The following is a 144179-nucleotide window of genomic DNA, read 5'->3' as shown; positions in this document are numbered from 1 at the left end:
TCCCAGTCCTCATTGTGTAGGCCTAACACCTCATCAAGTTTGTCTTTGACTGGCATTGGCAACCCTCTGAGGATGATTTGCCAGAACAGTAATTTATTGGATGCATTGCAATTTCGTGACTCATCCATTTGTTCTCGCCACCATTTAGACAGTCTCTCTATATAGTCTTCTGGATCTTCTCCATCCTTTATCTTTGTACCCATCAGTTTGGATATGTCTGTCTGAATAGGGTAGCGTTTCCTTAGAGCTGACCATATCACAGGATGATAGGCATTGAAAGGTAGTGTCTCACCAGTTCCTGGGGCAGCTATAGATGTGCTAATCCTGCCATTTCAAAAACGTCTTTGATTCTGTAATCCAAACACCTGGTCAGCATTTGTTTCATGTCGCTAATGGACAAAACCATATAATTGGTCTGGGTCTTGAAGTCTTTCTATCCATGCTTTTGCACCTTTTTTAAGGTTTGGTAATTTTGCGAACGACACTTCAATGTCCAATGCAGCCCATGGCACACATTTCGCTTGTGGACTGTCTCTATTTGTTGTCATACTTTGCTGTAGCCTTTCTCATTCGAGTCGACCATCTCAGTGATTGTACTTTTTGTAATTCAGCCTGTGCATCATCAGCCATATTAATGTGTTTTTGGACATTGATAGACATGATCACATCTTCTGCAGTTACATTTCCAGACTTTCAACCCTCGTCTCTTTTGTTTTGTGCACTTAATCATGAAAGGGCATGGTTCTGTATACAAACTTTTACTTAATTTTCTTGCTTCTCCAAGGCTCTGTCTAGGTCTTCTTCCAAACCATTGACAGATTCAGGTGTATTGTACCAGCTTTCGTCTTCTGTGGTGGTGATCTTAGGTCTAGCTCCATCATGGAGTTGTAAAGATGCAGTCTCATATTGTCTTTTCATCTTCTCCAACTCTGCAGCTTGTTTAAGCAGAATTGATGTCACATTCCCCTCTCTTGGAAAATCATCAGACATAATTCCACTTGCTGCAGACATAGGAGGATTATTGGATGACGATGTCATTGGTTGAACTGAGTGCACTTGTAATTGGCCTTGCAAATTTCCCTCAATTTGAAGTGTTGACTGGGATAATACAGGCATACTTATCTTTGGTGCAAATTATTCTTTGTTTTCTTCCTGTAGGGAGGTCAAGTTTGGATACATTTCTGTATACTCTGGCGGCTTTGCAGGGGGCACTGTTGTTTCTGATTTATCTTGATCAGCATCAGTGACAATGGGCGCCACTGCTTCGGGTGGACACGGTTTACGTTTCCTGCAAACCACCTCAGCTTTTCATTTTGCTAAGGCTAAATGGTGGGGGCCAAGATTCTTCTTCCTCAATTTACTCCTCTTCGAATTCTCTTCATCTTTCAAGAAGGTAATCTCTGAACAAACAAGCCTACCTTTAGCCAGTCCCACATGGCATTAGCAGTCCATTCACGCCAATGGGGAGAAAATTTTTCCAATTCTTTTCCATGAATTCGCACCATATATTTTAATGGTGTTTTGTCTTTTGGGGTATTTTCTGGCATTTTGAAAAAATATTGGTATCTCTGGGACCCACCCCCCTTTTAATTAATTAAAAATCAAATTAATTAATTCTAATACATTTTTTCAATATGTATATCTGTTTGCTTATGAAATGTGTTTTTTAATGTATGTCACTTGTTTTATGTATGTATATGTATTTATTTATTTATTTTATACGTTATAAAAATAATAGGGGAAAAGAGAAAAATAAAGAGAATAAAACAAAAATAAGAATGATGAAAAATATACTTGTATAAACTAAAATAAGAATGATAAAAATATAGTTGTATAATATCAAAATAAAGACAATGTCCTTGAATAATGAATAATGAATTGTAATATAACTGGAAAATAGGAAAATTTCAAAATTGTAATAAATTATCAAATGTAAGATATCAGCAGTACCAAAAAAGTAAAAAAGCAGAAAAAGAAGATAAAACAATGACAAATGACAAAAATGTATCACACTCCAAGGAGAAAAAGAAAGAGTTAATAAAGAATTAAGACCAATCTATGCTGATATGAAATCAGACAACAGGCAGAAATGCAGATGTGTGCATGGGCCATCCCAAAATCTAAAAAAGCCAATCGTAGCACACACCAGTAAACTCCACCCCTTGAATGACCCTTGCTGTAGCTCAAAGCCACAGGCAGTTTGAAAGAAAAACTCAAAAGAGAGTGCACACACACAAACAGGGCTCAAACCACGCCCAAATTCCCAACTCAACTGAGCTGGTAAAATAAATGAAGAATATACACTCACTGGCCACTTTATTAGGTACACCTTGCTAGTACCGGGTTGGACCCCCTTTTGCCTTCAGAACTGCCTTAATCCTTCGTGCCATAGATTCAACAAGGTACTGGAAACATTCCTCAGAGAGTTTGGTCCATATTGACATGATAGCATCACGCAGTTGCTGCAGATTTGTCGGCTGCACATCCATGATGCGAATCTCCCGGTCCACCACATCCCAGAGGTGCTCTATTGGATTGAGATCTGGTGACTGTGGAGGCCATTTGAGTACAGTGAACTCATTGTCATGTTCAAGAAACCAGTCTGAGATGATTCGAGCTTTCTGACATGGCGCGTTATCCTGCTGGAAGTAGCCATCAGAAGATGGGAACACTGTGGTCATAAAGGGATGGACATGGTCAGCAACAATACTCAGGTAGGCTGTGGCGTTGACGCGATGCTCAATTGGTACTAAGGGGCCCAAAGTGTGCCAAGAAAATATCCCCCACACCACCACCACCAGCCTGAACCGTTGATACAAGGCAGGATGGATCCATGCTTTCATGTTGTTGATGCCAAATTCTGACCTTACCATCCAAATGTCGCAGCAGAAATTGAGACTCATCAGACCAGGCAGCGTTTTTCCAATCTTCTATTGTCCAATTTTGGTGAGCCTGTGCGAATTGTAGCCTCAGTTTCCTGTTCTTAGCTGACAGGAGTGGCACCCGGTGTGGTCTTCTGCTGCTGTAGCCCATCTGCCTCAAGGTTCGACGTGTTGTGTGTTCAGAGATGCTCTTCTGCATACCTCGGTTGTAATGAGTGGTTATTTGAGTTACTGTTGCCTTTCTATCAACTCGAACCAGTCTGGCCATTCTCCTCTGACCTCTGGCATCAACAAGGCATTTTCGCCCACAGAACTGCCGCTCACTGGATATTTTCTCTTTTTCGGACCATTCTCTGTAAACCCTAGAGATGGTTGTGCGTGAAAATCCCAGTAGATCAGCAGTTTCTGAAATACTCAGACCAGCCCGTCTGGCACCAACAACCATGCCATGTTCAAAGTCACTTAAATCACCTTTCTACCCCATTCTGATGCTCGTTTTGAACTGCAGCAGATCGTCTTGACCATGTCTACATGCCTAAATGCATTGAGTTGCTGCCATGTGATTGGCTGATTAGAAATTTGCGTTAACGAGCAGTTGGACAGGTGTGCCTAATAAAGTGGCCGGTGAGTGTATGCATATATATATATATATACAGTGCATCCGGAAAGTATTCACACCCCTTCACTTTCCCCACATTTTGTTACAGCCTTATTCCAAAATGGATTAAATTCCTTTTTTCTCTCATCAATCTGCACACAATACCCCATAATGACAAAGCGAAAAAGTTATTGAAGATATTTTTGCAAATTTATTAAAAATAAAAAACAGAAATATTGCATGTACATAAGTATTCACACCCTTTGCTATGACACTCAAAATTGAGCTCAGGTTCATCCTGTTTCCACTGATCATCCTTGAGATGTTTCTACATCTTGATTGGAGTCCACTTCTAGTAAATTCAATTGATTGGACATGATTTGGAAAGGCACACACCTGTCTATATAAGGTCCCACTGTTGAGAGTGCATGTCAGAGCAGAAACCAAGCCATGAAGTCAAAGGAATTGTCTGTGGACCTCCAAGAGTGGATTGTATTGAGGCACAGACCTGGGGAAGGGTACAAAAAAATGTCTACAGTTTTGAAGGTCCCGAAGAGCACAATGGTCTCCATCATTCATAAATGGAAGAAGTTTGGATCCACCAGGACTCTGTTTCGAGCTGGCCGCCCAGCCAAACTGAGCAATTGGGGGAGAAGGGCCTAGGTCAGGGAGGTGACCAAGAACCCGATGGTCACTCTGACAGAGCTCCAGCATTCCTCTGTGGAGATGGGAGAACCTTCCAGAAGGACAACACTCTCTGCAGCACTCCACCAATCAGGCCTTTGTGGTAGAGTGGCCAGATGGAAGCCTCTGCTCAGTAAAAGGCACATGACAGCCCACTTGGAGTTTGCCAGAAAGCACCTAAAGGACTCTCAGACCCTGAGAAACAAGATTCTCTGGTCTGATGAAACCAAGATTGAACTCTTTGGCCTGAATGCCAAATGTCACATCTGGAGGAAACCAGGCATCTCTCATCACCTTGCTAATACCATCCCTACAGTGAAGCATGGTGGTGGCAGCATCATGCTGTGGGAATGTTTTTCAGCGGCAGGAACTGGGAGACCAGTCAGGATCGAGGGAAAGATGAATGGAGCAAAGTATAGAGAGATCCTTGATGAAAACCTGCTCCAGAGCGCTCAGGACCTCAGACTGGGGCGAAGGTTTACCTTTCAACACGACAACGACCCCAAGCACACAGCCAAGACAATGAAGGAGCGGCTTCGGGTCAAGTCTGTGAATGTCCTTGAGTGGCCCAGCCAGAGCCCAGACTTGAACCCCATTGAACATCTCTGGAAAGACCTGAAAATAGCTGTGCAGCGACGCTCCCCATCTAACCTTACAGAGCTCGAGAGGATCTGCAGAGAAGAATGGGAGAAATACCCCAAATATAGGTGTGCCAAGCTTGTAGCTTCATACCCAATAAGACTTGAGGCTGTAATCGCTGCCAAGAGTGCCTCAACCAAGTACTGAGTAAAGGGTGTGAATACTTATGTACATGCAATATTTCAGTTTTTTATTTTTAATAAATTTGCAAACATTTCTACAAAACCTTTTTCACTTTGTCATTATGGGGTATTGTGTGTAGATTGATGAGAAAAAAAATAAATTTAATCCATTTTGGAATAAGGCTGTAACATAACAAAATGTGGGGAAAGTGAAGGGGTGTGAATACTTTCCGGATGCACTGTATATATAAAAAAAAAATTTCTGGGACTTAGAAATGTTTTGGCATTATGCAAAATATAAGCATTTTTGCAAAAATGCACTTATGATCCTAATTTTTTTTTTGAGGTGGTAGGTATTGTTCCAGAGAGGACCAGAAAAATCCCGGGAAATTAAAATTATGCATAATTATGCATAATTATGCAAAATATGCATTTTCTAAAAATGGCTAAAAACCACTTTTCTCGGCATTTCAGATGATTCTGAGCATTTGGGGGGAGGGAGTTGGAGTGGGGGGGGGGTTTAGGGGCAGGGGGAAGGCGGTTAGCTGGCAGGATGAAGAGGAGAGAGATTTAGACGGGTGGATAACCAAACCGCTACATTGTAGCGGGGTTCTTCTAGTATATATATATATATAAAACCAAACACAACACACACACACACATATATAGGCACCAAAAACAAACCAAGGTATTCACGTTTAAATCAAACGTATCAACGCAAGACAAATAGGCCTAGAAGACACAGCCTATAAAAATAACCGCAATGTAAAACGCAGAAATTACACAGTTCCATGAGATTAACCACATAAATATCCCCGCGACCCTGAGTAGGATAAGCGGTTTGGATATTGGATGGATGGATGGTATTAAGGTAATTTTATTGTATCATCGTAGTAGTATTCTTAGTATTCTTATTTATTTATTTATTAGATTTTTTTTCCCATTCATACAGGAGGCACACAAAGGAGCAAAGTAGCTCCCACCGTTTGAGAATCCAAGCACAGCACTGGAATGTGGATTTTTTTTTTTTCTATGTCAGCACACATACACAGAACACCCCAGTATTTATAAACAGTAAAATTAATATATTTAATTTGTCCTATTAATTGTATTTATATGAGTATTATTATAATGATCAAGATTTTCATATGAATGCAGTATTATTATTATCAGTATTATTTTCCTCTCTTTTTTGAAGTTCCCTGCCAACACAAACACAGACAGAGGCAGAACAAGGACACAGCTGGCACACAGAACCTCAATTACGTCAAATCTCAAATACCAGGTTGCAACACAAACCAAAACCAGTTAATACTCACTACTAGGGCCTACAGATCACCGCTGCCATTCGTTACCAGCATCCATAATTACACAACTTAATACAACTAGTAGAGCTATGCCAATCACCACTGTCATTCATTACCAGCATCCATAATTACACAAACTTAATACAACTACTACAGGTATATTAATCACCGCTGTCCTCTGTTACCAGCATACATAATTAAAAACTTTCATTAACACCAAAACACTCTGTAATATACATATTTTTGTAATTTACCACAAACCACACAGCTCAGACGTCATCACACAGACAGAACCCCACAGCCCCCAACAGAGAAATACACACACGGCCACAGGAGATTTGTCAAATTAGAGGCTAAAGTTGCCTCTTTTACCGCAATTTAGAGCCGGCAACCTGGGTCGAAGTGCGTCCCTCCCCGAGGAGACAGCGAAGCCTCTCTGAAGATATTGACGTTTTCACGCTGGGCGCCAATTAAATGTGGAGGATTCAAAGTATTCCTCTTTAAAGTGGATTTCAGAGCAATGTGTGGCTAATGGGAAAGTCCAAACACAAACTAATCTCTTCAAAGTTTTTAATGAAACTTCCTCAACATTGTACAATTACAAACTGGTACCAGCTGGAAGGTCTGTCTAACAGAGATTCAGAGATGCTTTCTCTGAGCACAGTTTAAGTACCCCCCAAACATCTGGAACATTCCAAGGGTCCAATGGGACTTTAAATCATGTGTATGTGTGTGTGTGCGCATGTGAATATACGTGTATGTGCTTGTGCATGTGTGTGTGTGTGCATGTAAAAACTGGTTGAAACTGGTAAAACTGGTTAAAACTAGCCAGGAACGTGTGTACCTGTGTGTATGTATGTGTGTATTTGTCTATGTATGTATGTGTGTATGTGCATGTGTGTATGCATGTATGACAAAGAGAGGAGAGAAGATTAGAACTTATATATGTATCATACAATACATTAAGAGGCGGCATGGTGGCGCAGTGGTTAGCGCAGTCTCCTCACAGCAAGTAGGTCCTGGGTTCGAGCCCCAGGGTAATCCAACCTTGGTTGGTCATCCCGGGTCATCCTCTGTGGAGTTTGCGTCTTCTCCCCGTATCTGCGTGGGTTTTCTCCGGGGGCTCCGGTTTCCTCCCACAGTCCAAAGACATGAAGGTCAGGTGAATTGGCCGTACTAAATTGCCCCTAGGAATAAATGTGTGTGTGTGTGTGTGTGTGTGTGTGCGGGGGGGGGGACCCCTACCCTACCCTGTGATGGCCTGGCGGCCTGTCCAGGGTGTCTCCCAGCCTTCCGCCCAATGACTGCTGGAATACGCTCCAGCATCCCCGCGACCCTGAGAGCAGGATAAGCGGTTAAGATAATAGATGGATGGATGGATGGATGGATGGATGGACAATACATTAAATGAAACCTATAAGTCCTCTTCACCATCCATCCATCTATTATCCAAGCAGCTTATCATAATTAGGGTTGCGGGATGCTGGAGCCTATCCCATCAGTCATTGGGCGGCAGGCGGGGAGACACCCTGGACAGGCCACCAGGCCATCACAGGACCCACACACATTCACACCTACGAGCAATTTTAGTATGGCCGATTCACCTGACCTACATATTTATGGACTGTGGGAGGAAACCGGAGCACCTGGAGAAAACTCAAGCAGACACGGGGAGAACATGCAAACTCCACACAGAGGATGACCTGGGATGACCCCCAAGGTTGAACAACCCCTGGGTTTGAACCCAGGACCTTCTTGCTGTAAGCCGGCAACCATGCTAACCACTGCGCCACCGTGCCGCCCATCTCTTTGAAATGTTGGAGGAAACTGCATTTCCCAAAGGAAACCCATAAAAACACAGGCAGAAGAACATAAGCCCTTCACACAGGAAGACTGGCATCAAACCCAAAACCTCTTCCTGTGAGTCGACAACACTAATCAGTAAGCCCTCATGGCACCCCACGTTTAACCAGAGACTTAAAAACACAACCCAGAAATTATTGTCTTCTCACAAACCCGGTGCCACTAAGGTCAGAGCACACCTGATGGTGCACAGCCGCAGACAATAAACAGGGCCCGTTCAGAAAACCATCAGAGACATGCACATCTTCAGTCAGCTACAGTGCAGCGGGAGATCTGACTACTCCCATGTTTGCATGCTTCACCATCATGAAGCATAATGGGGTCTGGAGGGGCAAGGAGCTCATTACGACAGGATGAAAGTTCACTTCAGCTCAAACTGTGAGCTTTGCTCAAATTAATGTACCAAATGTTCACCCACTGATAGTAAATCCTCATTCATCTGGCTCCTGCAGCCTGTCTGGGTATCTAGGAAGCATTTGCACAGTCTGTCTCATTGTTTTCCTTCTGGACTCTTTCCAAAGAGGAAGTTGAGTGTTTCCCTACCTGTGCGTGTTGACATTAGCCATATTTTTGAGACACCGTTTTACTTTGTGATGCATGTTGATACTCAGAAGTACTGAAATTGCAACCTAATCATTAAAAGTAACACTAAACTCACCAAAAATGTTGATATTAACCAGGAGGATTGTCAAGATAAGACTGTCAGCTGATGAAATATTTCAAGGAAATTGACATACTTGGTTTCTATTGTATTAGAAGGACAGCTGAGGTTGGACAATTTGGAGACGAAGCAAGAGAGGCAAAATTGAGATGGTTTGGACATGTGTGGAGGAGAGATGCTGGGTACAGTGCATCCGGAAAGTATTCACACCCCTTTACTTTCCTCACATTTTGTTATGTTTTACAGCCTTATTCCAAAATGGATTAAATTCCCTTTTTTTCTCATCAATCTACACACAATACCCCATAATGACAAAGTGAAAAAGGTTTTGTAGAAATTTTTGCAAATTTAGTAAAAATAAAAAACGGAAATATTGCATGTACATAAGTATTCACACCCTTTGCTATGACACTCAAAATTGAGCTCAGGTTCATCCTGTTTCCACTGATCATCCTTGAGATGTTTCTACATCTTGATTGGAGTCCACTTCTAGTAAATTCAATTGATTGGACATGATTTGGAAAGGCACACACCTGTCTATATAATGTCCCACTGTTGACAGTGCATGTCAGAGCAGAAACCAAGCCATGAAGTCAAAGGAATTGTCTGTGTACCTCCGAGACAGGATTGTATCGAGGCACAGATCTGGGGAAGGGTACAAAACATTTCTACAGCTTTGAAGGTCCCAAAGAGCACAGTGGTCTCCATCATTCGTAAATGGAAGAAGTTTGGATCCACCAGGACTCTTCCTAGAGCTGGCTGCTCAGCCAAACTGAGCAATTGGGGGAGAAGGGCCTTGGTCAGGGAGGTGACCAAGAACCCGATGGTCACTCTGACAGAGCTCCAGCGTTTCTCTGTGGAGATGGGAGAACCTTCCAGAAGGACAACCATCTCTGCAGCACTCCACCAATCAGGCCTTTATGGTAGAGTGGCCAGACGGAAGCCTCTGCTCAGTAAAAGGCACATGACAGCCCACTTGGAGTTTGCCAGAAAGCACCTAAAGGACTCTCAGACCATGAGAAACAAGATTCTCTGGTCTGATGAAACCAAGATTGAACTCTTTGGCCTGAATGCCAAACATCACATATGGAGGAAACCAGGCACCGCTCATCACCTTGCTAATACCATCCCTACAGTGAAGCATGGTGGTGGCAGCATCATGCTGTGGGGATGTTTTTCAGCGGCAGGAACTGGGAGACTAGTCAGGATCGAGGGAAAGATGAATGGAGCAAAGTACAGGGAGATCCTTGATGAAAACCTGCTCCAGAGCGCTCAGGAACTCAGACTGGGGCGAAGTTTTACCTTTCAACATGACTACGACCCTAAGCACACAGCCAAAACAACGAAGGAATGGCTTCAGGACAAGTCTCTGAATGTCCTTGAGTGGCCCAGCCAGAGCCCAGACTTGAACCCCATTGAACATCTCTGGAAAGACCTGAAAATAGCTGTGCAGCGACGCTCCCCATCTAACCTTACAGAGCTCGAGAGGATCTGCAGAGAAGGATGGGAGAAATACCCCAAATATAGGTGTGCCAAGCTTATAGCTTCATACCCAAGAAGACTTGAGGCTGTAATCGCTGCCAAGGGTGCCTCAACCAAGTACTGAGTAAAGGGTGTGAATACTTATGCACATGCAATATTTCAGTTTTTTATTTTTAATAAATTTGCAAAAATTTCTACAAAACCTTTTTTGCTTTGTCATTATGGGGTATTGTGTGTAGATTGATGAGAAAAAAAAAGGAATTTAATCCATTTTGGAATAAGGCTGTAACATAACAAAATGTGGGGAAAGTGAAGGGGTGTGAATACTTTCTGGATGCACTGTATATTGGGAGAAGGATGCTGAATATGGAGCTGAAGAGGAAAAGAGGAAGGCCAAAGAGGAGGTTTACGGATGTGGTGAGGGAGGACGTGCAGGTGGCTTGTGTGACGGAGGAAGATAAAGAGGATGGGAAGAGATGGGAACGGATGATCCGCTGTGGCGTCCCCTAACGGGAGCAGCTGACAGGAGAGGAAAGTTTGTGATGAAGCCATGAAGTATATGAGAAACAGGATTGAGGCAGATTTTCTGTATAATGCAATTGAGTCAAGTTAATCATTTAGAAACTAGATTGTCTTCAGGCTTTAAGCCCATCACAAAGAAATTATAGCACAATTTTTAATCATCCAAGTTGTTTTTACACTTTCTCTTTGATACTTTGTTGCACAGCAAATGTTTGACAAATCTATTCCAGCTACTGATTTTACTCACGGAGCGTTTTTTTCTTTGACAGCTGTAGGTGCTTGTTTTCGAAAGTTAATGAAGTCTTACCTCATCTTTCACAAACAGTAGTTGGCTGCTTGGTTTCCATGATTTATGGTGTGAGACGTTGAGATAGACATGTGGAGACGTGTTTATTTCTGTCAGTGGGGATATCAGCTGCTTGGAGGGAAGGAGCTGCGTGTGGATCTGCAGGAGAGACGTCCAGACTTGGCTTGGCTCTCTTACAGCAGTGATGTGTGAATGTCCAGCCATGCGACTCCAAAGGGGTGTGGTGCTTGTTTTGTTTTGATTATTCTGTTTTGCTTTTTTTTTGTTACTTTGCAGCGTTTTAACCGGGGGGACGTTTCCTCAGCGCTGATGTGTTGTTGAAGAAATGATCCATAAGAGAGGTCCTGTGGCATTGAAAACACAAGCACTGCAAGGTCAGTGTTTGAATGGAGTTTTTTTTATGCGGAGCACCTCATGAGACTGGCCTACAACTCACTCAGAAACTGATATTTAGTCACACGTGTAGTTGTACCAGTGTTGAGTTTTGTGTGTGTGTGTGTGTGTGTGTGTGTGTGTGTGTGTGTGTGTGTGTGTGTGTGTGTGTGTGTGAGACCCATTGAAATGTTTGTAGATGAGTGCACCGAAAAATATAGACATTTTGGTGTGCGTCCGGGTAGCATAGTGGTTTATTCCATTGCCTAACAACACGGGATCGCCGGATCGAATCCCTGTGTTATCTCCGGCTTGGTTGATCATCCCTACGGACACAATTGGCCGTGTCTGCGGGTGGGAAGCCGGATGTGGGTGTGTGTCCTGGTCGCTGCACTAGCGCCTCCTATGGTCGGTCGGGGGAACTGGGGGGTGTGATCCTCCCACGCACTACATCCCCCTGGTGAAACTCCTCACTGTCAGGTGAAAGAAGCAGCTGGTGACTCCACGTGTATCAGAGGAGACATAAGGTAGTCTGCAGCTCTCCCCGGATCGACAGAAGGAGTGGAGGAGCGACCGGGACGGCTCGGAAGAGTGGAGTAATTGTACGGATACTATCGGGGAGAAAATGGGGGATATATATATATATATATATATATATATATATATATATATATATATATGGTTATATGGTGGCGCAGTGGTTAGCACAGTTGCCTCACAGCAAGAAGGTCCCGGGTTTGAGCCCTAGGGTAGCCCAACCTTGGTGGGTCATCCCGGGTCATTCTCTTTGTGGAGTTTGCATGTTCTCCCCGTGTCTGGGTGGGTTTCCTTCGGGGGCTCCGGTTTCCTCCCACAGTCCAAAGACATGTAAGCCAGGTGAATCGGTCATACTAAATTGTCCCTAGGTATGTGTGTGTGTGTGTGTGTGTGTGTGTGTGTGTGTGTGTGTGTGTGTGTGTGTGTGTGTGTTGGCCCTGTGATGGCCTGGCAGCCTGTCCAGGGTCTCTCTCTGCCTGCTGCCCAATGACTGCTGGAATAAGCTCCAGCATCCTGGCGACCCTGAGAGCAGAATAAGCAGTTCAGGTAATGGATGGATGGATATATATATATATACACTACCGTTCAAAAGTTTGGGATCACCCAAACAATTTTGTGTTTTCCATGAAAAGTCACACTTATTCACCACCATATGTTGTGAAATGAATAGAAAATAGAGTCAAGACATTGACAAGGTTAGAAATAATGATTTGTATTTGAAATAAGATTTTTTTTACATCAAACTTTGCTTTCGTCAAAGAATCCTCCATTTGCAGCAATTACAGCATTGCAGACCTTTGGCATTCTAGCTGTTAATTTGTTGAGGTAATCTGGAGAAATTGCACCCCACGCTTCCAGAAGCAGCTCCCGCAAGTTGGATTGGTTGGATGGGCACTTCTTGCGTACCATACGGTCAAGCTGCTCCCACAACAGCTCAATGGGGTTCAGATCTGGTGACTGCGCTGGCCACTCCATTACCGATAGAATACCAGCTGCCTGCTTCTGCTCTAAATAGTTCTTGCACAATTTGGAGGTGTGTTTAGGGTCATTGTCCTGTTGTAGGATGAAATTGGCTCCAATCAAGCGCTGTCCACTGGGTATGGCATGGCGTTGCAAAATGGAGTGATAGCCTTCCTTATTCAGAATCCCTTTTACCCTGTACAAATCTCCCACCTTACCAGCACCAAAGCAACCCCAGACCATCACATTACCTCCACCATGCTTAACAGATGGCGTCAGGCATTCTTCCAGCATCTTTTCATTTGTTCTGCGTCTCACAAACGTTCTTCTTTGTGATCCAAACACCTCAAACTTGGATTCATCCGTCCACAACACTTTTTTCCAGTCTTCCTCTGTCCAATGTCTGTGTTCTTTTGCCCATCTTAATCTTTTTCTTTTATTGGTCAGTCTCAAATATGGCTTTTTCTTTGCCACTCTGCCCTGAAGCCCAGAATCCCGCAGCCGCCTCTTCACTGTAGATGTTGACACTGGTGTTTTGCGGGTACTATTTAATGAAGATGCCAGTTGGGGACCTGTGAGGCGTCTGTTTCTCAAACTAGAGACTCTAATGTACTTATCTTCTTGCTCAGTTGTGCAACGCGGCCTCCCACTTCTTTTTCTACTCTGGTTAGAGCCTGTTTGTGCTGTCCTCTGAAGGGAGTAGTACACACCGGTGTAGGAAATCTTCAATTTCTTAGCAATTTCTCGCATGGAATAGCCTTCATTTCTAAGAACAAGAATAGACTGTCGAGTTTCAGATGAAAGTTCTCTTTTTCTGGCCATTTTGAGCGTGTAATTGACCCCACAAATGTGATGCTCCAGAAACTCAATCTGCTCAAAGGAAGGTCAGTTTCGTAGCTTCTGTAACGAGCTAAACTGTTTTCGGATGTGTGAACATGATTGCACAAGGGTTTTCTAATCATCAATTAGCCTTCTGAGCCAATGAGCAAACACATTGTACCATTAGAACACTGGAGTGATAGTTGCTTGAAATGGGCCTCTATACACCTATGTAGATATTGCACCAAAAACCAGACATTTGCAGCTAGAATAGTCATTTACCACATTAGCAATGTATAGAGTGTATTTCTTTAAAGTTAAGACTAGTTTAAAGTTGTCTTCATTGAACAGTACAGTGCTTTTCCTTCAAAAATATGGACATTTCAATGTGATCCCAAACTTTTGAACGGTAGTGTATATATATATATATATATATATATATATATATATACTCCTATATTTTCGTAATGTGTGTGTGTGTGGTGTTAGTGTAGATAGCGGGACCGAAAACTAAAGCACTTATAATCCTAATTCTTATTGGAGGTGGTAGGTATTGTCTCAGAGAGTAAGGGAAAAATCCCAGAAAATTAAAATTATGCATAAATATGCATAAATATGCAAAATATACATTTTTCTAAAAATGGCTAAAAACCACTTTTCTCTTTATTTCAGATGATTCTGAGCATCTTAGATTTTTTCACCTATATAAAAAAAATTTCTGGGACTTAAATGTTTTGGCATTATGCAAAATATGCATTTTTGCAAAAATGCACTTATGATCCTAATTTTTTTTGGAGGTGGTAGGTATTGTTCCAGAGAGGACCAGAAAAATAGCAGAAAATTAAAATAATTATGCATAATTATGCAAATTATGCAAAATATGCATTTTCGAAAAATGGCTAAAAACCACTTTTCTCGGCATTTCAGATGATTCTGAGCATTTGGGGGGGGGGTTTAGGGGCAGGGGGAAGGCGGTTAGCTGGCAGGATGAAGAGGAGGGAGATTTAGACGGGTGGATAACCAAACCGCTACATTGTAGCGGGGTTCTTCTAGTATATATGTATATATATATATGTATATATATATATATATATACATTTGAAGTCTGCCGAAATATATATCACTATAATGGACAAAAAAATTGCATCAGATCTGAAATTGGACGACCGCATTAATGTCAACAGCAGCCTTTATTACCCTAAAAGACCACAAGCAAAATTTTTAAAACAAACCAACATGTGTGGGCTTATCAACCCCACCAAACCCGAAATAGGTAAGCTAAGCAAAAAAATCATCGAAATATGAATAGGACGATTCTGAAGAGGGTTCCCTTAAATCAGTGGAAGAACACTGACCAAGTATTGGAATGGTTTAGGGGCACAGGTGACAGGAGCATGCATACGTTCATATGCTTTAATATTTGTGAGTTTTACCGCTCCATAATTAAAGAGCTATTAGACAAAGCCATTGATTTTGCCTCAGCATATACCACAACATCTGACCAAGACAGAGAGATAATAGCCCACGCCAAAGAGTCAATTTTATACCACAAGGGAAATCCCATGGCAAAAGCAAGGTAGCAGTAAATTTGTCATGAACAGCTTCGACGGGGCAGAGACTTGTGAGCTAGTGGCATTGTACTTGTTGTCTCAACTACAGGTCCGAGACATCAACGTCGGGCTGTATAGAGATGACGGGCTGGCAGTCTGCAACAAACCGGCAAGAAAAGTCGAGAGAATAAAAATGAAAATGTGTAGTATATCGCAAACAATGGACTAAAAATTTCAATTGAGGCTAACAAATAACACATTGACTTCCTCGACATCTCATTGGACCTTAGAAATTGAACTTACAGGCCATACATGAAGCCCAATAATATACTGCAATACATCCACAGAGAAAGCAATCACCCGCCCTCTATCTTGAAAAATATCCCAGTGAGCATAAATAAGAGACTCACATGTTTATCATCTAGTGAAGCCATATTTAATGAAGCACCCCCCCCCCCATACCAAGAAGCCTTACAAACATGTGGATATAATTTCAGGCTTAAGTACAACCCACCATCAACTAGCGACAGCCAGCAAACACACACACACACACACACACACACACACACACACACACACACACACACACACACGCACAACAGAAGGTAGAAGAACGTCACCTGGTATAATCATCCCTATAGCGACACCGTGGCCTCTAATATTGGAAAACTATTTTTCTATCTTTTGGATGAGTGCTTTACCCCAGACCATCAATTGAGAAAAATATTCAACAGAGACACAGTCAAAATGAGCTACAGCTGCATGCCAAATGTTCACCAGGTTATATCATCTCACAACACAAGCATCATGGCCAAGGCACAGACCCCCTCAATACAGCCAAACACCACCATCTGCAACTGCCGTGCCAAGGCATCATGTCCTCTTGAAGGAAAATGCCAGACAGAGGGAGTCATCTACCAGGCATCGGTGACAAGAGAAGACAACTGCAAAGTGGACACTTACATGGGACTAAAAAGAGGACCCTTTTAAAATTAGGTTTAACGCCCATATGAGTAGCTTCAGAAATGAGCATGTAAGAAATGCAACGGCCTTAAGCCACCACATTTGGTCATTGGTGGACAAGAATATTAGTTACTCTATTTCATGGAAAATCCTCACGAAGAGCAATGCATATTCAACTAACAGCAAAAGATGTAACCTATGCTTAGCAGAGAAATATTTCATTATTTGCAAAAGCCTGATATGTCCACTTTGAACAGTAGAAATGAATTGGCCACCAGCTGTAGAGACAGAAAAAAAATATCTACTTTACAAATAAACCAGTGTCTTTATTATTCCCCCCCTCCATTAGATGATACACATGTGACATTTATTAGATGTTATATTTGTATATTTTAACTGTTTGCCCTTCCAGCTGTGCACCAACTGCACTCCACTATATGATGTATGTAAATTACCCCATTTGATGTTATCTTGTTATATCTTAAATGTATGCTTTTTCAACAGTGCCCCGGTCCTTTAAATCCTTGCTTTTCAAAACAAGCCCCAACCCCTACCGCATTGGTTGTAATGTTTTATATCCCGCCATTTGTTGCTGTGCATCGTAACTACCTACCCCATTGGTTGTAATATTTCAAATGTTTTCTATCCTCTCATTTGTGGCTGTCCACCGAAATTAGGGGCATGACACGGGCAACATAATATTTATTGACTGCATTTTTCTTTGTTGTTTAATCACATTTGCAGTTGATGAGTGTGTGACGCATGAAACAAGTTTGTACTGAAATGAATTAAAGTTGGGTTTTTTTTCCTACATCTGTTTTATATTCTGCTCCTCGTTTGTAGAGAAAAATTTGCCAAATGTTCCCTGCCAATGCCAAACGGCTTATTTTGCTGTTGCTATTGACTCTTGTTTTGAGCTTCTGGTACCCCAGCTGCTGACAATCGGATGCCTGATATAAGATTTATTGCCAAGAAGCAGTGTTGCAACAAAGAAATAATCTACCAAACACAAATTTCCTTACTTTTTGTGCTAAGTTTATATGCACAGGCTTGCACTGTCTCATAAAGAATTTACTTGAATCACTGGATTATTTTGCCACTTAATTTGTAAAGCACTTTTCCCACCGTTGAATGTTTTTTTAACAAAGAATTCAATTCAAGTAAATTCTTTATGAGACAGTACAAGCCTGTGCCATATATATATATATATATATATATATATATATATATATATATATATATATATATATACAGTCACTGGCCACTTTATTAGGTACACCTTGCTAGTACCGGGTTGATCCCCCTTTTGCCTTCAGAACTGCCTTAATCCTTCATGGCATAGATTCAACAAGGTACTGGAAACATTCCTCAGAGAGTTTGGTCCATATTGACATGATAGCATCACGCAGTTGCTGCAGATTTGTCGGCTGCACATCCATGATGCAAATCTCCCGGTCCACCACATCCCAAAGGTGCTCTATTGGATTGAGATCTGGTGACTGTGGAGGCCATTTGAGTACAGTGAACTCATTGTCATGTTCAAGAAACCAGTCTGAGATGATTCGAGCTTTCTGACATGGCGCGTTATCCTGCTGGAAGTAGCCATCAGAAGATGGGAACACTGTGGTCATAAAGGGATGGACATGGTCAGCAACAATACTCAGGTAGGCTGTGGCGTTGACACGATGCTCAATTGGTACTAAGGGGCCCAAAGTGTGCCAAGAAAATATCCCCCACACCATTACACCACCACCACCAGCCTGAACCGTTGATACAAGGCAGGATGGATCCATGCTTTCATGTTGTTGACGCCAAATTCTGACCCTCCCATCCGAATGTCGCAGCAGAAATCGAGACTCATCAGACCAGCCAACGTTTTTCCAATCTTCTATTGTCCAATTTTGGTGAGCCTGTGCGAATTGTAGCCTCAGTTTCCTGTTCTTAGCTGACATGAGTGGCACCCGGTGTGGTCTTCTGCTGCTGTAGCCCATCTGCCTCAAGGTTCGACGTGTTGTGCGTTCAGAGATGCTCTTCTGCATACCTCGGTTGTAATGAGTGGTTATTTGAGTTACTGTTGCCTTTCTATCAACTCGAACCAGTCTGGCCATTCTCCTCTGACCTCTGGCATCAACAAGGCATTTTCGCCCACAGAACTGCCGCTCACTGGATATTTTCTCTTTTTCGGACCATTCTCTGTAAACCCTAGAGATGGTTGTGCGTGAAAATCCCAGTAGATCAGCAGTTTCTGAAATACTCAGACCAGCCCGTCTGGCACCAACAACCATGCCATGTTCAAAGTCACTTAAATCACCTTTCTTACCCATTCTGATGCTCGTTTTGAACTGCAGCAGATCGTCTTGACCATGTCTACATGCCTAAATGCATTGAGTTGCTGCCATGTGATTGGCTGATTAAAAATTTGCATTAATGAGCAGCTGGACAGGTGTGCCTCATAAAGTGGCCGGTGAGTGTATATATACACACACACACAGTGGTGTGAAAAAGTGTTTGCCCCCTTCCTGATTTCTTATTTTTTTGCATGTTTGTCACACTTAAATGTTTCAGATCATCAAACAAATTTAAATATTAGACAAAGATAACACAAGTAAACACAAAATGCAGTTTTTAAATGAAGGTTTGTATTATTAAGGGGAAAAAAAATCCAAAGCTACATGGCCCTGTGTGAAAAAGTGATTGCCCCTTAAACCTAATAACTGGTTGGGCCACCCTTATCAGCAACAACTGCAATCAAGCGTTTGCGATAACTGGCAATGAGTCTTTTACAGCGCTGTGGAGGAATTTTGGCCCACTCATCTTTGCAGAATTGTTGTAATTCAGCCATATTGGAGGGTTTTTGAGAGCATGAACCGCCTTTTTAAGGTCATGCCACAGCATCTTAATCGGATTCAGGTCAGGACTTTGACTAGGCCACTCCAAAGTCTTCATTTTGTTTTTCTTAAGCCATTCAGAGGTGGACTTGCTGGTGTGTTTTGGATCATTGTCCTGCTGCAGAACCCAAATGCGCTTCAGCTTGAGGTCACGAATAGATGGCCGGACATTCTCCTTCAGGATTTTTTGGTAGACAGCAGAATTCATGGTTCCATTTACCAAAGCAAGTCTTCCAGGTCCTGAAGCAGCAAAACAGCCCCAGATCATCACACTACCACCACCATATTTTACTGTTGGTATGATGTTCCTTTTCTGAAATGTTGTGTTACTTTTACGCCAGATGTAATGGGACACACACCTTCCAAAAAGTTCAACTTTTGTCTCGTCAGTCCACAGAGTATTTTCCCAAAAGTCTTGGGGATCATCAAGATGTTTTCTGGCAAAACTGAGATGAGCTTTTATGTTATTTTTGCTCAGCAGTGGTTTTTGTCTTGGAACTCTGCCATGCAGGCCATTTTTGCCCAGTCCCTTTCTTATGGTGGAGTCATGAACACTGACCTTTAATAAGGCAAGTGAGGCCTGCAGTTCTTTGGATGTTGTTGTGGGGTCTTTTGTGACCTCTTGGATGAGTCGTCGCTGCGCTCTTGGGGTAATTTTGGTCGGCCGGCCACTCCTGGGAAGGTTCACCACTGTTCCATGTTTTCCCCAATTGTGGATAATGGCTCTCACTGTGGTTCGCTGGAGTCCCAAAGCTTTAGAAATGGCTTTATAACCTTTTCCAGACTGATAGATTTCAATTACGTTGTTTCTCATTTGTTCCTGAATTTCTTTGGATCGCAGCATGATGTCTAGCTTTTGAGGATCTTTTGGTCTACTTCACTTTGTCAGGCAGGTCCTATTTAAGTGATTTCTTGATTGAGAAGAGGTGTGGCAGTAATCAGGCCTGGGTATGGCTAGAGAAATTGAACTCAGCTTTCCAAAGATGTGATAAACCACACTTAATGTATGTTTTAACAGGGGGGGGGGCAATCACTTTTTCACACAGGGCCATATAGGTTTGAATTTTTCTTTTCCCTTAATAATAAAAACCTTCATTAAAAAACTGCATTTTGTGTTTACTTGTGTTATCTTTGTCTAATATTTAAATTTATTTGATGATCTGAAACATTTAAGTGTGACAAACATGCAAAAAAATAAGAAATCAGGTAGGGGACAAACACTTTTTCACACCACTGTGTATATATATATATATATATTAGATTTTGCATTACTTTTTGTTTTTCATTGTTCTGTTTTTGTTTTTTACTTTTCTAATCCTCATTGGAGGGTGGCTTGCTAAATATAGTTTTTCTGCAGCACAACCACTATTCTCTGTGAGCCTGTCCCTCGTATTCTGTCACTCGATATTGTCCATGGTGGTTTCTTAGGAGGTAGGATTTCACAGAAACCAACTCGACAGAGGTGCAAGTAAGATATTCTTAATCACCTTTTATGTTTTTGAAGAAATCAACCTTTTAATAAAAATTTTGAAGTGTTTCTGATGTGTAAGCTTGCTTTTCTGGGTTGTTGGTTATTTATAAACCTGATTCAGAGCTAACATTTCTGTTGAACTGGTGCAAAAGCATCTATTTTACAATGTCAGTGTCCAGCATCCATACAAGATCTGATGTAAATAATGTGCAACGTTACTCAATTGAAAATGTGCAGTCGATACTAGACCACTTCCTGTTACAAACATGAGACAATGATCCTGTGTCATCCTGTTTCACTACAGTCAAACAACAGTTGCTTCACATTGATGACACGGTGTCCTAATTGTAAACGCTGAGCCGAGTTGTCCCATAAAGATGCAAAATAACTCAACGAGAATTATAAACTGAATAATTTTATTTAAAAAGCAAAACTGAATCGCATTGTTCCCGAGGGAATATACTGAGGGCTTCACATATACTTTGAATCACTAAATCATAAAAATGAATTAGTGAATAAATAAATGAATGAATGAACGACAATTCAGGTTTTGTTGGAGGTTTCATACCACATGTTTTGGGTTCCACATCGTATGCTGGGGCTTTTTGTAGCTAAACTCCCAATTTCAGGTTAACACAATTTTAATCCTAGCTTTCCCAATGTGCATTCCTCTGCAGTCGACATGTACTACCAACCAGCAGTATTGTGTGTGTGGCCATAATGTGACCTTGATTAACAAGGGTCAGCTGGATGATATTCAGAAACGGCAGAGAGCTCAGTCTGCAGAGCCGATGAGAGCATCAATGAGAGGTTAAGCTGCATGGCAAGACTCTGGTCTCCTGTGCAATGTAATACGAAACACGCAACTCTTCGATCAGTCCTATTTACGGCCCCGACAGTTTACTGGAGCAAAACTGATCTCCCAAAACTGCACTTGAGGAGAATTTGGCAGCAGTGCACGTGGACACAGAGCAGATCAAACCAGGGCAGCTTTGACCCTCCTCGTACCTTCCTCCTGAGTATTCACTCTGAACTACTTAGTCTGTTGCATCCAGTTAAATGTACTGTCTGCCCAGTCTGTTATTTAGGGCTGGATAAAAAGGACAATGAGATACGTCCTAGACCTGTTCCCTGCATGTAGTTCAGCACAGACTAAATGCATTTATAAATCACATATCCGGAGTTGTTTCCTCCTGTTTAAAATTGGCACCTGCTATGTTTACATTTTTACTTGTTTTCAAGTAATAATCATTAAATACAAACGTACACATTGGGAGCTCTAATTTGGGAGTATCATCAAATGCCAGTCATGTAGACGATATAGATTTCATCATGCCAAGTAATGTTATGTCCTGTGGATGTGGTGGTGACACTATCAATGCACTGCAAAGCACAGATCTTGTCACTATTTCTGCCGTATTTGTCCCCAGAGATGGAGGGACCATCCCATTTATGATTCCAACAAATTGGTCTTTTTTTTATTTCAGTGAGCTGCCGCCGTGGTATTTCAACACAGAAGGGCAGTCCATTTATTTTTTCTCAGGTTTCATTTCTCTCTGCAAATTTAATCTGCCCGACTCGTATATCTCCCAGTGTTTTCCACTGCAGTGTTTCTAAGCAGATTTTTGGCTTAAGACGCTTTGCTTCGTCTGCTGAGACTGAAACCGACAGTTGTTTGTATCGCAGCTGTAAATTTAGTCCAGGGATAGTTGCTTCATGTGATTTTCTCTCTTGACTATGTAGAAATGTTAAATGTGAATGCACAGGCAGATTTTTAGTCTTTGTCTATGTGGTGGATTGGATGGATTGCAATGGGGGGGATGGGGGAATTTTGTGTGCTTTTAATTTGTTAGGTTGTATCAGTCAAATCAGAGGACATGTTTGTAGAGCAATGTTATATCATTTATTTGTTTAAAATACATAATGGCATTTTGGTTATAACAAGGTAAAGAATCGCTTGAGTAATTTGGTTGTGTTTTATCCTTTAACAGTGGTATTTCAAAGTTATTCCTCCACAGGGCCATGCACATTTAGAAGGATAGGGCTATGGGCCACCACAATGGCACATCAATATGAACGTATCCTCAAGTAAAACCTTGGGTCACATGAAAGTCAAACCTGTCATAATTAAATATTGACTCACATACTGATTCACATCTCCATCCATCCCTCCCTCCCTCCACGAATCATGTAGAGAAAGGGTTCAAGTTAACAACTGGGTAAGTTTGGAATTTGTCTTACTCAACAAGAAGATATAAAGAGACATTCACAACATTTCAAAGTAAAAAACAAAAACAAAAAAACAATCCAGTTAGTCAAGTAAATTCTCTATGAGACAGTGCAAGCCTGTTCCATGCTATAAACAATCATCAGCTGTCATATATATATATGCTTAAGAGATGCTAGTCAATCCGTTCCCATTGTTAAATGTTCTAACACACCTTAATGCCCCGGAATAAACCTGCAGCTATCTGACGAACTCCAATGGCGAGGGCTTTACCGCCCCCCTGTGTCCATTATTAGACTTACAGCAGGATTTTTTTTATTAGTAATAAACTATTCAATTATTACTATTATAATCATAGGAAAATTATAATAACGCATTATAATATTATTATTATCATCGTCATTATTTTGAATAAGAACGGTTCAAATTTTCATGTACACGGACACTTACAGAGAAAACAAGACAAGCAAAATGAGATACATGTATGAAAATCTACTAAAATAACTAAATATTCCAAACTGAAACTAGTTGTATGTTTAAATGTAATTGTCTAAATGTTTGGGTTTTTTCCTGTAAAAATGAAAGAACATACATTTCACTGTTTGAGATGCCCAGTAAACAAACCTCAGGTGCTGCAATGATCATTTGAGAGAGTTTAATTGCTGAGTTGTTTCAGAAGGGGGGGCGTGTTTAAAAGAGAAATAAATGTGAGAAAATTTCATTCTGCAAGTGTGCATCTCCTAAAGCATTTATTCAGATACCAACTTGCATATCTGCAATGTTGGTGATCCTGTGAATGTAAAATCCATTGCTTTCAGGTGTTTGGCTACTAAAAAAAAAATCGTTATACTAGATGGCAGCATTGTCTAAATGATAATGAGAATCTATTGAATTCTGTTCATCCAGTGCTAAATAAGAAAAATCACTGCCCACTAATATATATTGTTTTGCATTGGCATTGCATGGCTGCAACGTCATTATCATGTGAAATTGGCCTTTTTTTAAACATGCTCCCAGCTGAGCCGTGTTCTCAAACAAAGATAACGTGTTCAGATGAAACGGTATCATAATAGCAGGCGTGTAGGGAGACGTATCAATAACTACAGCGACCTTACTTACGTTAAGGGTTAACTTAAATTACATCATTGCTTCAGCCCGGCAACCGAGCAGCCATTTTTTTCTTTCCTTTCTCCGAGACCAATGACTTGACTTCCAGTGGAGGAGTTGGTCCAGCAAGTCAGTCATATCAGCTGTGACACAATGAAAATTCGCGGGTAACGGTTCAGGTGCGGGTGATCATGTAACGCTCCGCCGGTGACGTAGGCGACACGCGCACACAGCGAGGTGAGTAACGCTGGAGCAGCAGGTAACGCGTTGACTTGTCACACTGGCGGATTGATCCAAGTGTCGCTACTCTATCGCGACTCTTCGTTCTCTTGTTGAGTCGAACTACGCGGTCAGTTTTAGCGAAGGAGTCCGCCGTTTCGCCTCGGAAGTCAAACAGCGTTGAGCACTTGAGGGTTGTTATCTGATAGCGAGTGTGCAGTTAAAGCTACAATCCTGAAGATGTGCAGACACACACACACACAGACGAGTGTCCTGTTTGATAACTTGGTAATTACTATTGGTGGGTTGGACCCTGGGCTGCTTCCTAATCCGCATACTACCCATACTAGTATATTAAGTGAGGTAAAGTGAGTTTGTAGGGTGTCTACGCTGTGTCGTATGCAGAGTTAGTGTACGTGACAACCGCACACTACATACTATATCAGCAAGCATGTCTGAGTATGCAGACCCATATGATGCTCCCAAATGTATTGTGGTTGCGTGCATCAGCAGACCTGTGAAGTGGTTTCTTCACTTTGCCTCCCGAGGAGCACCCCCCCCCCCTCGTTCTGTTTGGTTTAGTCAATGGAAACATTAATGGGACTATTTGTTCACTGCTGTACACTATTTTTGTTATGCCTGGCATGTAACCTAGCCAAGAGAAACATGTCTTACGGCCACACCTGACCTCTTTGCATCTGCTCAGCATGTGGCGATTATACAGTAGTGTTTATTGCAAGATAATGGTTATGATTATGTTGAAAATATGCAAGGAATAATAACAAGACGCTCAGTTGTCACTTCAAGGAGACGTAACTACTAGTTTCCCAGACCTTTGGGTTGATTTTATTGTTTTTTTCCTGCATATCTGCCTGCTAGCCACAGTAACTTCAATTCCTCATCAAACTCGCTGCTACCTGCCTTGTTCATCCACGTTTATCAGTGGTGTCGGAGATGTGAAACAACGTGCGTCGTGTCATGTCTCCAGGGGAAGTCAACGACAGCCAACCGTTGTTAACTTGAAACTTGAAACAGTTTATATTACGTGCTAACTGTTTAAAGAGCTATCATTAAAAAGTATGCATGATGTTCATGAGGATATAGTCTTTGCACCATTGCACTGTATCATCTCTTATTTCACCTGTATAACGCAATCTGTAAAACTAGCGAGTTCAGGGGACAGCCGTGAATCCGCCGCAGCCGGGAAGCAAACCCGGGTCTCCCGCACCACGGGCGACTGCGCTAACCAGTCAACTTAAGGGTCCGACTCGTTTGCCAAAGGCCAGCGAGTCTAGTCATTACACCACCACCCACTCACGCCTGTGGGCGCACGCGCTTCCAATGGCCTCACTTTCTCACGATCCCACTTCTGACACCAAATGTAGCGAATTCAGGGGGACAGCCGGGAACCGCCGCCGGAGCGCGAACCCGAGTCGCCCGCACCACAGGCGACTGCGCTAACCAGTCAACTTAAGGGTCCGACTGGTTAGCTAAGGGCTAGCGAGTCTATACATCCGTGATCGTTACACTTGTGTATGTCTGAAGATTGTTGTGTTGTAGCGTTGTTATTCTATGTTACGTACACTGAGAGAGCCACGAAACCGGGGTCAAATCCTAGTGTAAACCCACATGGCCAATAAACATGATTCCGATGGATAATCATGGGTTTGGTACTTAAGTTATCAGGAAGGACGTTTGCTTTCATAATCATCAGGAATTTAACTTTAATCCCTGTGAATGCTCTTTCTCAGGAGAATTATGAGCATTTCCCCTGACAGGCTTGTCACACTATTATTGTTGTTGTGGTATTTTCTTTTTTTCTAGCTTGAGTGAGCTTTCAGTTCATCTAAGTATTTTGTCATTATCAAGCCTCAGCTCAATTTGGTTCTTTGGTTATTTCAGAATCATCCGGTTTCGTGGCTCTCTCAGTGTACTTAACATAGAATAACAACACTACAACACAACAATCTTCAGATATATACACAAGGATTGATGTATATAGGCGAAATAAGAGGTGATAAAGTGCAATGTTGCAGAGACTATATCAGAGATGCTGAAATAAATGTTAGCAGGTTAATTAAAAATACATGCCTGAGGTAGATGGACATGGCATTTTGTACTGTATCAGATGTTTTTGTATCCTTAGTCACCCAACTAGTTCATATGAGTATGCAATTCTTCATTTTTGAATATAGCTATAGAAGAAAAAAGTAATATCCCAATGCAGAAAGCGGCCAGCAGAACAGATGAGGACCCCGTGGTCGCATCCTGCGAGCAGGCCCATGTTTCTCAGCAAAAACCCCTGGTTATAATCTGTAGCTTGAGAAAACTACGACCTGTGATGACTAGCAATTTAGAAAAGAGTGAAACAAAAGTCATGTTTTCAAGTCCCACCCAGTCATATCAGAGTAATTATCTTAGTCAGGGAAGCTCAGTGTTGTGTAGTCTGCCTGGGTGGTGTAGGATCACTCTCCCAGGAACCTTTGACCTCAGCGCTCTGTGATACACATGTGATGTGGGTGTGGAATCTGAATTGTACCGCTTCAGGGCCTGAGCAAATACTACATCCATTCCAGGCATGGCTGTGAATGATGGAGGAAGGAAGTGTCTGTAATCAGGGTAACTTCGTGTTTCCCATAGCAGAGGCAGGAAGTATATCAATTCCTGGGAGATGACAGTCAATGAATGGAGGGAACAATTCAGACTGACAGACAAAGGGAGGGGAAATTAGGTAGCTTTTATTCTTGCTTTTTACGGAGATTCTGGACAACCTGATGCACAATATGTTGTGTGTTATGTACCACTGCAAGTGATTACGATCGTTTTCTCTGTATGAAGGTTGTTTGATTCTGAAATTGTGAAAAGGGAGGTGGATTGGTTTGTAGCAACACAGTCATGTACTTTGCTTTTAAGATAAGATAAGATAGATGTTATTTATTTCTGGGAAATGACAGTCAGTTCCCCTGCCTGCTGCCCAATGACTGCTGGGATAGGCTCCAGCATCCCGCGGCCCTACTTAGGATAAGCAGTGCGTATAATGGGTGAATGGATGGACAGTCAGTTTGCAGCAGCAAGACATAAACAGTGCAAAAAGCAAATGTGCTGCAAAATGCAAGAGAAAGAAAAGAAAAATCAAGAAAAATAGGAACACTACATGCAATATGCATAGCACAGAGTACAGATGATATATGTTAAGAAGCACAACTTTCTCACCATCACAAGTGGAGGGTTGAAATTTGATAAATGCATTTTGCTGATCTGAAAATGGAGCATATCAAGCTCCACCCTCTTAATTTGTTTTGCCAATTTGCATCGTGTTTTTGTGACCAGTCCACCGACATTATCTGAATATCCACAGGGCTAAATTGTCTAAGATATGTACCAGTTATTCAAGGGGACCCTTTCACTGTGTACAGTCAAACTCGAGCCCTAGCATTTAGTCAGAGCGCCCCCTGCAGGGCATGACAGTGAAACGTCGCCTGATTCCTCTCAGATTGGAACAAGCACAACTCCACCTCCCTTGCACCTCGACTCGCACCAAAAAATCGAGTAATTCGATCCGTCCATGTATCTCCTCAAGCTGAACAATTTTTCCATTTTGGCTTGGATAAAACGTTGGAAAAGAGGGGCAGGCTATAACTCCTTTGCCATGGATTAACGAAAGGAAGTCGCTGCATCGTGCATGATGGACGACATGTTTACTGTGGCTTTGTCACTTGTTTGTTTTGTTACACCACAGTTCTGCCCTGCAATACCAGAGAATAAAGGCATCATGCTTTTCTCTTTTTCGAACAACTGATTTAAGGCTTCTGAGTCTGGACTTGTATCGAGGGCAGGAGTTTGATGCCTCCCTCGTGATCTGCGCTGTGTTTTCTCAGCCCTCCTGTCCATTTGTGTTGAAGTTCGAGGCCATGGTTACAGTGTTATTTGTGCCTGTTTTTCCAGTGAACAAAATGTTATTCCTGATCTGGGGACACTGAAATGCATGCCCACCACTAAGCCCAACTGGTTGTTTGAGGAGTGCAGGAGGGCCAAAGAGGAGGCAAGAAGTGGGTACATACTAAAAACGTGATGAAGGCTTATATAATTCAGTTTTGTTAGTTGTTTTTTTTAAACGATAAAATTTCACGTTCAGCACTAAAATTGTCTTCCGAACCTTGAAAAAAAGAGGATGTGAGAGTTTAATATTTTTTTCTTGCCATGGTTCAACACGGTAAACATGCGTTGCCAGAGGACTATTTAATGATGGTGGAAAGTCTGGTACAGTAATTTGTGTTACCAGCTTTTTTCACACCTCACGGAGTCCAATGAAAGTTTTTCTGATGACATCATCACAATATCTTGCGAGGTGCCAAACGCTAAGACCAGGTTTCAGTTGATGTCAATTAGATGTGAAATGCATTTCAATTTTGTACAGTGTGAGCCCTATAATCAACATTAAGTTTGAAGCTTTCCCTGTGAGTCAGCAGGGCTGCAGGACTGCAGTCGTATTACACAAAGAACAACGCAGCTCAGCATTCTGCTAAACTACTGCAGATGGAGCTCTTTAATGCTTCAGGTATCCAAAACTAAATAAGAGAATTGATTTAATTAGCCTTGCATCCTTTGTTCATACTATATGAACTCATCAGATGAAGAAAGAAAGACATTTGGGAAAAAAAGTCTTTTTTTCACTGTCTTTGGCCCATTTAATCTATTGTTTCAGTGTTTTGATTTGACTATCTTTTTTTGCTGAGGTCTCAGTGCACTTTTTTTGGAGGGGGGGGGGTTTCCCTATTTTTCTCCCTAGTTGTATCCGACCAATTACCTCACTCTTCCAAGCTGTCCCGGTTGCTGTCCCACCCCCTCTGCTGATCTGGGGAAGGCTGCAGACTACCACATGCTTCCTCCGATACATGTGGAGTCACCAGCCACTTCTTTTCACCTGACAGTGAGGAGTTTCGCCAGGGGGACATAGCACGTGGGAGGATCATGCTATTCCCCCCAGTGCCCGCTCCGCCCCAAACAGGTGCCCCGACCTACCAGAGGAGACACTAGTGCAGCGACCAGGACACATATCCACATCCGGCTTCCCACCCGTAGACACGTACAGCCAATTGTGTCTGTAGGGGCGCCCGACCAAGCCGAAGGTAACATTGGGATTCGCACCGGCGATCCCCGTGTTGGTAGGGTAGGCGATGGAATAGACCGCTACGCTACCCGGATGCCCCTCAGTGCACTTTTAATGTGCACAAAACACTTACGGTATCCATTTGATTTTACTGCAGCTTTTTTTTTACTGGTATTATCTCAACAGCTTAAGTTCCTCACTTCATGCTCTCACTTCTTACTCTCTTTTTTTGGGGGGGGGTGGGGTATGGGCATGGCTATCTACTTAGCAATGTGTTAACGCTGTGTGCTCTGCAATCTACTGTGACACTATACAAAACAGCTATTCCCTCCCTTGGACCCCCCCCAGACCCACATAGTGGGTCTCAGCATGCCAATGAGCAAACTAAGTTATTTTTGTCCACGCTTGAGTCACCTCATCCACCGCCATCCACCTCCAAAGTGACCCCCCCGCCAAGAGCGGAGCTGGCTGGACGCAGCCGCGAAGAGAAATGTGGGGGTGGGGGTCCTGTGTGAAGTCCTTTGCACAGGCCACAGGGGAGGTTATTAGACTTATGGGAAAGTTATGGTGGTTGAAATCATGGAATTCTAGTGGGGAGGTGTGAAGGAAATCCCCTTGGCTGTAGCTGCAGCACTCTGTGTTCGTATGTGACCACATCCTCCTCCATCACACCCAGACAGTGCTGTTGTTTTATCCTTCCCCAGCTGATTTGCAAGCTTATAGTATCGGCTATTTTTAGCTGCATGTTTCCTTGTACTTTGTAGCAGAAACCCAATATCGTGTCATTCTTTTTCCATCCTAAACTCGACAGATGAGCACTGCTAAACAAAGGCTGTATTGACATAGTATTATTTGCAGTTATTTTTTAGGAATTATTGATGTACAGTAATTCCGAAACTTGCAAAATTGTATTGGCGAATAAAACTTCTCCTTTCTATACTGGTGAGTCAATCATTGGCCATTTGACACCAGATACCATTGTGTTTAAGCCAATAGTTTCATTATTGCTCTGCTCTTGGCCCCTGAAAGACCTCCTTTCACAGGTCTGAGCTCTGCTTTCAACGGGCATCTATTAAAATTCATTTTATGGGACGTTCATATTATGTTGTACTTGTGTGTCTCCAGCCCTGATCAATGGTGACCCTTCATCAAAATTCAGCACTTGGATGTATTACCCATATTCAGAATTTCTGTAATACCACTACTGGTATACTTCATCAGGCTTCTGAATAATGTGACAAAGAGAAACAATGTAAACTGAGACAGTAATGGGCCTAAAACGACCCTAGAGGAACATTGCACATAAAAGAGCTGAAGACAATGACGCATTTCCCACATAAACAGAAAACGCTCCACCAGAGTGGAATGAGCTGAATCAATAGAGTGCGATGTTGTGAGTGAGTGTGATTCATTAGAGCAGTATTATCCACCGTATCAAACACAACACTGAGATCCAGAAGACCTTTGGATGGGGCAGATGCCAGCATCTGCAGCAGGAGAAGCGCTCCCATGGCTTTGGTGAGCTCTTAAGCCAGACTGCAGGATTTTAAAGTTCTCGCAGCACCACGGCGTACGGCCATTTTAACCTGTGCTCCCACCAAAATGATCACGAGTGACGAAGGCAGTTTTAGGTGTGAACCCGAAAGGGTACCCTGATATCCTCCATCTTTTCTATGCATTAGCTGAAAAGCTCGCCCTTTTCAGGGGTGGCCTCTGAATGACGTTTGAAGGAAGGAGTTGCTGACCTTAAACGAAGCCTTAGGAGTTCTTTGAAATGAGTTCAAATGAGAAACAATACGCTCAAGCCTCTTTGACAGCTTTTTGTTATTTAGACATGAGGTACCTTTAGATTCTCAAATGAGGTTTGAGGTTCGTTCAGCTTTCATTTCCTTTCAGCTTTCCTGCCTCGTCCCCTAGCATAACAGACCGTGTATGTTCACTGAGCCAAGGCAAAGTAATGAGTTTCATTTTTCCAACTTAAAAAATGAGCAACTGAGTCAAGCATGGCATGGCAGATCATGAACCACCTCAACGGTGATATTTGATTGTGGATCAGATAGAAATCTAATAAGTTACTGCAGAGAATGCCTCGCAAAATCTTATTTTGACTGAATCCAGGATAGGCAAGCAGGGGGGCGACTGTTGGCTCAGGGCCGAACACAGGCAACACAACTGCAAAACAACAGCTTCATCATGAGTCACCAAAACATTCCCCCTATCAAACTCATGCATGGTAAAAGCAAGGGATGAATGAAGGCTAAGTGTGTGTCCCTTGGTGTGGGTAGACCTGTTAATAGTTTGAATAGCATTAAATGGTTCATGGAAGGTTTATAAAACTATAGATACGTTTTCTTTATTAATCCCCTTGGGGAAACTCAGTTACTGCAAATTAACCCGTCCTAGCTGTGATCTGTGTAGCTAGCAGCAGTGGGCTACCGCCTTCATGCAGCGCCCGGGGACCAACTCCAGTTCTTTTCCCATTGCCTTGGTCAGGGGCACAGACTGGAGTATAAACAATAACATGCATGTTTCTTTTAATGGTCGGGGAAACCGGAGCACCCGGAGAAAACCCACCGCAGACATGGGGCGAACATGCAAACTCCACACAGAGGACGACCTGGGATGACCCCCAAGGTTGGACAACCCTGTGGTTCAAACCCAGGAACTTCTTGCTGTGAGGTGATAGCGCTAACCACTGGGCCACCGTGCCGCATATGAGAGGATGGGAGGGACAATAAACACAAATGTTAAGTGCGCTTGTCGCAGAAAGGCATAATGATCAAAAACAGCCCACAGAGTTCTTGAATAAATCCACTTTTCTGTTTGGGTGGTGGTGGTTGTGGGGTCTTCGGTGGTGAAGTTGCTAAGAAAGATAGGTGCACACTTAAAATCATCTTGATGAATAACTGCCAGGCCACTGCCATGGCTGGATAACTGGGGCTGCTAAAATAATGAGTAATTAGGAGATGCTTCAGCCAAAGGAGCAGAGTCACCCTAGCCAAGTTTTGCTGATCAAAAAGAAGTCTAGGTTGTTTGACAGACTAAAAGCTTCCTGGCATCTCTGGGGTTATTGCATTAATGTGTAGTTTATCTATGGTCGCAGAAAGTCAGTAGAGTGGGCATCCAGGTAGCATAGCGGTCTATTCCGTTGCCTACCAACATGGGGATCACCGGTTCGAATCCCCGTGTTACCTCCGGCTTGGTTGGGTGTCTCTACGGACACAATTGGTCGTGTCTGCGGGTGGGAAGTTGGATGTGGGTATGCGTCCTGGTCGCTGCACTAGCACCTCCTCTTATTGGTCGAGGCACCTGTTCGGGGGGAAGGGAATAGTGATCCTCCCACACGCTATGTCTATATGTATGTCGTCCCCCTGGCGAAACTCCTCACTGTCGGGTGAAAAGAACCAGCTGGCAATGCCACATGTATTTTAAGAGGCATGTGGTAGTCTGTAGCCCTCCCCGGATTGGCAAAGGGGGTGGAGCAGTGACCGAGACGGATCGGAAGAGTGGGGTAATTGGCCAGATGCAATTGGGAAGAAAAAGGGGTAGAAAAAAAAGAAAGTCAGTAGAGTGAGACCCAGTGTTCATAATTTGTCATATCATAGCTGCCCAATGTATTTGTGACTGCCTGTCTCTTGTTTGTACCAGCGTACTGGTAAATTGCCAAATGTATGTCTGGATAAGTATAAGAATAAGTTGCCTGTAGTGAATTTGACTGCAGTAATCTTCATGACAGGTGGGAGCAAAATGGACGCTGTCTGCTTACTCAGCTCACCTCACAGTTTGTCTAAGGGACCAAATACAATCTGGTGTGTGCACATGACTTTGTTTGGTTTTATTGTGTTTTTTACAATACATGAGTGTATGTTGTTTCCAGTGACGACACTAATGTAAACAGTGCTGCAAAAGGCAGGCCTATTTTAGCCTCCGCTGGCAGCTGCATGTACGTAGCATGGCTTCAAAAGAACTCGATGTCTGCAGGGATTTCCCTTTGGCTTTCCCACCATCTGTTGAGAGCTGCAGAGCGACCGACGGCGGGGGGTGGGGGTGGTTGGGTGGGGGCTTGATACGATGAGGGGGTGAATGAGATGGTGCTAGGGAGTATTTTGTAGGGCTCCCCCGTGTAAATGGCCAGCCAGTCTCACAGGCGGGCACTTCCAAGTCCCAACATTTTCAGCCTTTTTCCAACATGACTAAAATGTGTGTATAAAGTTGTCCAATAAATCTTAAGTTTATTTTTAAGTTGCTGGTGTCAGCATGAATAAATACGTTCTGCAGAGAAATATTTCTAGCAGTATGTGTTGTGCAGATGGGTATTTCTAGTAGTATGAAGGAATAAGCTCAAGTTGCATGCAGTTGATGCTCTTTAGACTAAGCATCTATCTCCAGTGTAGTGTTGGAGCGTCCAGTGTTTTACAAAGTATTTGGATCCACGTGGAAGTTGCTACACACGATGCCTGTACTGACAATAACACCATGGCAACCGCTCGGGCCACTGAATTACAAATGAAGGAAAAACCGAACACCATACTAACTTGTGAGCTCAGTGTTTCACAACCTCGCAATCAATCATCCTGAACCTCCAACCTGATGCTGTGGAAAAAAGGGCTCCAGCTTACAAAGGCTCAGAGCTGTCAGGGTTCGATCCAGCTGAACGTCAGTCTGCGGTGTAGCTGCAGCACACACTCAGCAAGTTTGAAAGCCAGGCCCAGGAATGGCTCTCAAGTCAGCCTGACATTTTAGCATAGCGTTGCACAGGAGTGAGATCAAGTTAGCGCTGTGGATGGAGCTGCCTGTATTCACTTGCAACTAGTTTTTGCGTTACTTCAAACGTGAAGTAAGTGGCATGTCTTATCCCCTCCTGCTCATTTGAGGCGGGGTTTCGCAGCAAACAACAACATGAGCTTCCAAGGAGCTGCAAGCGACTCCCACGCCGTGCATCTGAACTTGATTTCAGTGTGCACATCATCAGCCACCATCAGAACAGCATGAGGCCTTGTTCCAGGGCGGGCTTTCATACCCTGTAAGTGGTGGTTTTAAATCGGCTCAAGGGGTTTTTCGGGTATGTTATTGCTGGCTACCCAGGCTTGCTTAATTTCTTACGAGTTGAAAGCTACACTTGACCCTATAAGTTTCGGAGTTTGATTTGATGTTGAGATTGTACTTGGAGCAAAGTAACCAAAGGACAAGAGATTTGATGCTAGTGAGGACATTGATGTTCAGCAACAATATCAGAATCATGTTTATTGGCCATGTAGGTTTGCATATACATGGAATTTGACTCTGGTTTCATTGTTCTCAGTGTACTTAACATGGAATAACAACAAAACAATACAACAATCTTCAGATGTATACACAAGGATTGACTTATACAGGCGAAATAAGAGGTGATAAAGTGTAATGGCACAAAGAATATATCAGAGATGCTGAAATAGGTGTTAGCAAGTTACTTACGTATACATGCCTGAGGTAGATGGACATGACAGAGCGTACCAGTATACGTACAATGTACCGTAGAGTATATACAAAATGGTTAGATTTATTGACAGTGTTTGTTAAAAAGAGAGTAGATTTTTGCATTTGATACGAATTAGCATATTTAAGAGTCGGATATAATTTATTGGGTCACAGTGATGGGGCTGCTTTATACTTCCTCGCCACTTTCCCACCACCACAATTACGTGTTTTAGTACAAGCTCTTTCGATGCAAACCGGTCTTTCTGATGTCACCAATAGAAATAGCTAACCAGTAATGACACAGAACAGTCAGGGATGGAAAATACACACACAGGAAACACACGTTGTTTGTGCAGGAAACGTTGCTATCCTATGTATCTGAATGTTCTCATTCATCCAGGTCATAGTTATCCAAAGGAATTGAATCAAGTGCAACTGGACTTGGTTATATATCCGTGAAGACGTTTCACCTCTCATCCAAGAGGCATCATCAGTTCGTGCCATTCTGACTAGACCAAGCTAGTCTGACTGGCTGGTGATGAAACTCATCATCAATAGCTCTGATAACGACTCCAAAGAGGATAAATATCTGAGTTTCATCACCAGCCAGTCAGACTAGCTTGGTCTAGTCAGAAAGGCATGAACTGAGGAAGCCTCTTGGATGAGAGGCGAAACGTCTTCACGGATATATAACCAAGTCCAGTTGCACTTGATTCAATTCCTTTGGTTGCTATTCTAATGACCGAGGGCTGTGTTGTGATGTCATTACCACATGTAACTGATGGACGAGAGATGGTGAGGCCCCAGGAGAGTTTGACTACTGTTGAAACTGGTACGGAGGAAAATGATATTGGTGCTGTAGGCAGTGTACTTATTCCAGGATAGACTTTCTGTTAGCCTGGACTCAGCCCAGAACAGCAGAAACTTTTTTATTTTTTCTTGGGGGGGTTCCCGGTTTTTCTCCCCAATTGTATCCGACCAACTACTCCACTCTTTCGAGCTGTGCCGGTCGCTGTTCTACCCCCTCTGCCAATCCGGGGAGTACTGCAAACTACCACATGCCTCCTCCGATACATGTGGAGTCGCCAGCTGCTTCTTTTCACCTGACAGTGAGGAGTGTCGCCAGGGGGACGTAGCGCATGGGAGGATCACGCTATTCCCCCCAGTTCCCCCTGCCCCCCGAACCGACCAGAGGAGGCGCTAGTGCAGCGACCAGGACACATACCCACATCCGGCTTCCCACCCACAGACACGGCCAACTGTGTCTGTAGGAATGCCCGAACAAGCCAGACGTAACGTGTGGATTCGAACTGGCGTTTCCCATGTTGATAGGCAGTGGAATAGACCGCCACGCCACACATACGCTCAACTGCAGAAACATTAATTTAAGAAAAAAAACAAGTTTCTGGAGAGTCTTCACCTTCAAAGCATCATAGATGTTGCCACACTTGAGGTTTCCCAATCACCGCAGAACAAAAATCTTGTTGCTCTCATGGTTGATCATAATTATGTGTGAATTAGTGCTAGTTTTGCATTTTTTTTCTAAATATCAATTGTTCAAAGCTAAAACTTCCTCTTATTTATTTATGCATTTATGGGGAGGGGAGCATTGTTTACAATATGTATCCTTCCACTTCTTTATGGAAAAAACTGTGACTGCTGAGGTAAAAGATACCGCCATTCACATCCACTGCACATGCATGGGTTCACACACACACACACAAACACACACACACACACACACACGATATTTGCACACAGAGTAGAATGTGGATAAATCTTTTTTTTTCACGCGCTGAGGGAATTCGAATGGCATTTTTGAAAACAGTCAGCAAAGTAGACACATGCAAATATCACCAAACAGTTTGGGGTTCATTTAAGTTTTGAGCAACAGTGGAAACTATAATGAGGAGTTGGAAGACTGATGGACTGATGATGTCTGTCTGCCATGAAATGAAATTAGGAAATTTTGCTATGCACCAATGTAGAAACAGGTGGTCTCAGAGCTTTTCCGTTAAACAGAAAGGGAGGTGATGGCAGCCTTTAGTGAGTCATGATCATAGATTATTAGTTAGACATTGATAATATAATGTGCCACAAAAAGGAAAGTTGATATTATAACAAATAAGATTATAATTTATAAAATAATAATATCAAATAATAAAATTATAATAGGAGATTAATGCTGAGGACACTGTGGCGTTCACATTTAATTCAGGAAATGACCCTAAAAAACACAAGGTAGTTGATAGCATATGGATATGCAGTATCATTCCTATCCACTTGACATCCTCAACAAAGTTAAACAATAATATGATATAAAATAATATACATTATATCAGGGGCGATTCTAGGATCTGACATTTAGGGAAGCTCAGCTCCTAATGGGAATGTGACATGCGTACCTTGTTAGACCCCCCCCCCCCGCTAAATCACTTTTCATTTCGTAACAATTAATACATTAATATTTATGTATATCCATCCATCCATTATCCAAACCGCTTATCCTGCTCTCAGGGTCGCGGGATGCTGGAGCCTATCCCAGCAGTCATTGGGCAGGAGGCGAGGAGACACCCTGGACAGGCCGCCAGGCCATCACAGGGCTATTCATGTATATGATGTTTTAATGTATAATAAATAATAACAATAATAAAATGTTTAATGAATTACCATACCATTAAGTAATACGAGTTTTACACCATAAAATATTTTTTTAAGAAAACCAAAACTGGAATATTCACTTTGCCAAAGTATTCAACCCCTTTCACTTTGGCAAACATCAATTAAATTAGGTACACAAAGTTACTTTTAGAAGGAGCCTAATTAGTTGGGTTGTCTGTTGTAGTGTATAATAATAATAATAATAATAATAAGAATACCGCCCAGTGACTGCTGGGATAGGCTCCAGCATCCCTGCCAACCTGAGCGCAGGATAAGCAGTTTGGATAATGGATGGATGGATAATAATAATATGTTTTGGTTTTTTTTTTGGTTTTTTTATTTTGATATAGTTTATTGACCCCCGTAGGGAAATTATGCTCTGCATTTAACCCATCCTAGCTGTGTAGCTATGGGAGCAGTGGGCAGCTGCCATGCAGCGCCCGGGGACCAACTGCAGTTCGTCTTGCCATGCCTCTGTCAAGGGCACAAGCAGGAGTATTAACCCTAACATGCATGTCTTTTTGATGGTGGGGGAAACCAGAGCACCCGGAGAAAACCCACTGCAGACACAGGGAGAACATGCAAACTCCACACAGAGGACGACCTGGGATGACCTCAAGGTTGGACAACCCTGAGTTCGAACCCAGGACCTTCTTGCTGTGAGGCGACAGTGCTAACCACTGCGCCACAGTAGTTAGTGGTTAGTGGTAATAATGATAATAATAAAATGGTCCAGATTTCAGTATAATACACCTGTTGTACAGGGGACCCACATTCAGTTAATGAAACCTGAGGCACAGACTCAATCATCACTTATAAACGTTGTGTACGCACAAAAGAAGGCGTATGCCACTTTCTAAGCAAACTTTGGGATTTATAAAAATCAAACTTGAAAGGAGAATGTGTGGTCCTCCATGTACACTCTGATCCATGCGTACCCACATATACTGGACTCAGATGGCAGAGGGATGAAACACTAGAAACGGGGTGAAATTAATACCAGTGTAAAATAAATGGAAATATTACCTTTCACGTATCATATGTGAAGAGTTCATTTGAAAAAATGGATGAAAGCCATTCTTTTTTCTTTCTTTTTTTTACATTTCTTTGTTAAATTATTGTGTTTTAGAAAAAGGAACACAGAACAAGGTATATATGTGCACAGAAATACAGCACAAATAATGATGAACAAACAATAATTAATAAATTCAAATAATTATTGTTGATGGAAAAAAAGAAAAAGGAAAGAAAAAAAGGGGGGGATACAGCCCTAGATGGCAATCAGTTCAATACAGTTCAACATTCCATCCATCTACTGCAATAATATGATTCTCCAGGAAGTTGTGGAAGATGTTCCAAATGCCCCCAAACTTGACAAGCTTATTCTTTGTGATGTCACTTATCTTTACTAAAGCAAAGTAAAAAGTTACATCTTTCAGCCGTTGTGAAATTACACAGGTTGTTTCTTGCATCCATGAGCAGGCTATACACTGTTTATCTTCCAAAAAGCAGATGTTGAGTAGGGATCTTACATTTTAAGAGGTCACAAAACTACTACGACTACTTTCCGCTGCTCCTGTTAGGGGTCGCCACAGTGGATCATCTGTTTCCATTTCTTCCTGTCTTCTGCATCTTCCTCTGTTACATCAGCCACCTGCATGTCTTCCCTCACCACATCCATAAACCTCCTCTTTGGCCTTCCTCTTTTCCTCTTTCCTGGCAGTTCCATATCCTTCTGCCAATATACCCAGCATCTCTCCTCCACACATGTCCAAGCCATCTCAATCTTGCCTTTCTTGCTTGTCTCCAAACCGTCCAACTTGAGCGGCCCCTCTAATATAATCGTTCCTAATCCTGTCCTTCTTCATCACTCCCAGTGAAAATCTTAGCATATTCAACTCTACCACCTCCAGCTCCACCTCCTGTCTTTTCGTCAGTGCCACTGTCTCCAAACCATATAACATAGCTGGTCTCACAACCATCTTGTAAACCTTCCCTTTAACTCTTGCTGGTACCCTTCTGTCGCAAATCACTCCTGACACTCTTCTCCACCTGCTCCACCCTGCCTGCAATCTCTTCTTCACCTCTCTTCTGCACTCCCCATTACTTTGGACAGTTGACCCCAAGTATTTAAACTCATATGCCTTCGTCACCTCCACTTCTTGCATCCTGACCATTCCACTGTACTCCCTCTCATTCACGCATAGGTATTCTGTCTTCCTCCTACTGACTTTCATTCCTCTTCTCTCCAGTGCATACCTCCATCTCTCCTCAACCTGCACCCTACTCTTGCTACAGATCACAATGTCATCCGCGAACATCATCGTCCATGGAGACTCCTGCCTGATCTTGTCTGTCAACCTGTCCATCACCATTGCAAACAAGAAAGGGCTCAGAGCCTATCCCTGATTTAATCCCATCTCCACCTTGAACCCATCTGTCGTTCCAACCGCACACCTCACCATTGTCACACTTCCCTCATACATATCCTGCACCACTCCTACATACTTCTCTGCAACTCCTGACTTCCTCATAAAATACCACACCTCCTCTCTCGGCACTCTGTCATATGCGTTCTCTAAATCTACAAAGACACAATGCAACTCCTTCTGGCCTTCTGTATATTTCTCAATCAAAATTCTCAAAGCAAACATCGTGTCTGTGGTGCTCTTTCGTGGCATGAAATCATACTGCTGCTCGCTAATAGTCACCTCTCCTCTTAACCTAGCTTCTATTACTCTTTCCCATATCTTCGTGCTGTGGCTGATCAACTTTATACCTCTGTAGTTGCCACAGTTCTGCACATCGCCCTTGTTCTTGAAAATCGGTAACAGTATGTTTCTTCTCCACTCCTCAGGCATCCTCTCACTTTCCAAGATTGTGTTAAACAATCTATTTAAAATCCCCACTGCCATCTCTCCTAAACATCTCCATGCCTCCACAAGTATATCATCAGGACCAACTGCCTTTCCACTCTTCATCCTCTTCACAACTGCCCTCACTTCCTCCTTGCTAATCCGCTGAACTTCCTGATTCACTATGCCTACATCATCCAACCTTCTCTCTCTCATTTTCTTCATTCATCAGCCCCTCAAAGTACTCCTCCCACCTTCTCAGTACGCTCTCCGCGCTTGTCAGCACATTTCCATCTCTATCCTTGATCGCACTAACTTGCTGCACATCCTACACTAGCTCGGGCCCCCTGTTTAGCCAATCGGTACAAGTCCTTTTCTCCTTCCTTAGTGTCTAACCTGTCAGACAACTCACCATACGCCTTTTCCTTTGCCTTTTCCACCTCTCTCTTTGCTTTACACTGCATCTCTTTGTACTCCTGTCTACTTTCTTCATCTCTCTGACTATCCCACTTCTTCTTTGCCAACCTATTCCTCTGTACAATTTGCTGTACTCCTCATTCCACCACCAAGTCCCCTTGCCTTCCTTCCTCTGTCCTGAGGACACACCAAATACCTTCCTAGCTGTCTCCCTCACTATTTCTGCAGTGGTTGCCCAGCCATCCGGCAACTCGTCACTACCACCCAGTGCCTGTCTTAACTCCTCCCTGAACTCCACACAACAGTCTTCGTTCTTCAACTTCCACCATTTGATCTTCGGCTGTGTCTTCACTCGCTTCCTCTTCTTGGTCTCCAAAGTCATCCTACAGACCACCATCCGATGCTGCCTAGCTACGTTCTCCCCTGTCACCACCGTGCAGTCTCCAATCCCTTTTAGATGGCGCCTTCTACATAAGATATAGTCCACCTGTGTGCACTTTCCTCCACTCTTGTATGTCACCCTGTGTTCCTCCCTCTTCTTGAAATATGTATTCACCACAGCCATTTCCATCCTTTTCGCAAAATCCACCACCATCTGTCCTTCTCTCTCCTTGACACCATACCTACCCATCACCCCCTCATCACCTCTGTTCCCTTCACCAACATGCCCATTGATGTCTGCTCCAATCACCACTCTCTCCTCCTTGGGTACCCTCTGTACCACGTCATCCAGCTCACTCCAGAATTCTTCTTTCTCTTTCATCTCACACCCAACTTGCAGGGCATATGCACTGATAACATTCAGCAAAACACCTCCGATTTCCAGCTTCATACTCATCACTCTATCTGACACTCTCTTCACCTCCAGCACACTCTTGACATACTCTTCCCTCAGAATTACTCCTACCCCATTTCTCCTCCCATTCGCACCATGGTAGAAGAGTTTGAACCCACTTCCGATACTCCTGGCCTTACTCCCCTTCCACCTGGTCTCTTGCACACATAGTATGCCTACCTCTCTTCTTTCCATCATATCAGCCAGCTCTCTCCCTTTACCAGTCATACTGCCAACATTCAAAGTTCCGACTCTCACCTCCACACTGCTACCTTTCCTCCTCTCTCACTGCCTCTGGACATGCCTTCCCCCCTCTCCTTCTCCTTCGCCCAACAGTAGCATAGTTTCCACCGGCACCCTGCTGGTTAACAGTACTGGTGATGGTCGTTGGTAATCCGGGCCTCGATTGATCCAGTATGGAAATCTTATTTATGATCTGCATATTTGATTTGGCAAAGATTTTATGCCGGATGCCCTTCCTGATGCAACCCTCCCCATTTATCAGGGCTTGGGACCGGCACTAAGAATGCACTGGCTTGTGCATCCTCAGTGGCTGGGTTTAGAGGTCAAAAAACCATCTAGGTAAATATTCATTCATTCATTCATTCATTCATTCATTCATTCATTCATTCATTCATTCATTATTATCCGCTTTTCCGGGGTCTGGTCATGGTGACAGCAAGCTAAGTAGGGCACTACAGATGTCCCTCTCCCCAGCAACGCCCTCCAGCTCCTCCTGGGGGACCCCAAGGTGTTCCCAGGGCAGATTAGACAGTCTGGGGGTTGCTTTTTTTTTCTCCTCCCCCCTCCTCATGTTATGCTTTATTTTCTTCCATCCTTGTCTTCCTGTCCTGTCTACCCCCCTTGTCATATTGTATGTATGTTTATGTATATGTACGGATGGGTTGATGGTTAATTTCGCTGACACCTGTGTCCAGTGACAATAAAGGTTACTTACTTACTTACTTACTTACTTACTTACTTACTTACTTACTTACTTACTTACTTACTTACTTACTTACTTACTTACTTACTTACTTACTTACTTACTTACTTACTTACTTACTTACTTACTTACTTACTTACTTACTTACTTACTTACTTACTTAGTCCCTCCAGCGAGTTCTGGGTCTACCCCGGGGTCTGCTCCCAGTCAGCCGTGTCCGGTAAGCCTCCAAAGGAAGGCGCCCAGGTGGCATCTTAATCAGTTGCCCTAACCATCTCCACTGGCTCCTTTCGATGTGAAGGAGTAGCAGCTCTACTCCAAGCTCCCTCCGGATGTCCAAGCACTTCACCCTATCTCTAAGGCAGAGCCCAGACACCCTACGGAGGAAACTCATTTCAGCTGCTTTTCTCTGCGATCTCGCCCTTTCGGTCACTACCGAAAACTCATGACCATAGGTGAGCATTGGAACGAAGATTGACTGGTAAATTGAGAGCTTTGCCTTCTGCTCAGCTCCTTCTTTGACACAACGGTCCGGTAAGACGTCCACATTACTGCTGATGCTGCACCAATCCATCTGTCAATCTCCCGCTCCATCCTACCCTCACTCGTGAGCAAGACCCCGAGATACCTGAACTCCTTCACTTGAGGCAATAACTCATCCCCAACCCGGAGGGAGCAAGCCACCATTTTCCGGTAGAGAACCATGGCCTCAGACTTGGAGGTGCTGACTCTCATCCCGACCATTTCACACTCAGCTGCAAACCGCCCCAGTACGCACTGGAGGTCGCATTCTGATGAAGCCAACAAAACCACATCATCTGCGAAGAGCAGAGATGCAATTCTGAGGTTCCCAAAATGGACACACTCCTCACCTTCGCTGCACCTTGAGATCCTGTCCATGAATATCACAAACAGAATCAGAGACAAGGGACAACCTTGGCGCAGTCTGACACCCACTGAAAACGTGTTTGACTATGTGCCAAGAATGCAGACACAGCACTCACTTTGGTTATACAAGGACCGGATGGCTTGTAGCAACTGCCTCGGTACCCCATACTCCCACAGTACCCCCCACAGAGTGCCCCGGGGTACACGGTCATAAGCGTTTTCCAAGTCCACAAAACAAATGTAGACTGGCATGTCAAACTTCCATGCCCCCCTCAGCACTTCCGCAAGGGTAAGGAGTTGGTCTGTTGTTCCACGGCCACGACGGAATCCGCATTGTTCCTCCTGGATCCGAGGTTCGACAGTTGGTCAGAGCCTCCTTTCGAGCACCCTAGAGTAGAATTTCCCAGGGAGGCTGAGTAATGTGATGCCCCGATAATTGGAGCACACCCTCCGGTCCCCCTTTTTGAATATGGGAACCACCACCCCAGTCTGCCACTCCACAGGTACTGTCCCTGACCTCCACGCGACACTGAAGAGGCGTGTCAACCAAGACAGCCGAATAATGTCCAGAGCCTTCAGCATCTCAGGGCGAATTTCATCCACACCCGCGCCTTGCCACCGAGGAGCTTTTTAACTACCTCAGAGACCTCTGCCAGGGATATGGGTGGGGCTTCCCCTGAGTCTTCAGACTCTACCTCCTCCACTGAGGATGTGTTAGTCGGGTTCAGGAGCTCCTCAAAGTGTTCTTTCCACCGCTCAACAACATCCCCAGTCCGGGTAAACAGTTCCCCTCCCCGGTTGAACACAGCCTGAGTCAAACCCTGCTTCCCCTTCCTGAGTCTCCGCATGATTTGCCAGAGTTTCCTTGAGGCCAACCAAAAGTCCTCCTCCATAGCCTCGCTGAACTCCCCCCACACCCAAGTTTTTGCTTCCGCGACCGCTGAAGCGGCAGGCCTTCTGGCCTCCCAGTACCTTTCTGCTGCTTCAGGAGACCCCTGGGCCAACGAAGTCTGAAAGGCCTCCTTCTTTAGCCTGATGGCTTCCCTCACAGCCGGTGTCCACCAGTAGGTTCTTAGGTTGCCGCCTCGACAGGCACCGATGACCTTATGACCACAGCTTCTGCCTGCCGCATCTACAATAGAGGCTTTGGTAAATATTCAATATACATAATCTGAGATTAAGAGGCACCTTTTTACCAGTGATCTGACTGGACAGATCCAGCACCTTCTTTCAAAAACAGATTATCTGGGGGTATTCCCACATGCAATGGGACAAAGTTCCTTTCTAGTGATTACATTTAATACAAGTGTCGGGAATAATAGTGTTAAAGTGATGCAACCTAGTTGGACTAATGTACTGTCTGCTTATCCATTTGTACTGCAGTAATTTAGAATGTGTGTTTGCAGATTGCATTTGAACTAAACAGCATGCTTCTGACCATTCTTCCACCATTAAATTATCTTGCAAATCTGTTCTCCATGCTTGTAATAAATTGTGTGAAGACTCTTTGCTCTTGCTTACAAATATATTGTATTATAATGACACCTGCCCCCTAGAAGCTAAAGATTTCAGAATAAGATCTTCTAGGGTAGATAGAGGGGGAAGTTTCAAACTATTACACTGCTTGGCCAATATAAAACTTCGCAATTGAAGATATTTAAAAAAAGTGTTTTCAAGGAATTCCATATGTGACCTTAAGTTCTTCATCCATCCATCCATTTTCCGAACCGCTTATCCTGCTCTCAGGGTCGCGGGCTTAAGTTCTTCAAATTACATAAAATCATTGCCATTATGGAGGTCAGATACCTTAACTATACCCTGAGCTGCCCAAGTCTTGAATCCTGGGTCTGCTCTTTCTGGCTGGAAATCATCATTACCAAAGATTGGAGTAAAGTGAGATAATTGTGTAGTCTCTCCCAAATACATAAGAGCACTATGCCAAATCATGGATGTATTTTTAAGAAAAGGATTTTTAGTCTGTTTGATTAGCTTGCCCTTATCTGCTGAGTACAAATATAAGTTAGAGGAAAATTGGGATTCCATTACGACCAAAGTTGGGTGGTGGTCCTTCACAAAGTAAAACATTTCTGCTCTAATTTGAGTTGACCAATAGTACCAGATAAGATTTAGTAAATTTAATCCACCTCTATCATACGGTAAATGTCATGGCATTCTTATTTTAGTGGTAATCTGGTGTTATATGTGGTGATTTTGCGCCATCTAGTGACTTCCCTTAAAATATAAATGATTTCGTAAATACGTAGTAGTCAAAGGGACGTGACGTCGCCGGTCAAAGTTCATTCTAATTCAGGAAGCTGATTGAAAGAAGTTGTGTGATTACGCTGTTCTCTAGGAAATATTTTAAATTTCCTACTAACTCTCTTGAAAGCGTCCATGCCCTGGGAAGGCTTTGTTTGTAAGTACTGACTTAGAAATGTATTAAGAATATATCGATAGAATGTTTTGAATGCTCGTTTAAAACGCGTTAGCCACGTTAGCTTCGAAAATTCTTCTATGTAACCTGATTGATAGGCTAGGCTAGTACATATCTGTTTGTATGGAATATAAGTAATGACAAGACACATTTATAATGTAAATTTTGTGTTTGTTTGCAGTTTTACAAAAAAAAGAATAACACTCCATTGCTGAACTGAAGACAAGTAAAAGCCTGGAAACTACATCTTGCCTCTGAAGTTCATTGGATGTGTTAACTGTTAGCTGTCTGTCTAGCTGTCCTCCTGTCTGGATCCGACCTAAATAACAGCTTGGTGGGAGTCCTGCTGCGGTTCAGGCGTGAGGTCATAGCAGTAACTCTGGACATAGAACAGATGTTTCAGAGCTTTGTCGTGAGAGAAGACCATCAAAATTTTCTCCGCTTCCTGTGGCATGAGCACAATGATCCTGCTAATGACATCTGTGAGTATCGAATGAAAGTTCATGTGTTCGGCAATAGCCTGTCCCCTTCAGTTGCTATATATGGTCTTCGTTGTGCTGCAGCTCATGGTGAAGAAGAATTCGGGTCAGATGCACGACGCTTCAGTAAGAGGGAGTTCTGTGTTGACGATGGATTCTTGTAAAGGTCCACAGGTAATGAAGTCATCGATCTGCTGAAGCGGATGCAGAAGATGCTTGCCACGTGCAACCTTTGTCTTCACAAAGTTGCATCTAACAGCATCGAGGTTATGGAAGCATTTCCTGTCGATGACCGCGCTAAGGGGCTTAAAGATCTAAACCTGGATGCTGAAGCAACACCCATTCAGTGAAGCCTTGGTCTTAGGTGGGACCTAATGAAAGACACTTTCACCTTTCAAGTTGCTGACTCAGCAAAACCCTGCATGTGCAGAGGTGTCCTAGCCACCATCAACTTTACTTTTTGACCTGTTAGGATTTGCTGCACCAGTAACCATCCAGGGAAAGATGCTGCTCAGGGAGCTCTCAAGTGAGGCCTTACATTGGGTACTTGTCACTACCTGTAGAAAGGGAAGCAGGGTGGAATTCATGGAGAAGCTCTCTCATTGATCTCAAACAGCTACACATTCTGAGACCATATGCTGCTGCTACAATTTCAGCAGTCACCAGAAAAGAGCTACATATGTTCTCAGACACCTCAGTCAAAGCCATTGCAGCAGTTGACTACCTCAAAGTCATTGACACAGAAGAGAAGCCTCGTGTAGGGTTTGTACTAGGAAAGGCCGAATTAGCTCCACAGTCTGCTCTTACAGTCCCGAGATTAGAACTCGGTGCTGCTGTTTTAGCTGTAGAGATTGCAGAGCTCATCACCAGTGAACTGAACTTTGTTCTTGATGCTACTGAATTCTACACAGATAGCAGCGTAATTTTAGGATACATAAGCAACCAGACAAGGAGGTTCTATGTATATGTTAGTAACAGAGTGCAGCGTATCCAAAGATCCTCAGAACCAACACAGTGGCACTATATCTCCACAAGCTGTAACCCAGCCGACATAGGCACACGCACTGTGCCTGCAGCTATGTTGGGTGACAGCGCCTGGCTCAAAGGACCTGCCTTCTTGTTACAAGCCAGCAGAAAGCCAGAAGCTGAAGCATATGACCTTGTTGACCCTGATTCAAACACTGAAATACGAGCACTTGTCACTCACCTGGGCACTTGTGACTTTCAGCTCGGATCTCAGCGTTTTGAGAGCTTTTCTTCATGGAAGAAGCTGATCAGGGCCATAAGCTTGCTCATTGACATCACTGAGTCCTTTAAAAGCAAAGATCAAGACCAGATTACAGTTCATGGCATCACTGCAAACAGCCGCGCACAGTCGAAGAGCTGACAAAAGCAGAGGTCATCATCATCAAATGTGTGTAGCGGGAGGCCTTTGAAGATGAACTTACCTGCATAGCCAGCGGAAAGGATGTTCCTAAACACAGTCCTCTACACAAGTTCAGCGCCTACTGTGATGAAGATGGGAAGATCAGAAAGGTTGGAGTGGAGGTCTCCAAAGATGGAGCTGTCAAGATTTATCTGAGACCAGTGTCCGAGACGGTGCTCCTCATGTCACCTAAAGACTGACTGTTGCCTAACTGTGTTTATGGTGAAGTTAATGCATCATCAGTTCAATCATTAGTTCAATTAATAGTGGTATCTCACAATACCAGACGGGGAGTGTCATGGCATTCTTATTTTAGTGGCAATCTAGTATTATTTTGCGCCATCTAGCGGCTTCTCTTAAAATATGTCTGTGAATATTCTCATTCATCCAGGTCATGGTTATCCAAAGGAATTGAATCGAGTGCAACTGGACTCCCTTAAAATAGAAATGATTTCGTAAATACGTAGTAGCCAAAGGGCCGTGACATCACCGGTCAAAGTTCATTCTAATTCAGGAAGCTGATTGAAAGAAGTTGTGTGATTACACTGTTCTCTAGGGTGGAGTAGGTGGAGAAGAGTGTCGGGAGTGATTTGCGACAGAAGGGTACCAGCAAGAGTTAAAGGGAAGGTTTACAAGATGCTTGTGAGACCAGCTATGTTATATGGTTTGGAGAAAGTGGCACTGACGAAAAGAAAGGAGGCGGAGCTGGAGGTGGTAGAGTTGAAGATGCTAAGATTTTCACTGGAAGTAACGAAGAAGGACATGATTAGGAACGATTATATTAGAGGGACCGCTCAGGTTGGATGGTTTGGAGACAACACAAGAGAGGCAAGATTGAGATGGCTTGGACATGTGTGGAGGAGAGATGCTGGGTATATTGGGAGAAGGAAAGGATACTGAATATGGAGCTGCGAGGAAAGGGGAAAAGAGGAAGGCCAAAGAGGAGGTTTATGGATATGGTGAGGGAAGACATGCAGGTGGCTGATGTGACAGAGGAAGACGCAGAAGACAGGAAGAAATGGAAACGGATGATCCGCTGTGGCGACCCCTAACGGGAGCAGCCAAAAGTAGTAGTAGTAGTAGTAGTGGTGATTACCCCACGTGAGTGTGAACTGAAGAAAGCTGAAAATATTCGACCCGGCCATCTTCTCTTCACTCTAACTACATCTTCAGAGGTCAAATGAGTCTCCTGGAGAAAAACTATTTTGGCTTTTAATTGTCTTATCCTACTCATGACATGCTTTAATGTGACAAGTTTGTTCAAACCTCATACATTCCAAGAGGTGAACTGAAGTTCAGAGGACATGTTGTTATAATATCAACCAAGCTGAGTTGAACAGATTTGGATGGGCTGGGAGGAGAAAAAAAAGAAAAGACAAATCAAAAGAAATGTGGCATAGAACATTGTAAACATAACAAAGTGTACTTCCCCAACTGAAGTAATCCCACCCCTCCCACAATAAACACATCCAAACAGCCCCAAAAGGGAGCTTAACTATGGCACTTAGCTGGTCCGCCCATGTCAATATCATGGTTAGAAACAGCATGCTTAGCAATCAAAACAGAGCCCCACGTGTAACATTATCAGTAGTGGAAATTATTACAACCAAACAGTCTAAACACTTTGCATGATTTAAACCAGTTCTGTTATTAGCCTACAGCTAATGTCAATATTATTAAATTATGTCCATGCGGTAATACGTACATAAAGTCAATGCTCAGAGCGTGTTGTCTCACTTGCCCCAGCACCCTGACTGTATTCAGTCCACGCACAAACGTCTCCGCTCCCAGTGCCGTGTCGACGATGTGCCCTTTTTTCCTTGAAAGTCACTAGAAGTTTAGCAGGTCCGGGATAGAGAGGGAGGCCATCTCCTTCTTCTGTCAAAAACTTTCCTTCGCTTGAGCAATTCAGCAGAAACATGACTCTCTGGTTATGACAAAATATTTGACCCTTGCTTCTGGCAACTTTTATGACCCGAAACTTATCCGCATAATTTAGGAATTTCATTACCACCACCCTGGGTCACCCATCATACCGTGCGTCAGCTTCGGCAGTTTTGCCAATTCTGTGCGCTCTTTCGATCAGTAGGGGCTCCGGGAAGTTATATTCACCAAGCACCTCAGGTATCCACTTTTCCAAAAAAAAAGTACGGATATCAGTCCCCACCTACTTCTCAGGCAGACCCACCAGGCGAAGATTAGAACAGCGGTCTCAGTTTTCCAAATCGTCAATTTTAAGCACTAATGCTTCAATCGCAGCTTTCATCGTAGAGTTCTGGTTTCTCTGGGACTCGATATCATCTTGATTGGTGCTAATTCTGTCTTCAGCTCTGTAATACGCACCGTGACCGCCTTTAGTTCACCCTTTACGCTCAGTATAGCGTTTAATAGCCCATCAAATCTTGATACGAAACCTTTTTTTTTATCCATTGTAGAATAATAGCGTTCAAAATTTGGCTTGGGCTAGCTGCCACAGCCGCCATCTTCTTCGCTAACATTGGTGCTAGTTTGCTGCTCTGGGTCGCAGCACATGATGTCTGATTTCATAGATTTCTTTTAGCCTTTGCTTACGGTTTCGGTGCCATTTGAGCAACTATCTTACTTTAAACCAAAAAAATGTGACTGGTGACAGATTCTGTATAGATTATCTGGTTGCTTTATTTTTTATTTTTTCCTCCCCAGTTGTTTCTGGCCAATTACCCCGCTCTTTTTGAGCCGTCCAAGTCGCTGCTCCACCCCCTCTCTGCCGATCCGGGGGCGCCCCGACCGACCAGAGGAGGCGTTAGTGCAGCGACCAGGACAAATACCCACGTCCGGCTTCCCATCCGCAGACACGGCCAATTGCGTCTGTAGCGACGCCCAACCAAGCCGGAGGTAACACGGGGATTCGACCTGTCAATCCCGTGTTGGTAGGTAACGGAATAGACCGCTACGCTACCCGGGCGCCTGATCTGGTTGCCTTATTCCCTAAACTTTTCGCGGAGCTCTGACACACGTCCGCTCAGCAAAGCGCCATATCCGGAAGTTCGAAAGCCATTCTTACAATGAATAAGCGCCTGTTTGATTGATACTCCTTGAAGTAAAATTATTATTTTTACTATTATTATCACATGTTTGTTAGGCAGAATTGTTTGTCATTAACAATCAAGGTAATTCCCACATCTGTAGCTTTTCAGATACAATCAAATGGGTGGGTATAAAACGGTACGCAATCACAATGCACAATGGCTGATCTTTTTTTCTTTTCTCAACCTTCCCAACAAGAACTTCAATTTCACACTGTGTGAATTTCTTTTTTTAGCCTTTCTGTCAGCATTTGCCATAATCGTCTTCATGCAGTCAGTAAGTAATGAATATTAATTAGGGGTGTTTCACTGACTATTTATAGGCAACGATGGGGATTACAAGGGTGGGACATGAAGCTTACATGGGTACACCACATTTCAAGTTGAATGTGTTTTATAAAGGGAAATCAGTGTAGGACTTGTATGCGCACTGTGTTACAAATCAGAATATTTTTGTGCGTACAAGCACTTTCTGCGTTTCGTCTGTACGCAACCTTTTGACATGCATCCGCCGCACAGTTTTAAAAATGAGGCCTGAAAACTTTCCAACATAAATAAAAGATCAGGTTATAGTCAAGTCAAGTCAATTCTGTATGTATAGCCCAGTATCACTAATTACAACTTTGTCTCATTGGTCTTTACAGCAATACAACATCCTGCCCTTAGACCCTCAAATCGGATAAGGAACAACTTCCTAAAAAATAAATAAATAAAAACCCCTTTAAGAGGGAGAAAAAACAGGAAGAAACCTCGGGGAGAGCAACAGAGGAGGGATCTCTACAATGCAGAGATGCAATGAATGTTATGTGTACAGAATTTACAGAATACAGCACTAAAAGAGGATAACAGAATTATAATGGAATTATAAGATATATGAAGAATATGATGAGAAGGATGCCAAGTAGTGTCCATATGCCACCAGAAAAGCCTAGGACCTGAGCCACGCAACTACCATCACCATGTAGACCTGACAGGGGGACAGACTACCACGCACACAAGAGAAACTCACATCATGCCATTCACATACACAGAAGAAGAGAAAGGAAAAATATCATTCAGAGAACGAAAACACATGAGAGAAGAGAAGTTTGTAAAAGTCAATAATCTTTTCTCTATAACCTCATCAGCAGAGCAGTGCTTGGTAAATTAATTGAGACAGAAACTGACTCGCCATGCAGTACAGGTTGTGAAGTATTCAATGTAATGGCTACTAAATGTAGGTTAAGGGAAACTATGTGTTTTAAGTTTGGATTTAAAGGACTCAACAGACTCTGGTTGTCTGACGACAGCAAGCAGGTTATTCAACAAGACCAGGGCCCGATAGGAAAAGGCCCTCCACCTTCTGACTTTTTTTTAACTTTGGGTACACACAGGAGCCCTGTATTTTGAGAGTGGAGAGCTCGAGATAGAATGTATGCTTTAAGGAGATCAGACAGGTATGATGGGGCAAGCCACTTTAGGATTTTATGTCAGCAGAAGCACCTTGAAGTCTGATCTAACATAGATAGGTAGCCAATGAAGGAGGCAAGAATTGGAGTAATATGGTCAAAATTTCCAGTTTTAGTTAGGATTGTAGCTGCAGAATTTTGAACCATCTTAAGACTTTTAGTACTACCATGTGGCAGACCCAAAAACAGAATATTACAGTAATAAAGTCTGGATGAAACGATTGCATGTATTAGAGTCTCTGCAACTGCCATAGACAGGGAAGACTGAATTTTAGCAATGTTACACAAGGGGAAAAAGGCAGTCTTGGTGATTTCTTTAATGTGCGTATTAAATAAAAGGCTGGGATCAAACATAACACTAAGACTTTTGACTGCCACACATTGTGAAATCACAGAGTTTTCGGTTGTTGTTACTTGACCAATTGGTGTCTGTATCTAGCAGGTCCAACAACCTACATCTTGGTTTTATCTGAATTTAAAAGCAGGAAATTTAGTAACATCCAGTTTTTCATAGCAGCCAAGCAGGCCTCTAAATTAGTCATTTGAGTATAATCATCAGCCTTTATAGGCACATACAGCTGAGTATCATCCACATAGCAATGGAAATTTATTCCATGATGCATATAATTTGGTCAAGAGGTGAAATAAAAAAAGAGAAAAGTAGAGGGCCAAGGAGTGAGCCCTGGGGTGCGCCATATTTAATGTCAGAGAATTTCGATGTAATATTATTAAAGCAGCCACAATGTGTTCTTACACATAAGTAACACTTAAGCCAAGAGAGAGGTAAGCCAGAGACACCAAAATTACCATTTATTCTGTCTAATAGTACACAGTGATCAGTGGCGTCAAAGGCTTCCCTGACGTCCAGCAGTAGAAGCACAGAGGTGGAATCAGAGTTCATAGCGAGTAAAAGATCATTCACCACTCTGGTCAGAGCAGTTTCAATGGAGTGACAGGCCCTGAAAGCTGATTGAAAAGGTTAATATAGATAGTTTTCTTCTATATGGGTTGAAAGTTGTTGAAACTCAACTCTCTCTAGTACTTTAGAAAAGAATGGAAGATTAGAGACTAGTCGAAGACCCTGGATCGAGGTTTCGTTTCTTAAATAGAGGTTTGACCACAGCTATCCTAAAACTGCTGGGAACAGTGCCAGTATTACAATGTCTAGCATTTTAAGTCCCAGGAAAGGTCAGATGTCTCTAAAATGTTTCGCTGGTAAAGGGTCAAGTAGGCAAGTAATAATAATAATAATCACTTTATTTATATAGCACTTTTCTAAAACAATGTTACAAACTGCTTCATACAAAAAAAATAAAACCAGACAAGGCAAAAATGAGTAAGACCAAATAAGAGTTAAAATAAAAACAGTAGTTGGTTTAGAAGCTGACATGAGCTTAGTCAAAGTATCAAGAGAGATAGTCTCAAAAGCTGTAAAAACAGGGACTATCAGTGACTCGTTGTATAGATATGAATTTGGTAAGACAGGCTCTGCATGAGTGGCTGGAGTTGAACTAATTTTGTTTGTGAGCTCATCAAACTTATTGCAGAAAAAGTCTAGAAACTCATTTGCTGTGAATGGTGAGCAGCTAATAGGTGGCTGCTTCTTAGTAAATTTAGGTGCAGTGTCATAAATAAATCTGGGGTTATGTTTATTAATATTAATTAAGGGAGAGAGATATGTTGCTTTTGCAGAAACTAAAGCACGTGGTATGTGTTTATTTCAATAAACACTCATGCCACGATAGGTAAAAAACTTCCAATTTTCGTCATTTATATTCCAGTCTCCTGCAGGCCTGCTTAAGAGCACATGTCTCATCATGATACCGTGGTGTAGAACTCTTTAGTTGCCTAGCTCTGGTAGTGAGAGGTACAACTGAATCAAGGAGACTAGAGAGGGCCACATTTAAGTAACTAGTGAGATTTTCAACAGAGTCAGTCACTACAGTGAAAGGAGGCAAGACTTCAGGCAGCTGCTGGCCAAATGCAGCTACAGTAGATGGACCAATGTGGCGAGTGGCAATTACATCTGTGGCGAGATTAACAGAACAGGCCAATGATGCTTCATATTTAATGAGAAAAGCATCTGACAAAGCAGATGTGGTCGGGAAGACATTCAGATGAGAAACAGCTATCCCTTTAGACAAAACCAACTCAAGGGTGTTATCACTGCAATGATTTGACTCTTGAACAAACTGAACGAACCCAAAATAATCAACAAGCACCAGAAAGGCTTTACTCACAAAGAATTAGAATCTCATCAGAATGAGTTATAAGACCTGAGACAAATTCTCCAAATTCTTCAAGAAATAGTAAGAGCCAGGAGGTCGATAGAGTATCACAATCTGGACTGAGCGGAGTCTATTCATGGCTGAGGGAGATGGTTTTAGAATAAAAGCCTCAAAAGTTTGGAATTTAGATTCAAGTTTAGAAGTTAAATTGAAATAGACTTATATATTAAGACAACACCCCCACCTTGTTTATCTGCCCGAGCTACATGGGCATAAGTATAGTCAGGTGGGGAAGGAAAACATTTGGTGTCCGCCATGTTTGCAATAACCCTTCTTCTTTCGGCTGCTCTCGTTAGGGGTTGCCACAGCAGATCATCCACTTCCATCTCTTCCTGTCCTCTGTATCCTTTGAACATAGTTTTGATATGATTGGGTTACAATAACCCAATCATATCAAAACTATGTTCAAGAATCAGATAATTTATTAGTAAGGCTTTGGTTGACAGTGTTCTGATAGTCATGAAACCAAATTTAGTCAGATGTAGACAGAACTTCATAGCAAAGCAGATAAGAGAAATGTACCGATCATTGTTTCAATCTCTGAACCACATGGGGCTGGTCCATATCATCAAGCAATGAAAGAAGCATTCATATGGAGATCATGTGAAGATATGAATCTCCATATGATCACATAGAGATATACATCATAGTTACTTGCTTTCACTAACAAGAGTAAACGAGTGCCGTTACTGGGGTAATGCTTCTCATTGGTGCTGATATCCCATTCCTCGGGAACCATAGAATTTACAAGACTTTTGGGAACTACAAAACAACACGAGGTACGATTTATTTTCTCTCTCCAAATACTGTACTAAAATATGTGCAAACTTCTCACAGCCATAAGCACTGGTTATTAGTAGCAGATGAATTATGTGCATGCCAATATGAGGGCACATGTTCAACAATATAACTGCAATCAGCTAGAAACAATAATGCTGTGGGCTCTAAAAGATGCACGCACAATCACACGCTAGATCTACATATAGGCTAAAACATGACACTGCCTCTGAGTTTCTTCTCATCATCTAAAGGATAAACACATAGCTGAAGGTTTTCAGACACAACCAATTGCGTATAAATATCACAACGAATGAGAAATACAATGGGCCTACCCTTCTGTTTGATCTTCAGTTGCAGCTCAAAAACAAGCCTGCTAAAACCATTGACTGGACCGCAACAGCGGTACCAGCCCTACACATGCAGTTGATGGTTCATGAGTGAGTGATGGAGTTTCACCATTGGTCAGACGGCTGAGTTGGTGTTTCCCCATTGGCTGCGGGAACGGTATTCTATTAATTCATCAGCTGTTCACGGAATCGATGTGAAAACAGGCTTTTTTTCTTCTTTTTTGGGGGGGGGGGATTTTTCCCCATTTTTGTCCCCAATTGTACTTGGCCAAGTACCCAACTCTTCCAAGCCATCCTGGTCACTGCTCCACCCCCCACCGATCTGGGGAGGGTTGCAGACTATCACATGCCTCTCCGATACATGTGGAGTCGCCAGCCGCTTCTTCTCACCTGACAGCGAAGAGTTTCGCCAGGGGAACGTAGCACACGCGGGGATCATGCTATCCCCCCTCCCCGAACAGACGCCCCGACCGACCAGAGGAGGCGCTGGTGCAGCGACCAGGACACATACCCACATCCAGCTTCCCACCTGCAGACAAGGCCAATTGTGACCGTAGGGATGCCCGACCAAGCCAGAGGTAGCACGGGGATTCGAACCGGCAATCCCCGTCTTGGTAGGCAACAGAATAGACCGTTACGCCACCCGGACGCCCGAAACAGGCTTTTAAAAGAAGTCGTGCTAAAACAGCCGTTTAACAAATGTAGTCGCGATCCAGCCAAATACTACGTTTTATCCTAGTCTTGCTTTTTACGAAAAACTTGAGGTCCCAGTCTCCATCCATTCTGCTAACTTACTTACTGGTTCTGCCCGCACTGTGTGTAGTAGTGTAGTAATGTAGTAGACTAGCTGGTTGGAGACCAGTGCAGGCGGGGTTTTTTTTTTTATGATGATGACAGTGATTTCATTGATGAGAAGCCAACCTGGTCGCCCATGTTTGTTTTTTTGTTTGTTTTTTTTTATTTATGATGAATCGACCATTTAAATTTAAGCTCAGTCAAGCCTGGCCTCAGTCTGATTGGCTAAAATGTTGACTTTTTTTTTCCTCTAAGGGAAACCAGGCAAAGCTGCCCTCCTTTGAGCGATGGTAGCATTTCACTGATCACTACAGTACAGAGGACGTCGTCTACACATTGTAATGCACGCAGAGGGGCGCTGTTTCTCTCACTACACCAGCTAAAGAAGAAAAATATGATAATACATGGAATGTTTTGATAACAACAGAAATGGTAAAACTCAATAAAGACAGCCGTGGGAATAATAACTTTTTTGTTTTCTTTATTAGAATATATTTATGGGGAGGCCAAGCTTCCTTTGGCCTTCGAGAGAAACCGCCTCTGGGGGTGGACTATATGACCTTAGACTCAGGAGCTCCAATTGACTGTAGACCTATAACAAATATTTAATTATTGCATAATGCACATTTTCTTACACATATATCACCCTTCAGTAGTAGACTTATTTAAAGATATAACATAACAATGCCCACATACTTGGTTGTCAGGACTCCCTGTGTCCTCTGCAGCCATTTGCTCCTATGATTTTCTTCTGATGAATGTTGTTTGATGTTGCAAATTCCTCCATCATGGCTAATAGAGAAAACCTGGTGGCAGACAGTGCAGTTGGCCTTGTACAAATTCTCACTTACACATCCCAGCCATCGGTAATCATTTTCCAATCCCTTCTGTATTTTTGTTTTTGATTTTTTTTGCCAGCGGTCTACACGTGCAGGTTGCCATTTTTTTTAAATCTCGTGCCGCTGTCAAGTGCACAGCAACGTGGAGGGAGTGACAGCGCAAGAAGCCCATTCTCTGTTTAGCAGTGGAACAAAACAGGACAGACAGGCTGACTAAAGGGTCCGACCCGTTAGCCAAGGGCCAACGTGTCTACTTATCCATTCACGTTACACTGCCCGCCCCTCCTTTGGGAAAGCGCGTATCCCACTTCTGACACCAATGTAGCGAATTTGGGGGGTAGCCACAGGAACCGCCGCAGCCGGGATGCGAACCCGTATCTCCGGCACCGCGGGAGACATCGCTAACCGCTCAACTAAAGGGTGTGGGAGATACGGGTTCGCGTCCCGGCTGCAGCGGTTCCTGTGGTTGCCCCCCGAATTCACTACATTGGTGTCAGAAGTGGGATACGCGCGGATGCATTTTCCTGAAGGAGGGGGGTAGTGTAACGCGCATGGATAAGTAGACACATTGGCTAACGGGTCGGACCCTTTAGTCGAGCGGTTAGCAATGTCTCCCGCGGTGTGGGAAATACGGGTTCGCTTCCCAGCTGTGGCGGTTCCTGTGGTTGCCCCCCGAATTCCCCCAAGCTCGCCAGCCAGTGGGTGGGGCCCTGTGAGGTGTTGGAGCAGCTTTCGGATGTTGTGTACCGGGTGAAACTGTGTGTCCAGGGGCAGGTGGTAATTCAGCACCAGGACCGTTTGGCACCTTACCGCCCTTGACTGAAGAACCTGCAGATCAGTTTAGCCCACCCGGGACGTTCCCTCCTACACCCCCAAGCCCTACCAACTGGACAGACAGTGGGGAACAGGGATCCGTGCCTCCGCGGCTGCGGAGACGGCTTCCCCTTCGGTATAGGGACTTTGTTGTCGGCTGAGGACAGGCGACACACTGGAGGGGGTAATGTAGCGAATTCGGGGGGCAACCACAGGAACTGCCGCGGCCGGGACGCGAACCTGTATCTCCCGCGTCCCGGCTGCAGCAGTTCCTGTGGTTGCCCCCCGAATTCGCTACAATATATTATACGGATTATATATATATAATCCATTAATAGAGATGATATATACAATAAAACACATTGTCTAATATTGACTTTTGTCTTCCCAGTGACGACGGGTACACTCGGTATAGACGGAGCGGCGCTTCTCTGGTGTTCAAAAGGGCCTTGATCTTCCAGGCGAGGCCATGGAGGGATCCGTGAGCATGATGGGAATGATGGTAGCTAGCCCCTGCAGCGAGACAGTGACGTATGAGCTGAAGGAGCTGTCGCTGCAGTCCAGGCCCAGCCTTTCCCCTCTCAAGCTTCGCAGGAACGGTGAGCGGGCCTAAACAACATGGGGGGACTCTGGGTTTGCACACATGTCGTCCATTTCAGAGTAACAGCTACCATGAAATTGGGAAAACAAACGCTCTCCATCAATTTGTTTGCGGAGAGAAGTAAGGAATCAGATGGGAATTGCTTGCGGAGGCCAGCGCATAATTGCAGCTTAAGTAGTTGGTTGAGTAGTTACTGAAATCGAGCCTTTGGAAAACAAGGACATGGTTCCTGTTCTCGGAAAAGCTGTTTTGTAGTGTAGCTTTGAATATCATGTCAGATTTTAGCTCTTAACTCAATTTTATGGGTATTTGTTGTGAAGAATTTGACTCCCGATGCTTTGAGATTGTAGATCAAAAAAAGTGATTATCTCCATCAGTGAATGCATTGGTTCATAACGAAGCTAGTCCCGTTTTTTTTTTTTTTTTTTCATTTGTGCATTGAAGTTGTATCAGTTCATTGTCAAACTGCCACTGTGACCCATAAAAATATTCTGCACGCCCACAGGTTGTTACCGTTTGCATTGGAAATATTGATGGGTTTCCTCAAGATGGAAGCTAAACTTCAAATTAGTTGTCAGTGTATCTCCAAAAGCCGTTGCAATTTGTAATTTGGTTAAAAGCCTGTCATTACCCGCTCATTAGAAAGAAGCACAGTGATATAAGGGCGAGCGTGGTTCAACTAAAACTCCTTTATTTGTCATACTAGTAAGTCTTGAGAAAAACTAAATTTGAAAGAGCAAAGCCAGAATGCAGAATACTTTCATGTTGTTTTCATTCAAATAAAAGCCTCTTTGGTTTGTATTGGCTGCGTTCGCTTATACAGTCGGGCTGACTATAAATCTGTGTTGCAGAGGAGCCTGACAGCAAGCAACAGCTCTCCTTAGGCCCAATAAGCCCCTGAATACACAGCAGACCTCTATGCAAAATGAAGTCTTCTCTATTCAAGGCCAAACACATGTACAGCAGTCACTAAATCTTTTACTTAATTTGTGTGTCTTAATGTATGATAGATTACTACCAAAGAATTTCAGTACACATGATGCCTGGGCTGTGAGGATTTCTGCATATTGCAGTGTAATATATAACGGCTGAAAGATGTTCTTCTCATTCCTAATGTCCGAACTGCTGCGGACTGGTGATGGGGTTACGCTGTCACAATAATACAGTCCCAGTGGCGAGCTGTCACAGAACAATGTGCCTGCGTGTTGTGCTGTTTTTACTGTATCAGTTGTTTTGTTTTTTGGTGCTTGCCAGCCCACTCTTCTTGATCGCGCGTCTGAGCCCAAGTCTGCATGCATTCTAATAGCAGACGCTCACCTGCTCGGACAAATCATGCGGAGACATCTGCAGGAGGGAAAGCCCTCGTATCTGTGTGGGGAAAGAAAACTTTTAACAACCTGTACAGAATGAGAACCAGAGTCAGTTCTTAAATTATTCACTGAAGCCTTGACAGTGCGAGGAATTTGACTCGATGCGTTGCTCTCTGTGACACTGACACGACACAGAACTAGAGTGCTACAGTATGTGCAATATTTTTGCCGTGCTCCTCAAGAGACTTGGCTCGCACTCCCAGTCTTCAGTCAACTATGAACTCTTTGCAGGATCAGTGTTTACTGAGGGGCTGTCTCGTTGCCCGAGGCTACACGGCAGATGTCGATAAACGTGCTGAGCATCCGACACGTTTGTGTTTGTGGTGTGTCTCTCTCGCTTTGTTTCTAGAGGTCAGGATTCAAGTAGCCCATTCAAACACATGAGCCCTGTAAGGAAAATGATGGAAAACTCATAAAAGTTTAAAGAAAAAAGTTTTGAGTACAAGAAAATCAAAAAAGGTAGAATCGGGGTGACTGGATAGTGTAGTGGTCTATTCCGTTGCCAACCAACACGGGGATCGCCGGTTCGAAACCCAATGTTACCTCCAGCTTGGTCGGGCGTCCCTACAGACACAGTTGGCCCTGTCTGCGGGTGGGAAGCCGGATGTGGGTATGTGTCCCTGTTGCTGCACTAGTGCCTCCTCTGGTCGGTTGGGGCACCTGTTTGGGGTGAGGGGGAATAGCGTGATCCTCTCATGCGCTACGTCCCCCTGATGAAACTCCTCACTGTCAGGTAAAAAGAAGCGGCTGGCGACTCCACATGTATCGGAGGATGCATGTGGTAGTCTGCAGCCCTCCCCGGATTGGCAGGGGGGTGGAGCAGCGACCAGAACAGCTCGGAAGAGTGGGGTAATTGGCCAAGTACAATTGGGGTGAAAAGGGGGGGGGGTTGAAAAAAAAAGGTAGAATCGTGCACATAAGGTTGGTGTTCGATGCATATTGCAATGCTTGAACAAATAGATACATGCAAGTACTGACAGTATAGGATGGGACACCAGCTCTGTGAAGGAGTTTCCTCCCTCATGTACTTCTAAGCAGCATTCCTCTCCACATACAAACACATGGCACTCACTACAGTTACTGTCACTTCCCTTTATCTCATTTCCTGACATTACTTCTAAACCCAAATGGCATCCAGCCACTATTGTTTGCATCAGCTTTGAGTCTCCCATATAAAAGCTCTGCATCATCTTTCTTTTTCTTTTCTTTTTTTAATCCCGACTTCTTGAATTATTTAACCCTCTTCCCGTATACGAGGGTGTTTCCTTGTCATGGTTCGGGGTAAATTGAAACGTGTTGTGACCAAAGATGGTACATGAGGCTGACTTGACACAGGCGGTGATGAACAGCATTATTGTGGAAAGCAGAAAAATGAAAACAACCCATCGCAACGAATGACATCGATAAACATCTAAATCCCAGAGGACCCGGCATGTTTGTTCTTGTCAATGTTATTTAGCGCTTTGGTGCTTATACAGAGAAAATCATTCAGGGCTCAGTTTCTCATGGCAAGTTTCCCTCTCAAAATTACCAACAGCTTGTTTGGTTAAACTCTGTATCTTGGTTTGAAAAAAAAAAATCAGCAATTTATTCCCTGCAGACTGAAATGACTCAGACTACCAAATATTAATGTTAGTGCCAGATGTTAAGTCGAGGATGATAAAAGTTCCCTGGGTCATCGTGTTGTGGTTCATTCAGCCCAAGTGGGGGGGGGGACACACACACACAGAGAGAGAGAACCAGTGAGGGTTAACAGGGGCGGCTTTGTGAGCCCTCCTCCTGCTGTTCACTGGTTGGAGTACAAGAGTGTGTGTGTGTGTATGCGTGTACGTGTGTGTGTGTGTTTGAGTGAGTGAGAGAGAAAGGGAGAGAGAGAGAGAGAAAGAGTGAGCACAAAATTTCTCCTCCGCTGAGGCCAGCACAGAGAGCGAGAGACAGAGATAGATAGAGAGAGGGAAAGTGAGCACAAACTTTCTCCTCTGAGAGACAGAGATAGATAGATTCATAGATAGGGAGAGGGCGAGAGAGAGAGAGAGAGAGGGGGGGGAGAGACAGAGAGACATAGAGACAGAGAGGAGGGACCGTGTGCGACTCTGAGAGCCAGTTGTCGGCTCTCCTGAAACTCCTGAAGCTCTCCATTCTCCGCCGGCCTCATCAATCCATGGGACTGCAGATCTGGCCGCCAAGCCGCCAACCACCACCACTATCCTCTATGGCCTGCCTTGATGTGGAGACCCCGGCCATCTGCAGGGGGAAATTCAAATCAGGTGCCCTCTCTCTCACTCTCTCTCTTTCTTTTCTCCACCCCACCTCCATCTCTTTGCCTCTCTCCACGAATGTCATTCAACAGTGTCGTTTTACCTCGGTGCGAAGTGTGGATCGGTGTTTTCTGTGGGGGGGGGGGGGGGGGGGGAAGCGGTCTTGGTGATTTCAGCTGATGCTGCTATCGCTGGCATCGCTGGTCACGGTGACGCAGGCAAAGCCCCGACAGGAAATGACAGGGCAAGAGTTAAGCACATCAGGGCAATTTGTGCCAAGCATCAGGTCCCATTTGTGGTGGATATTAACCCAAACCTGGCAGCAAGCGGGGAAATGGAGATGTTAGAATGCGCTTAAGTTGTGCGTTGTGTATAAGTGCTGTATAAGCCAGTGTTTGTATTGACAGCGTTGATGATACCTTATTTATGGTTTGCTGACATGTAATGCAAGTATGATGTCACTCCTGCAGTGGATGGTAGGAATGAAATGAAACACACGCACATGCTGCTATGTGGGATTCAGATCATGATTTGCATATTTTTAGTTCTTTATTGATCCTTGTCGGACCAGCCATGAATTCCTTCTGTTGGATCTTAACAGACCTGTCTTTATAGTCTTGTGGGCTCGTTTTTTTAACAGTATTCAGCTGCATCCTGTCTTTTGAGGACATTTTTTAGCATGTAAATCCAGTAAGTAGTGACATATGGCTATGACATATAAATCAATAAGTCACTGGAAACACATCAATGTTACATTTAATCAAAATGCAATGCTAACCATTGAGGTTGTTGATGTGTGTATACACCGGCTTTCTACGCCAGTGAGCAAATGCATAACGGCAATACTAATGTTATGATCAACTGCTATTCAATTTAAATCGCAAAATGCAGTAAGTGCCTTCATTTTATTCGGTTTCATCGTCACCTGAACTTGAACTTGTAAATCTCAGAAACTTGACTAAAACCAGTTTGTTAGCATAGAGATGATGCATGTTCCAGTCCACGCCCATCCTTGATGTTGGACAAGTGTGTGTTCACGTCAGTCTGAATCCAGCGTTACCTCAGAACAAGCAGGCCAAAACTAATAAATACACTCATATGCCATCTGGATGTTCTGTTGATAAGTAAACGGATAGAATTTTAAAGAGTACAAATTTGTTCCCCACCAAAGTTAGCATTCGCCATTCAGTTAGCATTGAACACCTAACAGTCAACTTTCCATTCATTTATCTATTTTTTTTGTTGCTTTTCCCCCCTCTTTTTCACCCCAGTTGTACTTGGCCAATTACCCCACTCCTCCGAGCCATCCCGGTTGCTGGTCCACCCCCTCTGCCGATCCGGGAAGGGCTGCAGACTACCACATGCTTCCTCCGATACATGTGGAGTCGTCAGCCACTTCTTTTCACCTGACAGTGAGGAGTTTCACCAGGGGGACGTAGCACGTGGAAGGATCACGCTACACCCCCCCCCCCAAACAGGCGCCCCGACCGACCAGAGGAGCCACTAGTTGTGCAGCGAACAGGACACATACACACATCTGGCTTTCCTCCCACAAACACGGCCAATTGTGTCTGTAGGGACGCCCAACCAAGCCGGGGGTGACACGGGGATTTGAACCAGCAATCCCCATGTTAGTAGGCAATGGAATAAACCGCTATGCTACCCGGATGCCCTAAGTTCCATTTATTTATAACCTGATTTGTTTAACTTGTATGTTTAATTTGTTAATGCAATGGGTTTCCCTTTGTGCAAGTTTGCTAAATTGATGATATGGTAAAATAGAGAGGGATTTTGTTTCTGTTACTTTAACAGGAGTGAAATTGTCTTATTTCAGTGGAGATTATCAACTTTTCGCCAACCAACTGAGTGAAAATCTCAGTGAAAATGCTCATTTACCTCATACAAGGGCCACTTAAAGGCAATGTATGGTTCATGCAATAGTTTGGTCAATAACCTGATTGCAAGAAGAGGATGATCATATGGTTGCCATATGGATAGGTATTCTCATCCATATAGGCCGTATCTCAAAGTTTAAGACTTGTGAAGGCCTCAAAGAAACGAGGCCTGACTTTAAATAGCAACAACTTAGGTTTTCTATCAAACATCATTTGTTCTCATGATAGGGTTAGCATCTCTATGTGCCCTTGTCTGAATCCTCGTGCAACAGCAGGCCGTGTTTAGAATCTGGTATTTATGACTGAAATGTCAACATAACCCAGTGACAGTTTGTTTCTAAAACAACTTCAGTTTTGTCTGGGCAGGGGGGCGTGTGTAGCCAGACCAAAACTTTTTTTTTCTCTCTCGAATGTGCACTGACTGTTTCCAAAAGAAAAAAAAAAGAAAAAGAAAAACCACAGCGGAGTTCTGAACAGAGACCTCCAGAGATGATTTGTTGAGAAGAATGTGGGTCTGGGATTGTACGTTAGCATCGGGAGACGGGGATTTGAGCAAAGCCTCCGGTACCCCTGCGTATACGCCGCTAGTTGAACAGGATGGTGGACTCAGCTTGCATCACAGAGAGGTCGGCCAGGGTTCGCCCTAAACACCGGCACTGACATCAGAGTAGTAAGAGCAGCACCTCGGGCATCAGACGGAGCTGACACATGGATGCTCAGATAATAATCTTAATTCTCCTGTGGCGCTGGAAGGAATGTTTCGATGCACATCTACTGATATCATCCGCATTGTGCTCATAAATGTCCCTTGCCTGTATTCGTTTTGCAGTGTCAGAAAATCAAGGTTATTTTTTTGTTGGCGGGGGGGAGGGGTGCAATCTCCCAGCATGCTCCATATTCAGCTACCAACAAACCTTTGGGCCAAGACACAGAAGGGAAATGTGGAAGGGGCAATGTGTTCTCTGCCCTGGAAGTGAGGGCATGCTAATGCATTGGAGGCTCTGAGAGTGGACCCCCCCCCCACCCCTCCACCCCACCCCCACACACAAGCCTCAGTTGTGTGACCCTGCGTTCCCTTTCCTACCAGCAAAAGCCCCATGAAAGTCCCCGCTGCTCTACACCCCACCCACCCCCACATGCTAACTACCCCCCGATTTTTCATGGTTCCCAGGCCTTGTTCTCACAGCTGCCCAGTTTATTTTTGCTGGAGTGAGTCACTGAGGCCTGTACAGACACAGTGCCTTTCCCAGGAGAGTTGAGCAGGTCTGCATATGTGTGTGTGTGTGTGTGTGTGTGTGTGTGTGCGCGCGCGTGCGTGCGTGCGTGCGTGCGTGCGTGCGTGCGTGCGTGCGTGCGTGTACACGCCTCTTCCCCACCAGCTAATTGAGCTGCTTTTCACAAAGTGGGCCTTGATAGGAGCACAACACAGCCGTGTCGATAAGCTACTGACTTTTTGGTCTTACCAGTGCCTCATTCACCACCATCACCCAGCACCTTGCTCTTCAAACACACCGCCTCCTTCCACGGAATTATTCTACTGAAACAACTTGTCCACGCTCAATTGTTTATAAATGTTGAAACTGGAAAAATAACATCGCGGGCCATGCAAATATTCAGGGCCTTGTGCACAAGCCTGAACAATGTTCACCTCTGCACCAAAGGCATTCTCGTCTTTTGATGTTCCATGGTCACGTGAGCCGACTACTGTTTATGCATTCAAAGTGAGCCAGCGTGTTTCATGTTTTATGAGGCGACACATTAAGAGGCATGGCTCCTGGATGATTATCTTGCCCGGCCCTGCATGTTATCCCAAACGATGTTGTCGTTTGTTTTTTTTTTTTACATTGGTGCGTCTTGTCAGTCATGGTTTTGTCTGTATGTGTTTCTGCACTGTAGTCACCTTGTTTCACCTCACTGTGCATTTGCATTTCACAAAATGATAGTGGCTTTCATTGGTATACACCTCAGCCTATCACAATGCAGCACGGGAAACTAGCCGCTATATAACCGACCCCCTCTGAAAGCAACAAGAGCACTGGCACAATGGACGGTGATAAGTACTTAGGTACCATTATACTAGATAATAAATTAAATGTTGATGCCAATGCTGAGTCAGATTGTAAAAAGGGCCATCAGAGACGGTACATCCTGAGAAGGTTGAATGTTCCTAATGTGAATAGGAAAATTATGATAATGTTTTATACTGTTAGGTCTTTTTATCGAATCGGTACTCACTTTTTCCGTGGTTGCTTGGATCGGACTTTTAAATGTGCAATACAAACAAACGTTGCAAAATGTTGTGATGCTGGCCCAGTAAGGTGTTAGGTGAACAGTGTCATCTTACTGTTGTTTTTGAGCAGCAAACAATATACCACAAGGCCAGGTATATTGTTTGGCAGTCCAAACTATCATCTAAATAGGGAATTTCACTTTGCTCCCTTGATGACAAAGATTTAAATCGTCGAGATTAAAGAGAAACAGATATAAAAAATTCCTTAATATCTCATCAGCCAGCACACTATGTAATTCAGTTTCATGCTAAGTTGCACAAGGCTGCAAGATACACATTTTCTTTGCAGAGCTGTTGCACGTCAGTCTGCTACCTCTGTGTTGAATTACCGCTGTATTTTAACCATTTTATTTTGTATTGTCTTTATCAATGTTATTTGTAGATGCATGAGGTTGATTTTATATGTTGTACTACTTACTGCTACAAGACAGGTTTCCCATTAAGGAACAATAAATGTAGCGAAGAGAAGTGAAATATCTCATGTCTTGATGCATGCTCAATAATCCAGGTACAAAAATCAAATAAGGTTGAATCAGGTCATCTGGATACAATGTTTATCGACAGATACGTTTCATCACTCGACTAAGTGACATCTTCAGTCTAAACTGACTGCAGGCCCCCCCACGCCTTATAAACAATACGGTACAATACAGCTGCATAACAACCGAAACCAACGACCAGTTTCATATGCAAATATGGGTGTGACATTTAACTAGAGGTTCAAAGGCCATGTGTACTATTCACAGAGGATTAGGGATTGTTGCAATCACAGCATTGTAAAATGGCGATAGATGTGTGAATAGCCCACATGGCCATCGAAACTGTATTTAATGGGCACACCCATATTTGCACATGAAACTGGTCATTGGTTTCGGTCGTTATGCAACTGTATTGTACTGTATTGTTTATAAGGTGTGGGGATACCTGCAGTCAGTTTAGGCTGAAGATGACGCTTAGTTGAGTGATGAAACATATCTGTCAATAAATGTTGTATCCAGATGAACCGATTCAACCTTCTTTGATGAAATATCTGACATTTAACCTCCCACCCAGTTAGAAGCATACTGAAAGTGAATAGGGAATCTGCGTTGGTTGACAGGGCATCCTATCAGACTTTTGGAGTAGCAAATTGCCACCTGATCAACATTTTGTATCATATGAAGGCAGCATTTGGCTTCGATGTTAGCTGTGTTATCCTGTGGGTACAGAGGGTCCCAGCTCCTATTGGTGCATGTTAAATGAATTGGAGACTCTAAATTGCCCATAGGTACATGCATAGTTGTGTGAGTGATTACGTGTATGGGCCCTGTCATTGACCCATTGCCAACTGGAATAGGGTCTTGTAACATTGAATGGGACTATGTATGTGTAGAACTTGTATGAATGTCTTAAACGAAGTCTTGACAGGTTCGAGAAGTGAAGCCCAAGAGGATTGTTTTAGATGTAGAATTGTATCTGAACAGGGTTGCTTTCACTCTGACCACTCTGTCTCCGCTCTCCTCCACAGTCCTGCAGCTACGCTTGCAGCAGAGACGGACTCGGGAGCAGCTCGTGGAGCAAGGCATCATGCCACGTGAGTATGTGAATTGTGCCGTCCAATGCCACAACCCTGGCACTCAGGATGCACTTAGGATTTATCTCACAGACCAGTCCAGATAAGCTTTTTTTATTCTGCAGTTTCTGCTATATTAGATTTGGCATGTCTCAAGAGATGTATTGATGTGGCACTGGAATTTATCCTCTGCTAACATCTTAATCAAGCCAATCTCAACTACAATCTCTTACTGATGTCTGGGGAGTATTATGAAGGAAAAAAAAGACTCCAAGGTTTAACAAATAGTGTTTATATTGTATTATCCACATTCAGTGTTTTGACTTTTATTTTGAAAGTATTGTGAGTAAATAACCAGGGGACGCATTTGATATGCACATCCAGGTTAACTTAGCGATTCCAGGTAAACTGGACAGTTGCATAAATCAGGCTCCAAATGAGTGTCTTGATTTAAATATTGAGGGTGTGCAGTGCCATAAAATGCACCACAGAGAGATTTCCATTGCTCCATGAACAATCATTGCGCTCAAATGAGTCAAGCGTTTAATGAGATGTGATTTGAAAAATGCCTGTCCTACATACTCCTGAAGACGAGCAATTTTCTCTCCCCGATTTCCTCCACGTCCTCCTCTTCCTCTCTGCAAATGCATTGCCAAAACAGACAGAACAAAGAAAAACCTCAAAAACGACTCCCAACAATCGCTCTTATATTTCAGGAGAAAGGAGGAAAATCATTCCCCGTGTGACCTCGCCTGGTTAAGCCTGAGTTCGTCTAAAGAGCACATCTGATAAAGGAGACCAGCAGAGCCTCGCTGAGGGTTCATGCTGACGGCGTAAAACATGGAGGCAATAACAGCACTACTCTGTGGTCTCATCGCTGGGTCACCATCCTCCTCTATCTTGAGAGACCTCCTTTTAAACCAGACGTTAAGCCCCTCGCTGGCTCCACACAGCAGCCTGAGTCAGCGGCTGGGCCTGTGTTGGAGGTCAGTCATCCCGCCCCCGCCCCCATCCTCCCCAATTCTATGGGCCAGTCCAGTATGGCCTGTACAGGAAGATCCCTCTCCTCTCTCTGCCGCCGCCGCCAAGAACCCCGCCACTTCTCCCACACTTATGATAGGATTATGGTAGGTATGCAGGGCAGGGTTTGGGTGACGGGCAGGAATGTTTTGCTTTGCTCCCCCGACACTAACCCCCCACCTCCCCCGCGCAAACCCCTCGAACAGAGCGTGCTCAAAGCCAACTGTGCTGGTCCTAGCTGAGGTGACTAAGCGGTGAAGCAGACCTTTGCCAGCAGCAGCAGGATGAGCGGGTCTGAGTGATCAAAGCACAAATCTCTGCTTGGGTCTCACCCCTTGAATCAGTGAAGCACTCATTTCCTGTGTGACGCTCGCGGGATTCTGCTTGATAAGCTCAACGTCTTAAGAAATCATGAAATTTACTCATTGCGCAACCGGTCACTCTCAGATACATTAAAGATAGCATGACATGAAAATGGACTTTTTTTTTTTACCTTGTCTGTTCATTTCTCCAGTGACATTATGCACCTATTCAACAACTTATGACCCCCCCCCAAAAAAAAAACTCCAGGGAAATTCTTTTTTTATTTTTTTATTCTACATCAAAATCGAATTACCTTAACTTCCTCTCGAAGAGACAAGTATTTGTGATTGCGTCAACAAGTTCGAGTTGGCAGCAACCAACATCACAAAATGTTTTGCACCATCCAGTCGAATCACATCCCTCCCTGCATCTTGTCCCATCCTATTATCCTGTTTTACTTGGAACATGTCACATTACAGAAGCACGATACACTCCGAACGTTGTCTGACGCCGTCTTTAACGTCCAAGATAATTGTCAAATATGTCATGGTGTTATAGAGTTGTGTCGAGATGCTGCAAGTGACGAGCTAAGTAATCAATTCATCTAACGATTATTTCATTGATTAATCGATGCATCGCAACGATTCTTTTTCATCCAAAAGAACCCTCACATTGGAGCATTTATGTACACTTAAGTTTACTCATCTTAGATTTTTTTCCATGCAAACGAGTGACTATTAGCTGCAGCAAATGGTTAAATGCTATCAGCTTGTAGAAGCTTTTCCGGTCTTTTTTTTTCTTTTTCCAAGGCGTCCCAAAGTGGGCAAAGAGCAGATTGAGTTATGTGGAATCACAAAGAAACACAGGGCTGCATATTCTCCGTATTAATTTAACCACCGTCACACATGTCTCTGTAAACCAAAGTACACAGTAAATACTCAGGGCGGCATGGTGGCCCAGTGGTTAGCACTGTTGCCTCACAGCAAGAAGGTCCTGGGTTCAAAACCCAGGTCATCCCAGGTCCTTTCTGTGGGGAGTTTGCATGTTCTCCTTGTGCCTGTGTGGGTTTCCTCCGGGTGCTCCGGTTTCCTCCCACCATCAAAAAGACATGCATGTTAGGGTTAATACTCCTGCCTGTGTCCCTGAGTAAGGCAACGGAAAGAAGAACTGGAGTTGGTCCAGCTGCCCACTGCTCCTACACAACAGGATGGGTTAAATGCAGAGAACAAATTCATTGTAAGAATACCATTCGTTGTAAGGTACAATGACAAAATAAAGTGGCTTTCTTACTGTAGTGAGAGAGAGAGCAGTGCCAACCTGTACTTGGGCAATGAAAGCCCTGATTTATAAAAAAACAAACATCTAAATTACTGCTATGACCAACAAAAACCAACCACCACCGGAATGACAGCAGTCCTGGAATTGTGTTTCTGTTATAACAGAAATATTCATGACAGTAGTAATACAATTATTTTCCATCACTAGTAATGCCATATTATTAGTTGTACTTATTTATCCTTATCTATTGCTAGAACAACCCCCCCCCTTTTGTCCCCAATTGTACTTGACCATTTACCCCACTCTTCCGAGCCGTCCTGGTCGCTGCTCTACCCCCTCTGCCGATCCGGGGAGGGCTGCAGACTACCACATTTCTCTTCCGATACATGCGATGTCACCAGCCGCTTCTCTTCACCTGACAGTGAGGAGTTTCGCCAGGGGGACGTAGCGCATGGGAGGATCATGCTATTCCCCCAGTCCCCCCCCCCCCAAACAAGTGCGCCGGCCAGCCAGAGAAGGCACTAGTATTGCTAGAACAACCTCACAAGAAATTTAGAAGAGAGGAAATGGAGTAGGGCGGCACGATGGTGCAGTGGTAACCAGGGTCGCCTCACAGGAAGAAGGCCCTGGGTTCGAGCCCCGGGGTAGTCCAACCTTGGGGGTCGTCCCGGGCCATCCTCTGTGTGGAGTTTGCATGTTCTCCCGGTGTCTGCGTGGGTTTCCTCCAGGGGCTCCGGTTTCCTCCCACAGTCCAAAGACATGTAGGTCAGGTGAATCAGCCATACTAAACTGTCCCTAGGTATGAATGTGTGTGGGTGTGTGTGTGTGTATGTTGGCCCTGTGATGGCCTAGCATCCTGCCCAGGGTGTCTCCCCGCCTGCCCCCTAATGACTGCTGGGATAGGCTCCAGCATCCCCGCGACCCAGAGAGCAGGATAAGCGATTCGGATAATGGATGGATGGATGGATGGAAATTGAGTAAGAGAGCTTTAAAAGTCAAACAGCCTTGTAAATCAGGCAGCTACAGGTTGCTTCAGCGGGTGATTTAAAACTGTGAGGGCCAGAGGTCTTCAGGAGGTCATTATTCTTCTCGAGATTCTGTTACGTAGTGATTTATGAACAGTGTCTGCAAGGGTGAAGTTAGCTGGGTGTGTGATGGACAGATAGCCTTGACCTATACACCACATTGTTCTCATGTTCATCAAACTGGCCAGTGTGGTATCCCATGTCTGGAGGTGTTTTTACCATTGAGACAACTCCCATCATGACAGAAATGCTGAGATGGAGTCCCACTTTTAATTTCATTCGTATTGTAACGACCACGGATGACTAGACTCGCTAGCCCTTGGCTAACGGGTTGGACCCTTTAGCCAACTGGTTAACGTAGTCGCCTGTGGTGCGGGTGACTCAGGTTCACGTCCCAGCTGCCCCCTGAATTCGCTACATTGGTGTCAGAAGTGGGATGCTGAGACCATGAGGCCATCGGAAGCGCGTGCGCCCATAGGTGTGAGGGAGCTGGTATGCTGAAGCGCGGGGACGCAATTCCCGAAGGAGGGGGGTAGTGTAATGATCACAAATGACTAAAGGCTAATGGGTCGGACCCTTTAGTCAACTGGTTAATGTAGTCGCCCGTGGTACAGGAGACCCAGGTTTGCGTCCCAGCTGCAGCGGTTCCCGGCTGTCCCCAGGTTTTGCTGCAGTATTTATCTTTTTCCCGCAAGGGGTCGAGTGCATATGATCCGTCTTGGAGGAAATATCCCAGCAGACGGTTTAGTATGCATAGTGTGTCAGTGGAGTGGAGGAAAAATGCAGCTGTTAAGAGGTTTCTCTAACTCTGCTTTTTCTGTGCTAGTTATGCTGTTTGGAGTTGGACTACCTTCACTCAATCTCAGTATATAAAAAAAATTCCTGTGGCGGACCTCCGAGTTTTACAGACACTGCTTTTGTAAATGTTTAGTGATGTCCACTTTCTGCAGAGGTAAATGATCCATGTTCTTCTCAACTGATAACCAGCATGGTATATAGCTGGGGTTTTTTAAATGGTTCATTCAACCTAGTAGATTAACTCGAACCATATCTCACCTTTGGGTGGCTGTCATTACCTTCTTTTTTTTTTTTGTAGTTCAGTGTGTCGCTATTTACATATAGTTTCAAATAAAGGACTTCGGAGCTTAAAGGGACGTTTCCCCCCAAAGTCATCCAAAGGGAAGTGTCTTTCCTGCATGATGTAAAACGGAGGTGTGTCAGGTGGAAAATGACCTGAGAAGTAAAAAGCGCCTGAATTATTGTGGAACAACGTTTTACTCACTGGAGATTATCGATTTATTTTCCTCCTAGCGCTGAAAACACCTGCTGCATTTCATGAGCAGATACGAAGCCTGGAGAGAGCCAGGGTAAGACCCCATCGGTTCATTTCATTGACCTTACCGGACCTTTATCTCAACAAAATGTACATAATGCATCCAAAACCACTACAACAGATCCATTTCTTTTACTAGGCATGTAAGTGTGTGTATCTATGGATGTGTTTGTGTGCGCATCCATGCATATTTTTTTAGCATTTGATTTTTTTTGTGTTTTTGCCAATTCCTTTTATTCATTCATTCACAGACTGGAAACTTCTTGAAGCACAAACTTTGCAGCAGGCCTGAGCGCTCCGAGTTGGTCCGTATGCACATCCTGCCAGGTAAAGTCAAGTCAAGTCAATTTTAGTTGTATAGCCCAATATCGCAAATTCCCCCTGTTGTGGATTCATACCCGGTAACAGCTTCTTTCTGAGGAAAACAGTTGAGAAGCATATCAAGCCAGACTAATTGCCCGTCTTAGTCAGTCGAGGAAGAGATGTGTTTGAGGTTGACGGTAGCTTTGTGAGGTCTGACTGAGCTTCCGCTGAGTCACCCGGAATGAGCTGTTTCAAAGGGCTGACCTGTGTGTGTGTGTGTGTGTGTGTGTGTGTGTGTGTGTGTGTGTGTGTGTGTGTGTTCATCATCAGAGACCCAGGCGGAGCCCTCCCTACAAGCCACTCAGATGAAGCTGAAGAAAGCCAGGCTGGCCGACGACCTGAATGGAAAGATCGCTCAGCGACCCGGCCCCATGGAGCTGGTGGTGAAGAACATCCTGCCCGTGGACACCGCCGTCGAGGACACCATCTCCGGTACATGGTCACAGACACTTTTGGATCCTTCGCCTCATCTGTGCTAAAAACTTAATCATTACCCTCAGTTAATTTTAGTCATGCGTGGCATCCAGGTAGTGTAGTAGTCTATTCCGTTGCCTACCAACATGGGGATCGCCAGTTTGGATCCTCATGTTGGCTCCGGCTTGGTCGGGTGTCCCTACAAACACAATTGGCCGTGTCTGCGGGTGGGAAGCCAGATGTGGGTATGTGTCCTGGTCGCAGCACTAGCGCCTCCTCTGGTTGGTTGGGGCGCCTGTTCGGGGGGGGGGGAAACTGGGGGGGATAGCGTGATCCTCCCACGCGTTATGTCCCCCTGGTGGAACTCCTCACTGCCAGGTGAAAAGAAGTGGCTGGCGACTCCACATGTATCGGAGGAGGCATGTGGTAGGCCGCAGCCCTCCCTGGATCAGCAGAGGGGGTGGAGCAGCGATCGGGTCAGCTCAGAAGAGTGGGGTAATAAGCCGGATACAATTAGGGAGACAAAGGGGGAAAAAAATCCCCCCCCCAAAAAAACCCAATAATAATAACAACTTTAATCGTGCATCAGTAAGCAGACTCAAAAAAGGGAAACAAGGTGGTCTAAGATATTATTAAAATATAAAAATATGTTATATTGCAGCTTCTTTATAAACTAAATATCATGTAATGCAGGCAAGGGTCCCCCTCAATAGTAATGCCCTGTCTATCAAGACACAAGAATCAAATACTGTCAACTGAGATGTAAAAGATATTGCCAATAAGTATCAATCAGACATCATACCTGCCATTACAAACAAGAGTAATAAAAAATCAAGACTAAATAGAACAAAGTAAATAGATAAATAGAATAGCAGCAGTGGTGTCACTTAGAAATGAATGGTAATGTAATCACCCAAGAGGTATTTGTAAACATATCCTGATAGTAATAAACCGCCTCCGCAATGTTTGTGATGGAGCATGGTTGGATTGTGCACAGTGAACTGGCTGGCGGGGGAAGTCCCATTGTTACTGAAGACACATATAATGGATGGTTCCAGCCAATGGAGGTGGCAGACCCATGGGGTTTCTTTCCCGCGTAGGATGGTCATATGACTGCCAGGAAGTCTAGACGACAAAGTATCTAGAAATGAGTTCAGTTTATTTTTCTGTGATTCAGAACTTACCAGATCTGTTCTGAATGGTCCCTGATATGTGTAACTCATTCAGGCCTTCACAGGAAGTTAGAAACCAACACTGATGCTTTTGACACAGATTTAGCCCTCACTGTTCAAAGTGCAAAGTCTAAGATTTGTTGGGGGGGGGGGGATTTTTTTCCCCTTTTTCACCCCAATTGTATCCGGCCAATTACCCCACTCTTCCGAGCCATCCTGGTCGCTGCTCCACCCCCTCTGCCAATCCGGAGAGGGCTGCAGACTACCACATGTCTCCTCTGATACATGTGGAGTCGCCACTTCTTTTCACCTGGCAGTGAGGAGTTTCACCAGGGGGACGTAGCGCGCGGGAGGATCACACTATTCCCCACAGTCCCCCCCCCCCCCGAACAGGCGCCCCGACCAACCAGAGGAGGTACTAGTGCAGTAACCAGGACACATACCCACATCCGGCTTCCCACCCGCAGACACAGCCAATTGTGTCTGTCGGGACATCTGACCAAGCTGGAGGTAACACAGGGATTCGAATTGGCAATACCCATGTTGGTAGGCAATGGAATAGACCTCTACTCTACCTGGACACCCAAGATTTATTTTTAAAAAGAAACATATTTATCTTTATCCCTCTGGGGTTTTTTTTTTTTACATCTTGACTTAGTGTTCAGCAGTACATCCAGGCTAGCGTCGTTTGACTCTGTGCTCACTGGCAAAGCTGAACCTTGTCAATTCAGGCAAAAAAAGTCAAGGATATCAACATATAACTTCAATTGTTTAAAATAACATTTTGTAAAGATGCTCACAAGTTCTGTTTTATAAAATAACTTTCACTTTTCTACCTATCTCTTGACAGATGACAAGGCGAGCCTGCCTCAGGTTCTGGATGTGTACAGTTTCGATGAGGACAGCATTGATGCCTTGTCCCCGGAGCGGCCTGCCAGCCAGATGTCCCACAGCTCCTCTTCTGCCTCTCCCAGGGAGGCAGAGGGGGCCGAGGCTGTTTCCACCTCCCCCTGCTTCAGTGCCACCATGCAGGTACGCTTCACAGCCACCCATAAACACCGGGGCTTTCAGCAAATAGTCTCCAGTCGCTCTTTTTCCATTCAGTTATTTTTAAGCAACTTTCACAAGTTGCAGATACGAAAAGCAGAATAGAAACATGTAAAAATCAAAGAAAAAGAGCAAGGACACACATTTTACATGTTCTCATTTAACATGAACCTTTACGCAAAGTGACTTATAAGAGAGTCAACAATTAGCAGATATAGTCAAGATTCAAAAACTTTGTCATTGTGCCAAGCACAATGAAAGTGCAGTTGTGGCAACCTCAGAATGGTGCATACATAAAAGAGATAATAAGAAATACAAAAATATCAGCAATAAAAACTACAGCATCTAAACAATATTTGTGGCATGGTGGCCCAGTGGTTAGCGTTGCCTCACAGCAAGAAGGTCCTGGGTTCAAACCCCAGGGTTGTCCAACCTTGGGGGTCATCCCAGGTCGTCCTCTGTGTGGAGTTTGCATGTTCTCCCCGTGTCTGCGGTGGGTTTTCTCCGGGTGCTCCTGTTTCCCCCACCATCAAAAAAGACATGCATGTTAGAGTTAAAACTCCTGTCTGTGCCCCTGACCAAAGCAATGGAAAGAAGAACTGGAGTTGGTCCTCGGGCACTGCACAGCGGCTGCCCACTGCTCCTTGCTACACAGCTAGGACAGGTTAAATGCAGAGAAAGAATTTCCTCATGGGGATTAAATAAAATAGTAATATATATATGTATTTAAAAGTGCAAAATATACGCAGTGTAAGGTATAAAATACAGTAAAGATAACAATAAAATACAACTTACGAGGTGCAAAAACATCAGCAAAAATGCAGTAAAGGTGCGGTGGACAGATATGAAGTGATATAAAGTGACATGTGAGTAAATATTGCAAATATTGCATGTGCCCAATGGTGGCAGCACATCAGTCTCATCGGACTGAGGGAGATGTTTGAGTTCATTAGTGCCACAGTTTTTTATTTGTGTTTCATTCTACAGGAATCACAGAGCCTTGAATAGTAATCACATCATAGCCGAGGTTGCATATCAAGTCAAGTGAGATTACTTAAAATAAGCAATGGGTAGATTAACAGTGTCGCAAATAAAAGAAGATTCAAATTGGCTGGACAGTGACACAACTCAATATTGCAGATAAATCATAGCGAAGACTGCACGTCCTGTATGTCCTGCATGTCATGTCAAATGCAAGGTGTGTACTAGGTAGTTCACCAATAGTGAAGGGAGGAATAGTTGGAGATTCAAATTACAATTTTAGTTGGATGATGCCACAAATCAGCATAACAGCCATGTTTAGAGACCATCCATGCAGGGCGACCGGATGGCATGGCAGTCTATTCGTCATTATTCCTTACTTCATTATAAGGAGGTTCTGTCCACAGCTAAATCGTCTCATTATGCAAATTTAAATAGATCAGGCGAAGGGAACACTAGAGCCCTGGTTTCCATGGTAAACAATATTTTACGGCCACCGGACACTCTTGCACCTCACCTGTATCCAGTTGCTCAATGTAATGCCTTCATGACTTTTTTTAATGGCAAAATTGAAATTATTCATCAGCAATTGATGTCATCGAACAATACTGCATACAGTTCATCTTATTTACCCTGCTATGTTCCCCTGTCTTCTTCACTATCTAGTTTTAAACTCCCAACTGTTGATGAAATATCTGGTCTTATTCACAAATGCAAATAATATACCTGTCAGTTTGACTTGCTTCCTACTTATTTAGTAAAAGCCTGTCTACCTTCTCTGTCCTCTTTAATAACTGATATCATACATTCCTCCCTTACCTCTGGTCTTGTTCCCTCATCTCTCAAAACAGCTGCAATAACTCCAATACTCAAGAATCCTGGTGCAGACCCCAAATTTAATAATTTTTGCTCAAATTTACCATTTCTTTCTAAAACACTTGAAAGAACAGCCACATCTCAGGTACACACTCTCTTGACTAACAACAATCTGTTTGAACAATTCCAGTCTGGTTTTCGCTCTATGCACAGTATGGAGACAGCCTTGATGAAAATCACTAATGGTCTGATGATGGCAACTAACTCTGGGCTCTTGACCATACTTGTCCTCCTTGATCTGAGTGCAGCCTTTGATACCATCTCACATAACATCCTCCTAGAAAGATTAGCTTCCATTGGAATAACTGTCCCCCCCCCCCCCAACTGGTTTGGATCATATCTCTCTGGTCGCACTCAATTTGTCCAACTTAAAAATTTGAGATCACAGTCCTTTCCTGTTACTACCGGTGTTCCCCAGGGCTCTGTCTTGGGACTCCTCCTATTTATTATTTACCTACTACTAGCCATTCAATTTCACTGCTATGTGGGTGACACCCAGGTTTATCTATCCACCAAGCCTACCTCCACTCTTCCACCCACTTCCCTTTCTGACTGCTTACTAGAAATTAAATCCTGGTTTTCATACCACTTCCTCAAAGTTAATAGTGATAAAACTGAGGTCCTCCTGGTAGGCACTAAATCTACTTTGGCCAAACCTGATAGTTTTTCTCTGACTATTGACAATTCTATGGTTCCTCCATCGCCTCAGGTTAAGAGTCTGGGTGTCGTCCTGGACAGCACATTATCTTTTGAAGCTCACATCAGAAATGTTACTTGGTCTGCATATTTCCACCTATGCAATATTAATCGTCTTCACCTGTCACTTACACCTAAAAGCACAGCCATACTCACTCACACCCCGGTTTCCTCCCGGACTGACTACTGTAATTCTATCCTCTTTGGTCTTCCCCTCAAGTGTCTTCATAAACTTCAATTGGTCCAGAATTCAGCTGCCCGTATCATTACCAGAACCCCTTTCATAGATCATATCACTCCTGTTCTTCAGCAACTCCATTGGCTCCCTGTTAAATGCCATATTGATTTCAAGATCCTGCTCCTCACCTTTAAGGCTCTTAATAACCTAGCCCCTTCGTATCTTTCCGAACTCCTTCATATCCACATGCCCTTCCGCACTCTCAGATCCTCTTCTGCTCTCCAACTCACTACACCATCAGCCCACTTGACTACCATGGGGACTAGAGCCTTCAGTCATTCTGCCCCCCCCCCCACCTATGGAACTCTCTCCCACAAGAAATTTGCAATATTGACTCTCTTTCAACCCATCTCAAAACATACCTTTTCAAACTGGCATATTCAGTCTGATACACTCTTCATTGAGTTTTGTGCAGATGATGATTTTATACTTATCTGTTGTATTAACTTTTTATTGTCTACCCTTCTTTGTTTTGATTTTATGCTGTCTGATATAGTACTGCTTGTTTTTTACTGTGTTCTGTAAGGTATCCTTGAGTGCTCTGAAATACACCCACAAATAAATTGTATTATTATTATTATTGATATTATTATTGTTATTATTATGTTGCCTACCAACATGGGGATTGCAATTTCGAATCCTCATGTTACCTCCGGCTTGGTCGGGGTCCCTATAGACACAATTGGCCGTGTCTGTGGGTGGGAAGCCAGATGTGGGTATGTGCCCTGGTCGCTGCACTAGCGCCTCCTCTGGTCGGTCAGGGCGCCTGTTCGGGGGGGAGGGGGAACTGGGGGGAATAGTGTGATCCTCCCATGCGCTAAGTCCCCCTGGCGAAACTCCTCACTGTCAGGTGAACAGAAGCGGCTGGCAACTCCACATGTATCGAAGGAAGCATTTGGTAGTCTGCAGCCCTCTCCGGATCAGCAGAGGGGGTGGAGAAGCAACTAGGATGGCTTGGAAGAGTGTGATAATTGCCAAGTACAATTGGGAGAAAAAAGGGGGGAGAAAATCAACAACAACAAAAAAGAGACCATCCATGTAATAAGGCAGCCCCGGAAAAGTGAAGTTTTTAGGCCTTTCTCTAATGACGCAAGTGAGTCTCTAGCTCTGTGAGCGTTAGTTAGATATGAGAGTTTACTCCACCATTTTGGGGCCAGCAGAGAGAAATGTCTGGGCCCGGAGGTTGACCCTGTTGAATTGGGCATGGACAGAAGCCCTCCAGATATACAACAAAGAGGGTGTCTCTTACTGTTGTTTGGAGTCAATTACTGTTATTAACTCCAAACAAGTAAGGACTTTATGATAATTTTATGTAGACGTGTGCCATTTATCCACCAGAGACCTGTTAGAAAGCACGCTCTACATTTTTAATAGTTTTCTATGGAAAGGTTACGATTTGAGCACTCAATACAGGGACATGACCTCTGTTAACAGCGCAGCAGCGCTTTTCAAACCAGAAACAATCTTAAATTTCCTGATGCAGCTCACCAGTGTCACTTATACTTCCATCAGCCCATCAGAGTGAATGAGGGGCGGGACCAGAGAGCAATAACATTGAAATGACAGATCTGCTATGTCAAAGTTGAGAGACATGGAAAAAAGAAAAAAAAACAACAAATGAAAATCAATCTGTCAACAGTGATAAAAATCCATGTTTATTTGACATGTTGTATCCCAGTGTGAATGAAGCAAAAGCAGGATGATATGTGTTCTATGTTTTCTGTGGGCAAAATACTTGAGATGTTCACTGTCATGTGTTTGAAATTGTAGGATATTTTTCATAATTCATCAGCTTTAAACCAAGTTCATCTGTACGGCCCTAAATCATTGTTACATTCCCAGATGGCTTCACATTCACATCACATTCTCCAAAACAGGTAGACACAGTACACAATATTTGTACCCCCCCCCCCCATTCTTAAGAGCCCTGTTATTCTTTTTTTTATTCTACTCATTTGGAAGTGCCTTAACATTTGGATGGAAACATAGCTGGAGTTAACCACAGTTATGTGCATATTATACCCCAAGCTCTCTTCTTTTTTGTCTTTTTTTTCTAAGCACATTTTTTTAACTGCATAAGAGTCAAGATTTATTGAAACTTTTCCTGTTCTTTGGGTTCCTCATTGCTCAAGGCATCAATCTGTCTTTAGTTAAATGACTGAAGTATTTTTCCAGTTGATATGACTGTTTTGTCCTGCGTAGGATGGTGATTAACATGCCTAACTGCCTCTCTCTCTCTCTCTCTCTCTCTCTCTCTCTCTCTCTCTCTCTCTCTCTCTCTCTCTCTCTCTCTCTCTCTCTCTCTCTCTCTCTCTCTCTCTCTCTCTCACACACACACACACACGCGCACGCACATGCACACACACACTGCAAAAAATGTCCATCTAATCAAGTAACTCAGATCCCTATTGAGTCATTTTTTTTTAATTTTTTTTGTAAAACAAATGAAAATTCCACCAATGGAATTTTCATTGGTGGAAATTCCATTGGAGGAATTTTCATTTGTTTTTCCAATAAACAAATGTGTGTTAGTGCAACTAAGTGTGTCTCTCTGCTTTTCTTAATTTAAGTCACAATATCTTGATATGAGCGGATTGGGCTGCATTATTTCCATTTTTTTTTTTTGTCTTTTTTTTGTCTTTTTTCCTCAAGAAAATTCTGGAAACAGGTGAAACTCCATCGGCCGCAAGGGGAGTCATCTCACTCTACAGGCAGAAGATGTCTCTTTGAGATGACTTGTAGATATTTTTTGCAGTGTACTGATTTGGGCATGTGGTTCCTATCTGTCTCTGCTTATCTTAGCACTCTCCGCTTACCGCCCAGTCCACTTCGGATTTGCCCGGCCTCATGTCCGCCAACGAGCAGCAGACCAACCATCTGGCAGCCACATCTCAGCCAGTTACCACCGCTGGCCCCTCCACACGGGGGCCCGTTCTCGTGAAGGTGAATTATTTTGTTGTTGTGGTTTCTTAACAGAGCAAACTCTAAAATAGCTGCAGCTTTTTCATAAAGTGATGGGTTGCTTGTAAATTCATTTGAAAATTTGAGGTTCGTGTAAAGCACTACGCGAACTTTGAATTTTCAAAGTCATCTGAACTCATAGAAGTACTGAATATTGTGTGAAGGGTGGGTTCATTTGAGCAGTTTATTTTGTCTTTTTTTCTGAACCTGCTACAGTATTTCTCCAGAGTTTTCATATCCGCTAAATGTTAAAATACACCCCTGGAAGTTGATTCCCTCTTATCTGTTTGCTGTGGTCTTTCCATGCTTGCTCCTTCTGAAGCTCTAATGAGATGCAGTCTCAGCACATCGCATCTGTGTTTTGTCATGTTTAGAAGATGCGTCAGTAAAGGGGTGAGTTGAGAGTCAGAATTTAGCCAAGTCAAATGCAGTTCAAAGAACAATGGTCTAAAGGGAGGCTCACAAATCCAAGGACTTAAAAATGCCAGCTGCCCGAAGTCTTCAATTAGGGTCAAATGACAGGCTTGCCTTCCATGTCCAGGCCGTTTAAAATATAAGAGGGGGAAAGAAAAAATAAAAAGAGGGACTGAAGCAATAACTTGTGCATTTATCTTAATCCTGATTCCCTCGGAGCATATGCTGAACTCCCTCCCTGCCTTAGAGTAGGATAAGAGAAGGAGCGTAACGGATTTTTTGGGTACCTACTTCGCATGAACCAGCTTGAATTGATGTATTCATGGCCTGGACTTGTGTTTTTCGTTTGCCACACCATTTTCACGTGCATCCTGTAATTATAAATTGTGAAACAATAAGGGCCACAGCACATCCATTTCCACTCCCCCATTTCCTCATCCTGTCTTTCTCACTTGGCGTTTGAACAGCGTTCCACCTATCTGCAAAAATTATGCAACAGGAAAAAAAAAATTTGTTACAAGTCCCGCTGTGCAGATGCTTAACTGTATTTCTCAACATCTACTGGACTGGGATCAGTCAGAATCCCAAAGCACATTTCTCAGATGATCCTCTGACTCACTAAAACTCCCCCCCTCCTTTTTATGTGATGTGCTGTCCTCCCGCAGCAAAGCCAGCCAAAGACACCCAGCGACAAAAGCCGAAGCAAGAAGAGCAAAGAGCCCAAGACACGGGTGAAAAAGCTGAAGTACCACCAGTACATTCCGCCGGACCAGAAGCGGGAGCTGAACGACGTGCCCATGGACTCCACCTATGCCCGGCTCCTGCAGCAGCAGCAGCAGTTCCTCCAGCTCCAGATCCTCAGCCAGCAACAGCAGCACTATAACTACCAAGCTATCCTTCCTGCCCCGCTGAAGTACGCCACAAACACGCTTAACACAAACACACCATTTGCAGTAAATGTACATGTATGTGACTTGGCTGTCCCACAAACTCTGCTCATTTTTGTGTTGAGCTTCGTGCATATGCAACTGTAACCACACCTGAATCGTTGCTTTCCGTCAGCGATGTGTTTTGTGATTCGCATTATCTTATTCTAACAATCCTAATTTTGAAAAGAGCTTTCTTCCCGGGTTGAAGCGAGGCTATCTGTTATGGCTGTTTCCGCCACAGCCGCTGTTTGTCTTAGATACATGACTATATTTGCCAGCCGCATCCTACACACAGAAGCTGTTGATGGTGAAAGATGAATGCTGGCCATAAGAGCACCCCCGTTTCTCATCTATACTCCCCTTGTCTTGTATTGACAGATCGGGAGCTGTTGGACAGAACAGCTGCTCCAACATGGTCTCTTCCAGTGGGAATGGTCTTTCCACCCCACACACGGTCTCCATAACCAGTATTGCCTCTGTGAGGCCCAACCAGACTCCAACCAACTACATGCCAGATAATTTACCTGCCAATCTGGACGAAATGAAGGTGACACTCTGCCCCCTTGCAGTCTGCTAATAGTTAGACTATACATATTTAACATGCATGTTGCTACTAAGAGCAGGACAAGTGAGGTGTTCATTTGAGGTATATAAGAATTAAGTCATTTACATAACAATTCATTATCCCTTCCCTATGATCCTTTCTCCTACCCATACTTCAGTTCTACATTGCTTTGCAACCATTGTCTGCGGCACAATTCAGTTTTCCCTGCAGGAACGAATAAACTTTATTTTATCTTATCTTAACTTTTCTCATCTGTAGGTTGCTAAGCTTAAAACAGAGCTGAAACTAAGAGGACTCCTTGTGTCAGGTACCAAGACAGATCTGATAGAGAGGCTTAAGTCATATCAGGAGAGCGCCAACAACCAGACTGCTGCCACCATGGACTCCACAGCTGCCCTGAGGCACTCGCTATCCGAAAGCATAAGGCTGACGCCCCCCATGTCCCCCATTGCCTCCAAAGTGTCCAGTCTGGGTATAGAGGAGAGCAGCATGGTGGAAAGCCAGGCGTCATCTCCAGTTTACGCCAGTCCCATTGGAAACTCCCCAACTGGAGCACAGCAAGAGGAGAGCCGGGCGGAGGCCAGGACATCTGAGAAGGACCGGAGGCTCCACGAGAAGGAGCGTCAAATAGAGGAGCTGATGAGGAAGCTGGAGCAGGAACAGAGGCTGGTGGAGGAGCTGAAGATGCAGCTGGAGGTGGAGAAGAGGAGTCAACAGCAGGGGGATTCTCTGCCTCAGCCCAGCCCTCCTGCTCTCATCCAGGTCAAAGAGGAAAACGGCTCCTCCTCCTCCAACTGCTCAGCATCCTGCTCTCCCACTCATCACCTAGCGGCGGTGACAAAGGAAGAGTGCCCGGATCAGATACACGTGTCCCCGCCGCCGCCTTTTATTGGTGGTCACCAGCAGCCGTCTCGGTCTCTCAGGCAGTCTCAGCCTGGGACTTGTATGCTCCTGTCTCTTTCGGCTGTTGCTATCCAGCTCCCTGAAAACGGCATCAAGTTACAGGTTGTCGCTAACAGTGCAGCCCCTGGCTCCACCAGGGTTCCTGGAGCAGTGCCACAGAAAACAGAGGTCTCAGCAGTATTGCAACAGCAATGCACCAATCACACTCGGCCCACCACACAGGTAAGGGTAAACATAAACTGTACATAGTATTCAGAGAGTGCAAATAGTTTATCTTCAATATGAGCAACATCTCTGCTTATTTAGCACAAGGTGCCAAAACAAACTCTTATTGCCAGCAGCCTGTGAATTCATCAATGAATGATAGTAATGTAATAAGGAAAAGTAGTAAAAACAATAATGATAGGAATAGCAATAATAATAAAACTCATGGGCACCTTCTAAAAAAAAGTGTCACAAAGTGCTTCACAGCAGAATAAAAGGCATGTGCGTTTTTCGTTTTTCATAGGAGCTTCCCTGTGACACCTTTGACACACTATCCTAGGTTATTTATCTTCTTTGTTGCCATAGTAATGCCAGGCCTTGGCCGGGTGATGAATTCCTTCTCTAATCACATCAAAATAAAGGCCTGTGAAAGTGAAGGCTTTTGGGGTTAGCTGAGCAGCTTGTGAGTACGGGCCAGGCAGAGGGCAGCACCCTGTCTGCAACCTGCATAGGGGGTCAAACAACCAGCAGGTCCAGATTAGCAGCCACAGGCACACTTTGACACAGGAACCGAGGAGTCGCTCTCGTCATTTGTTCTGCTTCAGCGTATAACTTTGCTGCCCACCTAGGGGAGGGAAAGTATGTTTTCCGCAACAAAAACATTATTAGCCCCCCACAGAGAGTGTGTATTGCACAGCACTGCTTTCTTCTGGGGCTTGACATTTGCACACATGCCCCCCCCCCCTTTTGGTGACTAATAGGGCTGTGTATTGGCAATCATTTGGTGATTTCATATATTATACCACAAACACTACAATCTATCGCAAGATTTTTTTCCAAATTTTAGAAACAGAGGTAACAAGGAAACGTCTCATATGCATAAAATCAATAATAAAAGCCATAGCTAGTGGGGCCCTGGCAACGCCTGCTGTTGTGGTTCTTTGCAGCCCTGTTACAATACTGTACCTGCCACTTAGTGGTCTGAGATGGAAACTACACCATGAATTGGTACTGGTCACACATCTCTTTGTGTGTAATCTTAAGAACTGATGCAGTGTTTTGGAAATTCATTACAATATTGTCAAAGGTACTGTAGTAATACTCAGATGTATTGATCATTTCTATCTCTACTAACTGCTGATCTCTCTACAGACAGACCCACTAAGCAGCGCTCCAGACTCAGCTTTCCAGTTCAGAGCAGATCAGGATGAGGCTATGGAAGACACACCACAGCACTTGCCAAACACTGCCCCAGGGAGTGGTGGCCCCGCAAGAGCCTCCACTAGCCCAGGTGTCCCTAAAAGGCCCGTCACAACACACAAGGTGGAGGATAATCCCTACGTTTTTGTTTTTTTGTTGTTTTTTTTTTTTTTTTTTTTTTTTTGTTAAATGGCGTTTCATCTCACACACAGAGTGGCTTTTATTTTTTGTGTTAGAGCACGTTGTCGTTTTCTGCCACGCAGCCTCCCTCCCAAAGCCAGTCATCTGTGATCCTGCAACAGCCAAAGTTCACAAACCACATCCCCAAGTGTAAGGATCCGCCTCGCTATGAAGACGCCATTAAGCAGACACGCTGCATGCAAACTGCTATACAGGTAAAAACAGTCAAACACTATCAGTCAGTATCGGTAATACTAAGGTAAGCTTCACGACACACCAGACACAGTGCTCCAACTTCAACAAAAGCTCTTTCTGGTGCTTAAGTAATTCAAATTTCCTTTTTCTGGATACAGTCCACGGTCTGAATAATCCACTTTCCAAAGGCAACAAGCAACAATTCAGCAGTTCTCAAAACCAACTGTACTTTCTTTACGCCCATAGCATCAGTGCTGTCCCGGGCTCTTCTCTCTGCCTGCTGAAACACACACACACATGAATGTACGCAGAGGTTAAATATGAACAGATGTTCCTCATTGCCCAAAAGAGCTGCTCCTTATTCTCCCTGTTTCCAAACCAAAGCCTTTCAATGAAAAAAAAACCTTCCATGCCTGACACACATACTAAATCTTTTGACTCGGAAAAGTAGTCAATGTCTTTTCTTTCTTTTTATAGGTTCCTACAGCAACCAGCCAGCACATGGATGACCTGTTTGATGTGCTGATTGAGAGTGGCGGTGAGAAATATACTTGACACCGTGTTTTGTTTTTGGTTTTTGTTGTTTTTTTGTGATTTGGGAATTATCCCCTAAAAGGAATCATCATCATCATCACATCCTCACACCTGGTCCTCTGTACTTTTCCTTTGCAGAGATTGCCCCCTTCATCAGACAGGACTCACCCAGCCTGGACAAACTCCTCCCGGTGACTGCCAGCGTAACCACCCTGCCCATCAACACTGTGCTGTCCCGTCCGCCGCACCAGGTCCAAGTGGCCCAGCCTCCAACTCCCGCTCCCACCCCAGACCCTTCACCCAGCTTGCCGACCTTAGCCACCGGCAGTTCACTGGAAACCCTCCTGGAGGGGGTGCTGGTGGCTGGCACAGGACCACGGACACTAAGGCTGATGGAGGAGCTGCACAGTCAGCTACTCCAGCATCCTTCCTCGCCCGTGGAGACCATGGAGTTGGACTTCATTGACAACACGCCACCCTCTGCCTTTCACCTGCAAAACACCAACTTGGACAACATGGACTGGTTGGACCTCACCATGCCAGTGTGCACGGAGGGGGCCAACCCCCTTGCCATGTCCTCACCCATGGGAGTCTTTTCTTCTGAATTCCTGGACTCCCAAGAACTGCAGTTAAGTTGGGACTGATTTTTTTACTGAAGTGCCGTCTCCTATCCCTTATCAGGCCTTCTCAGATGAGCATATTGTGTATGTAAAGCTTAAGGCTCTTAGAGGTTGGAGTTTTCCATTCTGCCTTGTGGGTTTGTGTCAGTCAGCTCGGTATGGTTCTCTTCCAGCAGACTCAGAAAGGAGGTAGCATCACACCTAAAGGTGTTCCCTCATAAAACCCTCTCATCCCAAGGGGAGGAAGATAAAAAGTGTGATACTGGCAGAATGTGTCAGAGTGCCATACTGTCTCATCGAGCAATGTAGCAAGTTAAATTCCTGATGTGTGAAACTTTACTTGATAGATAATACTGATTCTGATTCTGACTGAGCTCTCTCACAGAAGAGACAACTCCGTTAGTTGGCTGTGCATGGGGCTTCAAAAGAGCCATGGTGGATTCAACCATGCACGACCCCTTAAACCAAACTTTTACCACTCTTTTATCTGGAATCAGTTGATTCTCAACTTTAGTTTGTTTCGCCTTTATCTTCCATTCCCGCTGAATGTATAGTGTGGTCATGACAATGACTACAGATGGAGAGGTGGAAAATTACTCTGATCTGAGCGAGGCTCAGTAGAAGGGAAGAACCGGGGTATAAAGTAACAGAATAATTAATAAGTGATGACATGATGTACGTCACCTGTGGCTTTTGTGGCCCACATCATTTTGGCAGTTCTCATAGTCCCCGTTTTAAAAGGAAAACGATGAAAGATTATGTATGAACTCACTAACGGTGGCTGTAGTAGGAGTTGGCTGAAAGCATCCTTACTGCACCTGTACAGAAGTCCTCAATGGCCTATGTCAATGAGGAATTAGCTAGCGCTGTAGCTTATGATAAAAGATGCCATCATGTCTCGTTTTGGTTGTAACCGTCCAGGGTGTCACCCCGCGTGCCGCCCAATGACTGCTGGGATAGGCTCCAGCATTCCCACGACCCTGAGAGCAGGATACGCGGTTCGGATAATGGATGGATGGATGGTATATAAATCCACTTAAAAAACACTTTTTTAAGGTTCAGACATATTCCAAATATATTGTAACGACCACGGATGACTAGACTCGCTAGCCCTTGGCTAACGGGTCAGACCCTTTAGTTAACTGGTTAGCACAGTCGCCCCAGGTTTGCTAACTGGCTGCCCCTGAATTCGCTTCATTGGTGTCAGAAGTGCGGTGGTGAGACCGTGAAGCCAACGGAAGCGCGTTAGCCCAGACGCATGAGGGAGCTGATATGCTGAAGTATGGGGACGCGCTTCCCGAAGGAGAGGGGGCTAGTGTAACGACCACGGATGACTAGACTTGCTAGCCCTTGGCTAAGGGGTCAGACCATTTATTGACTGGTTAGCGCAGTTGCCCGTGGTGCGGGCGACCCGGGTTCGCTTCCTGGCTGCCCCCTGAATTCGCCACAATATGCTTAAATGTTAAATTTCGTCAATGTTTTGATATTTTTTATATATATGTGTACATAGGAGTGGATAAGCTAGTTGGATGAATATATCAGCAGTAGCTGCTAAACAGGTATGGGAACTGCTTGCACATATTCATCTAACTACACTGCTCAAAAAAATAAAGGGAACACATAAGCAATGCAATGTAGCTCCAAGTCAATCACACTTTTTGAGATATCAACCTGTCCAGTTAGGAAGCAACACTGATTTGTGAATCAATTTCACCTGTTGGTAAATTGTCTAATTTCCACCTGGTGGAAATTAGACAATTTGCAAGACAACCCCTATAAAAGGAATGGATTTGCAGGTGGTGGCCACAGACCATTTGCCTGTCCTCATCTTTTCTGGCCGATCTTTGGTTAGTTTTTCATTTTGCTAGTGCCCTCACCACTAGAGGTGGCATGAGGCAGTATCTGCAACCTACAGAAGTTGCTCAGGTAGTGCAGCTCATCCAGGATGGCACATCAATGCGTGCTGTGGCAAGAAGATTTGATGTGTCTCCCAGCACAGTGTCCAGAGCATGGAGGAGGTACCAGGAGACAGGCCAGTACACCAGGAGACGTGGAGGGGGCCGCAGGAGGACAACAACCCCGCAGCAGGACCGCTATCTGGTCCTTTGTGCAAGGAGGAACAGGAGGAGCACTGCCGGAGCCCTACAAAATGACCTTCAACAGGCCACTAATGTGCAGGTTTCTGCTCAAACAGTGAGAAACAGAATGCATGAGGATGGTATGAGGGCCCGACGTCCACAATTGGGGCCTGTGCTCACAGCCCAACACCGTGCAACCCGATTGACCTTTGCCAGAGAACATCTTGGTTGGCAGATTCGCCATTGGCGCCCTGTGCTCTTCACAGATGAGAGCAGGTTCACACTGAACACATGTGACAGATGTGAGAGAGTCTGGAGACGCTGTGGAGAACGTTCTGCTGCCTGCAACATCCTCCAGCATGACCGGTTTGGCGGTGGGTCAGTGATGGTCTGGGGAGGCATATCCTTGGAGGGCCGCACAGACCTCTACGTGCTAGCCAGAGGTACCATGACTGCCATTAGGTACCGGGATGAGATCCTCAGACCCATTGTCAGACCATATGCTGGTGCAGTGGGCCCTGGGTTCCTGCTCATGCATGACAATGCTCGTCCTCATGTGGCCAGAGTGTGTCAGCAGTTCCTGTATGTAGAGGGCATTGATGCTATGGACTGGCCTGCACGTTCCCCAGACCTGAATCCAATCGAGCACCTCTGGGACATCATGTCTCGTACCATCTGCCAACGCGATGTCGCACCACAGACTGTCCAGGAGTTGACCGATGCCCTGATCCAGGTCTGGGAGGAGATCCCTCAGGAGACCATCCGTCATCTCATCAGGAGCATGCCCAGACATTGTAGGGAGTGCATACAGGCACGTGGAGGCCACACACACTACTGAGCCTCATTTTGAATCGTCTTGAAGAATTTCCACAGAAGTTGGATCAGCCTATGTTCTCATTTTCCACTTTGATTTTGAGTATGATTCTGAATCCAGACCTTAATGGGCTAATGATTTTGATTTCCATTGAACATTCTTAGGTTATTTTGCTCTAAACACATTCCTCTGTCTAATAAATAAAGATTTTCAGCTGAAATATTTCATTCATCGAGGTCTATATTGTGTTTTTAGGTGTTCCCTTTATTTTTTTGAGCAGTATAGTTCCGTTTTTGTTTTTGTTTTTTTATCTGTGCATATATATGAAAAATACTGGAAGAAGAGTTGGAAGATATTGAACCATATGCACTCGTATGTGTGTTTTTGAAAGAAACGTCAACGCATTCATATGGTTATCATTCTCTCCACTTCAACAGTCAGAGAGGACCATCGACCCTGGTTCTCTTCTGCTGAATGCGTCTTTGTGCTCTGAAACTTTAAATCAGTTCGGAGGTGCAATCACTGCAACTTGAGATATGCGCGCACCACTTCAGGCCATTGAGTTTGTTTACCAGACTTTGTTGTGCTGCTGTATTTACCTTTGTGTGTGCACGGGACAAAATAATTGGCCCGGCAGCCAACCGCTCTGACCTGAGCTGGCCCCAACGAGCGCTTTTCTCTTCACTACAAAGGGCTCTCTGCACACTGTGCCCCTGCTAAGCCCCGGTGTCTGCTTCCAGAGCATTTCTCCCAGTGTTCGGATCAGCTGAGTGTGTGCGCGTGTCTGTGTTCGGCGAACACGTGACCGCGCTGTGCGTCTCCCCCCCCATTCATCTCTGCCCCAACGCACGTTTCGGCTTCACAGTTTTGCTTTTGACAAGTTTTATAGGCCACATTTCGCAGCCTGTTGGATGATAGTTGCTTTGCCCCTGGAATGCATCTATATGTAATTTGATTTTGATGGTTGCAAGATTGCCGTGACCGAGCAAGGAAGATTGATGTATGCTTTGTACTCTGAATGTGGAGATACCGTCTACGGCCTAACAATGACTAATAGTGGTTTGAATTTCTTTGGATCTCACGTTGATGCAATAACTTATTTTTTCCTACTCTAATCATGAAGTGTAAAACATATTGGGCCTGATGAGACTGTGAGCTCCCTGAGTAATATTACACTGTATCAATAGAGACACCACATGACAAAACACAACAACAGCCATTCAAAACTGCCCAGTGCTCTTCTTTTTTTTTTTTTTTTTGAATAGATTTTTGTCCGGAGCCAGGCACCTTATCTTATGGTGAAAGATCAACACGATGAACTGGAGTCGTATTGTGTCATAGTGACATCTAATGGAGAAAACACAAATAGAGTTGACCAAGGATTTTTTTTAGTATTATTATTATTATTCATGACACTGAGGCACTCCTTTGAATAAAAGAAAGACATTTTTGATGAAAGCACTTACAGTAGTTTCCATTGCAATTGAAGGATGCACACATTTTACACAAGAAATAAGCATCTCGTTCACGAAAGGAAGATAATAAAATAGCAATATTTACAATTCTCCCTTAAATAAAGGATATCCATCCCATACCATCTGCCTTAAAATGACCCTTGCCTTTATTTGGGGTCAATCCCTGGAGTCATGACTTGTGTTGTTTCGGTTCCTCATCCACAGGCTGTACACACTATCTGTGCCTCATTTGACTATCCAAATTATTCAGCTCAGTGAAAGGGACAGTGTACTCTAATCCAAAAATACGTATCTTTTTTAACTTTACAGGTGTAAAGCCTTTTAGAGATATCATCATGCATAATTAGTATGCTTATTTGATTTGCACATTGTGTATATAGTTTGTATCCTACACCTTTTATACAAATATAGCATGTCTGAATTCTGTTGTAAATACCAAGGAGTATTTGGGGGTTTGCAGTTTGTGAATCCCCGTGATGTAAATGCAGCCTTTGGGGTCTGTCAATAAAACTCATGGAGAATCATGGGACTCGACATTTGCATTTTGTTTGTTGAATACACAGCCAAACCTCTGCACTTTGACAAGACCTGAATTGGTCCATGCAGTTCTTGGGGTGAACCGAGCTAATGAAAGGTTTGTGCAAGGTTCAGTTTGTCCGGTTTTTTAACTACTAAAGGATATATGTTTTCATTGATAGTGATGGGTAAAGGTTTTCAGTGAATGATAAAATCTGATAGGGAAGCACAATTTCCAATGCAAATATTATACAGACTCACATATAAACTGACCTGTTAACCCAGAGAAACGTGTCTTCTTCTATTTGTGCTCCATAGAAACTGCAGTGAGAGTAGTCTTGCAAACAAAAAGTTAAGATGACGACACCACACATTATCCTTCCCACGGTCATTCAATGCACTGTAACGTGACCTTGCATATGTAAATGTTAATGGCTCATGTTCACAGTAGAGACGGTAGAGACCATTCCTGCGATGCTACCCTACTGTCAGCCCGGCGGAGGACAGCTTCTGAATCTGGGGTCTTATTGACAGTCTGAGCTCCTATCAGCCACTCCTCTCTCGTTAGAGCCTTTTAACTGTGTGGATGGAAGTTTGACACTTGGGACACATGTGGGTGACTTTTTTGAACCTATCCATGCAGAGAGGAACCAAGCAGCAACCGGCCACGCAGCTGTGTAAAGAATGGACAAGATGTAGACAATGATCAGGAAATATAACACATGCCAGTAACTGAAGCATTTGCATTTGCTGCACAAAAACTTGTAGGCTCCACAAACTGCTTTCACATTTTCAGGCAAATAAAATTGTTTTTTTGTTTTGTTGTTTCTTTGGGGGTTTTTTTGACTGTGATGAGCCAAGGTGGGAGGGCCGCCTACCCGATCATGGCAGTGATGGCACATATCAACCAGTTTAAACTGCTGACAGAGGTCACAGTCTCTGTGGTGATGAACCCTCTGCATTCAGGACACTGCGTTTTAGCTGGACATGCAGGAAGTTTTTCAATGTCCAGAATCACTGTGGGTGCTGTAAAGTGATAACAAGTCAGCAATCAACACTGGCACGCATTATTGTCAACGCAATGAAAGAAAATATGTATAATATGTAGTTTTTCACCAAAAGAAATTATGTATCATATCTTTAAATATAAGAGAAGGTCTCAGTACTACTATTAATACTTCATCATCATCAGTAGGTAAGGGTAGTGTTGTGGACACCCAGGACACAACAATGGCATGACAAATTCAGATCTCGAGGTAATGTCAGCAATATTAACTATCCAGTTTCTGTACATGTTAAAAGGGCTGCAGTAAATTAAAATTTCCAATATTGATCTGTTACTTTTCCTAAAAAGTCACAAGGACCCGCGTCACAAATCCACACAGACCATCACTTATGTGTCCTGGTCGCTGCACTAGCGCCTCCTCTGGTCGGTCGAGGCTGTACGTCATCTTTTCAAATCCGCCCCAATTGGATAAACAGTTGTGATTAGCCTGACCCAGGCCAGGTCGGCTGGAAATCTGTCGGAACGGGGATGTGGCAGGACGTATATGCCAGAGCAAATGTAAAACATGAGCTTGCAGATTCGCCTGGTTCTCAAGCTAAATACAGACCAACGTATCCACCTGAATCTATTGTCTTGTTAAGTCAGCACTGATGCGTAGCCATGCCAACATACTGATTTTGCTGGGGCTTTAACAGTGGAGCAGAGCCAATGAATAATAAACTACATATAGGGCAACATTGAGAGGACATGCCATCTGGTCTTTTCAGACGGGGAGCAATGAAGCGCCCAAGTAATTAATTTTTAATGAGAGGTGAGCGGGCAGGTAGGAAGGCGTGGGCAATCTGTCAGGCGGAGCGACAACTGGGTGCAATCCCGTGAAACTCTCGTAGTCATGCTCGTCTCACGCACACATCCGCCTGGCACCAGAATTTAATTGTCCTGAACTTTTCTCTACGCGACACACAGTGTCACCCCACAAAATGAACGAGAGACTGATCCTTGCTGTGTGTGAGTTCCCTGAAACTATACTCAACTCAGCTCACTAGTAAACTACTTAACTGAACTCCCAGAAACTTGAATCAGTTCATCTGGACACAGCGTTTATTGGGAGAAACATTTGCTCACTCATCTAAGTGACTTCTCCAGTCTCAACTGACTGCAGATATTCCCAGCCTTATAAACAGCACAGCTGCATAACAGCCAAAACCAACAATTGGTTTCATATGCAATGGAATAGTTGCAATCATAACATTGTAAGATGGTGACAGTGCTTTCACCTACAGTGCTGTGTTTGCAAATATTCCCCCAATCCTCTGTGTATAGTACATATGGCCACTGTAACTCTAGTTAATCTTCTTCTTTCTGCTTGTTCCCTGTTTCTCAGGGGTTGCCACAGCGGATTTTTGCCCTCTATAGCTTTCTGTCTGACGCACCCCTCTCCCGCAGTTCAACCTTCCTCATGTCCTCCTCTATCTGGTCTCACATCTTTGCCTTGGTCTTCCTCTTTTTCTTTTGCCATGTATTTCCATGTCCAATACGTTCTTCCCCATATAATCAATGCCTCCTCTTTGTACATGTTCAAACCATCTCAATCTTGCCTCTCTCAATTTTTCATCCCTTCTTCTGATCTTGAATGTAGCTCTCACTTCTTCACTTCTCTTCCACTCTTTTCTAGTCACTCCCAAGGACCAGCGCAGCATGTTCATCTCTGCTACCTGTAATGTAGATTCTAGCCTCTCTGTTGTTGTCACTGTTTTCATACCATAGAGCATGGCAGGCCTAACCATTGATTTGTATACCTTGCCCTTTACCCTTAATGGCATTCTTTTGTCATACAGTACTCCAGTTACCTTTCTCCATTAATTCCACCCAGATTGTGTCCTTTTCTTGACTTCTTTCTCACCACTGCCTTCTGTCTGTATTGTCTATCCTAAATACTTGAATGTGTTAACTTCTGGGACATCGTCTCCTCCTAAGGTCAATCCTGAACTTTCTACTTGCTTATTTATGCACAGTTTCTGAGTATAAGTTCTGCTGATCTTTAGTCCTCTGATCTTTAGCGCTTCTCCCCAATCTTCAAGATCTCTCTCCAACCTTTCCTTGTCCTCATTTGCTAGCACAATGTCATCATCAAACATCAAGCTCCAGGGTGGCTCTTTCTTAAGATGTTCTCTGAGGTAGTCCATCAGTATCACAAACAAGAAAAGGGCTCAATGCCAATCCTTGATGCAGACCTACCTTCACCTCAAACCTGCACATCGAACTACAGTCTTACAGTCCCTGTACATGTCCTTAATTATGCTGATGTAATTTTCTGCCACTCTCTTTGCTCTCAGGCAACACCACAACTCCTCTCTCGATACTCTGTTATATGCCTTCTCCAAATCAATAAATACAGTGTCTTTCTGTCTTTCAATGTATTTTTCAGCTAAGGTCCTGAATACACCCAACAGGCCAGAGGGTGTGCTCTAATCATCAGTGCATCACACTGCTCAGCCTCCCTAGGAAAGTCTACTCTAGGGTGCTGGAAAGAAGCCTCCAACCGATTGTCGAACCTCGGATCCAGGAGGAACAATGCAGATTCCATCCTGGCTGTGGAACAACGGACCAACTCTTTACCCTTGTGGAAGTACTGAGGGAGGCATTGGACTTTGACCAGCCAGTCTACATGTGTTTTGTGGATTGGAGAAGGCTTACTTACAGCCATGTACCCCGGTGCATTCTGTGGGGGGTACTGTGGGAGTATGGGGCACCAGGGCAGTTGCTACAAGCCATACGGTCCTTGCATAACCAAAGTGAGAGCTGTGTCCACATTTTGGGCATAAAGTCAAACATGCTTTCTGTGGGTGTCGGACTCTGCCAAGGTTGTCCCTTGTCTCTGATTCTGTTTGTGATATTTATGGACAGGATCTCAAGGCGCAGCTAAGGCGAGGAGTGTGTCCATTTTCGGATCCTCAAAATTGCATCTCTGCTCTTCACAGATGATGTGGTTTTGTTGGTTTCATCAGAACGCAACCTCCAGCACACACTGGGGTTGTTTGCAGCTGAGTGTGAAATGGCCAGTATGAGAGTCAGCACCTCCAAGTCTGAGGCCATGGTTCTCTACCGGAAAATGGTGGATTGTTCCCTCTGGGTTGGGATGAGTTGTTGCCTCAAGTGAAGGAGTTCAAGTATCTCGGGGTCTTGTTCATGAGTGAGGGTAGGATGGAGCGGGAGCTTGACAGGCGGATTGGTGCAGCATCAGCAGTAATGCAGACATTGTGTAAAGGACCGTTGTGGTGAAGAGGGAGCTGAGCTGGAAGGCAAAGCTCTCAATTTACCAGTCACTCTTCATTCCAACCCTCACCTATGGTCATGAGCTTTGGGGTAGTGACCAGAAAGGGTGAAATCGCAGATGCAAGTCGCTGAAATGAGTTTCCTCTGTAGGGTGTCTGGGCTCAGCCTTTGAGATAGGGTGAGGAGCTTGAACAGCCGAAGGGAGTTCAGCGCAGAGCTTCTGCTCCTTTGCATCAAAAGGAGCCAGTTTACATGGTTCAGGCATCTGATTAGGATGCCTCCTGGGTGCCTTCCTTTGGCGCTTTTCCGGGCACATCCAACTGGGAGGAGACCCCGGGGTAGATCCAGAACTCACTGGAGGGACTACAAGTCCAATCTGGCCTGGGAACGTCTTGGGCTCCCCCGGAAGGAGCTGGAGGGCATTGCTGGGGAGAGGGACATCTGGGGTGCCCTACTTAGCTTGCTGCCACCATGTGCCGACCCCGGAGAAGCGGCAGATGATGAGATGAGACAAGATGGTCTTGAGTACGAATATCACATCTGTGGTACTTCTCTAGTTATTGGTCATGGCAATTTACATATGAAACCGATCCTTGGTTTTGCAGACAGTTGAGACACAAGAAGTCACTTAGATGAGTGATGAAACATTTCTCCCAATAAAAGTTGTGTCCAGATGAACTGATTCAACTTTCTGGGATTTCTTTACCTGTATTACTGGGCGTGCATCGAGACAACTTAACTGAACTAATTTGAAGGTTAGTAGTTATGTTATTTAGTTATAGACTCTTTCTTTCAATATTTCTAGAAGATCTATTTTAATATGTTGCTATAACCTATAAAGAAAATATAGTTGTAGCGACAGCGATACAGTAGTGCACAAAAGCCATTTCCATGGTTATCACGTGTAACGTGCCTGGCATTTACTCACAGAGCACTTATCTGCCTGTCTATTCATATGAGGAGCACATTGAGATCCCGTGGATGTAGGTGGGTATGCAGGCGCAGTGTCGTTTGCTGTCTGAACAGCTTGACAACGGTCAGTCCTGCCCGTCGTGCTGATAGGCTAATCTTTAGTGTCCCCACAGTGCTCATTGGAGAATCACTTTTACAACCAAGGAACCACTGTTTCATGTCATGATGCCAGACCAGAAGAATCAGTCAACTCAGTAGAGTGGACGGATTCAAAGGTCTGGATCCAGGCCAGGCAACCTTGCATGCCCAAACATGCAAACTCCACAGCACCCAAGCACACCATTAACATATCTTATCTATCTGCTTATAAACAGGCATGTCACAAACTCACCAGGTGTAGAGGGGTAAGCCATAACAATGCTACAAGTAGACTCTGGAAGCCAGAGGGAGGTGGGCACAACCACCTGGTTTGAAATGGTCTTATGTTCTAGTAGAAGAAAAGACAATATTTTGAATGAAAGAAACAGTGACGCAATTTCTTGCAGTGAATGTAGACACACCTCTATGTTCCTGGATATCAAGGATCTTATCCTGGTTTTGTTGGCGCTCCCCCCTCCTTTCAGGGGTCAGTCTGTCCTCAATGCATTCGATCTCATTCTGATACATATCACTTTCTGCTAATTAAAGACAGAAAATGAGAATTGGAGTAAAAAAAAGGCATAAATACATCATTTTCAAGGATTACATTGTCTGTCCTCCCTTCCTTTTTGTATGTATATGGCTTTTGTTGGAATGTCTTTAAAATAAATGTTTCCAACTGAAATTTAAGTCATCCATCCATCCATTATCCAAACTGCTTATCCTGCTCTATAGCCCATTATCACAAATCACAAATTTACCTCAGGGGGCTTTACAGCAATACAACACCCTGTCCTTAGACCCTCGAATCAGAAAAGGAACAACTTTCCAACAAAACAAAAAAAACTAACAAAAACAGCAACCTTTAACAGGGAGTAAAAATAGGAAGAAACCTCAGGGACAGCAACAGAGGAGCGATCTCTCCCAAGATGGACAGAAGTGCAATGGATGTTGTGTGTACACAATTTACAGAACACCACATTGAAAGAGGATAACAGAATTATAATGGAATTCTAAGATATATGAAGGATATGCCATGACAGAGGATGTTAAACAGTGTCCAGACACCACTGGAACAGCCTAGGACCTGAAACACACGACCACCATCACCATGTAGATGTGGGAGGAAAAACAAGAAAAAAAAACATTAGTCAAGGATATAACATTGAAAAGGGATATGGATTTATAAGTTATATATAAAAGAAAATAAATGTGATGAGGAGAATGCCAAGCAGTTTCCTGGTGGCAACCGCCATCACCATGGAGACCTGGGAAGAGGACAGACTACACGTGCACACAGGAGAGACTTACATCACACCATTCACATTCACAGGAGAAGAGAAAGGAGAAGACATCATTCAGAGAGAGAGAAACGACATGTGAGAGAAGAGAACAGTTTGCAATAGTCAATAATGTATACTCTATAATCTCGTCAGCAGAACAGTGCTTGGTAAATTCATTGAGATGGAAACCGACCAGGTCATAAAGCACTCAGTCTAAAGGCAACTAATTGAAGGTTAAGGCAAAAATATGCGTTTTAAGTTTGGATTTAAAGGACTCAACAGACTCTAATTGTTTGACGGCCGCAGGCAGGTTATTCCACAAGAAGGGGGCCTGATAGGAAACGGCCCTGCCACCAGCTGACTTCTTTTTAACTTTGAGTACACACAGGATCCCTGTATTTTGAAAGTGGAGACCTCGAGATAGAATGTACCGTAGTTTCAGTTAGTATTCCAGCTAGGCAAATATACTGTGTGTGCAAGAGACCAGATGGGAGTGGAGTAAGACTAGGAGCATTGGAGGTGGGTTAAAATTGGGTAGGAGTAATTCTGAAGGAAGAGTATGTCAAGAGTGTGTTGGAGGTGAACAGGATGTCAGACACAGTGATGGCTATGAGGCTGGAAATCAAAGGTGTGATGATGAATGTTATCAGAGCATATGCTCTGCAAGTTGGGTGTGAGATGGAAGAGAATGAAGGATACTGGAGTAAGTTGGATGAAGTGGTGAAGAGTGGGCCCATGGAAGAGAGAGTGGTGATTGGAGCAGACTTCAATAGGCATGTTAGTGAAGAGAAGAGAGGTGATGAGGAGGTGATGGGCAGGTATGGTGTCAAGGAGAGGAATATCACACGACAGATGGTGGTGGATTTTGTGAAAAGGATGGAAATGGCTTTGGTAGATACATATTTCAAGAAGACGGAGGAACACAGGGTGATGTATAAGAGTGGAGGAAAGTGCACACAGGTGGACTTTATCTTCAGAAGGCGTGATATGAAAGGGACTGGAGACTGCAAGGTGGTGACAGGGGAGAACGTAGCTAGGCAGCATTGGATGGTGGTCTGTAGGATTACTTTGGCGATCAAGAAGAGGAAGAGTGTGAAGGCAGAGCCACGGATCAAATGGTGGAAGTTGAAGAAAGAAGAATGTTGTGTGGTGTTCAGGGAGGAGTTCAGACAGGCACTGGGTGGTAGTGAAGAGTTTCCAGATGGCTGGTCAACCACTGCAGAAATAGTGAGGGAGACAGCTAAGAAGGTACTTGGTGTGTCATCTGGACAGAGGAAGGAAGACAAGGAGACTTGGTTGTGGAATGAGGAAGAACAGCAAAGTACTCAGAGGAAGAGGTTGGCAAAGAAGAAGTGGGATAGTCAGAGAGATTAAGAACATACACAGGGGTACAAGGAGATGTGGCATAAAGCATAGAGAGAGGTGGCGAAGGCAAAGGAAAAGGCATATGGTGAGTTGTATGAGGTTTGGACACTAAGAAAGGAGAAGAGGACTTGTAGCGATTGGCTAGACAGATGGACCGAGTTGGGAAGGATGTGCAGCAGGAAAGGGTGATGAAGAATGCATATGGAAATGAGCTGATAAGTGAGGAGAGAGTGTTGAGAAGGTAGAAGGCTGATGAATGAAGAAAATGAGAGACAGAGAAAGTTGGATGATGTGGGGATAGTGAATCAGGAAGTGCACTGGATTAGCAAGGAGCAAGTGACGGCAGCTATGAAGAGGATGAAGAGTGGAAAGGCAGTTGTTCCAGATGGCATACCTATGGAGGTGTTTAGGAGAGATAGAAGTCGAGTTTTAAACTAGATTGTTTAACACAATCTTGGAAAGTGAGAGGATGCCTGAGGAGTGGAGAAGAAGCATGCTGGCACCGATTTTCGAGAATAAATGTGATGTGCAGAACTATAGCAACTACAGAGGTATAAAGTTGATCAGCCACAGCATGAAGATATGGGAAAGAGTATTGGAAGCAAGGTTAAGAGGAGAGGTGATGATTAGTGAGCAGCAGTATGGTTTCATGCCACGGAAGAGCACTACAGATGTGATGTCTGCTTTGAGAATGTTGATGGAGAAGTATAGAGAAGGTCATTAGGCGTTACATTGTGTCTTTGTGGATTTAGAGAAAGCATGTGACAGTGTGCCAAGAGAGGAGGTTTGGTATTGTATGAGGAAGTCGGAAGTGGCAGAGAAGTATGTAAGAGTGGTGCAGGATATGTATGAGGGTAGTGTGACTGGTGAGGTGTGCAGTAGGAATGGCGGATGGGTTCAATGTGGAGGTGGGATTACATCAAGGATCAGCTCTGAGCCCTTTCTTGTTTGCAATGGTGATGGACAGGTTGACAGATGAGATCAGGAAGGCGTCTCTGTGGACTATGATGTTTGTGGATGACATTGTGATCTGTAGTGTGAGTATGGCGAAAGGTTGAGGAGAGTCTGGAGAGGTGGAGGCATGCATGAGAAGAGGAATGAAAATCAGTAAGAGCAAGACAGAAGACATATGCGTGAATGAGAGGGAGAACAGTGGAATGGTGAGGATGCAAGGAGTAGAGGTGACGAAGGTGGACGAGTTTAAATAATTGGGGTCACCTGTTCAAAGTAACAGGGAGTGTGGATGAGTGGTGAAGAAGAGGGTGCAGGCAGGGTGGAGGGGCTGGAGAAGAGTGTTAGGAGTAATTTGCGAGAGAAGGGTACCAGCAAGAGTTAAAGGGAAGGATTAGAAGATGGTAGTGAGATCAGCTATGTTGTATGGTTTGGAGATGGTGGCACTGACGAAAAGACGGGAGGTGGAGCTGGAGGTGGCAGAATTAAAAATGCTAAGATTTTCATTGGGAATAACGAAGGACAGGATTAGGAATGAGTATATTAGAGGGAAAGCACAGGTTGGACGGTTTGGAGACAAAGCAAGAGAGGCAATATTGAGATAGTTTGGACATGTGCAGAGGAGAGATGTTGGGTATATTGGGAGAAGGATGCTGAATATTAAGCTGTAATAAAGGGGAAAAGAGGAAGGCCAAAGAGGAGGTTTATGGATGTGGTGAGTGAGGACATGTAGGTATCTGGTGTGACAGAGGTAGATGCAGAGAACAGGAAGAGATGGAATCAGATGATTTGTTGTGGCGACCCAGCTAAAAGTTGTAGTAGTAGTAGTAGTAGCCAAACAGGCCAGTAATTTAATCATCTGAATACGATCTTCAGCCCTTATAGGCACATACAGCTGAGTATCATCCACATAATAATGCAAATTTATTCAACGACTGCGTATAATTTGGCCAAGAAGTGAAATATAAAGAGAAAAAAGTAGAGGGCCAAGAACTGAGCTCTGAGGTATGCCATATTTAATGTCAGAGAATTTCGATGTAATATTATTATAGCAGACACAATGTGTTCTTCCAGATAAGTAGGAGTTACGCCAAGAAGTAAGTACGTTGGCGCAGTGGTTAGCACTGTCACCTAACCGCAAACAGATCCTGGGTTCAAACCCCAAGGTTGTCCAACCTTGGGAGTCATCTCAGGTCGTCCTGTGTGGAGTTTGCATGTTCTCCCTGTGTCTGCGGTAGGTTTTCTCCAGGTGCTCCGGTTTACCCCACCATCAAAAAGACATGCATGTTAGGGTTAGTACTCCTGTCTGTGCCCTTGACTGAGGCATGGCTGCTGCCTGGCGGTTGCCCACTGCTTTTAGCTACAGCACTAGGATGGGTTAAATACAGAGTGTAATTTCTCTTCAGGGATCAGTAAAGTATATCGAAATCAAAAATATTAAAAAAGAGAGAGCTAAACCAGAGACACCAAAATTACAATTTATTCTGTGTAATAATATACAGATATAAATGGTGTCAAAGGCTGCACTGAGATCCAAAGGCACAGAGATGGAATCAGAGTCCATAATCATCAGTCAGGGTTCAGGAAGAAGCATAGCACTGTTACTGCTGCAGTTAAAGTTGTAAATGACATCAGCAGCGCGTTGGATAAAAAGCAACACTGTGTGTCTCTTTTTATTGACTTGTCAAAAGCCTTTGATACCGTGGATCACAATATTCTGATAGAGCGACTTGTTAATACTGGCTTCTCTCTACAGGCTGTAGGTTGGTTTATCAATTACCTTACGGGTAGGACCCAGGCTACCCAGTTTGAGGGGCTTACTTCTGAAGTCCAAACAGTCTGTAAGAGGGTCCCTCAGGGTTCTGTCTTAAGTCCACTTTTATTTACTGTGTACATAAACTGCTTGGGAGAAAATGTTCAAAACTCATCTTTCCATTTTTATGCAGCTGATACGGTTATTTATTGTTATGCAGCTACTCTCAGCAAAGCTTTTGAGAATCTGCAAAATGCTTTTAACAGAGTGCAAGCTCAGCTTCATCAACTGAAGCTTGTCTTGGATGCTGAAAAAACCAAACTTATGGTGTTTTCAAACACTAGGAAGTTAGAGTTAAATCAGAGCATTGTTACTACTCAAGGTAAACAAATTGAGGCAGTCTCCACCTACAAATACTTGGGATTTGATGACCACCTCTCTTTTAAGCCCCATATACATAGCCTGGTGAAAAAGTTGAAATTGAAGTTAGGTTTTTATTTTAGGAACAAGTCTTATTTTTCTCTCAATGTCAGGCGAAGACTAGTTGAAGCAACATTCTTGCCTGTTCTTGACTATGGTGACTTACTGTACATGAACACATCAGCCCATTGTCTCCATATGTAAGACATTGTGTATCATGGAGCATTACGGTTTGTTACAAACTGTAGAGCTCTCACTCATCAATGTGTCCTTTACTCCAAAGTGAATCGGCCTGCTCTATCAACATGGCAACTTAGTCACTGGTATGTTTTTATCTTTAAGTCCATTCTGGGTACCCTCCCCTGTTATTTACCTATCTTTCTGTCCATAAAACATGGCACTTATGGGTTACGGTCTCAGGACACCTTGCAAATGACTGTTCCTAAAGTTTGGACTGAGCTAGGCGAGAAGGCCTTTATGTTTTCTGCACCATCTGCCTGGAATAGCCTGCAGAATAGACTTAAACTCCAGGACTTGGTTACTCTATCCAAATTTAAAGGTATGGTTAAGTCTATGGAATCTGAGTCTACTGGAAATCATAAAGGTTTCAATTGATAACAGGTTTGTATCTTCTCCCTTCATTTTTATGCTATTTTGCACTTTGAGTTATTCTGTTGATTTCATGCGAGTGTGTAATGAAACTGGTGTACTGCTGCCATTCTTGGCCAGGTCTCTCTTGTAAAAGAGATTTTAATCTCAATGGGACTAACCTGGTTAAATAAAGGTAAATTAAAATGAAAACATGTCTTTTGTCTCTCTCTGAATGATGTCTTCTTTCTTTTTTCTGTGTGTGAATGGTGTGATGCGAGTCTCCCTTGTGTGCATGTGCAGTCTGTCCTTCCAGGTCTCCATGGTGACAGTGGCCACCACCTGGACACTGCTTGGCATCCCCCTCATCATATTTTCTTTTTATGTATCTTATAAAGTCATATAATTTTGTTATCCTGTTTTAATGTTATATCCTTCTCTCACCTAAGATGTGTGACTAATTTTTTTTTTTTTTTTACATGGTGATGGTGGTCGCATGGCTCAGGTCCTGGGCTGTTCCGATGGTGTCTGGACACTGCTTGGCATCCTCCTCATCATATTCTTCATATATTCTATAATTCCATTATAATTCTGTTATCCTTTTTCAATGTTGTATTCTGTAAATTGTGTAAACACAGCATCCATTGCACGTCTGTCCGTCTGAGGAGAGAGATCCCTCCTCTGTTGCTCTCCCTGAGGTTCATTTCTATTTTTTCTCTCTGTTAAAGGTTTTTTTTTTTTTAGGGAGTTGTTCCTTATCCAATGTGAGAGTCTAAGGACAAAATGTTGTGTTGCTGTTAAGATCCTCTAGGCAAATTTGTAATTTGTGATATTGGGCTATGCAAATAAAATTGACTCGACCTTGTTTATTTGCCCGAGCTGGGCATAAGTATAGTCAGGTGGGGAAGCTTCATTTAAGGGAAAGAAAACATTTGGTTTCAGCCATATTTCACATAACTAAATCATATCAAAACTATGTTCAAGAATCAGATCATTTACTAGTAAGGCAAGAATTTCTCCAGATGCAGATTATGGCAAGCCTCGAACCAGTGACCACTGTCATGACAAACAGTTGTCTTATCCATTAGACTACAGAGAGCAGTTCACAACATCGTTGCATTACGTTTACTAATTTCAAAATGATAGGTGTCATGATATATAGTTATATCATCCAAAACATTATTGTACTATATGTGAATATCTTCAGATGGCTATTCACCTAAATAATAATCAATCATGTGTTGGTACTTCCATCACACCAATCAGAATAGGCACCATCTTTGTATCAATTGTTCATTTTAGAATGAAAATCCTTGCATGTTTTCTTTCATACTTTACCTCGGCTTACAAATTCGATACGGGTCCTGAGCTCATTGAGTAAGCGCATCTCTTGGTTTTCATCACAAAATTGTTTGCGTTCTAGTGCGCGCCACTTCATCTCCTCTGATATCCTCTCCAACTCCTCAGCCCCACAGGTACCTGACATCATGGAGGCTGAAGATGAGAATGGTTTGGAAATATGTTGTTTGTATTTTTTTTATTACATTCAAGTGGATACACATGGTATATAATTAATTTATCTATATTGCATTTCCACAATAAAGGCCTTTAAAGTATATATATCAGAATCGTAACAAAAATTGCAAATTTACTGAAAAGGCCACACCAGTGAGAAACAGTGAGGGAAATGATCGCAAGTTGCAAGTGTTCACTCACTATCATTGCAACATTATAGGTAGCTATTAGATCATGCAAAACCTGGATGACCCACATGGGTAACTGAATTGTTGCAGTATCAAGAAGAAATGTTAGTAAAGTGATCAAATTCAAATTTTAAAAAAAATGCTCAAAAATTAAAAGGATAGGCTTATATGGCATGACAACACATGTGCATGGTGTACACCTGCAGCAGTACAATTTGTCAGTATGACAATGCAACAGAAGACTAGATCTCCACAACATGCTGAACAGAGTATTGTAGGCTGAGATTGTATAGAAGATTTAAATGTTAACATTACAGCATAGACACTGGACTGAAAGGGCAGCAACCACACAAAAGTATGACTGCAGGACTATGCAAGTACAGGGAAAGACAATTCTATGTTGTTTGGAATGATATACGGAAGAAGATAATTCATTACACTCAAACATATTTAAGATACATCACAAAATTAGATATGTCAACAATCTTTGGTCCAAGATTTCATTGTTTAAAATCCTTTCTGCCAATGTTTTCAAATCTGTTTGTTTATAAGTTTACTCATACATTGCTTAAAATTTTCCGGACAAATGTACGTCAAACAAATGGGAATTAAAAGAACTCAACTGGTTTGTTTAAATATAGCAAATGCTGACACACATTAAAAAGTGAAAATTTACACTTTATGAACTAATGCTAAAACTGATACTGGAACATTGTCTGAAATGTAAAGCTTATAAAACCGCCTTAATTCACAGTAAGAAATTAGGAACTGTTCACTTTCAAAATGTTCATTTCAAGCTCTAGTTTTTAATCTGCTAAAAGGAAGGAATAATTATTTTACCTGGTTTATTCAGCAGCTCCAAACTCCAGAGGTTGTTTATAGAAGTAGATTCAGGCCAGCAAACAAATACATACTGTGCTTGACTGGCTGCCTGGACCATTACATAGTCAAATTTTCACTTCATGTCAACTCCCTGCCCTGTATGGACATGTTTCAAATGCCTCTTGTCCAGATGAATGTTACACTGAAGCAAATATAATTTTAAAAAAAACAATTTATTGACATCTACATTTAAATTATACAAATCCAAAAGTAACTGAAAAATGGGGCAAAGTAAATACTTCAAACTTCTGTATAAGGAAGAGGACTCTTTTAAAGATCATTCAGTATTTTCACAGCAGTAAATAAAACAGTCCTCGCAGGCACCTCAGTGTCTTTTTATGCTCTGCGATTCAAGAATCATAATGCTCAAAGCCAGATTTTAATAAACTCAAATCATAGACCTGGAATACAAGATTATAGAGATATTAGGCCTAAATCATGTGCTAAATCATGTGAACAAAGTAGCATCACTCATGGTTGTTTTTATTTGAGCTTGTTGCACAAACTTCGTTTAGACTGATGCTAACATTTGACCTGTGTAGATTTCACGCAACATCTATGTTTGAGGTGTGAGGGTGCAGGATAGAGGCTGGTATTAAGTGAACATTATCTGTCCAAATACACTCAACATAGGTCCACCAGACAGGTAGCAATTTAATATGATAAACACTGAAATAATTTAGGCTCCCTTTGACATTGTTGATGTTTTCTGCTGAACATCATTTCTTCCTGAGTTTCTTCATGAATGTTACTTCATCTCTGTTCCTGATCCCATAACTGGATTAAGAAATAAAGATGGGACAAAAGTCAGATTACAGAGTCAAAAAACTTCAACAAGATCATCAATGCAAGCTATTGACCTTTCGCAAAGTACCGCCCCAGAACGGTGCTTGTCCAATCCTACCTTAGCAACGGTCCGTCAAGCTTTCAAACAGACAGCAAATGCTGAAACGGTGTGCCTATGGGATCAGCAAATCGGATACTAGATATCTGAAAAGTTTGGAGGGGGTGTAATTTTCTTTCCCTTCCCAAAACCCAGAACGCAAGAAGCGCAATGTCGACAATAGAATTCGCAGTATAGCAGACCCCATGGCCAGCTTAATCCATCCAAAATCAACAAAAATACTGTCTGCTCCAAGCTAAGCTTGCTACTAGTTATTATTGATAGCTAATACAGCTAACGTATTATTACTGTTACTTTTACCCACACAATGCGCTGATTTCTTCCTTCATGTTTTGGTGTTGTCCGGCGACTTCCTGGATAGTTCTGAAATGCTTGACGGGCATAGCAACAGTAACTAAGGGGGGCGGGACTTTGCGAAAGGTCAGTTGCATTGAACTTACTCCTTAAGCCTCATTTTGTCATCTTCAAGCTTTTCCCCTTGGAACACTAAATGATAGGTTCTCCATATGTACCTCCTGTGAAAGTAAAAAAGAAAAAGAAAAAACAGCAAATTATGGTCATGTAAAAATGCTTGATTATCAATGCAAATCTTGTGTGTGTAAAGTAGGCGAGAATGTGTGCAATTGTGTGACTAATATTTAAAGCATTGTCTTCTAATCCCCAAGTGTTCCAATCCTGTGTGCGTGCCGGTCGTCCTTACCAGCTGATACATTTCACACCGCCTTCCCGCTGCTGTTTCAGCTCCATGAACCTGCAGATGGCCTTCTTCAGATCCAGCACAGTGGCATTCTGCACTACCACTACGGCTTATGGTAAAAATCATTCACATTTGTATAGCAACCACTTATCATTGTGTAAAAAGTTATCATTGTCTAACATGCAGACATGCTTGTAGATACATGAGAAGAGTATGTTGTGGCGTTTCGAACAGAATAAATCACCATTCCATTGCAGTGTTTTATGGAGTAAAACACGAGGGGGGCAAAATAATCTCAAAACTTACGCATAACCTCGCCGTTTGCCTTCAAAATCTTCACAGTCATTGCCTGGCCATACTCCAAGGCTATTTGAGAGTTCACCTCCTCCAATGTCACCTTAGTTTAAAAGGGGGGGGGGTCAGTGTTGTCTGCGATGTTTACAGCGAGACAATCCAGAGGACATCTACCATCTAAAAATACCAATGTGACAGGTCTTTTCTGTTCATTGTGGATGAGTTGGTTTCATGGCCAACCTGAATTGGAAGGTCACATAGCAATGGGTCCTGAACCAGGCGCGCAAGGCTCTCTTCGAAAATGTCTAAGATCTCCGAATGGGGCAAAGCCTCCTCGTCCAGCTCTTCTGTTTCAGGCATATCCTCCTCTGTGCTGTTCGTCTCCCCCGCATCTATGCTAACAACTTCATCCTTTACGGGGAGGCTTTCGGTTTGCTCCTCCATCGCACCGTTTCTAAAGTTGTTTGCTGAGTTTTTATTTGATCGTGTAGCCTATGGTTGGCCTGCTGTTAGTTAACGAAGCAACTGAGCAAATTTGACGAGCACTGACTATGTTTAATTTTTTTTTCTGTAATGTGTGCGTTGAAAATTAAACACCGAAGAAAAACTGCAATTCAGTGTAAAACGTACCTGCAGTAAAACAAACATAATCCAGTCCACCACAATTCCTCACATCACAACTAAATGCCGTTGTAATTATTCAATCATATATCAATTAAACTTGATTACTGAATTTTAACAATTGAATTACGCTGAGCAAATTTCGTGTTATTTTATTTGTTTCCTATCGGGCTCAAGGACCAACAGCGTTTTTTTGTATTTCCGGTTCCGCTTTATATATCGGTCTGTTGCGCTGAAACATGTTTGAACGTACCTAGTCAAGATCAAGTGAAGTGTCCGGGTACATTATTGTGACAGTATTGACTTCATTCTCTATTCTACGGGGTAATAGTTTTGTTGGAGGTTATGCTTCTCTTTTGTCCAACGTGTGGGAATGTTTTGATTGTCGAGGAAGGACAGAAGTGCCTGCGATTCGCCTGCAACACATGTCCCTACGTGCACAACATTACCAGAAAGGTAGGCTGCAATCCCCGTGTCACATCAACGTCAGTCAAAGATTTGTTATTCTACACTTTCTTTAGCTGTGTATCACTGATGGGCGAATATAGCCCGTAAACTATAATGACAACACAGCAAACAATACATTTTGACTTCCTTGTAAGAGGAATTCATCTGGGCCATGACCACTGAGCTATGCTCATTTGTATATTGGCATGTTGTACAGTTGTCCATTATGCAAAGGTGTGTAAACTACTAATAAGACACGTTAGTCCCTAGCTAACGGATCTGACCCTTTAGCCGAGCGGTTAGTGATGTCGCTTTGTGGTGCAGTACACCCCGTATCGAATCCCGCACCGGGCAAGAAAATACCCGATTACATTGGTGGCAGCGGTGGGATCCGGAAGTGTGCAGATCCTCAGAAGTCTCTTCGGAGCGCGGGAATAACAAAGCGCGAGGGCGCGCTTCCGGGAGAGGGTGATGACTGTAAACTACTAATAACACACGTTAGTCCCTAGCTAACGGGTCTGTTCCTTTAGCCGAGCGGTTAGTGATGTCGCCATGTGGTGCATTCCCCCCCGTATCGAATCCCGCATCGGGCAAGAAAATAACCGGTTACAGGTGTGTTAGATTTGTAGTAATGACACGATGGACCATTGACGTATACTGCGGTTGTTACTGACTGCGGTCCTAACATCCGCACTTGATTTTCATCTTTATCTCGCCACCCGCCGCCATGCGTAATTATAATATTAATGAAAAACAACGACTCATTCACCAAATTCATTTTCATAGTTATCGCTATCCACTGCTATTTTACCATGAGGAAAAACATCAGGTCAGAGGATGATTATGTAAGTTGGATGACTGCTACTAAGTAATTTCTTATTGCGTCACAATAAAATGATCACTATGCGGTAGAGCAAGTCCATTACTGTGGGAAAAGTGCGTTTTGGACGAAATTACGGTCAACTTTTGGAGAAATGCCACCTTAAAAACTTGGCTTTAGAACTGTATAATGACAGTGCCGTGAAGAAGTATTTGCACCCTTCCTGATCTCTGTTTGTCACACTTGTTTCAGATCGTCATACAAAATGAAAAATAAGATGAAGGGAACCAGAATACCCACAAAATTCAGTCTTTAAATGATATTTTTTTAAGGAAAAAAATTTATCCAACACCAACTGACCCTGTGTGAAAAAGTAATTGCCTCCATAGTTAATTAACCAAATTTATTGGATCATTAGATTCAATTGGAGCAGACACATTCAGACTTGTTTACTGCCAGCCCTGTTGAATCTAAACGTGATGTATATAGAACCTTACCATCAGTGTGTAGTAGGCTACAAAATCTGAACTAACCACACACTATGCTGCCATCAAAATGAATTCCAGAAGAGATGAGGGAAAAAAAAGTTGTAGAGATATAATAGTCTGGAAAGGGTTACAAAGCCATTTCTAAGGCTCTGGGACTCCAGTGAACCACAGTGAGAGCCATTGTCTCCAAATATAGGAAACTTGGTAGTGTGATGCTTTGGTGATGCTTTGCTGCCTTAGGGCCTGGGATACTTGCCATCACTGAAGGAACCATGAATTCTGCTCTCTACCAGAAAATTCTGAAGGAGAATATCCAGTTATCAGTCTGTGATCTGAAGCTGAAGCATAATTGGGTTATGCAGCAGGACAATGATCCAAAACACAAGAGTAAGTCCACCTCACAGAGGCGCAAAAAAAAAAAAAAAAAAAGCAAAATGAAGGTTTTGGAGTGGCCTATTCAAAGTCCTGACTTGAATCCCATTGAGATGCTTTGGCAGGACCTTAAATGAGCAGTTCATGCTTGAAAACCCTCCAATGTCGCTGAATTACAGCAATTCTAGGGAGAAGTGTGGGCCAAATTTACTCCACAGCGATGTGAAAGACTGATTTCCAAATATAGGAAGCGTTTGGTTGTAGTTGTTGCTGCTTAAGGTGGCACAACCAGTTATGTTCAAGGGGGCAATTACTTTTTCCATATGGGTGTTTGATAACTTTTTTCCTCCAATAAATGAAACGATAATTTAAAAACAGTATTTTGTGTATGCTCGGGTCCTCCTTGTCTTATATTACATTTTGTATGAAGATCTGAAACCACTGAGTGTGAAAAATATGTGAAAATAGAGGACATTATTTATGAAAGGGGGCAAATACTTTTTCACAGCCCTGTAGATCAATCAAGGAACTTTGGGTGAGTATAAATCTGAATTTTCCCAATTTAAAATAATGAATATAATGTGGTAGAGCGAGCAGATTTGGACAATGTTACTGTCAACTTTTTTGGAGAATTTCTACATCAAACCTTGGCTTTTCAACTGTGAGTAAATCAGAACTTTCCCATAGTTTCTCAACAAAATGAACTGGGTGGTAGAACAGGTCTAGTAGTGTGTACCCAATGTATATTTTGAATAACAACTGTTGACTTTTGGAGAATTTCTACCTCAATTTTTGACTTCATGATACTGGACTAGTGCAACACTGTATGGGAGGAGCAACAAACTCCAGCTCCCTATCAGCAGGCTCGATGAGGAGTTCAGTGTTTCTCGCACAAGAGAGGCACTGCTCTATCGGGATTTCAAGGACTCTAGAGTGGCATCAGAAGGCATTATGGTGTGGACAGGCAGGAAGTGGAGAGCCCAGGAAGGCCTTGAGATAGCAGAGTCTCGGCTGAGACACAGGGCTTTGGTGGGCACAGTGGCACCTGGACCGGCAGGGCTGGGAGCCATCCCACAACCTCACTATGATAAGGCCCATGGCAAGGACAGACACCATCTAGTCTGGAAGGAGGTGTGGGTAGGTGTCAAGGTGGGAAGGACCAGCTGAATGGTGGGCATGCAGCAGCAGCGAGCACAGACAAGATGGGAGGGTGCGCTGGAAAGGAAGATATCCTGGGCAGATATCAGGCAGGCAGAACCGCAGCAGATCAAGTTCATGGTACAAGCTGTGTATGATGTTCTGCCTAGCCCAGCAAATCTCCAACTCTGGGACAAGATTGATTCTCCATTATGTCCTCTGTGCCCTGGAAAAGGTTCACTGGAGCACATCCTCAGCAGCTGCCCATCAGCCCTGGGGGAGGGCCATTACCACTGGCGACATGACCAGGTGCTGAAGTCAGTTGCAGAGGCCATCTCCAAAGCTGTGGCCAACAGCAAGCAAGCCCGCAGACAAAGGAACATTGCCTTTGTTAGGGCTGGTGAGCAGCCTCAGTCACAGCGCAGATCAGCAGCCTCACCTCTCACCTCTGCATCAGACTGGGAGCTGCGAGTCGACTTGGGGGGAGGGGGGGCAGCTTAGGTTCCCAGACCACATTATGACAGCTTCGTTGAAGCCAGACATAGTGCTATCATCAGCCTCTTCAAAACAGGTGTTCCTTGTGGAGCTGACAGTTCCCTAGGAGGACTGGATGGAGGAGGCAAATGAGCGGAAGCGGTCCAAGTACCAGGAGCTGGTGGGTCAGTGCTGGAGGAGAGGCTGGAAGGCACGTTGTGAGCCCATTGAAGTGAGGTGTAGAGGCTTTGCTGGCCGCTCACTGTGCAATTTCTACACTCTACTTGGCATCACGGGGGCTGCTAAAAGGAAAGCCATCAAGTCTTCCATGGAGCCTGCAGAGAGGGCCTCCAGATGGCTTTGGATCAGAAGGAGTGACCTGTTGGCCAATGCTCCGGGACACAAGCCAGGGCCTGATCAACCCTGGCTGGATCGCCTGAGAGAGTGTGTATAATGTTGAAAGACCCGAAACTCCCGAGGACCTCAGGAAACATCACTGATGTGTCCCAGTGCATCCTAGGATATATCTTCGAGTTGAGATTGGTTAATTAAGCTAACTTTGGATGACTGTAAATGTGAATGTGATGCTAGCAAGAGGCACAAAGATGTCTATTTCCCTCCCATGTGACCCCTTTTGTGGCAACCTTTGTATCTAAATACTGTTTTAATACTGCTTAATATAATTAAATCACTTTTATTTATCAAATTATTGAATAATGTTTTAGTTGAGCACAACTATCATCCTGGCCAATATGGACTGTTTATTTATTACAGAGTGTACTGATAAGGGCAATCATACTAAATATTCAGTAAAAGTAAAAAAAAAACTGCAAATTTTCTCTTCACTCACCCCGAGGTAAGGTGCAGAGCATAGTGCAAGCTTGGTGCAGAGGTAAAACACAGCATAGGTATATGTCATCAAAGCTAAGCTAACTTTAGCATTGGATTTGGCTAAGTTTGTAAACTATATGCCTATCAACAAACCTGGTAGCCCCATCTGACTGCTGACATTTCACCATGCATTACTTTTCCTGCTGAGGTCGTGGTATGTTTTTAGTGTTGTTATAGAGTTTGGGGAACTTTTTCTTCCATCATTCTCTGCCTCCCACTGTGTTGCTTCTAGCTATGTTACATACAGTTGTTTCTTTAGTTGCGCTTTGAAAGGTCAGCAGCAACCGAGGTCAAAGTTGAACTAATTTTAACTTTGAGTGCAGCGCTCGGTGTCACGCCAAGGGTAGCACTTCCACCTAGTTGGGCGCCACCGTTCTCATAGGAAAACAATGTCACAGCCAGCTCAGAGCTGTTTTACCACTGATGATGTGTGAGCGCCTCAACACATCTCTTTATACCACTCAGAGTAATATGACCCTTGTCCAGATTTTTTTTTTTTTGCTCCTTTTGTTGAAAGCACTGATTTGGGCATATATGTCCATACTGAACGACCAACAAAATTAAACAAGTTATATTTTCCCAACGATTATTTTCAGAAACTAGGGGAAAATTCTGAATTACACAACCCAGGTTCCTTAATTGACCTAATTATACAGGCAAGTTCTGAGGTGGAATTTCTCCAAAAGTTTACAGTAATATTGCCCAAAATTAAGTTTTTCCACAGTAATGCATTTGCTCTAAACACTTAGTCTTCTGAGAAACTAGTGTAGTGTAGTAGTGTATTGAGAAATTATAGGAAATTACTTATTTACAGTCGTTGAAATTATTTAACCATCCCTTGTGCTTTTTTTTTTCATCATGTAAAATTGGATAGCACAAACAATGAAACTGGAGGGGGTGAATGAGTCATTGTTTTTTTTTCTCATTATGTTCAATAGCAGCAGATGGCAAGGTCAATGGAGATTAAGTGGTGGATGATGAGACCGCAGTTTTCATTAGGCTGTCTTTTTAAATTAACTACAAATTGAAAAGACAAGTTAGATGGAATTTTGTATTATCTGATCGACAAGTGTTTGCGCCTGCCAAAATCTGTCTCTTCTTATATAAAGACACAAGGTTTAATATCCACAAAAATGACTGTACTCACTTGTACACTTGGTCTAAAACCAATTTGTCCTGTGTCAAGTGTAGGAAATCCTGCACCCTGTTTTGATATATTTTATTTCCTTATATATATGTATCTATTTAGATTCTAAATAGTTCTAAATTTTAGAACCATCCCCGGCACCATCTTGATGACACTGGGGATGGCAGCCTTGGTACAGCATTCTCTAGCACTTCTTTTGTTTTTGTTTATTCTCTGTATGTCGTTATTCAAACCCGATTACTTTCATTAAAGAAGAACAGCTTAACTTTAGGCAGTTAACTCCAGGTAGTTTTTTACAAACCCAAAACGTTTTTTGAAGATCTTAGTTGGAGGAACAGTGGCTCTCTGTGAGACATGGAGGCAAGGCAGACAGGGAAGCGGGCCAGTGCGCTGGTGAGGCTTCGACAGCGGGGATTTCGATCAGCACCCCCAGCAATTCATCTGGCAAATCTCCGCTCCATGCACAACAAAATGGACAAGCTGCTTCGCCTAAATGGGACAAACAAGGACTTTGCACTTTCTGCTGCCCTTTTTTCTCTGAAACCTGGCTCAGGGAGTCCACCCCCAACAGCGGATTACATCTGCTGGGCTTCCGCCTACACCAGGCGGAACGCATTATGGCATTATCGAGAACAGCGAAGTGCAGAGGCGATTCTAGGATCAGAGCTTTAGGGGTGCTGAGCAGCCAGAGTGCTGGCCGGCCAGGCAAGATAAATTTGGGGGGTGGATCAAACCATTTTCGAAGCATGGGGGGTGCTGTATTTTTGTTGTTAAAATATTACGTTTAAACCATATACTGGATATGGTTTTGACATTTCTTCAGCTTATTAAACATGGACATACAGTAAAAAATAAAAAATCTCTTCAATTTTAGGGGTGCTGGGGTTCAATTTAGGGGTGCTGCAGCACCCCCAAAAATGGGCTAGAAACGCCTATGGCTTCTACATAAACAAAGGTTGGTGTGTCAGTGTTAAATAAATAGTGCAGCCCAAACTTGGAGTCGTTGTTCATAAACTGCAAACCATTTTATTCACCGCGGGGTTTTCGTCCTTCATCCTGGTCGGTATTTACATCCCACCCCAGGCCAGTGTGAATGGCGCATTGAAGAAGTGAAGTGAAGAAATGGACCAGCGAAGCAAAGCAGGAACTGCAAGACTGTTTTGACTGCACCGACTGGAGTGTATTTGAAGCTGCAACTAGCAACCTGTATGAACTAACTGACACTGTGACATCTTACATCAGCTTTTGTGAAGACGTGTTCTTACCAAGACCTTCTGCACATACAGCAATAACAAACCATGGTTCACAGCCAAACTAAGACAACTTTGGCAGGCCAAGCACAATATCTACAACAGTGGGGATAGAGCCTTTTACAAGCAGGCCAGAAATTCACAGACAAAGATGATGGCTAAAAGAAACTACACTAAAAAGCTGAAAAACACGTTTTCAGCCAACGATCCTGTATCAGTGGAGGAGCCTGCAAGACATCACATACTATAGAAGACCATCCCCCCCCATGCTGAGGCAAACAAAGACCTGGCTGATGACCTGAATGTCTTCTATTGCAGGGTTGGGAAAGATAAATACACACACCCCACCCACTCTACCCCAATAACAACAGTCCCCATCACACTTCTGGCAACCCCCCTACTCTTCCGCCCGATACTCAGGCTGCACTCAAGATGTGAGCCAGCTGTTCTAGAGACCAAAGACCAGGAAAGCACTGGGTCCAGACAATGTCTCCCCATCCTGTCTTAAAGCCTGCGCTTACCAACTGGCTCCGATCTTCAACAGATCCCTGGAGTTGTGTGAAGTCCCCTCCTGCTTCAAATGCTCCACCATCATCCTGGTACCAAAGAAACCCTCTATCACAGGACTGAAGGACTACATACCTGTTGCTCTAACATCTGTGGTTATGAAGAACATCACAGGTCACCTGCTGGACCCCCTGCTGGACCCCCTGCAGTTTGCCTACTGGGCAAACAGGTCAGTGGATGATGCAGTCAACATGGCACTGCACTATATCCTGCAACACCTTGACTGCCCGGCAATATATGCACAGATCCTGTTTGTGGACTTCAGCTTGGTGTTCAACACCATCATTCCAGAAATCCTCTCTTACAAACTCTCCCAGGTCACTGTATCCCTGCCATCTGTCAGTGGATTACCAGCTTCCTGACAGACAGGAAACAGCAGGTGAGGATTGGGGAAGTCACTTCTGGTATACGGACAGTCAGCCCTGGTGCCCCCCCAGGGATGTGTCCTCTCCCTACTGCCTTTCTCCCTCTACACCACCGACTGCAACTCCAAAGACCCAGCTGTTAAACTACTGAAGTTTGCAGATGACACTACGGTTATCATACTCATCCAGGATGGCGATGAGTCTGCAATATGGTTGGAGGTTGATCAGCTGGTGCTCTGGTGTAGTCAGAACAACTTGGAAATGAACGTGCGCAACACGGTGGAGATGACAGTGGACTTCAGGAGACACTCCTCACTACTGCTGCCCCTCACAATGTCCAACAGCCCTGTATCAACCATGGAGACCTTCAAGTTTTGGGGATGACCATTTCAAAAGTCCTGAAGTGGGAGACCAACATCAACTCCATCCCCAAAAAGGGCCAGCAGAAGATGTTCTTTCTGTGGCTGGCAATTGAGGAAATTTGGTCTGCCACACTGCTGTATACTGGTTACAATTATTATTATTATTATTATTTGCCCCTTTTTCTCCCCAATTGTACTTGGCCAATTACCCCACTCTTCCGAGCCTTCCCAGTCGCTGCTCCACCCCTCTGCTGATCCGGGGAGAGCCGCAGACTACCACATACCACTACCTCCTCCAATACATGTGGAGTCGCCAGCCACTTCTTTTCCCCTGACAGTGAGGTGTTTCGCCAGAGGGATGTAGTGTGTGAGAGGATCATGTTATTCCCCCCAGTTCCCCCTCCCTCCTGAACAGGCACCCTGACCAACCAGAGGAGGTGCTAGGGCAGCGACCAGGACACATACCCACATCCGACTTCCTACCCAAAGACACAGCCAATTGTGTCTGTAGGGATGCCTGACCAAGCCGGAGGTAACACGGGGATTCAAACCGCCGATCCCCGTGTTGGTAGGTAACGGAATAGACTGCTCTGCTGCCTGGACGCCACACTGGTTACAATTATTGCTGTTGTTGTTGTGGTTGTAACATAGGTATTTAATATAGTATGTAGTTGTGAGGTGGAAGATAGGTGAATATATAGTGTATACTAGTACATAAGATAATATATTGTAGTGTAGTGGGAGTATATATAGCATTTTATAGGGGCATGATGGGTTGTGGTATGGTATAGTGTATGTAATATCGTATATAAGCAACAGGGTATAATATATGTACAGTTAAGGTCAAAGTTATTAGCCCCCTTTATGAAATCAAACAAAACCCTTAACTTTTCAGTGGAAATGACCATAACCAAAAGTGTTTATAGTTTAATTGCTTCCAAAAGAACAAAGACAAAATCTCCACTAAGCTTGATTAAGATATTTTACTGATGTGCTGAATTGAAACAAGAAAAAAACAAAAATGACAAGGCCATATTATTAGCCCTCTGACAATTAATAGTCAATCGTGTAACCTTTCTGACTCACAACTGACAACAACCGCTTATGGTGGTTCCTAACTAGGTTGGCACATGTCTCTTGGGGGATCTTAGCCCATTCTTCCATGGCAAATTGTTCCAGCTCATCCAAATTGCGTGGTTTTCGAGCATGGACATTAACCTTGAGCTCCGCCACAGATTCTCAATAGGATTGAGATCTGGGCTCTGAGAGGGCCACTCCAGGACCTTGATTTTGGTGTCTTTCAAAAAGTTTTGGACCAACTTGGATGTATGCTTCGGGTCATTGTCTTGCTGGAAGACCCAGCAGCGACCCCTAACAAAGTTCTCTGTGCCGGAAGCAGCAAAACAGCCCCACAGCATTATGCTCCCACCACCATGTTTAACTGTGGCAACTGTGTTTTTAGGGTTGAAGGCCTCTCCCTTCCTTCACCAAACAAAAGCAACATCCATGTGCCCAAACAGCTAAAGTTTAGTCTCATCAGACCAAAGGACAGACTTCCAAAACTCATGCCCATGTTTCAAATGTTCACGGGCAAACTTCAGTCTGGCTTTGATATGCCACTGTGTGAGCAATGACGTTTTTCTTGTACGATGACCTTGAAGCCCGCCACGATGAAGAGCCTTCACATCAGTCTTCCTTGAAATGTCAAGTCCAGACGAGGCCAGTTCAGCAACAATCATCTTGGCAGAGATCCGGGGATTGTTGTTGACATCTCGACTATTTTCCTCTCCAAAGTTTTTGAAATCTTGCACTTTTGACCATGCCCAGGTTTGTTTCTAACAGAATTTGTCTCCTTGTGCTTTGCAATGATGCAACGTACAGCTGTTCTAGACACTGTGAAACGCTTGGAAATGGCAGTATAGCCTTCCCCCTTAAGATGAGCATCCACTATCTCTTTTCTGAGTTCCAGACTGATTTCTTTACTTTTTGGCCTCATGAAATTACTTCTTACCAAGAATTTAAGAGTAGTCCCTCTCAATCAAGTGTTCAAGTGCCACTAGCCCTGTTCATTGGAGTCCCTTAAGTAAAGTTCAATGCTGATTGATTGCTCAGGTGTGGTTTGAAAGCTGATTGATTTCTCAGGTGTGTTTTGAAAGCAAAAAATCCCATGGGGGCTACTAATTTTGACCACCTCAATTTTCACTACATTACATAAAGCAAACCTGAAGATTTATTTTACATTCCAAAATGTACCAAATAGGGGCCTTAACATTGATGAATGTTTTACTATGTCAAGTTTTACAATGATGCAAACATTGGGCAGAATTTTAGGGAAATGTTCCATAGTTCCTTGGGGGCTAACAATTTTGACCTTAACTGTACATAGGTTGATGATAATTCAGCCATAACAAAATTCTGTATAGTAGCGACATACCTGTTGTGCATACATCCTTGCCTCCAATGTCCCGTTGTTCCATTTATTTCTTCTATATATTTATATCTGTTCATTATTTTTATTTTTTTTGTGAGTGATGTCTGCAAGTGCTAGAAGCTGTATACTCAAGCCAAATTCCTCATGTGCATGGGCACACTTGGCCAATAAAGTTGATTCTAAGTCTAATTATTTTGTTTCCCAGTGGTGTTTGATTTCAATATTTTTTTGTGGGCTTCAAACCTTTGTCTCCTGTTCCAGGTAAACAACAGAAAGTATCCCAAACTAAAAGAGGTGGATGATGTTCTAGGTGGGGCTGCGGCTTGGGAAAATGTGGATTCTACACAAGGTAAGCGTATGTCAGTGTAGGCCTCATGATATTATTACCTGTAAGGCAGTTGATATCGAAGCACCCCAATATTTATCAGTGCTGTTCATTGACCCATTTTACAGAAACTGTTCTTTCAGTTCCCTTTTAGTTGAATGTAACAAGAAACTAGATTTTAAGAGGAGTAGGGCCTGTCAAATTTATAGAATTGTTTTTCCAAATGGGAGATTTCCTTATGGCAAGGTTTGGAAAGCCAGATTGTGTAATTAAATAGACACTGCAACCACAGTTTTGTGCCATCTTCTATGTTATGTGATTTATTTGGATCCCAGCTTGGTGGAAATTATCTCCACAATCAACCAAATGTTACATCTGGTATTTTTGTGATGCCAGATTAACATGTAACATATCCACTTGTTTTTCCAGAAAAATGCCCTAAGTGTGAGCATCCTCGGGCATACTTCATGCAAATTCAGACAAGGTCAGCAGATGAACCCATGACAACATTTTACAAATGCTGCAATGCCCAGTGTGGACATCGATGGAGAGACTAATGTTTTTGTTTTTTTTATGTTCAAACTATTGGGCACAATTGTGTTAATGGAGTAGAAGAAATATGTAGTAAACTGTTTTGCCTTTATTTTTGGTATTAGTCTTAGTTTATGAAAAATATTTAAGTGATTTGCACATGGTTTGTTAACCTCTTCACAGTGATTATGCATAAATAAAATTAGATTTCTCTTTGAAATGTTATTTTGGATTTTATTACCTCAACAGCCTTGACATTTCATTTTCAGAACAAAGGAAAACAAGATTTTAATGAAAAATCATAATCATATTCTCATTTTTATTGATAAAATAGTACCTGTGTGCAACAGTCAAACATCTTGATTTACATACATATATACATATCACAGACATTGAGAGTAATGCAGACCAGCGCTATCCACAACAATGGTACATCTTACTTTGTATGAAAATTTCACTGCAATGCAGCAATTAAAAATTTACTGACTTTTCTTGCACAATTACCCTCATCACATTTCTGTAAAAGATGCAAAAGCACACCTAGTTAGAGAACCAGGCAGCAAAAAGTGTTTCTTAAAATTTTGGGTTCATGCAGGCAAACTGCATTTGTTCAGAAATGGTGAATGACTGATGAGCATGCCATGGGTTGACCACACAGACATGCTGTTTTTTTTTTAATCTTCTAGATGTAATTATAATTTACTTTTGCAAAGTTTTACACACAATCCTAGATTGAAGCCTACCCCTAGTAAATGGTTCTTATTACTTGAATTTTGAAGTTGCAATAAAGAGAGCTATACCTGTACTTGCTTTTGTTTGTTTGGCCTAGCATGCATCGGAGCAATCCAAATCTTTAAGGGAGTATGTTACATATGTAGGATAATTGGCCTACACAGTGCTCAGTCACTGGTGTAGGTGATTAGGTTGCCGTCATAGTTTACTGTTTAAACTATACCTACCTGTTCATTCGGACTCCATAGAGTCTTAAGCCAACACTCACCAGAGAAAGAAGGATCTACTCCAGACTAGTGTACTAAATTGAGCAGTGTGTCAAAGACAGAACTCACAGGAGACTAGACATATGGTATGAGAGAGGGGGAAGAGATTGCTATGATGCCATACAGAGCATTTCCATCACTGACGACGAAACCCCTCCTGCAGCAGACTTCAGTCTGTGCCAGTTCTACTCTCATTCCTTCGTCACAGTCCCACCATCAACACAAACATGTAGAAAAGTAACAAAAGGCAAGCTTCTGGCTGACGAATCACACAGTGAACTGCAGGCTTTAGCATTTACCGTAAAAACTGTAAAGTTGCAGGTTTTATAATTTTATATAGGTTTTTTTTTCCCGCAAACTATCAATGGTGTTGATAAAAGTGCTCAGCAAATGAGCAGAATATTAAGATAGATGTAGGAAAAAAACTTTAATACATAGCAGGACAAGCTTGTTTCATGCGTCGCGTACTTATCAGCAACTGGCAGTTGATGTGTGCAATGCAGGAAACAATCTTGTACACGAAACAAGCTTTCCTACATCTTTATATATATATATATATATATATATATATATATATGTGTGTGTGTGTGTGTGTGTGTGTGTACACACACACACACACACACAATACCTGGCCAAGACACTGGCAGTAGAATGGGTTGTACTGAAGAGCTCAGTGACTTTCAAAGTGGCGCTCATAGGATGCCAACAAGTCAGTTGGTCAAATTCCTGCCCTGCTAGTTCTGCCCCGGTCAACTGTAAAGTCTGTTACTGTGAAGTGGAAACGTCTCAGAGCAACAACAGCTCAGCTGTGATGTGGTAAGCCACACACAAGACCTCAGAACAGGACTACTGAAGTGCATACCATGTAAAAAAAAAGTCATTTATGCTCAGCTGCAACACTCATAATCAAGTTCCAAACTCCCTCTGGAAGCAACGTCAGCACAAGAACGGTTTGTTTGGAGCTTCATGAAATAGGTCTTCATGACCAAGCAGCAGCACACAAGCCTAAGATCACCGTGCAAAATAACACCACCATTGGACTCTGGAGCAGTGGAAACGTGTTCTCTGGAGTAATTAATCATGCTTCACTCTCTGGCAGTCTTGACAGACCAATCTTGGTTTTGGATGCCAGGAGAATGCTACCTGCCTGAATGCATAGTGCCAACTATAAGGTTTGGTAGAAGAGGAATAAGACAACTCAAGTCAATTTTATTTGTATAGCCCAACATCACAAATTACAAATTTGCCTCAGTGGGCTTAACAGCAACACAACATCCTGTCCTTAGACCATCTCATCGAATAAGGAACAACTCCCTAAAAAAAAACCTTTAACAGGGAGAAAAAATAGGAAGAAACCTCAGGGAGAGCAACAGAGGAGGGATCTCTCTCCCAAGACGGACAACGTGCAATGGATGTTGTTTACACAGTTTACACAATACAACATTGAAAGAGGATAAACAGAATTATAATGGACTTATAAAATGTATGAAGAATAATGGATCTGGGCTGTCTTTCATGGTTTGGGCTAGGCCCCTTAGTGCCAGTGAAGGGAAATCTTAATGCTACAGCATACAATGACATTCTACTAGAGAACTGTGTGCCCTCAACTTTGTGCCAACAGATTGGAGATGACCCTTTCCTGTTTCAGCATGACAATGTCCTCTTGCACAAAGCAAAGTTCATAAAGACATGATTTGCTGATTTTAGTGTGGAAGAACTCAACCGACCTGCACAGAGCCCTGACCTCAACCCCATCCGACACACTTGGGATGAACTGGAACGTCGACTGTGAGCCAGGCCTTATCCCCAACATCAATGCCCGACCTCACTAATGCTCTTGTAGCTGAATGGGAGCGAATCCCTGCAGTCATGTTCCAAAATCTAGTGGAAAGCCTTCCCAGAAGAGCGGAGGCTGTTTTAGCAGCGAAATGGGACCAATTCCATATTAACATTCTTAGTTTTAGAATGAGATGTTCAACAAGCACATATGGTGTGATGTTTAGTTGTCCACATACTTTTTGGCCATGAAGAGAGTGTGTGTGTGTGTGTGTGTGTGTGTGTGTGTGTGTGTGTGTGTGTGTGTGTGTGTGTGTGTGTGTGTGTGCAATTTTTTCCCCCACTTTTTCACCACTTTTTTTTTCTAGAATCCAAACTTAAAATTTTTCTCCTTCAATAAATTAAAACCATCTCACAGAAAAAGGAAAAAAAAATAACATAGTGATGATGTTTATGTGAATGCATGAAAGGAAAGAGCAAACAACTGCTTTATTTATTTATGTACATTGCAATGGAAAAGGATACTGATGTGTAGCAGCTCTACTTGTACTCACTAAACATTTAATGAGTACAACCCAGGAGACTGAAAAAACACAGCACCATGTCAACCTTGATCATTCCCAAGCAAGCAAATTAAGTGGCCTGTCAAGCCGAGGACAAATTATTATTCAGTTTAATGATATTATACAAGGAATACATTGCTTGTGGTATGGGAAAGATTAGGTGAATGAAAATATAAGTAATTATCAGACATGGCCAAAAAAAATCATAAAATCTTTTGATATCAACAGGTTAAAATAACTGATAACAATTAAAATAAATAGAAAACGAAAACATGACGCTGCAAATGTTGACCTCACATAACTTGCTTTTCAGCAACATTCACAGATGATTGCAACTAAATAAAGTGACCGTGTTCACAGCTTTCCCCAATCGAGGCCTTCCGTCAAAAAAAAAATCAATCCTTCCCCTATCCTAAATGCATATGACACTTGATTTCTTCATCGATTACATTTTCACACAGTATAGGATGTACTTTTACATCTGCCACTTATTCCTTTCTGAGGATGAGTTGGTGCATTTGATGTCTTTTTGTCCAGGGTGAGATTTGTGAATTAGAACTATATGTTTATATGTAAACATATACCATATTTCCTGGATTATAAATCGCAACCAGCATAAAACCGTGTTGTTGTGATGACAAAAACATATAGTACGTCACTTTGGTGTATACAAAGCACTTATATGGTGGTACAGTAGTAATACCATAGCAGAGCAGCATAAGCGGTTCGGATAATGGAATGGATGGACAGTAGTGATTGTGCTGGTCAGGGTTTTTTAATACCTGCACCCACCCGACCCATTATGAATGCCAATTTGCACAGCCCAACTCGGTAAAATATGCGTTAATTAACCATCCGAACCCGACCCGCAAACCTCCAAATTTAGCCTAGGCTACGGCAAAGTGAGCAGTGTTGCACTATTTCGTTTTTGGGCTGTTTTCCCAGCATAATACACTGACTGCAAAGCATAGCCTATCTTAGCCTAATAGCGTCTGGGTCTAGACTGCTAAATAAACAGACTAATTGATCCAAATAGTGTCCTTTATTGTTGAATAGCAGCAAAACAAGTAACCTATCATCAAAGACATAAACTCTGTCTGTCTATGTCTTGATGCATGCCCAATAATCCAGGTAAGGAGATCAAAGAAGGTTGAATCAGTTCATCTGGATACAATGTTTATTGAGATATGCTTCAACACTCAACTAAGTAACATTTTCAGTCTAAACTGACTGCAGGCACCCCCAACCCCTTATAAACAATACAGTACAATACAGTTGCATAACAACCGAAACCAACGACCAGTTTCATATGCAAATACCATTAACTAGAGTAAGTGACCATTAACTAGAGTAAGTAAGTAGAGTAGGGAGGAACGCTGGTTTGAACGCGGAGTCAAAGAGGACATCTATGTTAAGAGGGAACAACCATCCCTGAAACCGTGGGGTGGGGTGGGGGGTGGGGGGCTAAGAGTACATCTGTCACCATCTTACAATGCTGTGATTGCAACATTCCCAAATCCTTTGTGAACAGTACACATGGCCATTGTAACTAGTTAACACTAGAACGACCGGGATTTCACTCCTACCTAAAATGACCATGGGCGGTCAAATGACGGCCGGTTTTTAAACTCTATATTCTGTCAAGATAAATATCCAATTGGGATATTAATGCTGCTAGTACGTCTGTTAGGAAACGACTGACACCAAAATTAACATTTTAACAACTATAATACTATTTTTAAACAATTTAAACTTCAGAGAGACATGGTCGAACTTGAATAGCAAAACTTGAAAAAGTGAAAATATTACCTGAAAAACAAAACGGAAAACACATATTGCTAATCTAACAAATTAATAAGGCCTATAAAAGCTGAAATGTAAAAAAAAAAAAAAAAAACTGAAAATAACCATTGAAAAAGTCCCAAACAACAACCGGAACATAAAAACTACTGGAACGACCACGGTTTTTAAACACTCTATTCTGTCAAGATAAATACCCAATTGAGATATTAATGCATGCATTACATTTGTTAGTATGTCTGTTAAGAAACGAATTTACACCAAAATTAACATTTCAACAACTTTAATACTATTTTTCAAACAATTTAAAATGGCCACTGTCCAACGCCTGTAAATACTGCAACACCTCTGTGGTAGTCATGGTGCTTCTGAAACGACGTCTGTAAACAGACATGTTGGCAATAACCAAAAATCAAGTTTAGACTATTACTCTGTACTGGAGAACGCTAGTGTGTTTCTAGGGCAGAGCAATGAACTTGGCGAAGGAAATGATGCAACTAACACACGTCATAAATAGTGACATGACGCGCAAGATCACGCACAAATTACATGCGCTTATTTTGACCTCTCATGGTCATTTTAGGTGGAGCTCATCATAAACTTTTTTTTTGTGCAATTGATCTAAAATTACTTTTAATGCAAATATGTGCAATTTTAGGTACATTCATGGAGCGGCAGGTCTGTATTTTTTTTTTCACGAAGTCATTAATCTTTGAAAATCCAAAACCATCAAAATGACGGCCTTGCTCATGGTCACACCCATATTTGCATAGGAAACTGGTTGTTGGTTTGGGTCGTTACGCACTGTGTTGTACTGTATCGTTTATAAGGGTGGGGATATCTGCAGTCACTGAAGATGTCACTTAGTTGAGTGATGAAACGTATCTGTCAATAAACACTGTATCCAGATGAACCGATTAAACCTTATTTGATCTGTCTGTCTATCTCTCTCGCATACACACACGCACACACACACGCCTCTCCTTTCTGATCAAAAAAAGAGTTTTGGCGGTGTAAACAAAAGCTACGGATATCACTCAGGGAAAAAAATCATAGGTGAAGCCTCAACACTCTAAAACACGTGCGTTGACCAAAACCACAGTCGCAAACCGATGATAAAGCTGCTTGTGTGCATATGTTTGCGGAAGTTGACGGAGAGCGGGAAAGAGAAGGAGGACGAACTTATCGGAGCACTGCTTTGTCACTTTTTGACCCATCCACCTGAAACCGTGGTATTTTCTAGTAAGCTTTGCAGGTCGACCCATGCTATCTAGTGACCTTAGTTGAAATGCAGTGTATTCGTCCCACAAGATTCCATTGTGTGAGTCACTTTGGAATACAAGCTGCAGGACCAACCAAAGGAGTAAAAAAACCAGTAACTTATAGTCCAGGAAATACGGTAGTGCTGAGCGCTAGATACAGTACAGATAAGGTGAAATAATGATAAATTGCACCTACTGTTAAAAAGAGGGCTAAATAAAGTCCACAACAATTAGCAAAAATTAAGAAAAAAAGCCTGTCACTACTAGCAGGGAACTGTGAGTTTATGTGTGCATATACATGTCTCTGTAGCATACAGCTGTCGGTGGTTAGCATATACGCTTGTATGTGTTAATGTAGCCCTTACAGTAAGGGCAGGTGTGTGTCACGTCCTTCAGGTCATCAATCAGACAGGGAATCAAGCAGCAGCCAAGATCGCATCTGCAGTTGAGGAACAAAAAGGACAAAAGGATGACTACATATGCAAAAAATATAATGGAAAAGCTCATTCATTTTGATTTTAATTTTGGCCCTCTATCACTTGTTATGGCAGCATACACATTTGAGCATATCACTGATACTGCCAAAAGTAAGGGGTCTGATTTCCACTGTAGCCACCAATTCTGTAACGTTATGCAATCATTTCATGTAAACCATTCAGTGCCCTTGGACTGGAAAAGCGCTACAGAAATAACATTCATTTGATTTGATTTCATTATTCATTTTGGGATACTGCACCAAGGATTTCCAGCCCACATGAAAAGCATGACGTCCATGATGGTCGAAAAGTCATGCTTTTAGAGAAATCGCAGTATTGTTATTTTTCTGAGGGAGCGAGTGTTTCACCTCTAATTAGTCCCCCCCCACCCCCCCCAAAAAAACAAAAACAAATGTATTAACAGGAAAATCATGAAGCACATGATCATATCCTGACTTATGGAATATTTGAAAACATGCAAATATGCATTACATAGGACGTTGGAAAAGTGAAGAACATAAGGGCACTTTGCCCTAGAAGCTGCCCTCTTCCATCTTCTACACAACAAACTTCCCACTGTTCCTGCTGCTACAGCCAAATGAACCCATTGTTTGAGTCACCCACACTGGCAGAAGTCTTAGTAATGAAATGTTTCCTTTGTTATTATACACACAAAACATACATGTAATATACACATCTATTTAATGCACACCCAGAAGTTAATATGTAAACACACAGCCTCGACATGTGTTTTGGCCTGTAACTCACTCACCCCACAAAGAAGCAGAAGAGACAGAAGAGTGTATTCATGAGTCCGATATCGTGGGAAATGCGGGTAACGATTGTCTGCTGGCAATGTGGACACACAGTCTGCACTGGTATGGACTGGAACATCTCCCCCTGCAGTACAGTCACGGTGGTGGCTGCCCCTGGAGGAGCCAGGACGGTAGCAGTGCGGCCCCCCATGTGGCTAAACTGATTGGGACCAGAGCCTAACTGTCCTGGCATGGGGTGGGCAAAGTGACCTGGTGGTGGTGGGTAAAAGCATCCTGCGGAGACAAAACCATTTACAAACAGTTGTACTCAAATTCAAAGTCAGCCAGACATTGAAACTACTGACTGCTACTGTAATAAATATTTCCTCACATCCTGATTTTGCTGCCTAAGTCATATCAATAAGATAAATTATTTGTAAAGTAAAGCAGTTGAGACCTGCAAACATTGGATTAACTGTTCACTGATTTCCGTGAAAGTCAATCAAGACAGATGTTTTTGACAGGCATCCCAAATTCAGATGTATGAATCTAGAAAGATGTGGTTGGATTGTGGTAAACTGGCTGAGCTTGCAGACTTACTATCTGTGAACCAAATAAATGGGAAGAGAGAAAACGATACCTTGTGGTGGTGGCATGGGCATAGGCATAGGCATGGGCATGGACATGGGCCCCTCTCCAGGGACATGTGGGGGTAGGAAACCTGGCTGTGAGGCCTCATAAGGAGGAGGGCCATAGTCTGGAGGTACAGGATGGCCTTGTGGTGGACCTGTTCTTGTGGGAGCTGCAATTGAAAGAAAACACCTCACTGAATCCAATTCTTTGCATATCCGAATCTTATTGTAAAGAAACCTCAATGTTTCATGTTACTGGTTATGATAGTGAAGCACAACCGTTCTTAACTCAGGTCTTCTATATCCAAAAGTACTGCTGTTTTTTTCAATTTGACCAGGTATTCCATCCATCCATTATCCAAACCGCCCATCCTACTCAGGGTCGCAGGGATGCTGGAGCCTATCCCAGCAGTCATTGGGCGGCAGGCGGGGAGACACCCCAGACAGGCCGCCAGTCCATCACAAGGCCAACACACACACACACACACATATTCACACCTAGGGACAATTTAGTAAGGCCGATTCACCTGACCTGCATGTCTTTGGACTGTGGGAGGAAACCAGAGCACCCAGAGGAAACCCACGCAGACACGGGGAGAACATGCAAACACCACACAGAGGATGACTCGGGACGACCTCCAAGGTTGGACTACCATGGGGCTCAAACCCAGGACCCTCTTGCTGTGAGGCGACCGCGCTAACCACTGCGCCATCGTGCCGCCCTTGACCAGGTATTCGACACACCTAATTAGATGTTTTTAGACCTGGCACAACAGGTTGATGCAATTAATATTGCATCGACCAAATATTGAATGCCCATAAGAAAAGCTTCAAGTATGTTCGATCATTTAAGAGAACGTTGTGAGCATTTTTGTATTGCTGTTATACTGTCACAAGGACACTGCCATTGCAGTCTGCTGTGAGCCGTCATATAGGCTTGACATGCTGAGAAACTCTACCAGTGTCAAAGTTCAATACAGAAGGGGCAAAATGTGCAAGCTATAATCACATTCCGCAGACAAGATGGCGCAAAGTGACTTGAAAAGCATCAAGTATGAATGAGACCAAGTTTCCTTTAGTGCAGGAAAATGGTGCACAAAATTATTTTAATAGCCTGCAATGCCATTACAGAAAATTTGACACACGACGTGAAGTACCAAAAGTTTCAGTAGCATTGCCCACGAAATCATCAATTCTGCTTAAAAATTTACTTTCAGAGATGGATATCTTACTTGTATGAACTCTTTATTTTCCATCATTAGCATGAATCGTAAATTTATATCCAAATCTATCTAACTGTATTTGTACCGTGGGTTTAGTTTTCCTTTAGCTTCCTGCAAAATAGAAAACCAGCAGTACCAAGGGGGTTTCTAAGACTGAATCCAAGAACCACTGTTGTGGTTTATATACAATGTACACAACACACACACATATATATATATACTACTATTACTACTACTACTTTTGGCTGCTCCCGTTAGGGGTCGCCACAGCGGCTCATCCGTTTCTATTTCTTCCAGTCCTCTGCATCCTCCTCTGTCACGCCAGCCACCTGCATGTCCTCTCTCACCACATCTACAAACCTCCTCTTTGGCCTTCCTCTTCCCACGCAGCTCCATATTCAGCATCCTTCTCCCACTATACCCAGCATCTCTCCTCCACACATGTCCAAGCCATCCCAATCTTGCTTCTCTTGCTTTGTCTCCAAACCGTCCAACCTGAGCTGTCCCTTTAATATACTCATTCCTAATCCGGTCCTTCTTGGTCCCTCCCAGTGAAAATCTTAGCATCTTCAACTCTGCCACCTCCAGCTCCGCCTCCTGTCTTTTCGTCAGGGCCACTGTCTCCAAACCATATAACATAGCTGGTCTCACAACCATCTTGTAAACCTTCCCTTTAATATTAGGGAACCAATGACTCTCAGGTTCAATAACCATCCCACTGATGCACTAGAGGCATAGGGCTATGGTCACACATGCGCGAAATTAACATTGGCGAATATTCGCCTTCTGTTCACTTCCATTCTATGCAAGCGAACGGACGAATAAAACATTCACTTGTGGTAGCGAAAGAAATTTGCGTTTTCGCTTCGCGTGAAGTTCAACTTGGGTGAACTTTGACTGGCGAATCCAAAGCTTCAACCAATAGCAAAGAAGTGTGTGTGTTTGACCCGACTTGGCTGTAGTTTTCGTAGTGAGCCAGGATGGAGGAGACTTTGATTGTTGCTGTGTCTAACCAGCCGATATTTTATGACATTGTCCGTGAAAACTACCAGCTGCCCCACAAGAGAGATGCTGCATGGCTGGCCTTGAGTCGGGAGACACGCATTGAACGTAAATAAATGGAAAATGTATTAACATCAATTCATATTTCATTCACCGTATACAAATATAACCTGTACACCAATGTTCTTCCTCCATATTTTTCCATAAAACTATGATAACATGTACAAGTGAGACAATTAAGTGAAAACATTTATTTATCTTTCTATGGACTGCAGTGTACATTTTCCCCTTGCAAAACAAACAACTGCTCATGTGTAACCGACAACCACAACTACTCAAATGGACTACAAAACCACCAAACTGATTGCTGTGTGCATCACATGCTGCACTGCCCACATTCAGCATGACAAAGTAAAAATTTCACCTCGGCGGGCAATGGTCATCTGCCTGCATTCTCGCATGTGTGACCATACCATAAAGAGGCAGTACACACCAAGTACTGTGCCTTTTTGGGGTTTTTTTTTTTTTTACTTTAATTTCATAGCAACACTTGTGGTTCCAAATAAGCTTCCTATTTCAACATTTCCAAAAAGCTTGCAAATGAAAATGAAGATACTAAAAAAATATAGATTACCAGATACAACAGGCTGTCCATTCTTCTCTTCAATAATGGGGGCGCTGGGGCCACCAGGGTATGGAGGAGGGGGATCGCTGGACATGCTGGCCAGGACTCTGGATGGGGAGAAGGGTTGGTTGAGTTTTCCCTTACTCGAATAGAGGGTCTCAGATTAGAGTTGCTGCACATTGTCATTTACTCTTTTTACCTGTGTTGGACAATGTAATGTAAATGCAATGTGAATGCAAAATGGTATGACTTTTAACTTTGGCTGTGCAAATATTTTTTTTCCCTTTTTTTTTTTATTCTTCCCCTTTTTTCTCCCCAATTGTACCCCAGCCAATTACCCCACTCTTCCAAGCTGTCCCGGTCATTGCTCCACACCCTCTGCCGATCCAGGGAGGGCTGCAGACTACCACAGGCCTCCTCCGATACATGTGGAGTCGCCAGCCGCTTCTTTTCACCTGACAGTGAGAAGTTTTGCCAGGGGGACGTAACGCGTGGGAGGATCACGCTGTTCCCCCCAGTTCCCCCTCCCCACTGAACAAATGCCCCAAATGACGAGAGCAGGCGCTAGTGCAGCAACCAGGACACATACCCACATCTGACTTCCCACCCGCAGACACGGCCAATTGTGTCAGTAGGGACGCCCAACCAAGCCGGAGCTAATATGGGGATTCAAACTGGCTATCCCCGTGTTGGTAGGCAATGGAATAGACTGCTACAATACCCAGACACCCCATGTGCAAATAAATTTGACGCAACTACTTAACAAAGCCAAACCCTGACTAATATTTGACAAATTTTTAACATTTGAGTAATGTTGTTTTTACACAGCCCCTCCTCTGTCCTCAGCAACAGATTTCATGACAACTAGACAAACTTCAAAAAGTTAAAAAAATTTTTTTTAAATAAATTGCTAGAGGGTTCTCAATTCATGCACCATTATGGCCAGTGGATGGAAAACAACAGGTTAAAGGGCTTGTCATCTTGCAGATCTAGGCCTACATAATGAACCTCTATGAATGGTCCGGCCCAATGAAAAATCAATTAAAAAGTTGTATTTTCATTTCTTTAATCTTGGTTGTTATATTACAACATTTGCTGTTATTATGATGTAAAGTTCGGTTATACAACACACCTACTCCCAGTATCTCATACTTTAAAACACTAACATTTAACTTTTCGGATTTCATAAAATGAGAACCAAGATATAAAAAAAAAAGTTACTTGTCAAAATCATCCAGGACAGAAACAAAAACAGCACACATACGCCAAGAAAATAAGGATGACCAAAAATAGCTTACCTTATGATTAAGGGAAAAAATCCACCTTACGACTGAAGTCCAAAAGCTTAACAATCTGTCACAGAGTAAAAGTTTACAAGTCAGTTTGGCAAGCAAGAGCTGATACATAAAACTCAATAAGCAGTTCCCATTAAAGGTTGGTTCACTGCTTTTGGATCTAGACCTCCCTGAAATATTGTCAAGCAACAGTTACAATAAATCCATCCATCCATCCATTATCCAAACTGCTTATCCTGCTCTCAGGGTCGCGGGGATGCTGGAGTCTATCACAGCAGTCATTGGGCAGCAGGCGGGGAGACACCCTGGACACGCCACCAGGCCATCACACAGGGCCGACACACACACACACACACACACACACACATTCATACCTAGGGGCAATTTAGTATGGTCGATTTACCTGACCTACAAATTTATCATCGATATAAATTTGTGAAAATAAACAAATTTGTAATAAATTTATTCATTTTCACAATAATATAAAAATAAAACAAATAAAATAAAATAATGGGCGGCACGGTGGTGCAGTGGTTAGCGCAGTCGCCTCACAGCAAGAAGGTCCTGGGTTCGAGCCCCAGGGTAGTCCAACCTTGGTGGGTCATCCCGGGTCATCCTCTGTGTGGAGTTTGCATGTTCTCCCCGTGTCTGCGTGGGTTTCCTCCGGGGGCTCCGGTTTCCTCCCACAGTCCAAAGACATGTATGTAAGTCAGGTGAATTGGCCATACTAAATTGCCCCTAGGTATGAATGTGTGTGTGTGTGTGTGTGTGTGTGTGTGTGTGTGTGTGTGTGTGTGTGTGTGTGTGTGTGTGTGTGTTGGCCCTGTGATGGCCTGTCCAGGGTGTCTCCCCGCCTGCCCGCCCAATGACTGCTGGAATAGGCTCCAGCATCCCTGAGAGCAGGATAAGCGGTTAAGACAATGGATGGATGGACAAAATAAATTTGTGAAAATAAATTTGTGATAATAAATTTATTATCACAAATTACACATTTGTAATTTGTGATATTGGGCTATACAAATTGACGACTTGACTTGACAGTCCAATGGGTCAAGCATATAAGCCTTCAAATGGTGGTGATGTTTTAGTCTGTACAATTCTAAATGATGAGCAACAACATTTCAATGAAGTCCGGATACAAATGAAGTGATCCTGTCTTTTAAAATGGAAAAAAACTATATTTCCCAGGCTAAGCCTCCGATTCTGACGTAAATTATTTAACTTTAGCTAATAGTGCCTAACCAAACAACACTAGGCCTAATATTTTTAACTAAAATGAAGTCAGCTTAAGTTATATTGTTAGACAAGTAGATTTGCACCACAAATTTTAATTAAACTTGGTGTCAGACTCAGATACTATAAAAGAAGACAAAATAACAAAGGCTATATCAGCATTCTTATGTAAAGAAACTAAGGGTGTCTACGACTACCTTAAGAATATGTAAGAAACTGTATTAGTGCTTCTAAGGATATCTACATAGGCAAGGGGGTAAAGGAAAACGGTAATTACAGAATGCAAAAACAATTTCTCAAATAGGAAATACCCTCTAATAGTGGGTGATAGTGTGAATGTTGTGTAGTATTCACACTTAACATATTGCACTAGTAAGTACATTATTTCATTATTATGGTAAGAAAATAAACAAAGATTCAGGGAATATTGACCTCAGTATGAAATTTAACATAAGGGGGCTTTAAATGCAGGATGCCAGTACAATATACAATACACCAATATAGAATTAATTTACTTAACTACTAGATACTAACTGGACAACTTGTTCTAACTAGTGTTTAAAAAATGATAGTTCTATGAGGAGAAGTATAGGTGATCAATACTACTAGTAGGGAGGAAAAGAGCACAGCACTCAGATAATATATGTATCTATTCTTTTTTATATGAAATATTAATGTGATATATAACAGCTTGTTAAAGAAAGGAAGGCAAAGACAATATCGTTAATTTTTAAATAAATTAAAATTGAGGAATCGGGTGTAATAGACGTATGTCAGATGATGTCACACACTTCTCTATCTGTTGTAGAATACAGCTGTACTGGACTGACATATTCAAAATGTTATCTGAATAGCTCAGTATCCATCTTAAGGCTGAAATCTTTTATAAATATCTTTTATAACTATCTATCTATATATTCTCTACACCATTGCACTTTATCACCTCTTATTTCGCCTGTATAAGTCAATCTTTGTGTATATATTTGAAGATTGCTGTGTTGTAGTGTTGTTAAGTACACTGAGAGAACCACGAAATCGGAGTCAAATTCCATGTATATGCAAACCTACATGGCCAATAAACATGATTCTGATTCTGATTCAGAGTTTCTGAGATTTGGGGAAGGTTGAACAATGCCCGACAACATCTTCTAGCATAGTCGTACTACTGCAAAGACACTAATAAAAAAAGTCTTACTGTAAAAATATAGCTTAACAGTTTCTCTAGTAATCTGGTTTTAGTCAGAATACTACATACCCTAGACAATAATTTTGTGGAGTCTGTGAGGACAAGGTTACCACTTAGTCGACTCAATATCTTGCGAGTACTTAAAAAAATTTAAAGTCCAACCAAAATTTGACATCTCACTTTTGATGTAAAAGAAAATAAAAATAAAAATAAACAAAATGATATCAAAGTTAGTGATTTTCCTTTTTTTATTGAAAAATAAGGTAAAGCATATCTTTGGAGATGTGTGCTGAAATGGCATCTAGAACTCGTGCCACTGAGTGAACGTTCCCATGATGTCGTTTGAGTGACAGCTAAAAACCAGTGTTGCCAGGAGATGCTCTGTCAACTTCCTTGGTCATACAGCTATGAATGATGTTACAAGGCAATACATAATGCTTTTTATTATCTAACACTTATTATTTGGCACTAACATGGCGAACTGTCTGTCGAGATTTGCTGATAAGTTTGAATGATGCGCTGCAGACAGCGACTGCAGCCAATACTTTTTCAACTTTAGTCCATGCTCTTTTTTATGGTGACATGAATCATTAATATTATATATCAAAAACACACACGCAAAAAAAAATAAAAAATAAAAACCTGCTTGTGCAATACTGGCATTTGTAGGGATATCCCCTGGCTTCAAAAGCAGCTTCAAACCAAAGCTGCTCAGTTTCTTGTCCCAGTTGATGAAGGGAACTGGTTTAAACTAGCGTGTGCTAGCTACACACTGTGGCTAGTTACTCACAAAAGCTATTAATATTAGCCTCACTAAATAGCAATACAGATCGCTACCATGGTTTCTAAGACCAAGGTTTCTACCATGGTCTTTGATCCGGACCTTACCAGTAAAGACCTGCCCACTGCTCCTAGCTACACAGCTAGGAGGGATTAAATACAAAGAATAAATTTAATTTGTATGTATATACAACTACGCAAGCCCACCGGTGTGTGGATATTCCCTGATGCCCACACACCAGCCCCCAGCTATGGGTTAAATAGTGTCACTGCCCAGTGGTTACTTTGGGAGAGGGATAGGCTACGGGAGTAAACCCTTACAGAACATCAACGTCCACAGTGCTGCTGTTTGTTTTGTTTTTTTCTTGCCCTTTTGTATGTGTTTAAGTCGGAGAGTACTGCTGGCGTCGTGTGTGGCTGCCGCTTCTCCCTCTCGTAGCCCCCCCCTTCCCATCCACCCCTGTATGTTAGTCCTATGTTTATCTGTTGTCTTGTTTCACCCGTTTATTGTAAAGCGACTTTGAGTTTTAGAAAAGCGCTATATAAGACTGATTTATTATTATTATTATTATTATTAATATTGGGTTCAAAAACACGTATTCAAGCACTTATCCGTGCACTGTTGAAGGTTGGCAGTATGGCTCAAAGCTTCAACATCAACTGAGACCAGAAGCCACTTTCTCTCTGAGTCCAAATGATAAAGCACAAGGGAGTAAAGTGGAAGCTGCAAATTTGCACTGTAAACTCTGATGTGACACTTTCCTCACCCATACCTCACCCATTTAATACACTTATAATTACCATTTATTATCATAATATTATGATACTATTATTTATTATCCGGTCCTTGTATTGGATGGAAACTTATGTAGGGACTTACTACTGCACCCAACTACACAAAATCAAAATTCAAGACACTGTGGGCTAGCTGAAGTTGGTGAGTACTCACAGATACAGTTGTTAAATGGACTGGATTTATATATAGTGCTTTTCTAGCTGCAACAGCCACTCTTTAATCTTTCTCATGCTTTAAAATTAATGCCTAACATTCACCCACGCATACAGACACTCATAAACCGATGGTAGTGTCAGCCATCATCAGGAGCAATTAGGATTAGGACAAGGTGCTCAGGGACACCTCGACAGTTTTGCCAGGAGGAGCCGAGGAATGAACTGGCTCCAGTTGTCTGATAACGCCAGTTATCAGACAACCTGCTCTCCCTCCTGAGCTACTGCCACCCATGATTGTGTGTGATTGCCATCCCCATTGTGTTGTGGTGAATTTTGTGGTTGTGTAAATTTTAATTGCTTTATTTATTCTTAAGGTTTTAATATGTTAGCATTTTACTAATTTGGTTTTTTATTACTTCTACTTTTTTATTAACTTTTTTTAATCGTAATATCTTATCTATGTTTCTTGGCGCCTAGGATGTGTTGTCTGTGTTTTTGCTCAGCTATATTGTAAATTAGGTCTTTACCTCAATATATTTCTAAGTCTAAATAAAGGTTGAATGAATTGAATAAATTAATGAATGCTACTGAATCTTTACTCCTCAGAGCAGGAGCTGACCTTGGGGAAAAAAAATGTCCTAGAAATTAAATGTGGCAATTGACTTTTTCCATCTACGTAGAACAGATGGATAACCAAATCCATGCATACCTATAGAAGCTGACATATATGGCATCATGATAACTAAAACACAAAAATGTGAATTTCTTCCTGTAGAGTCATGATTTTTTTTTTCCTCAGAAGAGGACATATGACATACCATAGACAGACCAGATCTATATTATTCTAACAAAAAAATCCATCCATCCATTATCCAAGCTGCTTATCCTACGTAGGGTCACAGGACGCTGGAGCCTATCCCATCAGTCATTGGGCAAACAAACAACAATAACAAAACAACAAACAAACAAAAAAATCATTTTAATTTCGGTTGGACTTTAACTCCAAATTCAGATCGACAGGGTATCTGAGGGAAGAATAGGATTGAAGTGTCGGGTGTTTTTTTGTTTTCTTTTTGTGCTATTGTTTGTTCTGTTTTTGTTTTATTACTTGTTATACACATTTTGTATTTAAGTTTTATCCAAAAGTGATAACATTAGAGCATATTTTATGACACAGTATCTGTAATCTAGTCTTACTTTGCTCAACAGAATAGAAACATTGGGAACAAGTAGAGGTGAATAGAGGGGATTGATATGTCCTATAGCAGCCGGGAAAGGGGGGGGGGGTTCTTTAAGCCAAATTCTTATGTATTCATTTACACATGCTCATTTGAATAAGATTAGTGCTCAACGGGTTTCTCTGTCTTCGCGGATCAACACCTGAGAGATCATTAACAGTGGATCTAAATGAAGGAACACCTGTTTTGACCGATCGAGCCCCCGTTTTCTTTTCCCCTATCCCACCCGGGTCCTGACAACTGTCCTCGTTTACAAGGCAGGAAGATGCTGCGCTGTTCGATGTCGCATTCAGCGACAACGTTGACCACAGTGGGAGATCGGTTAATTTACCTAAGAAGAACACCGAGTAAATTAACGCTGCAGAGCAGCGCAGTAATCTGAACGTACACCACGCTGAACGCTTCGGTGCTCCCCACAACAAATCCTGGCAAGAGATGGATGCACCTGCTAATGTACAACGTGTATCACTCTTGCTGATCTGTTTGACAGGGGGGAACTCGGAACAGATTGATTGCTAAGGCTGGTTAACCCACGTAATCTATTTCATACTGATAATCCTGCTTGTCAGTTACGTAAGCATGTTAGCTATCTTACACATTTGTTGTCGGGTCTGTAACGCCAGATGATTAGGTTAACAAACCATGTCTGATATTGTGTAGCGTCATTGCCCGTCGGACAGCTAGTGTGACGTTAGGCATCATTAACAAGTCAGCGAGAACTTTAGCTTACGATGAATCGTGGGGCGAGCTATTAATAAAAAAAAGGCTGTTTTAAGTGTAAACAAAGTAAGTTAATGTTTACCAGCCCTGTCGTCACAACAAGTTGCTAACGCTAGCTGTTACGTTTAGCTTTTAGGTCACCGCTAGCTAGCCTTATCACTTGCTCGACAAAGCAATAACAGAGTAACGTCTTCTCTGTTCGTTTGGGTATACATAAGCTTTTTCGGATAGCAACATCTATCTTTTAGTTTCTAGTCTCGAGTGTTCCGGCGAATGTACTTATGAATTGGGCGTTAATTTACCTGGTTTATACGACAGGTAGCCACTGCGAAATAGGAAAGTTGGTTAACCGTTGCTGCAAAGGCTCCCTTGCAAAAGGCAACATCCGTCCGAGGGGGCTTTTCAGCTGACGTCATAGCGATTCACGACATTCAGCAGTGGCTGCAGCCAATCGGTGCCGAGGCTCAACTCTGACATCATCAAGCAAGTTCCAGCTGAAAAACTATTATCCGTGTAAAAAGATCGTTAAATATTGTAACGTGCATGGATAGATAGATCCATGCACGTTACAATATGATTCAGCTAAAATGTGCAAAAACATGCCGGAGACCTCCGTACAAATACCTAGTTAGCCTCTCAAGTAGAGGTATAGCAAGGTTTTCTAGGGGTATATAATGATATAGATCACTGTAGAGTGTATGAATAAGAAATATAAGGGTAGTTCTATCACTATTAGATAATTTTATTAACGCGTATAGCAAGTATTCTATGCTGATTGTGTCGGATATTTTTACTTCGTCCATTAATCGCTTAGTAAGAAAGGACATTGTTTTGCGATATATTGCACAATTGTATGTGAAATAATAAACGAACCATACTATATATCCTGTAACTTGTGTTATTAAACTGGGTTTCCTGCACTGTCTAAATCTGTTCTGCTACAACGTTTGCTGCACAGTCCCCCTGAGAGAGAGCGAGAGAGAGAGAGCGAGAGAGAGAGAGGCGTTGATCCGCCACAGCTGATGAGCGGGCAATGGATCATTAAATTCCACACGTGACGTGTCACAATTAGTTGAAAAAAATTAAGAAATACTACAATTTCATTTAGCAGGTGCTTTTACTAATACTACTAGACGCTTTTACTATGCTGTGAAATATGTTGAATTTACAATACATTATTAAGTAATGATAAAGATAATGTGACAAAACCAAAGTTGCTATTATTGTTATTATTGTAACGATCACGGATAAATATAGGCTCGCTAGCCCTTGGCTAACGAGTCGGACCCTTTAGTTGACTGATTAACGGTGTCGCCCACGGTGCAGAAGATACGGGTTTACGTCACAGCCGAGGATCCCACTTCTAACACCAATGTAGCGAACAGGGGAACCGCCGCAGCCGGGACGCGAACCCGGGTCTCCCGTACCACGGGCGACAACTGTTACGGGTCTAGATAGATCGATGCCATCGGCTATCCACTAGTTTACCTTAGATACACATGACCCGCGCTCAGGAACATGTTACATCACTTCGAATATACTTGGCTGCACTGAGCAACTCGTGTGTGTGTCATTCTTTATAAGATAGCCTACTGAAACAACAACGTTAACCAGTCGGCTAAAGGGTCCGAATCGTTAGGCAAGGGCTAAGCGAGCGTATACCCATTTCACGCCGCGGCCATTTTGGATTAAAAAAAACCAAGCGGTGGGAACTTAGCCACGCCCCCTTCTTCATTGAAAACACTGCTGGAAGCAACATGTCGTACTGCTGTGTAACATCCTAAATTCAACTGACACATTAAGATGCCATATGGCTAAATGTTTACTCCTCCTGCTATTATTGCAACAGACATTATGTACATGTAGACCTACTGTACGCATTGAGCTGCAGAGGTTGCATGTACATTTAACGTTACTGTATGCATTGAGCTGCAGAAGTTGCACCATGTACAGCCAGTAAAATAATATTGGGGTGACCAGTTTCACTTTGACTAAAACATTAGAAGGGAGACAGAAGTTTGACGCTGAAAAATGTTTGCTCCTGTTTGTAGTCGCATTGGTGACTTAATAGTGGAAGAAGATGAAGAGGAACATGAAGAGGAGCATGAGGGAGATAGGTGAGTTGTTACTGTCAGTACAATACAATTCTTCAAACATGTAGATTACTGCATTGTATAATATGTATATATATATATATATATATATATATATATATATATATATATATTCACTAATCGTTCAATAGTGGATAGCTCTGTTCTGAGACATCATCTTGATAACAGAAAAATGTGTGGATTTATATTGCTTCCCACATGTATGACATATCCTCATGTGTCCAGTGAGGTTTGGGCGACTCTACCTGATCATGACTACGACATGAAGCCCCTTCCTGTGGAAGACCAACTTGACGCAGTAAAGAAACGCATCGCTTTCCTGAAGGACGAAAATAAAAAGCTGAAAAGTGAGCGTTTTGGTCTAGAACGCTTCCAGTGTGCACCCAATCTGATCAGGTTTTACACTGGTTTTAAGGATTACCACACCCTCAAAGCACTCTTCCTAGCTTTACAGCCTACTGCAGAGTCCATGGTGCGATGGACTCAAACGCAAAGGAACAGCCATAACCTAGAACACATTTCCGTGTCTGGCTTCCATGCAGAGCATTTATCGCTGATTGATCAGTTTTTCCTGTTCTTGTGCCGTGTGAGGCAGGGCTTTTTTGCTCTAGATTTATCTGTACGATTCAATGTGTCGCCGACCACAGTCAGCAGGAACTGTACGACGTGGGCCAACTATTTGCTCTTTATGTTAGGGACCCTCTCAATATGGCCTAGTAGAGCAGCAGTTGACAAGCTAATGCCACCAGTATTCAGGGAATTCTACCCAACACACAAGAGTGATACTAGACTGCACAGAGATCCGCATCGAGACAGCTAGTTCGAAGGTTTTGAACACCATGACATACTCCCATTATAAAAGTAACACTACACTGAAATCCCTAATTGGGATCACTCCCTCAGGGTCAGTTCGCCTGGTAAGTAATCTATACACAGGATGTATATTTCTGATAAGGAGATAACTAAGAGGTCGGGTGTTCTGGACCTCTTAGAGTCAGGTGATGAGGTCATGGCCGACAAGGGCTTCCTTATCAAAGACCTGCTCGATGAAATAGATGTAAAACTTGTCATCCCTGCATTTGTTGGCCCAAGTGGACAGTTTAGCTGTGATGAGCTCACAGACACACAGAGTATTGCTGGCTTGAGAATACACGTCGAAAGGTCAACAAGACGCATAAAGGAGTACCACATTTTTGATGGAGTCATACCCCTTTCACTAAGTGGAACAGTCAACCAACTGTGGACTTTGTGTGTTCTCCTAACAAATTTTCAGGGACCACTGTTTTAAACCTTTGTTAAATCCAGCTAACAAGAAAATAGTGCACACAAACCTTAGATAGATTGAAACATATTTAACTTCATTTCAGTACAGTCCCATTTTTTAGCCCACACCTTGAGATGAGCAATCACTATCTTAGTTTAGTAAACAATTGATGATTTGAGTTGGTAGCCAGTTCCAGTTTATTGCTACAACAGAATAACAGTTGACCCAACATATTTTAGTTTAAAATGAACCAACAGTTTTGTTAAAGTTAAAGGACAAAGAATGAAAATATTGTAGATGGGACAATCTAATGTATAAATATTGAATGTACAGTATAAAAATGAAATGTATCTTATTTTTTATTTTATTGTGATTAAACAGCTTCTTTGAATACAGCCCTGTGTGTGTGTGTGTGTGTCTCCTCACTGGCACAGGAGAGGCAGAAAGTACTCGAAAAAGAAAAGATCCAGCTTAGTTTTCATATTGTGGTAAATGACGGTAGGTGCTCGAGGTTGGTAGTCCAAACCATGTTTGCTGCTGGCCCTGGCTGCATTGATTTTCGATTGAGTAAGACGGGGGCGTGGCTAAATTCCCACCACTTGGTTCTTTTTAATCCAAGATGGCCGCGGCGTGAAATGGGCGTATTCATCCGTGATCGTTACATTGCCCCGCTCCATATTCAGCATCCTTCTCCCAATATACCCAGCATCTCTCCTCCACACATGTCCAAGCCATCTCAATCTTGCCTCTCTTGCTTTGACTCGGTTGGTGAAAATTTCCATTCACTTCTTGATGAGTCCTAGAGCTCCAATAACCACTGGTGTTGTTTCGGTCTTCATTCTCCACATCCTGTTGATTTAAATCTCCAGGTTTTTGTACTTGGTCAGCTTCTCTGTGACTTTCACTGAGGTGGGGTTTTTTGTTTGTTGTTGTTTTTTTTTGGATGGTATTGCCATGTCGATGAGCATGCACCTCTTTTCCTCCCTATCCTTGATAACTATGTCGAGCTTGTTGGCTTTTATCTCTCTGTCAGTGTGGATAGGCATGTCCCAGAGGATGGTGACATCATTGTTTTCAGGGACCGTTTTAGGCTGATGTTCGTACCACTCCTCAGTCATCTTGATCTTGAAACTCCTGCAGATCTTCCAGTGCAGGTATGCTGGTGCCTTGTTGTGCCTGTATATGTAGTCAGTCTTTGCCAGTTCCGGGCAGCCTGAGACAATGTGGTCAATGGTTTCTTCGTACATTCCACAAATTCTGCATTTTGGGTCTGTTCCATCTTTGATGATGATAGGATCTGGTTGCCAGGCTCTGGTCTTGTGCAGCGATTATCAGGCCCTGTCGTTCAGTCTGCTTTCAGTCCGGTGCTCCTCAACCACTGGTGTATCTTTTGTTGGGTCCACCTCTGCGTCTTTCATTCTTTTTGGATACTTCCTGTGCATTGCTTTGTCCTCCCAGGTTTTTTGCAGTTGCTGCTGGCCATGGTGTTTTGCCTTCTGCTTCACTCGTTTGGTATAGTTGCC

The 144179-nt window shown here is 43.2% G+C and overlaps 5 protein-coding genes across 10 annotated transcripts; 2 read left to right on the top strand and 3 right to left on the bottom strand.

The window, feature by feature from the left end:
• The first annotated feature begins 24084 nt into the window (after positions 1–24084).
• On the top strand, positions 24085–87510 carry mrtfbb (myocardin related transcription factor Bb). 5 transcript variants are annotated; one of them, XM_056287577.1, is made up of 15 exons: positions 24085–24198; positions 58455–58662; positions 67985–68050; positions 72967–73022; positions 73240–73315; positions 73622–73783; positions 75788–75969; positions 81578–81718; positions 82816–83063; positions 83458–83626; positions 83903–84769; positions 85904–86074; positions 86215–86346; positions 86804–86864; positions 86999–87510. In XM_056287577.1, the coding sequence occupies exons 2-15, from the start codon at positions 58533–58535 to the stop codon at positions 87502–87504; spliced, it is 2967 nt and encodes a 988-aa protein (XP_056143552.1). In that variant the 5' UTR covers positions 24085–24198; positions 58455–58532; the 3' UTR covers positions 87505–87510. The 5 variants fall into 5 exon arrangements, with proteins under 5 accessions (XP_056143552.1, XP_056143554.1, XP_056143553.1 ...); XM_056287579.1 differs by lacking the exon at positions 86215–86346; XM_056287578.1 differs by lacking the exons at positions 24085–24198; positions 58455–58662 and adding an exon at positions 61757–62301.
• Positions 87511–92927: 5417 nt separating this feature from the next.
• Positions 92928–106662, bottom strand: LOC130119773 (cell death-inducing p53-target protein 1-like). Its single transcript, XM_056288374.1, has 5 exons — positions 106599–106662; positions 105394–105549; positions 98118–98234; positions 93242–93389; positions 92928–93036 (listed from the first exon to the last, which is right to left on the bottom strand). The coding sequence occupies exons 2-5, from the start codon at positions 105542–105544 to the stop codon at positions 92928–92930; spliced, it is 525 nt and encodes a 174-aa protein (XP_056144349.1). The 5' UTR covers positions 105545–105549; positions 106599–106662.
• A 161-nt stretch (positions 106663–106823) lies between these two features.
• snrnp25 (small nuclear ribonucleoprotein 25) lies at positions 106824–109109 on the bottom strand. Its single transcript, XM_056288599.1, has 5 exons — positions 108776–109109; positions 108548–108638; positions 108245–108350; positions 107985–108059; positions 106824–107417 (listed from the first exon to the last, which is right to left on the bottom strand). Exons 1-5 carry the CDS (start codon positions 108977–108979, stop codon positions 107360–107362), a joined length of 534 nt encoding a protein of 177 aa, XP_056144574.1. The 5' UTR covers positions 108980–109109; the 3' UTR covers positions 106824–107359.
• Positions 109110–109372: 263 nt separating this feature from the next.
• On the top strand, positions 109373–121578 carry polr3k (polymerase (RNA) III (DNA directed) polypeptide K). The gene is made up of 3 exons (XM_056288286.1): positions 109373–109612; positions 120169–120256; positions 120662–121578. Exons 1-3 carry the CDS (start codon positions 109502–109504, stop codon positions 120787–120789), a joined length of 327 nt encoding a protein of 108 aa, XP_056144261.1. The 5' UTR covers positions 109373–109501; the 3' UTR covers positions 120790–121578.
• Positions 121579–127476: 5898 nt separating this feature from the next.
• On the bottom strand, positions 127477–139647 carry LOC130119547 (cell death-inducing p53-target protein 1-like). Of its 2 annotated transcripts, none has more exons than XM_056288076.1 (6): positions 139581–139647; positions 133174–133228; positions 131885–131982; positions 129034–129195; positions 128411–128687; positions 127477–127601 (listed from the first exon to the last, which is right to left on the bottom strand). In XM_056288076.1, the coding sequence occupies exons 3-6, from the start codon at positions 131967–131969 to the stop codon at positions 127490–127492; spliced, it is 636 nt and encodes a 211-aa protein (XP_056144051.1). In that variant the 5' UTR covers positions 131970–131982; positions 133174–133228; positions 139581–139647; the 3' UTR covers positions 127477–127489. The 2 variants fall into 2 exon arrangements, with proteins under 2 accessions (XP_056144051.1, XP_056144052.1); XM_056288077.1 differs by having other exon boundaries at positions 131885–132074; positions 139581–139629.
• Between the last annotated feature and the right edge of the window lie 4532 nt (positions 139648–144179).

The sequence above is a fragment of the Lampris incognitus genome, chromosome 10, assembly GCF_029633865.1.
Source record: "Lampris incognitus isolate fLamInc1 chromosome 10, fLamInc1.hap2, whole genome shotgun sequence".
Lineage (NCBI taxonomy): Eukaryota > Metazoa > Chordata > Actinopteri > Lampriformes > Lampridae > Lampris > Lampris incognitus.
This window is presented reverse-complemented; position numbering and strand designations above follow the sequence as displayed.

Coding starts and splice junctions, on each gene's coding strand:
- snrnp25 (XM_056288599.1), bottom strand. CDS start 108,979: ATGGAGGAGCAAACCGAAAGCCTCCCCGTAAAGGATGAAGTTGTTAGC. Junction 108,639..108,775: donor TATGTGACCTTCCAATTCAG/GTTGGCCATGAA, acceptor TTTTAAACTAAG/GTGACATTGGAGGAGGTGAA. Junction 108,060..108,244: donor GGTGTGAAATGTATCAGCTG/GTAAGGACGACC, acceptor TTACTTTCACAG/GAGGTACATATGGAGAACCT.
- LOC130119773 (XM_056288374.1), bottom strand. CDS start 105,544: ATGATGTCAGGTACCTGTGGGGCTGAGGAGTTGGAGAGGATATCAGAG. Junction 93,390..98,117: donor TGATATCCAGGAACATAGAG/GTGTGTCTACAT, acceptor ATCACTTTACAG/CACCCACAGTGATTCTGGAC. Junction 93,037..93,241: donor GCCATCACTGCCATGATCGG/GTAGGCGGCCCT, acceptor TTCTTTACACAG/CTGCGTGGCCGGTTGCTGCT.
- mrtfbb (XM_056287577.1), top strand. CDS start 58,533: ATGGAGGGATCCGTGAGCATGATGGGAATGATGGTAGCTAGCCCCTGC. Junction 58,663..67,984: donor TCTCAAGCTTCGCAGGAACG/GTGAGCGGGCCT, acceptor TCTCCTCCACAG/TCCTGCAGCTACGCTTGCAG. Junction 81,719..82,815: donor GGGGGCCCGTTCTCGTGAAG/GTGAATTATTTT, acceptor GTCCTCCCGCAG/CAAAGCCAGCCAAAGACACC.
- polr3k (XM_056288286.1), top strand. CDS start 109,502: ATGCTTCTCTTTTGTCCAACGTGTGGGAATGTTTTGATTGTCGAGGAA. Junction 109,613..120,168: donor TGCACAACATTACCAGAAAG/GTAGGCTGCAAT, acceptor CTCCTGTTCCAG/GTAAACAACAGAAAGTATCC. Junction 120,257..120,661: donor AAATGTGGATTCTACACAAG/GTAAGCGTATGT, acceptor TTGTTTTTCCAG/AAAAATGCCCTAAGTGTGAG.
- LOC130119547 (XM_056288076.1), bottom strand. CDS start 131,969: ATGTCCAGCGATCCCCCTCCTCCATACCCTGGTGGCCCCAGCGCCCCC. Junction 129,196..131,884: donor TGGACAGCCTGTTGTATCTG/GTAATCTATATT, acceptor TTTCAATTGCAG/CTCCCACAAGAACAGGTCCA. Junction 128,688..129,033: donor GCCCATGCCACCACCACAAG/GTATCGTTTTCT, acceptor TTGTCTCCGCAG/GATGCTTTTACCCACCACCA.